This window comes from Quercus lobata, chromosome 10 (assembly GCF_001633185.2).
Source record: "Quercus lobata isolate SW786 chromosome 10, ValleyOak3.0 Primary Assembly, whole genome shotgun sequence".
Lineage (NCBI taxonomy): Eukaryota > Viridiplantae > Streptophyta > Magnoliopsida > Fagales > Fagaceae > Quercus > Quercus lobata.
In genome coordinates this window covers 41,542,105-41,686,283 of record NC_044913.1, presented here as the reverse complement: position 1 = coordinate 41,686,283, position 144,179 = coordinate 41,542,105, and the positions used below count along the sequence as shown (strand labels likewise).

General features: G+C 35.7%; 8 protein-coding genes, 1 long non-coding RNA gene and 1 pseudogene across 15 annotated transcripts; 8 read left to right on the top strand and 2 right to left on the bottom strand.

Moving 5' to 3' along the window:
• The first annotated feature begins 5,540 nt into the window (after positions 1-5,540).
• Positions 5,541-8,441, top strand: LOC115965535 (G-type lectin S-receptor-like serine/threonine-protein kinase LECRK1). Its single transcript, XM_031084782.1, has one exon. The coding sequence runs from the start codon at positions 5,684-5,686 to the stop codon at positions 8,135-8,137; it is 2,454 nt and encodes an 817-aa protein (XP_030940642.1). The 5' UTR covers positions 5,541-5,683; the 3' UTR covers positions 8,138-8,441.
• Positions 8,442-17,293: 8,852 nt separating this feature from the next.
• Positions 17,294-18,093, bottom strand: LOC115964768 (merozoite surface antigen 2, allelic form 2-like). Its single transcript, XM_031084021.1, has one exon. The coding sequence runs from the start codon at positions 17,899-17,901 to the stop codon at positions 17,317-17,319; it is 585 nt and encodes a 194-aa protein (XP_030939881.1). The 5' UTR covers positions 17,902-18,093; the 3' UTR covers positions 17,294-17,316.
• A 7,253-nt stretch (positions 18,094-25,346) lies between these two features.
• On the bottom strand, positions 25,347-38,163 carry LOC115963899 (tRNA uridine 5-carboxymethylaminomethyl modification enzyme MnmG-like). 2 transcript variants are annotated; one of them, XM_031083133.1, is made up of 13 exons: positions 37,785-38,163; positions 37,514-37,677; positions 36,828-36,919; positions 35,691-35,804; positions 34,329-34,659; positions 33,607-33,786; positions 32,694-32,774; positions 31,647-31,865; positions 31,295-31,437; positions 29,185-29,351; positions 27,859-28,076; positions 27,605-27,697; positions 25,347-26,350 (listed from the first exon to the last, which is right to left on the bottom strand). In XM_031083133.1, the coding sequence occupies exons 1-13, from the start codon at positions 37,978-37,980 to the stop codon at positions 26,153-26,155; spliced, it is 2,196 nt and encodes a 731-aa protein (XP_030938993.1). In that variant the 5' UTR covers positions 37,981-38,163; the 3' UTR covers positions 25,347-26,152. The 2 variants fall into 2 exon arrangements, with proteins under 2 accessions (XP_030938993.1, XP_030938994.1); XM_031083134.1 differs by having other exon boundaries at positions 37,514-37,665; positions 37,785-38,162.
• Positions 38,164-48,641: 10,478 nt separating this feature from the next.
• LOC115965881 (putative methyltransferase DDB_G0268948) lies at positions 48,642-50,669 on the top strand. The gene is made up of 2 exons (XM_031085176.1): positions 48,642-48,808; positions 49,310-50,669. The coding sequence occupies exons 1-2, from the start codon at positions 48,659-48,661 to the stop codon at positions 49,940-49,942; spliced, it is 783 nt and encodes a 260-aa protein (XP_030941036.1). The 5' UTR covers positions 48,642-48,658; the 3' UTR covers positions 49,943-50,669.
• A 14,560-nt stretch (positions 50,670-65,229) lies between these two features.
• On the top strand, positions 65,230-66,486 carry LOC115962908 (annotated as a pseudogene).
• Positions 66,487-75,031: 8,545 nt separating this feature from the next.
• On the top strand, positions 75,032-77,274 carry LOC115964209 (putative methyltransferase DDB_G0268948). Its single transcript, XM_031083567.1, has 2 exons — positions 75,032-75,260; positions 76,099-77,274. Exons 1-2 carry the CDS (start codon positions 75,111-75,113, stop codon positions 76,729-76,731), a joined length of 783 nt encoding a protein of 260 aa, XP_030939427.1. The 5' UTR covers positions 75,032-75,110; the 3' UTR covers positions 76,732-77,274.
• A 19,445-nt stretch (positions 77,275-96,719) lies between these two features.
• On the top strand, positions 96,720-101,626 carry LOC115965458. 6 transcript variants are annotated; one of them, XR_004086061.1, is made up of 5 exons: positions 96,720-97,232; positions 98,106-98,271; positions 98,386-98,806; positions 99,088-99,135; positions 101,204-101,626. It is a non-coding gene; the product is annotated as an uncharacterized LOC115965458 (long non-coding RNA). The 6 variants fall into 6 exon arrangements; XR_004086060.1 differs by adding an exon at positions 97,758-97,871 and having other exon boundaries at positions 98,106-98,806; XR_004086062.1 differs by having other exon boundaries at positions 98,109-98,806.
• A 2,959-nt stretch (positions 101,627-104,585) lies between these two features.
• Positions 104,586-105,383, top strand: LOC115964767. The gene has a single exon (XM_031084019.1). It carries the CDS (start codon positions 104,586-104,588, stop codon positions 105,381-105,383), a length of 798 nt encoding a protein of 265 aa, XP_030939879.1.
• Positions 105,384-127,939: 22,556 nt separating this feature from the next.
• LOC115962465 lies at positions 127,940-129,784 on the top strand. The gene is made up of 2 exons (XM_031081307.1): positions 127,940-128,121; positions 128,597-129,784. The coding sequence occupies exon 2, from the start codon at positions 128,601-128,603 to the stop codon at positions 129,657-129,659; it is 1,059 nt and encodes a 352-aa protein (XP_030937167.1). The 5' UTR covers positions 127,940-128,121; positions 128,597-128,600; the 3' UTR covers positions 129,660-129,784.
• Positions 129,785-139,554: 9,770 nt separating this feature from the next.
• On the top strand, positions 139,555-141,824 carry LOC115962862 (putative methyltransferase DDB_G0268948). The gene is made up of 2 exons (XM_031081740.1): positions 139,555-139,749; positions 140,536-141,824. Exons 1-2 carry the CDS (start codon positions 139,600-139,602, stop codon positions 141,166-141,168), a joined length of 783 nt encoding a protein of 260 aa, XP_030937600.1. The 5' UTR covers positions 139,555-139,599; the 3' UTR covers positions 141,169-141,824.
• Positions 141,825-144,179: the final 2,355 nt, after the last annotated feature.

Below are 144,179 nucleotides of genomic sequence, written 5' to 3'. Positions count from 1 at the left end.
CCCAACGGTGGACTCCATTTCGTCTCAATCACATGGGACTTAGCCACTTTAATCGGAAACTTCAACTAGAAAGCCGAGAGGTATTACGCTGCTGCACTGAATATTTTACTCTTATCCAAGCTGGGTTCTTTGAGCCGTAGTTTATTCCTCTGATTCCATACGAACCATGCCATTACCGCGAACAATTCCAACCTTTGTTTCTGCATTCCAACCAGGTTAATTAGCTCCTGAACCTCACTAATGTTCGGGTACTCTGCTCTAACCCAGCTAAAATAGGGGAGCCAAATTTCTTGCAATTCTTCACAACTCCAGATAGCATGGAGGGTGGTCTCTTGAGCTGAAAGGCAAGCGCCACATCGTGTGTCTTCAAGGATTTTCCTCTTCTTCAAGTTCACTTTTGTAGGTAGTGCATTAGAGCATACTTGCCAAAGGAATGTTTTAATTTTGTTTGGCACCCGTATCTTCCAAATGCGTTTCCAGAAAGCTTTTTGGAGAGAGCCATCAGAGGCTGATGCATCTGAAATGTTTTCCTCCTCACATAGCTGTTTGTAACCTGATTTGACCGAATACTCCCCATTGGAACAACCCGGCCATATTAAAACATCCCTCTGGTTTGTTAGGCACAAAGGAATAGCCATGATATGTTGGGCTTCAAAGGTGAAAAAATGTTGATGTAGCAGAGTTTGGTCCCATGTACCTGTATCCTGGGATATAAGAGCTGAAAATTTTGCCCTTTCTAACTCAGGTACCCGTGGAGAAATAATTTTTGAGGACCTCCCACTCGGAAGCCAATTGTCACAGTAAAGATTTATGCTCTTGCCATCTCCAATCCTCCACCTCATTCCTTTTGAGATTACCTTCCTAGCTTTCACAATACTTTGCCACGCATAGGACCCAGATGAAGTTGTAGCTTCCAAGACCGAACTCTTTGGAAAATATTTGGCCTTGAAGACACGAAAGAAGAGAGAATTCTGATCCCTTAATAGCCTCTACACCTGTTTAGCTAGCATAGCATCGTTGAATTTTTCCAAGTCCTTGAATCCCATGCCTCCCTCCCACTTTGGTTTGCAAAGAGTTTCCCATTTTTTCCAATGGATCTTTCTTTGCTCCCCCTTCTGCCCCCAATATAATTTTCGAATCATAGCCTCAATCTCATTGCAAAGACTCACCGGTAATTTGAAGTAGCTCATGGTGAAGGACGGAATTGCTTGCACCACCGCCTTCAATAGAATTTCTCTACTTGCTTGAGATAATAGTTTTTCTCTCCACCCTTGTATTTTATTCCATACCCTTTCCTTTTTGTATCTTAAACTCTCATTTTTATTCCTTCCAACCACCGCCAGCAAGCCAAGATATTTTTCATATTCTTTTACCTTTGAAACCACCAAGAAGTCCGAAATCTCTTGCCTTCTTTCTACATTTACTGCCTTGCTAAAAAATATGGAAGTTTTCTCCCGGTTGAGATTTTGACCTGAAGTACGTTCATATAAGGAGAGAATGGCTTGGATTTCATGTAAGTCAGACATGGTAGCTCAACAAAACACCAAGCTATCATCTGCAAAAAATAAATGTGAGATTTTTGGGCCATTTTTGCATAAAGGAAAACCCCTTATTTTATCATTATAAGCTGCCCTTTGAAGCAACCTATTTAACCCCTCCGAGCATAGCAAAAAAAGATAGGGTGACATAGGATCGCGTTGTCTATTCCCTCTAGAAGGTCTAATGTCTCCCTTAGGCTCACCATTCACCAAAATCGAGTAAGACATAGTGCTAATACACTTAAAAATAAGAGACTTCCATTTTTCACAAAAGCCCATTTTCTCCATAATCTTCATCAAAAACTTCCATTCAACTCTATCATATGCCTTGCTCATATCTAACTTCATAGCCATAAAACCAGTCTTCTTAGATTTTTGTGATTTCGTATGATGAAGAGTTTCAAATGCCACCAACATATTATCAGAAATAGCTTTACTAGACTGAAATGCAGTTTGAGATTCCGAAATAACACAAGGTAATATTTTCTTAAGTCTATTTGCAAGGACTTTAGAAATAATCTTGTAAAGACTATTACAAAGTGCTATAGGGCGGAATTCAGAAACTTTTACTAGGCTTTTTACCTTCGGAATGAGTGTAATGAAGGTTCGATTAATGGAAGAAGGGATCGTATCGGAATTGAGGCAAGTTAGGACTGCCTCTGTCACATCCTCCCCTACGGTTGGCCAAAATTGTTGGAAGAATAATGGAGGCATCCCATCTGAACCGGGTGCTTTTAGAGGATCCATATGCTTCATAGCTAATTCCACTTCAATTCTTTGAAAAGGGGCAGCAAGTTCATCATTCATCTCTTCTGTAATCACCAATGGAGTGGCTTCTAAAGCTTCCTTAATCTGATCTGGAGAGGATGAGAAAAATAAATTGGTGTAGAATTCTATCAATATATTTGCTATTGTGCCATGATATTGGTGATTACCTTGATTTTGTGACAATCACATCTGTGTGACTACTTGTCTGTGTGACGTCCCCATTTGTGTGACGATCCCGTCTGTGTGATGACCTTGTCATGTGGCCTTGGGCGAGGTTTTGGGTTTTGCAATGGTATTGGATATTTTTATGGCTCACATTGACTAATATGTAGTTTCATAGTTATTTTGGGAAGCTTGGTGCTACATTATTCATATTATTCTTGTCATGTTGTTAATGAAATTGATTTTACAGAAATTAAATGGAAATTCTCAATTATGCATGTTTTGTAAACTATTCCTCATTATGAAACTTACATTCCCCCCACCCCAAAATTAATTACGCTACTTACTAGGCTTTAGCCCATCCCACCCTCTTACAGCTTTTCAAATCAATTAACTATACCTCGGGTATGGAGCTTACTTTTTTTGGTGGGGATTGGAGTGCTATGTTAAATTGTGAGACTTTTGCTGTAAACGATTAGTGACTCATTCTTGCTACATTCAACGAGGCCATAATTAATTCTACTGGAGGTTGGGCATTTAAGCTTGCTTATTCTTGATAAGATTGTGACTGCGTAATCCATTTGGAGTTTTGTAATATATTCATGTATTTTATGGAGGCACATGATCGTTTGTAAATGTGTTATAGAGCTCTAACTTGTAATGTGGAGATTTCAGTATGGTTATATATTCTTATCATTTCGGGGGAAAAAAAAAAATCTCCTACAGTTTCTCTCTTAATGTTTTTTTCCCCCCCTCATACATTGGACCCTTTTGGATTTGAATCATGACAATATTTATTTCGAAAAAACTCCAAACATCTTGGCAGCCTTTGGCAGTTTGCATACCTACTATATGTAGAAAAAGAGATGAACCTGAATTAGTTTTAGCCCATGCAAAGCATAGCTTAACCCCGATGGCAATTCTATCAACTTGTGTTTGACATTGCAAGATGTCCCATGCTGTTTGACTCTCTAAATTCGTAAGGTTTAGAGTATCCACATCCGGATCTCATATCTCATCTTATTTTACCATTCCAAAAAGCTATTTTATCAATTATACCATACCATTTTACAATACACCCAACATCCCAACTTTTATTTTCCTATTTTACTCATTAAAATAATATTTCTACACAATAAAATAATATATCCCACAATTACCATCATTTACAATAAAACACATTATTTATTCTTTCTCTCTCTTTATTTTTGTTCAACAACCACAATCACCACCACTATCGCACTACACACCTAACATTGCCACCACCACCGCCACCACTAGCAGCAACCCATAATCTACCGTCAACACCCAAAAAAAAAAAACCTAGGCAGCAAACCCACACTGCCACCCACTGACCCAAAACCCACTCTGACGGAGCCACAGACACCCATCCCACCGTCGGCCCACCAGCCACAACTACTTCCACCACTTTCACCGTCGGCCCACCAGCCATAACCACAAACCCCAGTAGCTGAACCAAAAAAAAAAAAAAAAAAAAAAAAACACGCAATCCAACGGCAACACAGCACAGCCAGATCCAGCCAAATCAAAATCAAAATCAAAATCCAAAATCCATAACCCAAAATCAAACCCATCTATTCTCACCAAACCCAAACCCATCTGTTCTCACTGGCAGCGATGGCGAGAAAGAGAGGGTTGCCCGTCGCTGTCTGGATTCATCCCAAACTCGTCATCATCATCATCATCTTCGACCCAAACGCCAAACACCACCCAAACGCCACCCAAATTCGACCCAAATGCCGGAAACCCACGACCTCCATGCCTCCACCACAGCTTTTCTGATCGAGCCTCCATGCCGTTGCCTCCATTCCGTTGAAGAAGAGAGAGCAGGAAGAAGAGAAAGCAGAAAGAAAGAGAGAGAAGGAAGAGAGAGAAAACAAAGAGAAAAAATGAGAGAGGAGAGAGAAATTTACCGGGTTAAAATGAGAGAGGAGAGAGAAATGAGAGTACTAAAAAATTATTTTTTTTACCATTCAGTTACAGTACCATCTTACATTTGAGATGGTACTGTAGCTAAATCTCAAATTTTTTTTGGCATATTGCATATGGCCTTCCCATTGTTGAGCAGTTTTGGGGCTTAAATGCTAAATGTTCCTAACATTTGGCATATACAAGCCCCACTGCTGATGCTCTTACACAAACAAATTCTTAAGTGACTCACAGCCTGCATAACGTAGTAGTGATAAACTGTCACTAAATTAGTCAAGTCTTGTCCTTGGTCTGAGATCTTAATCCAAAGTTGGCTATTTGTAAGCCGACGTTACCAACACATTCCAAGCCACATGCAATACATTATACAAAATACAAAATATCTGATTAAATAGAAGAAAGACAATTCCTAAGCAATGAACATAATATAGAAAATATTAGACAAAGTTTAACTACAAAATTGCTTATAGTTTAAGGTTACAACTTTACTTAATATCTTTTTATTGAAGCCGAATTTTGACAAATCCACAATTGGATTACATCTTTTTCTTATATCCTCTAAGCTTGCAAAATTTCTAGAAAATTAAAGATCAATTGCTATGTCATTAATAAATTGTTTAAATTGTAGTTTTTTGTAGTTTAAAATTATGCATAAAATATAAGTTTATAGATTATATAGTAAATAATATCCAATTGATAAAAAAATTGACATGCATAATAAGAGCGTAAAGAACATGCAATTCAATAATTAGATTTTCAAAATATACAGTAATATTTATTTTATTGAGTAAAATTTTGTAACTAAACTTTATCCGAAAATATTTATAATATAAAAATTTGGAGAAGATTATTCATTTTATGTGAGATTTCATTTTATAGGTGTATATGAGATTCCATTGGGGACTGGCCAAATGGCTTTTCTTTATTTTGGCTCTTTTTTACTGATCGTGTCCCACACGCCTAAGCCGCTGCCCAAAGGCAAAACAACTTCAAAACCTTTTTTTTTTTTTTTTTACTTTTGACCCCTGGGTGCAAAGCAGCCAACAGGAAATCCAAAACAGTGAGATTTTGCAGCCTTTGTGATATATGAGACGTATCAATTAGGCAAATATTCCTGCTGCCTGCATTCTGGACTTCCCGACTATTTTGACCATTGAAAAAAAAATCAAATTAGGCTCCTAAACTCAATCATATTCACCATGGCTATACAAAGTTCTTCTTTATAAGACCATTTACCACTTACGTATTAGATCTATCTTTTTCTAATGTCTTCAATAATTGCTCTTTTTCACTCTCATTTGCTTGTATCTGTCATCACCCTCCTGGTTCCTGCAATAGCTCAAGTTAATACCAACATAAGTGTGGGTTCAGCTCTCTTTGCCACTGATGATAACTCCACTTGGACTTCACCATCTGGTGATTTTTCGTTTGGATTCCGCCGCCTTCCAGGTCAACAAGATCAGTTCCTTCTTGCTATCTGGTTTGCTAAGATACCAGATGAAACTATAGTTTGGTCTGCAAACGGACGCTATCCAGCAGAGAGAGAATCAAAAGTTGAGCTTAACACAGCTGGACAGCTTGTACTCAAAGTTCCAGGTGGATGGGAGTTGTGGAGGTCCAGCAACAATGACAATCCTCAAGTATCAAATGGGGCTATGCTAGACACTGGGAATTTTGCTATAACAAGCACAAACTCAAGCATCTTATGGAATAGCTTCGATGAACCAACCAATACCATGTTACCAACTCAAGTACTGGGTTTTAGGAGCAGCCTTTTCTCTACCATGTCCCAAAAAAGCTACGGGGTGGGTAAATTTCAGCTCCGTTTCAGACAACAAAATATATCAAATTCCTCATACGGTCTGATACTTAATCAAATAGGTGTCTACACCCAAAATACTTATGGAGCTTATTATGCTGAACTTAATGTTACTGAGCTGATCATGGATAAGTCAGGCTACCTTCTAGTCAAGAGCTCACTGGGAGCTATATCCAACCTTTCATCAGAGGGTGAGGTCTTGACGACAGACTCAGACTCCTACTACAGGGCAACACTTGACTTTGTTGGTGTTTTCAGACTCTATACTCACCCAAAGAATTTTACTGGAAAACAAACCTGGTCTGCAATTCGGTATGTTCCTAAAAACATCTGCCTGAATATTGTTGACACTTTTGGAAGTGGCCCTTGTGGTTATAACAGCATATGTATCATAGGAGCTTATGGTATGCCAGTGTGCCAATGCGCTCCAGGCTTTTCTCTTTTGGATGTAAATAACAAGTATAGTGGCTGCAAACAAGACTATGTAAACTACATAAATGAATGTAACGAGATTGGTGGTACTGTGAATTCAGAAGATCAATTTGAAATCTTGGAGATGGAGAATGCTGATTGGCCTTTAACTGCCTATGAACTACTAGAACCCACAACAGAATTTGAATGCAAGAAATCTTGTCTGCACGATTGTTATTGTGCAGTTGCCATTTTCCAGGATCCGAACTATAATAATGGCACAGGAAGATGTTGGAAGAAGAAATTACCACTTTCTAATGGGAGGTATGACCGCGGTGCCATTGATAGAAAAGCTCTATTCAAGATATTGAAATTGAATAGCTCTTCACAAAATCCTACAAATCCAAATCCGGGCCAAGGAAAACAGAATCAAGCAACATTGATCCTTGCAGTCCTCCTAGGTACTTCTGTATTTTTTAATTTCTTTTCTGTAGCTGCAATTTCTCTAGTTTTCTTCTGTTTGTGGCAAGGAAAACTACCACATTTCTACAGAACCTTACATACAAAAGATCTTGATATGAATCTTCGTTCATTTACATACAAAGATCTTGAAGAAGCCACTAGTGGATTCAAAGAAGAATTGGGTAGGGGTTCTTTTGGCGCTGTTTATAAAGGGGTATTAGTATCATGTCATAGCAAATATGTTGCTGTCAAGAAGCTAGACAAGATGATAAAGGAAGGTGAGAGGGAATTCAAAACTGAAGTAACTGTGATCGGCCAAACTCACCATAGGAATTTGGTACGGTTACTTGGCTATTGTGATGAAGGTGAACACCGAATTTTGGTGTACGAGTTTATGTACAATGGCTCATTGTCGAGTTCCCTATTTGGAGTAATAAGACCAAGTTGGCAACAAAGAATGCAAATTGCATTAGGAATTGCTAGAGGACTAATGTACTTACATGAAGAATGCAGCATGCAAATCATTCATTGCGACATAAAGCCTCAAAACATACTCTTGGATGATTTTTTTACAGCCAAAATTTCTGACTTTGGATTGGCAAAGCTTTTGATGAACCAACAAGCCCGGACTCTCACTGGCATCCGGGGGACTAAAGGCTATGTTGCACCAGAATGGTTTAGGAACACACCTGTCTCAGTAAAGGTGGATGTTTATAGTTTTGGTGTCATGTTGTTGGAGATCGTTTGCTGCAGGAGATGTGTGGAAGTTGAGATGGAGAGGGCAGCAATACTTATAGATTGGGCATATGAATGCTATAGTAGAGGGAAAGTTGAAAGATTGGTGGAAAACGATGAAGAGGCTATTAGTGATATGAAGTGGGTGAAGAGGCTAGTAATGGTGGCAATTTGGTGTGTACAGGATGTGCCATTATTGAGGCCTTCCATGAGAGAAGTCATTCATATGCTAGAAGGAATTCTTGAGATTTCTGCACCTTCCTGTCCTTTCCTCTACAGTTCAACGTCCTAAGCTGAAAAGTCATCGATGGGATTTTCAAATAATAGTAGTGTCTAAGTGATGTAGTGTCATAATTGGCCAAATAATTTCCAAATAGCATTTTCGTGACTGCCTTTGAAAGTTTAGTCATTTGGAAAGATTGTATTAATCAATATCTTGTCTTGAATTTAAGCTTAGTACTGCCACTTACTAACTGTGTTGTGTACTGTAAACTACCATGTTTGTCTTGTAAATGTGTTTTGACATTTAGTTGTAACTTTGGGGGTTGTTGTTGTCTATAGTCTATATATAGTGTGGATATCTACGAATTTAAACTACTGTAAGTCCTTCAAATTGATTCTATTGAATATTGTCAGTGTGTCTGAGACTGACTTCTCTTCATCTATCTCAATGTTGGGTGTAGCTTCCATTTATCAATCTCCTTCTGCTCCAGAATTTTCTAATCCTGAACTTCCTCCCTCATCCAAGAATTATCTGAATACTACTACAGTTTCCATAATGCTGACTTTTATAATTGTAATAACCGACAGGAAGCTGTTTCTGTCAAATAATGACAAATAAGAATTGATTATTCTATTCCTAATCAATTATATAGGAATTTGACAATCATTTTGGGTGAGCATCTGTTTACCTTACACATGATTGGGAGCATGCTTCATTTCTTTTTGGATAGATTCTGGGTTTCTTTTCATTTGCAACAAGGTCTTAAGTCAAGAAAAACAAATGACCATGGAATCAGTGTAAAAAACACATTCGTATCTCTACGATAAATTTTCATATCTTCACAAGAAGAAAACATTAGATGTAGATCATACTTTACCAAGCATTTAAGGAAATCAATATTAGCAAATTATACCAAAGTGACAGAAGATGAGAGTTTGACACTCTAAACCAGTAAATAGAATCAATTAATGACGACTTTATAAGCAGTTCTGAGTGAGCTGTAGCAAAATACATTGCATTAAAGTTGCTCCCTGAAGGAAGCACAACTGTAATCAAGAAGGCAGGCTATCCAAATCTTGGGAAATCCTCAAATTCAGATCACCTTTTAACTATTGATGTCATCTGCTTCTGTCCTGTTTAGCTTGTGGGCAATGCTCCCTAGAAAATTGACAGGCTAGATATTGTAGTCTCAACCAAAAGCATCATCATCTGTATAAGAGGAAATGTAGAGGCTATGAGCTAGTGAGACGCCTCCTTCCACATGATATGAATGAAAGCATGCGCTTCTCAATCAATCATGCCAAGAAAGTAATTTTGTTTCTTAGGCATGATTGCAGCAACCAGAGCTCAATGCGAAAGCACAAACAAAAATAATAAATATCAGCACAACCCTCGGCAGTTGGTCCTTCCCTTTTACAGTTTCAATTATTCAAGAATCTCTCCTTCTTCTAATTCCTTCTCTGCTGAGAAGACTCCCTGCACTTCTGAGAAATTCCTTCTTTCTTCCGCAATTACTTCCTCAGTAATACACCTTCCAAATCAAGAAAGTCATCAGGATTGTTTTCTGCAATTAGGACAGAAGCTATCAAATTGTAAAGATTAGGATTGATAGAACTTATCAAATTTGGTCCTAATGTTATAGTTTGTTTGTAATTTAAAATCTTCTCTATACAAATTAATTCAATTTCAGATTTTTTTTTTCAAATTTTATTGACCTTGGACCAAAAAATTAGTGACGCGGAGCTTGCACTCAGATGTGGCAAAGATAAATTGATTTAGTGCAAAGATAGCAGGTGATGAAGAAGAGAAATTGATTTGGTATGGATGATGGTGATTTCATCAGGATTTTAATCACAATTTAAACTTTTTAATTTTTGCTTTATTCTGGGGTATATAATATGATCTTTCATTATTTTATGAATTTATTCTGTAATTGTATGCCAAAAACAAAAAATGGTTCTATTTTTTAAATGAAATATGTTATCCATATATAGAGAATCAACCTAAGATGTTATAATTAAAATTACCTCAATAAATCATTTTATCGCAGATATTATTTTTGCACAAAAATGGATTATTTCTACCCCTATTCTTTTATATGGTGGAATCTATTAAAAATAAATAAATGGTTTATATGATAGAAATAATAATTCTCTCAATTTGTTTTTTGTTTTAATTTCTAATGTATAGAAGACTCTTAAAGGCAAAAAATTATATGTCTAGTTAATTGCCCACTCTCTTTCAAGGAATAGAAAAAGAAAATTGCACACTTTAATTAGCCAAATTATGAATTCATTTAGGCTATATATAATTATTTATATTTATAACAATTTTTGTTCTTTTTATTTTCTTCCTATTAATGATATGAATAATATAATTGAACATAAGATGAGTGTTATAGGGCCATAAAGAATAGTTAGAAATTATTTCAAAATAAAAATATAAAGTATCCACGCATCGCGTGGGACATCGATTAGTTTAGTATTAAATGACCGGTCTGAATAATGCTCCATACCCATTAACCTACTCAACCTCTCCAAAAAGTGGAGGAGACACCTAATGGGACAAATATCTTATGAGCTCTCTTAATATAATCCACTACTGAAGGGAGGATCAACTAGTATAAATAGGATCTCTTCCCATCTGAATAGGGTTTTAGAAATACAGCAAGAGAAAGTAAAGAATTTTGAGAGAGAGAGAGATAAAGAGAGAGAGAGATTGCATTCACTTTCTAGTGATCAAGTGAAATCTTGACAACTCAATCTTCATGGTTTATTTGTAGTTCCACTTTTTGTATATGTCAATTTTGAATGGAATATATTTTGAAAATCTTACCAATAGATTACATGTCGTCTATATTGTTAACATCGAAAAGTTGTACTGGCCTCCCCTGTTGTTTTCCATTATTACACTTCCCTTTTAGTTTGGAACAAAACTCTCACTTCTAAAAAATTGCAAACTATTTACACTAATCTCCCTGGATGATAGAAAAAAGGATTTTTAAAAATTGATATGTATGACAATTTTCCCTCCCATTTTTAGTTAGATGTGCAACATGTGGCATTTATTTGATTTTTAAACACCACATGTCTTACATCTAAAAAAATTAAATTAGGAGGGTATTGGAGGATTCAATGGGTGATGGTCTTATCTCATTCACTTTTCGATCTACAAACTCAACTTTTGTGCATACTTTTAAAATACGTACAAAAGTACTTAAAATTTAAGAAGAGTTTAGTGGGGTAGATGAATTTTTTTTCACTTATTGATTATGTATAGGTGGTGCTAATTATTTATGTAAAAAAAAAAACCTATAGTTAGTCGGATACAAAAAAAAAAATTACGTGCTTAAGTTTGTGAAAATAATTATATATTTGACAATTTACATTCTCCTCTATTTTCAATCTCCCATAATATATTTGAAATTAATTCCCAAAAGTGTTATATATGAGAAATAGAAATAATTTCTTATTAAACACATCATTTTGAACTTTGATGTATTTTGGAATTAATTTCATGTTCATCCATGGTTCAAATGGTATTTTTACCATTTTGTGGTTAAAATGACTATTTTGCCCTTAATTGACTCCAAATTGCAAAAGAGGGTGTCTCCACCAGGATATCAAATAAAGCACTAGAAAGGTTTTATTTTTTTTTAGGTATTGGAATTAAATTCTGCATTTTGGCTTTTAGCTTTTATTTATTTATTTTGTTAGACAAGCACATAATATTAACTAGAAATAACTAGTATGTTACAAAAAAGCTCAACTTTATTAAAAGCTAACAAACTTTCCACAACAACCAGTGGATTGTTCAAATAAGAGGAGATCAGTTCTTTGAATAACCCCTATTTTTGTTAACGCTATTTGCACATTTATTAGCTTCTCTATTATCAGTAGAATGGTGAAGATGTTTGTGGATTGTGGAGGTATAAAATTAAAAAGAAAATTAAATTGTAACAAATATATAAAGAATGGCTTCCCTAGTGAAAAATAATAAACCATTAACCATTCAAGGAATTTCTTCTTTCAAATTGCAATCCGATCTGAAGCAAGTCATGCAACTATATGTGAAGAAAAAGCAAATATTCTAAACCACCAAATATTTTTATTAAGATACCAGTGATAAGGCCAATGGCATTTCACTCTCATGCAAATTGTTGCTTGCATAGCTTGACGACCTACTTTATTTTCCAAGCTTCCCTTCCATGCCACCATATATGGCCATTTTGGTTTTCCACAACCATAACCCCTAGGTGCCCAGCTTACTTTCCTTGAGAGTCGCTAGGAGGCTCTGTCACCACATTTGGAGCTCCACCATCTCCTCCAGCATCCACACCATGGATACGAAGTCTAAATCGACACGCGCATGAAATGACTTGATATAAGAAGGTGAGGAACCAAAACAACCAGGGAAGGCAAACCAATGTCACCCCAGCAACGGGAAGCCAAGAGGTGGATTGTGACTTTGGTAGGATCATGTATACAATAAGGCACCCGCCTCCGGCCACTATAGAGATAAACAAAACGGAACAAAGGAGCCATATGGATGCACATCCAGACCTTGGATTGGATGCAGACATATTGTGTCTGGCGAGATTCAAGGTAGACTATGAAAAGCTTGGATTGAAATTAAGTCTTGTCTTGTCTATCTTGTTATTGGGTATGGTTTGCACGTCTAACTACTTGACTCAACATAGAAGGATTCTTTATATATATGTAAATAGACTTTTATATGTGATATAATATTGATCGTGAAGGAAAAGTTGCCTGAAGAGTGTGTCCGTTTGGTATTGCTCTGGGAATTTAAGTTTTAGATGTAATGGTTTTGCTATTAAAAGTTCTAGTGTTTAGAGCCTTTGGCAAACAAGAAAATGTTACCCCAGATTGAAATAGCTTTTATATACGAGAAATGATAAAAGAATGGATTTTAGTTTATTAAGTGATAAAGTTTTTTTTATCATCAAATAAGAGAAATAAGTTTGATTTTGCCTACACCAGAAAAGAAAACTATTGGTGACTTGACCAAATGATTAGGGATTAATTATCGTGAAATAAATACTTGAATTATGCCAACACCAAAAAAGAAACCCATTGAAATACTGATCTAGTGACAAAGAGCATCATGAAGTAAATGCTATAGGTTTTAAATCTTATTGTAGGTATAAAAAAAGAAAAAAAGAAACCCAATTAATTCAATTAATATCATTATTATTATCTATCTCTCTCTCTCTCTCTCAAAATGAGCAGGCATTGAGCATCATTTTGGAAAAAAAAAAAAAAAAACACATAAATTTATATTAATTCATTATTTTATCAGAATTCTAACTTTAGCTTAAAACTGTTTTTCAACTTTAAGTCCTTAATTAAAGCTCTTAAAAATAGGTAAACAATCAATTTTCTCCTCATAAATATAGGGTGTTTTCATTTTAGTCCTTAAAAATTCATTTGTTTAAATTTAGGCGCCTTCATGTTGTGACATTATTTCAATTTTTGCCTTTCCTATCATCTTACTTAGGGGAAATGCTTAAGTTTACCTAATGCCTAATGGAATGCCTACGTGACACACACTTGCAATAAAAAAAAAGTTAAGTGAGATAAAAATATGAAAAAAATTTAGTTACAAAATTGGTTGTAGCCTAAGTCTACAACCTTATTTAATAAAATAAAAAATTTACTATATATTTTGAAAATCTAACCGTTAAATTACATGTTCTTTACATTCTCAATACACATGTCAAAATTTTGTGTCAATCGAATATTATTTACTATATGATCTATAAGCTTATATTTTATACATAATTTTAGACTACAAAAACTTGCAATTTAAACAATTTATTGATGACATAACTATTGTTCTTTAATTTTCTAGAAAAATTGCAAGCATGGAAGATATAAGAAGAAAATGTAATCTAATGGTGGATTTGTCAAAATTCACTTCCAATAAAAAGATATTGAATAAGATTGTAGTCTTAAGCTAAAACCAATTTTGTAACTAAATTTTGTCCTAAAAATATTAGGTTTGTAGCTTAGATGTATCAACATAACTTTTTTTCCTCTGCTAATATAATTTGTTGTGATTTGTGTATAATAAAAGTAGTGTTAATGATAAATTTAGGTAGAAGTGATACTGCTCCAATCACAAGAAGCCATGTCAGTAGTTGTAAAAAAATTATGAAAAAATGCATCCCTATCATTACTCTAGGTGTATAAAAAGAGCAACTCAGAGCCGGTTTTATAGTATAGGCGAATGCGATGGTCGCCTAAGGCTCCTAAGTAAAAAAAAGGTTCTCAAATTTTAACCAATAATCTAATGGGGTTCTTTCTTTCGTTGTAGTAGTACCAATTAAACCCAAATATTAGCCAATATATAAAATAATATTTTTATCACATGAAAAACAAGAAAAAAAAAAGAGAAAAGTTCTATGTCCACAACATTTTTCTCAAGAATTACAATAAATCCTAAATTGCAGGTTATTATTAGCTGTTATTAGTGAACAAAAAAATAATTTTAATAGTGGGTTTAAATTAGAACTAATAACAACTTAACATTTAAAATTTGTTGTGAAAATATTGTGATTGTAGTACTTCTAAAAAAATAAAGCAATATGCAAAAAAATTTTATAACATTTTTCAAAACAGTTAGGTTGGCAAAATTTTACTAGTTTTCATCTATGTTCACCACTAACATCATTTTTTTATTTACCACTATCAATCTGGTATATCAACAGAGACGTGAAAATTTTTATCAAATCTTTTTGTATTTATAGACTTTCTAGAAAAAAAAAAAAAAATCTACATTAGTAATTTTTCACATCATTTTTCACAATAGTTAGTAATTTTGCATTTACAACAAGAGAATAGGGTTTAAGTAATATTATATTTTTAAAGTCATATTTAAATATATAAAATGCCTTAATTTAGTTTTCGCCTAAAACTCTCAACTGCATCAAGTTGACCTTGGAACAACTCAATCATCGCCAACTTCAACTATTGACCATTCTCCACATTTGCCCTTCCCGTTCTCACATTTTTACAACAACCAAACTGAATGCCAACAAAAATCCATAACACAAATACAACAATCAACATTCAAAATTTCAAGAGTTAGACCATTTTGGACATATACTACTGTAAGTTTCTTTAAAAACCTTCTTCCCTCTCCCCGTGTGTGTGTGTGTTAAAAATATTTAGTATTCTAAAAAAAAAAAAAATTCAAAATTTCATCTTCATTAACCAAGCATATAACTAAGGAAAATGATTACGATATTATAAGTTTTACCACGTTGAACTTACAAATTGAAGTGGTAATCAATGTATCAATGTAATTGGTGAGCTTCAATTATCTTAGAAATGATATTTGAATTGCCTATTTGTAATTGGTGACACATTGGTTTGTATACAGCTCAATGTAGTAAAAGTTATAATACTTGCAGCACTACTCTATAACTAATATCAATATTAGTGCGTTATATACCCTTTATCATTTTGCATAAATGTTTAAATTAACTAGTCACAAATTTACACAATGAGTGAGAATATATAATTATTTTGTAATGTGGTCTAATTTATAATTCGTTCTCTCTAAAATTAAAACAAAGTAGAGTTGCAAGAAAGAATAAAAAATTCACCAAAGAGAGAGAGAGAGAGAGAGAGAGAGAGAGAGAGAGAATAATCACATATTTTTTGCATGAGAAAAATATGTAGAATGAGAAAAAGAATGGCAAATTTATAAAAAAGAGTATGAGGAGAAGAATAGTCAAAATTATAGGAAGAGCAATGAATAAAGGAAGAGTAATGATAAGGTAGATAATAGTGGGAAGAAAAGAGATAAAAAAAGAGGGAGGAAAAAAGTTGGAGGAAGCATAACAGTTAGGTGAGAATAAAAAGGAGAAGAAGAGTTAAAAATGAGAGAGAAAGGGTTAAAAATAGGTAGATGACCTGGCATAACGAGAGATTAGAAAACCAACATAGCTTTAGATGGAGGCAAACAACAAAGGTGATGCAACAATTAGCAATTCCTATAAGATGAGTTCGAAGAATCTCTTCTCTTGCTTATATGGCTTTAGAACATGTAAAATTGGCAAACAATAATTGGAACAACAATATTTTCACATAGGTCCACCACTAATATCACTTTATATATTATGCATCAATCACAAGAGACCATGTTAGCAATTGTGCAAATTTTGTCAAAAATGTTGTGTTTTTAGATTGATCTAGACTTATTGATAGCTTTAACATGATCTGGTATAGCATGCATACAACAAGAACAAGAGGGGCTTCCTCCAATCTCTTAGGCCATAACTTTGGATGACAGAGAAATACCAAGAGAGGCACTTAAGATTTTTGAATAACCTCACCACTAATATTGGTCTAATACATATCCATACTCTTAATGTTAATCCTGTCCACACTAAAACTCGAAGGAAAAAAAAAAGGGAGGGAGGGGCATATGAACACATTATTTCCGACTATGACTAGTAAGAATCAATAATATATATTAAGGAAAACAACTCTGATATGTACCCATTTCGTGATAGGAGTATTTGATATAAATGAAGCTTAAGAATTTTCTGAACATCTACTGTAAAAAGAAGTGGCACACCATACAAAAGGACGACAATAAACCTGTCTATTTTCCTTCAATCAATAAAAAATATCAACAATATCTAAAAATGTCCTTCTACATGACTTACAAACAAATCAAGGAAGAGAAAAATGAACAAAAATGATTAGATTCTATAAGGTTGTTTTGCGATAGATGAAGACAAAAAGTGCCTACTACTATTTGAAGATCATCTTCATGATGACAATAAACTTAGGAATTCCATTTTGTTTGAGCAGACGCAAATGCAATTTCCCAATGAGCAAAAGAAAGCTGGTCGTGAGAATTGATGGTCCTCTTGGTTTAAATTGCAGTCCATTTATATCACCAACGACAATGTGGGTGTGGTCTAGGCTACAAGACTCAGGCAGGACCCATGGTATTGAAAGAGCCGTATCTTTAAATAATCTGAGATCATGATTTTTTTTTTTTTTTTTTTAATATATGTGTAGGTCTTGGAAAATCCCAAAAAAATAAAGAAAAAAACAAACGTTGTATCAAGAAATGGAATGGCTTCCAAGGTGAAAAGTGCGATCCATTCAAAGTATCTCCTCTTTCAAATCATGATCCATTCTGATGCAACCATATGCATGAAGATATCGATGAGTCCATATATATATATATTGCTTACCCATATGCGATCAAGGTGCCATTGATGAGGCCAATGGCATTTCACTCTCATGTGAAGCCACAGACATTTCATGGCTCGACGTTGAACTTCTCTTTTTAGGCTTCCTTTCTTCGCTATCGTGATCATCATCATCGTCCAATGCTAGGATAGCTTCAAATTGAGCACGCCTTCTTGCATCACTTTCTGGAGATCTCACAATTGGGTCTACGGAACCAGCCTCATTGGCCACATTACCAGCTGCATTCACAACATTAGAACCACCACCACCACCACCGCCGCCACCACCGCCAACACTACCTGTAATGCTGCCTCCTTCACGTGCACTACCGCTGACACCAACTCCTCCACCAGCAGCGCTGCCACTCCTAAATCCAAATCTACGGGACATGCATCGATAGCAGCACGTGAACACCCAAAACAACCACGGAAGGCCAACCAATGCCGCCCCAGCGAAGGGAAGCCAAGATGAATAAGATGCATCAGGTTGGATTATGTATAGTATAAGGCAGCCGCCTCCAGCCGCGATAGAGATAAATAGGAGGACTGTGATAAGCCATATGAATGTGCTTCCGACCCTTTGATCCGGTGCAGGCATTTGTGTAAATGTAGAAAAACGAAAAAAGATCTTAACCCTGGATTAAGGATTCGTCTTTTTCATCATCCATCTCCTTTAGTGATATTCGTTTGTATGAGAAGAAGATCAAGATTGGCTTAGGGTTAGACCAGGGTCCACGAGAGACGAATCATCCAGGTTCTGTTGTTGCATTGAGGTCGGAGATGGGATTTTCAGATGGTGGACATATTCAAACGTTTGTTTACGTAAAACATGGATTGTATCAAAATAAACCAATGCCCACAAGCCGTAGAGAGAGAGACAATTGGTGTCGGTTTATAGTTAATGCAAATTGAAAGTTGATGGCTTAATATTTGTGCCGCAAAAAGAACTAAACATGGACTATTATATCCTTACAATCTTATATTATATCCTTACAATCTTATGGAGTTCTTACAGCGCATATAGACTCTAGAACATCGGATGATTTGGAAATTTATAGAATTTAATTAGGAAGGTAACTTGGAATGATCATAGCCTTTACAGCCTTAGTTCCTACATTCTTGGGATAATCCAAGAAAATTGCTATATTCACAACAAATCTTAAGTGGTAAATTTTTATTGGTTCTAATTTGAGTTTACCACTCGTAATAATACTTAATTGAAACTTCTGTTATATACGTTAGACCAGTACAGATTCCACTGTTCTCGTGTCACGTCCAATAAATTTGAAGTACAAATGCGTGTGCAAGTTGGGGGAACCACTTATTTGAAATCTAGAACTAAGCCTTATCAAAAAAAAAAAAAAAAAAAAAATCTAGAACCAAGCAAATCTTTAAAAAATAAAAATAGAAAAATCTACAATCTGTCAAATTTTTTTACTTTCCGGGCACTCTGCCTTAGAGGAATAGGATAAGAAGCGCGCACTAGCTAGGTTGCATTTTACTCTTTTTTCTTTTTTTTCCTCAAGTACTTGATTAACTTGGTCTTGCTCACTTTTAATTCGTTCCCTTCAATTATTATTATTTTTTTTTTCCATTTCATTTTCTTTATATTTTTGACAACCAAAAGATGCGTCTGGTAGCCATATTTATCCAGCCAAAAAAGAGAGAAAGAAAATGCCTCTTAGTCAGGCCGATAGTCCATCCAGACTGCATTTGAAACACCTGCTTCTTAATTAAGAGCCAGCTTGGAAGGGGTTAAGCATTCTAAAATCTGCAACTTTTTTCAACCAAAAAATAAAAAAAAAAAAAGTTTGTTTTTCATCCCTAAACTTTAAAAAATTCTTTTTTCATCCCTAAACTTTGTAAATAGTTTTTTCAATAGTTTAGGAACAAAAATAGGGATGAAAAAAGAACTTTTTTTCAATAGCTTAGGGATGAAAACAAATCTTCTTTTAAAGTTTAAGGAAAAAAATACATTTTCAATAGTTTTGAGATAAAAGACAAACTTTTCAGTAGTTTAAAGACAAAAAATGAACTTATTAAAGTTTAAAGATGAAAAACAAACTTTTTTGTAAAGTATAGGGACCAAAATAATATTTTACCCAAAAAAAAAAAAGAGTTGAAAGTAACTTCTACTTTCTAAAAGTTAACATACTTTTGTATAAGCAAAGGTTTTTTTTTTTTTTTTGATAAGTAACATAAAAATTTTAATAAAAAAATACAGCCCAGTGCATAGGAACTGTACAAAAAGGCAAAAACATCAAAAAATCAAATTACAAAGATCTAGCAACTCAAGAAGGAAAAACAAGAAAAAGATGCTAAAACAAGATACCATTCGAGAAGAGTAAAAAAGAAGAAAGACTTAAACTCAATCATGGACCATTCACGACCCTCAAAGTTTCTAGAATTCCATTCCCGCCAGATACACCACATCAAACAGTGCGGCACAAGCCTCCAAATAACTATATTATGATGACGCCTGAAATTGCATGTCCAACAATCCAGCAAATCCACTACCCTTTGAGGCATCACCCAACAAGTACCAAACAAGCAAAAGATCATACTCCACGTCTCATAAGCTATAGGATAGTGAAGGAGGAGATGATCTACAGATTTCCCACACCTTTTGCACATAAAACACCACTCAAGGAGAACAAAATGCCTCTTTCGAAGGTTGTCTATAGTTAGAATCTTGCCTAAAGCTGCAGTCCAAGAGAAATAGCTACCCGAGGAGGAACTTTCGATTGCCACACCATTTTCCAAGGGAAAGAAATGCCAGTAGAAGGAGAAATAGAATGATAATACCCACTCACCTTGAAACCTTGACTGCTGGCTAGCTTCCAACAAAGATTGTCAGAACCAACACCCCGCACCTTTGTGGAATAGATCAAAACCATAAACAAATCCAAAGATTGTGACTCTTGATCATTCACTAAACGACGAAACTGAATGTCCCAAGAAACTCTCCCATTTACAAAGCACATAACCTCCAAGACCGAAGCATCCCTTGTCCTAATAATATTATATAAATCTGTAAATGCCTCCTTAAGAGGACGATCCCTACACCACAGATCATCCCAAAACTTCACACGAGTTCCATCACCCACTTCATTTCGAATGAACTTGGAAAAATTCCCCTAGCCACTTCGAATGAACTTCCACAAACAAACACCATATGCCCTAGACACATATTTTGAGCACTAACCACCCCACTCATTCCTATACTTCGCCCTAATGACCCTTCTCCAAAGGGCATCATTCTCCAAACCATAGCGCCACAACCATTTGGCTAATAAGGCAGAATTAAACCTTCTCAAACACCTAATGCCTATCCCTCCAAACTTCACTGGCCTACATATCTTAGACCAATTTACTAAGTGAATCTTATGCTCATCCCCCATACCAGTCCAAAGGAAGTCCCTTTGTAATTTCTCCATCCTCTTAGCCACCTTGCTTGGGATAGGGAAAAGAGAAAGGAAATACGTAGATAGGCTAGAGAGAGTACTCTTAATAAGGGTAACCTTACCCCCCTTAGATAAATACAACCTCTTCCAACCAACTAGCCTTCGCTCCATCTTCTCCAAAATAGGATTCCAAATTGTCTTATCTTTAAAAGAAGCACCCAATGGAAGACCTAAATATTTCAGCAAAAGAGCCGACTTCCTACAGCCCAAAATCTCCACTAGCTCATGAAGATTAGGCACATCCCTAACTTGAACCAATTCAGACTTTCCTAAATTAATTTTTAGCCCTGACATCTCCTTAAATCTAGAGAGAATCCCACGCAAAGCTGTTATATGATTGCTATCAGCATCACAGAAAACAAGTGTGTCATCCGTGAACAAAAGGTGAGACACCGTCATCAAGGAACCAGTCACATTCCCCACTGTGAAGCCCGAAAATTGCCCTGCTGCAGTAGCTACAACCAACATACAGCTCAAGGCCTCCATGACAATATCAAAGAGAAAAGGGGATAAAGGGTCACTTTGCCGAAGTCCTCTGGAACTCCTTAAAAAGTCAAAAGGGCTACCATTGATCAAAATGGAGAATTTAACAGTTGATATACAACACCTGATCCACCTTCTCCACTTCTCAAAAAAGCCACATTGCTGTAACAGAAACATGAGAAACTCCCAATTCACATTATCATATGCTTTCTCAATATCTAGTTTGCACAGCACCCTCGAAACCCTTGCCTTCAATTAACTGTCTAAACACTCAGAAGCAATAAGGATAGAATCTAAAATTTGTCTACCTTTCACAAAGGCATTCTAAGATTTAGAAATAAGGCCGTGAACCACCCTATGCATTCGATTGGCTAACACCTTAGCAATAATCTTGTACAACCCTCCCACCAAACCAATAGGCCGAAAGTCTTTGACATCCACAACATCAATTTTCTTAGGAATGAGAGCAAAAAAAGTAGCATTAAAGCTCTTTTCAAACATAGCGTGGGCATGAAAACTATGAAACACCTTCATAATATCTTATTTCACCAAGCACCAACAAAACTAGAAAAATGCCATTGTAAAACCATCCGGACCTGGCACTTTATCACTATTGAAATCTTGGACCACTCCAAATACTTCTTTCTCATCAAAAGGTCTGTCCAACCAAGTGGCATCTTCCTTAGAAATTCTAGAAAAAATAACCTCATCCAAAAGAGGTCTGTGGACCTCATTCTTTGTGTACAACTGCCTATAGAAATGAGTAATGCACCCCTCAATGATCCCCTGATTCGTAGCCAGCTCTCCATCCACCATAAGCCTATCAATAGTATTGTGTCTTCTGTACGAATTTGCAATACGATGAAAAATTTTGTGTTCCTATCTCCCTCTCTAAGAAAAAGAGCCCTAGATTTCTACCTCCAGCAAATTTCTTCCAACAAAATTGTTTTTTTATAGCTCTCCACGAATTCGATCCTTATCCCTATTTTCCTTTGTTGAAAGAACCCTGTCATCTTCAATAACTTCCAACGCATTAAACTCCCATAAATTCTGCACCCTCAGACCTATATTGCTGAACTCCTCCACATTCCATCTTTTCAAATCCAATTTCAACAACTTCAGTTTGTTAGCCAAAGCAAAACTAGGAGATCTTTGGAAATAATAGGACTCCCACCATGAACTCACCCTTTCCAAGAATCCCTCATCCTTTAACCACATGTTCTCAAACCTAAAAGGTTTTTTGCCTCCATGTAAATTCCCACCCTCAAGAAGGATAGGAAAATGATCCGAAAGCAACCTAGATAGATGGCATTGACAAATAGATGGAAATTTCTCCTCCCAATCTGCTGACACTAGAAACCTATCCAATCTAGATCTTGAAGCAACCTCTCTAGAATTAGATCAAGTGAAACTCCCCCCCAACCAAAGGCAAGTCAATAAGGCTTTGCTTGGAGATAAAAGCTGAAAATCGATGCATAGCTGAAGTGAAATTTGTAGGACCCGAACGTTCAGAAGGAAACCGCACCACATTAAAATCACCTCCCACACACCAAGGCACATCCCACCAACTACGAAGGCCAGCTAACTCTTCCCATAAGAAACTTCTATCTCTATCACTATTGGGACCATAAACACCAGTGAAAGCCCAAACAAAATGATCCACCACATTTTTGAATTTACAAGAGACAGAGAAACGGCCCACCGCTTCCTCTACCTTATCCACTACCCTGTTGTCCCACATCAATAAAACCCCACTTGAAGCACCCACAAAGCCTAAGTTGAGCCAATTTACATGTTAACCTCCCCATAAACTACAAACGACACCTCTATTAATAAACTCCATCTTAGTTTCTTGCAGACAAACAAAATCTGCTTTCCACTTACAGATCAAATTTCTGACCCGAAGCCGCTTATCCAGCTCATTCAACCCTCTCACATTCCATGAAACAATTCTCAAATTCATTGATGCACTACAACAGCTCGATCCCTACTAGCACTCCTGTTCCTTTTTTACTCATTCTCATCACCCCACGAACTCATTAAACTCTTTAATTCATGATGCCCTTTGTGCCCAGCCTTACCTATCTTCCTCTTAGAAGCTACATCAAGCATTCGCTTATTTCTTCGAGCTTCTAAATCTAAGAGCAAACCTGTAACTTGTTCTTCAAAACCCTCAAGCGAAGTCCCAACAGATTTCTAGAAAGCTTTAATTCTATTAGTTACCATTGTGACAACTTGGTGTTATCTACATCCCTCTTACACCCTATCTCCTCAACTTTAGTAATCTCTGTAACCACTGAATTATCCATTGCCAGAGGTGCCACTTCTAATGGTTTGCCTAAATGTTCCCAATCCAACAACCTCTCATCAGAGTCCCAAGCCTCACCCTCTGACCCAAAATCAAAGACAACTGAGCTCCCAACACCATCACACTCAGGAGCCCAACTAATAATTTGTCCCTCGTTAAAAAGAGAAGCCAAACTTGGATTAACTACACCCTCTGAAGCAGTCCGATCCAACACGGATTCAAAAGAACGGTATGCGGAAAGCGGAATAACTAATTTCCCCCCGTCCTAAAGTTTGAGCATCCAATCCTTAGAATTATCCCATGTTTTCAAATCACCAACAAAATCACTGATTGTAGGACCAAAATCATGTGGTGAAGTCTCGCTACTCCCCTCTTCTGACCCCATTCCTACTACGTCACCCGTTGGAATGTTAATTACCCACCTTTTATGTGAAGAGAGGTGGCTGATCTGGTAGCTTACTAGAGAGCAACGGAGGAGGCCCAAAATCTTTGTCGCATGTAGTGAAAGGATGAGGCGCCGAAGACCTAGACCCAGGAAACAAACCTGAGACACTTGGCCGGTAGCGTTGCAAGCGAGAAAGGAAATACTTGGCACTGTATCAGTAGGGACTGAAAAATGTGGCTGAGTTTCACCCGATGTAATGGGGCTGTGTTTAGGACTGAGATTCTGAAGATCAGACTTAAGAAGTAATGCTTTGGGCTTTGGGCTTGGGCTTCCAAGCAACCTGGGGCCTAGGCCCACTTCCTTTAATCAACATAGATTTAAAAGTGTGTGTATTATTCTCTCTAGTGGGCTTAACAGTAACTGGGCCCACCTCTTTAATATCAGAAGACAACACAATCCACTTCCCTTCAACCCCTCGTTCCACACGCAAGGACCAAGGTAATATCCAGGGACAGGGATGTATTCACACCTTTATCCGCAGCTCCATTGATGACCAACATGACATCCGCCACCTCGTCAGTCCCGGAATTTCCTCCCTAAGAAATCTGCGGTTTCAAATTTTGAAAACCCGAAGAAATCTCTTTTCCTTTGTCTCCAAAACCTCCAGGATTCTGCTGGAAATTCTCCATCACCCTCACCAGTTTAAAGGTGGCTCTCGCTTGCCTAATACCGATAGGTTGAATAATGGGAAGGATTGTCTTCCTCAAATGCATTCCAAAACCTCTCCAGCCACTACCTGATTTCCCTTCCGGTATGACAATGGAACCCCGTTGGTGGCCATTATCTAACTCAGAAAACAACAAAAAGTTGCCATGGGCATTGGACCCCAACTGTAGAATAAGAACTCTATCTCCCTCCCTGACCGTTCTCGCTAACTGACCATGCTTTTGCTTGGATATCAACTCCTCAACGTGAAACAGAATTCTCTTAGCACTCTCCTTACCCATACAGATAGACCGTAAGGAATTACTACCTCTTCCATAAATATGTAATAAGAAAAACGAACCCCCTTCCTCAATAGCAAACTCAAAAGTTTTAGATTCAATGAAAACAAATGTAGAACCACCCATTGTAAAACTCTGTTTTATTGAAACAAAACAGAGTACAACAGGGATATCTGAAACACTACTTCACCGCTAAGAGGTTTTACTAAAATTTTTTGATAGTTGTATCAAAGACTAAGGGGCTAAAGAGTATGTTGGGTCAATAATAATACATAACATTAGTTGATATTTTTGATATTCAAATTATGGAAGTAGTAGTGAAACAACTATTCATAAGTGCACCACACATTTGCAACCTGACTTTACATGGAGTGGAATCAAATGAAACACGTCCAAAACTAAATGATAAAACAAATGAAAGAACATACACCAGTTTCTCATTTGCCGCAAGTACAAAGAATTTGAACCTAGAAATCTTCTTGATGAGTATTAATTATTATTAAGCAAAGTTTGTGGCAACTATAAAGAGTTTCACTTAAATCAAGACCTGTATACATACACTAATTACAAAGAACAATACTAAACAAAGAGTTCTCCCTAGAGTATAATTGACGTAGTACTCCAAACCAATAAATACAAGTTACCAAACACAAAAATATGATATAAACTCAAAAAGTCATGAAAAAAGTTAATATTTATATTAGATGACTTGCTTTTATTGGTTTGGAATACCACGTCACCTGTATTTTGGAAAAACCAAATAATTCTCCCTAAAACAATACCCATTGATCCAGTGAGACTACAAAACTATGACACAGCAGAAGCTTTAAGACAAATTCATTGTTGAAAATATAGATCAAGTGCCGAGAAAATTTTACTCAACTATTGCACTTGCGTCTGAGAGTGGCCCCAAGCTGACCTTCACATCTGTTGCTGTGGTAGTGTGATGGAGATGATCAAAATTCTTGAATTGCATGGGGGCAGAAGTGCATTTGGTGGTTAGTTTTGTAGATTCTGCTGAACAACCCGTCTTTACATAATTCCCACATAGCTTTCCGATAGGTCTCATGATTTTCAGAAGTTGAATTTGACACCCATTTGCCTAGTTCTCTAATACTTCTTTGAATTGAGTGGGGTGTAAGTCTGCATTCAACTCAATTTGGAAACTGATACGCAGATAATAATAGTAGCCAACCCAGGACATATCAAGAGATGATTGTCTCGGTCAATGGAACTTGGGACACATGTTGATCTGTATCTGTAATGACTTCTTTCAATCTCTGGTGCCTCCGCTGTTCTTGAGCTCTCCTACGATTGACTTCAAGAATAATGAGGAGAGCAGTAATGTCAGCAGGGCTTACCCCACCCACTCTGCTTGCTTGGCCAATAGTTTGTGGCCTGACCTGGAAGTAGGAGAAACCAAAAACAATGTAACAGAAAAATTTGTTATAAAATCCTTCAAAAATAAGTGGTTTGATATCAATGCAGACCACTAGTTCAAAGAAACGCTTTTTTTTTTTGGTTGGTTATGTAGTTCAAAAAAATGCATCTTCTAATAGGCACAGAAACAATCCAATACTTCCTCAGTATTGCCAGAGGATTTCCTGAAAAGTACAATACCTAACATATTCAGTACAAAAAAATATTCAGAATCCAAACATAAATGCCTCTCTTTCTCTCTCCCCACCAACCTCCAGTAGACTTCTATTATTTTTGGAATCAGACTTACATACATGTGCATGTGTACCCACTCATCGATAATTATCTACACATCCAATATATGAATCCTCTTGTGGACACTAGAACCATGTGGGACTCACGAGTTGTGAGATATAGGATGCATGAGATAACTTCTCGTCCACTCACGCATTTGTTGAAAACTCTCTACTAGGGGTGATTTTGATGTTCGTTCTTATTATAGGGCCTTACAACCCCAAATCCAGATTCTTTTCCATGGAAACCGTTGTGGAAACCAAAAGTGCCTCCAAAGGTTAGTTTTCTTATTTGGACAATGGCTTTGGGGAAAATTTTAACCATTGATAATTTAAGGAGGTGAAAAGTGGTGGTGGTGGATTGGTGTTGTATGTGCAAGAAGAATGGGGAGACTGCTGACCACTTACTCCTATGCTGCCCAGTATCTCAAGAGTTGTGGAATATGGTGTGTTCACTATTTGGGGTTCAATGGTCGTGCCGTGTAGTGTCGCAGAACTTTTGGCACGTTGGTCAAACAAGTTCAACAAACTCAGATCTAAGGAGTTTTGGAGAATGATCCCTCATTGTCTTATGTGGGTCATTTGGAGGGTAAGGAATACACGTACTTTTGACGGGAATGAAAGATTGATTCATGAGTTGAAGCTTCTCTTTTTTTAGACTTTTTTTGATTGGGCAAATACTATGAGTGTTTTTCCTTTTATTTCATTACTTGATATGCTTGATTTTTGTACTTTCATTGTTAGTTTTTTTTCCCGTTGCTTCCAGAACACAGTCTGTGTGTTTTTTTTCCCTCTATTTTTTCTCTTCTTTTTTCAATGAATTTATTACTTATCCCAAAAAAAAAGAAAAGGTCTCTCACAATTTCTGAAAAATCATTTACCCAGCAAATCCCAAAATGCTACTAAATCCATAGAAGAAAGAAAGAAAAATTATCCTACACACACCTTGGAGAGTTTCTCACGTGCTTCGAGAGATAAAGTTGTCATTGCATAGTAATCCAAGTCCTCTGGAAGTGGTCTATGTTGTTGATGGACCATCTACAAAAAAAAAAAATTGGACAATGTGACATGATATAGTAAGTGAACTGGTGAAATTCTCAGCATTCAATGCCTAAACATGCAGAAAAAAATATCCAATAAGGAAATAAAATGCCATGAGCTAAGGTGATCCTGAACAAACCACTGTATTTATTATTCACCTGTTGGAGTTGGTTTTGCTGGCGTGTAATGAAGCCTTCATACTTGATATCAATTTCAACACATTCTTTCTCCACTCTAGATAAAAGTTCATTCCCAAGACCATGCTTATCAAGAACTCTATATGGTATGTGTGGCTTCTTGAGAAGACTCTCCAGTGTTGAAGAGTCCTTTACAGGCTGACCAGACAGGCGAGTAACATCAGCAGCCAAATCTCCTCCTGAAATTGGGTTTCCATAATAAATCCCCACAGTCAACATATGGCCTAATTTCTTTCACTCCTAAGCCTAACAAGTTACCTTGCCTAATGATGATTATGTATGTTAATGTTTTAAATAAAAGTTGAAGAATTAAAGCTCAATGGCTGAAACTTGACGCAAAGTAAAACAATGGTAAATACTCAGACATGTTTGAACGCAAGTCTTATGATAAGTGCAAAAAAAGCTAGCAGCCACATTTTTAGTATTCCTATTTAAGATCATCTTGGATCCGAAGTTCAATACCCCTAGATTCCATAGGATGTTAAGTTTATCCCTGTTGTATCAAGTAAGTTTTATTCAAGGGTGGAGTAGGTATTCCTATTTAAGATCATATTGGATCAGAAGTTCATACCCCCAGCTTCCATAGAATGCTAAGTATCTCCCTGTTGTCTGAGTAAGATTCATTCGAGGGTGGAATACACTGGCAGTTCATCATTAACAAACGAAAGCTCAAAGTTTTGGCCCCCCTGCTTTGTGTTGGTTATTTGTTTGAAGAAAAAATAGCGAGGGAAGAAAGAGAACATTAACGTAGTCGATTCTCATTTAACAATTTTGTTGGTACCAGAGCTACTTGTACAACGAATGTAACAAATATTAGAAGAAGTATTTTTATTTTGTACATGAATCTTGTAAAGGGATTCTAAGTAGTTTCCTTGCTTTAAACTATGGGTTTTGTTCCCTTCTATCTTCTGCTGGAAGACATCCAAAATTATCCACCAACCCAAAGAAAAATAAGGCTTTGTTTGGTTATAATGTTAAAAAAATAAAAAAAATAAAAAAAATCAGAGAATTAATTTATCCTTCTTTCTATATGGTTATGTAGAGAAAATGGGAACCTAAAAAGAAGAAAAGATAATTTTGTTAGCTTTTTGGTTCCTATTACCAAATTTGGAGAGAATATTGGTGGGACCAAGTGGAAAATTTAGTTGTACTTTTCCTTCTTGCTTTTATTTTCTCTTTTCTATTATGAACCAAATAATAGAAATCAAGATTTTTAAACTTTCCCTTCTTTTCCTTTATCAATGGTGCACCAAACATACTAGAAGAAGAAAGAATAAAGATTCAAACCAGAAATCTTGACAGTTTTTAATCGCTTCTTTTCCTCTGAAATGCGAGCTTGCTTATCCTGGTATAGTTTCCAGCGTCTGTCATCAATCAACCCAATTTCATGTCCCAAAGGTGTGAGACGACTATCAGCATTATCAGATCGAAGTACTAATCGGTGTTCTGAGCGGCTAAGAGGATTAAAAAAAAAAAAGTTAATATAATAAAATTTTCATGAATATAACAATGCACATACAGTCTCATGTACTAGTTGCTGTTCATAAATAAAAAATCATGTCAGGCACATGCAAGGTCAACATGTTCTGAGTAAGCATTTCTACACTATTTTTTCTGTAATGTGACATTGTTGTATATTATTTCTGAAGTCTCAAGATGCATCACAACATTCTGTTTTAGGTGACTTCTAGTCCCCTTATCCATAAGAAATGTTACAGATTCTAAAATGGCATGTGACATGACAGCACATTTTAGAGTTGTATTTGGCATTGCCCTAGGAAGTCAAGCTTTAGCTTTAGAGCTTTAATTGTAGAAATTTTGCAATAAATAGCTTTAACTGAAAAGTGTTATAGCATTTAGAGTGTTTGACAAACTATGATGATAAAGTGTTCTGAAGTTGTTACTCCCGTTTGGTAATAAAATTGATAAAAAAATAAAAAAAAAAAACTTTCATATGTGAGAAATTACAAAAGAGCTTTGTATTTTCATACTTGAGCCCAAATAATTCAATTAATGATCAATTTTTTATAATTATTATTAGCTCTCTCTAAAAATGGGTGAGCATTGAGTGTCACTTTAAAAAATAAATATGGGCAATTATATCAATTCATCATTTCTAACAAAAACTGGAGTAGTGCCCTAAAGAGCTTTAACACTAAACCTCACAGTTTGGGCTTTAAGTTAGAAGTTTTTTTTCAGCCTTAGGGGAGCTCCTTAAAGACCTTTAGCAAAATTGCCAAACGTGTGGCATGTTTTGCTACAGAACATTAAGGATCCCTTATAAACACACTACCAGACGTGCCTCATTCTGGGCACGCAAGGACCTGCATTTACATGGTAATACTTTAACTAACTCCACACACCCCCCCCCCCCTCTTTGATAGGTGAATACACAACCATGTAAATCATTGGCCTGTAACTTGATAGTTAATACCACCTTAAAAACATAAAAAGCACCAGTTTTTCGTTTAAGTTTGATGTTGGGAACATTTCATTAGATAAATGGTCTGTTAAACAGAATCAGGACTATCGCATTCCAAATTGCTTAAAAGGTTACTGGCCTTGAGCACGCTCTACCTGTGTGATCAAGGGTCTCTCCCTCTCTTTTCTTCCAAGAATAAAATGACACTAAAAAAAAAGAAGAATAATTAAGTTTGCAATACAAAGAGAGGACAACTGAAGAATATGATAACCACCCAAGAATAAGTAGGAGAAATTAAACCATGCATAAAAAAACCACTTGCAAACGCAATCAATCACACTCCTAACAGAGATAGGGTGCTGATTTTAAGGAAAATGAGGTGTGGCTTCATTCTAAGTAATTTCAATTGTCTTTTTTTTTTTTTTTTTTAATAACTTTATTGATCTTACTTGGTTTTACTGATTTCTTTCTCATTTTTAATTTTTTGGTAGGACTAATGTTAAATAAATGTTAGGTTTTTTTTTTATTTTTTTATTTTTATTTTTTAAATCTTAATTTTTATAAATTCACTTATTATAACAATCCAATGTGGGGATTTGAACCCTAGTTCTCCTTGTAAAGGAAATCGAGCAATGTCATTGAGCTATAAGACTCTTGGCAAATGTTAAGGGTATTTTGGAGAGTACAGAAAAGTGGATACCAAAAAATCTTATTCTAATCATATAACAGCCAACAATCTTGATGCAAATAAACAGAGAAATGTAAGAGCTTATGAGGAACACAGTTCAAGCAAATGAATTTTTTTTTCCTTGTTATTTGATAATTCCAAATAACTAACCCCAATTAATAATTATTAAGTTTTCTACTCATCAGCAATTACTATCTTATAAATAGATGTCCAAAGATAAAACCAATAAATAAGCATAGAAAATAGTCATACCTATAATTTGATACAGGAAATTTTGAGCTAATTACCTTGTCAACATTCGATAAGGCTCCCGAAGATCTTTCGTAACCAGATCATCAATCAGTGTCCCTATGTAGCTGCTCTCCCTTTCAAGAACAATGAGGGGCTTACCATCTGAGTGTCTGGCAGCATTGATACCAGAAATGATGCCCTACAGAAAGGAGAAAATAAGAAAGGTGGCTTGTTAGATAATGTAAATATCAATATGGCCACATAGCATAAAATTCTTTCTCCACCAAGGCAAAACCAATTAGACGCTGTCTTTTCATGTGCCTAAGAGTACAGAATAATCAAAAAGTTCACCAGATAGTGTTTCTTGCAATACTTCAGAAGTACAAAGGTTACTCCAAAAGATATTACCTGTGCTGCAGCCTCTTCATAGCCAGTGGTTCCATTTATCTGACCAGAGAAGAAAAGTCCATCAATTTTCTTTGTCATAAGAGACCTAGAACATTGATGAGCAGGCAAAAAATCATATTCTACAGCATAAGCAGGTCTCAGCATTGAACAGTTTTCAAGTCCTGGCAAAGTTCTTAAGAGTGGTAACTGTAGTCTCTCTGGTAAACCAGTTGAGAAACCCTGTAAAAGAAAAAAAGACCAGTTAAGGGGAAAGTGTTTTTTGGATGCTTTTGTACAATATATAAGGTAAAAAGGTTTACAAGAAATCCACTTTAAGACTCATTTAACAGATATTTGGCTAGACTAGAAGACAGTTAAGTTCAACTGTAAAAAGGCAGATAGTGCAACAAGATGGATCTGGTCAATGCCAAGAAAATTCTTTAATAATAGATTCCCGTAAACACAAAGCAGACTACCAGAATACATGATAAGAATACCTCCTTCATGCCTTTTTTTAATTATTTTTATTTTTATTTTTATTCTTTAACAGATGATATTAACTTTATTAGAAAATGAGGAAATTTATATACTTACAAGCAGCATATATAGACTTACTTTAAATAATTACAAGCTAACATTCAAATAATCAACAAAGTCTACAAAGGAAGGGATATTAACACTGCCAAAACCAGTAGACTACTCATACAATGACAGAAAAAATCAAGATTTTAGCTCAAGAATTGACAACTCAATGCCATTAAACATGTGGTTTCTTATCTTTCTCCATATTGTCCATAAAAGCAAAGTGGAGTGGCTATCCTAGTAAATCTGCTTCTGTGCCTTCCAAAGAGACTTTTCCAAGTGAAGTACACCTCAACCACTTACTGAGGTACTACCCATTGAACCCTGCAAGAGACCATAACTCTCTAGCAAACCAGGCACATTCGCACACAGTTATACACACATCACAACCACTTACTGGGGCACACCTCAACCACACACACACACACCTTTCCATCCAAACAATAGCCAATATTTAAAAAAAAAAAAGGTTATATGTTGGCGCACCTGGACATAAAGCTCTGGCACATTTCGGCCCTCTGGTTCAAGAAATATTTGATGCGACTCTTTGTCTTGAAACCTCACAATCTAACATATATTTGAAAAAAGAAAGAGCAAAGTGAATTTCATCAGCAAATATTCCATATTTACAAGAAAAATGATGGAGGAGTGATATCATATTGAATACAAGTTTTAGGTCATGAAAGGCCATAAGAGACTCCTGACATTATGAAAAACATTAGTATCTGCTTGTAGCATTTTTTAGCACCTAGGGTCTGTGCTCCCAACTGCACCAAAACAGTTGGGAGAAGGACTTCTTCTTCACTAATATTTACAACATAAATTGCAGAAACAAACAGTGAGATTTTTCATATGAAAAACTCTGGTATTTTGAAACTATATTCAAAATATTGTCATAAATGAGATGGCAAGTAAAAGTTTAACATATATTAATTTGCTTTTTATGCAGAAACTAACAAAAATTGTACAGAATTTGAGAATATATTAATCAAAAGTTGTATCAGAAAATAGTGCAATAAGTAGAACGTGTCTATCTTAACAGTTCTTGTTACTTGGTGAAGCCAAATCCAAATACAATAAAGAAATCATATTTTTATTAACTCATATAATGGGATCTGGAACCAAAAAAAAAGTAACTCTAATTAAAAACAAAGTATCGTACAAAATACCAAATGCAATAGATACATAATAGCAGTGACAATTGAAAGGGATATTTGTCAGTTGATAATCATAAGAAAATGCATAGATAAAGTGTTCTATTCCACAGCAATTGAAGCTGCCAATCATTCTTTTTCTTAAGAAGATAAGTTAGAACATGAAGTGAACAACGAAAATGGGGTATTAGAAAACAAGAATTTTTTATGCAAGAAAAAGTTATTACATAAACTATCAAGCTCACCTTATCTTCAATGGAAGGGCAGTATCTGGGTCCCTTAGCTTCAACCCATCCTCCATAAGTGGGAGTTTCATGCAAATTCTCTTTGATTAGCTGGTGAGTGCTCTTTGTCGTACGTGTTAGATAGCAGCACATTTGCTCCCTCTCAATATGGAAATCAGAATCAAAGCTAAACCAGCTGACCTGTTAATTATTAACTCACATTAAATACATAGGAATCAAGCAGATTCATCACCCACCACCATTTAAAAGAAAAGGCAAACATGTAAGATATTCGTCATCTCATATGCAACAACAAGAAGAACAACAACCAAGCCTTAGTCCTAAATTTTTCGGGTCTGCTATGGATCCTCAATAGAATAGTCAAGGTTGGCCACATTAATCATCTCATATGATAGATCTAAATTCCTAGGATCTATTAATATGCAGAATACTGCATCATGACCTTAAGCTCAGTTAGAGGTAGAATGCCTAGTAAAGGAAACATCCTTGATCCTGCCCAGGCAGTGGCAGGGTAATAAAGTTATCAGTCTATCTAATTACCTGGCACCCTTACATACATTAACTTGGTGAATGTATAGGCAAAACATCTTTAGATGTAATGTGATTGTACATCAACTATGCACTTATGATTTGTTTGCAGAAAGAAGCTTGTGGAGCATGATCTGGAAACTTGCACAAAGCATAATTTAATCTACTGAACATATGGAAGTAAAAGGAAGTACCTCTTCATCTCCATGCTGAGGTTCCAATCCAGAAAAGTCTACAGTACGACAGTCCACACGTGCTGGAGTTCCAGTCTTTAACCGATCAGTTTCAAATCCAAGGCGCTGCAAGTTCTCGGTAAGTCCCTGTGACGCTGACTCACCAGCTCTTCCAGCAGGCATAGAAGTCCTACCAACCCAAATTTTCCCACTCATAAAAGTGCCCGTTGTCAGAATAACAGAAGGAGCATAGAAGTCCATCCCAAAAAATGTGCGGACACCTTCCACGTTGTCATTCTTTCCTAATAAGATATCTGTCACCATTGCCTCTCTAATAGAAAGGTTTGGAGCGCTGGAACAGAAAGCAAATCAGAACAGTTACCAAAAGGAAGAGAACACACATCCCCACAAATATACGCAACCAAGTGCAAGAGTATGCAAATAAAATTGGGCAGGAAAATAGGTAAGTAAGTTTAGGGTTTTAAAGAAGATAATAAAGGCAAAAGAGATTCTCTAGTTATTATGGCAAACAAAAGAGATTCCTAGTGATGATAGCATCACTAGGATCATCTCACACTTCTGTCCGTTGCAGGGTAAAACAAGTTAGAGCTAGTTTTCAAAGTTTTTCCAAAAGAAAATAAAAAGAACTGGAGAATTGTTGTACACAATATTCCAGGTGAAAAGTAACATCTTGGAGCAAATTATGAGAATAGATCACAAATTGAAACTCAATGGCTCCAGATCATCAAAGCTGATTTTTTTTCCCTTTTGATTGGTAAATTACGCATGCACCGAATGGGTCTTGAACCCACAACCTCACCCTCTACCTAGTACTTGCAAGGGGAGGAAGTGCCAATTGAGCTAGAGCACATTGGCATCAAAGCTGAATGTATATTATAAATAATGAGCTTTGTTAGATGAAGAAATGCACCAAGTTCAAGGGGCGTATATCAGGTGTACAACTTACAAGTTCCAAGATTACAATGATTAATAAAATCTAATAAGTTCGAGGAAGAAAAAACATTTTGACATAGTCATCTATTCAAATAAGGATCTAAGAAACAGAGATTTCAGGTCTAAAACTATCCTTTCACACCACTTAAAGTTCCTAGCATTTTGTTCCCGCCAAAGGCACCACATCAAGCAATGAGGGATGGCCTTCCAGATTTCGCTGTTCAAAGCTGAAAATATAATAGATGTGAAATGCTTGTGTGGTTGACTAAACAATCAAGATGGACCTCAAAATCAGTCACATATGGTATCATGAAGGAGATTGTTCATGCCAAAAACTAATATTTTTAGACCATTACATATAAGCATCACCTTAGCAACAAAATAGACATTAGTAAGAATACTGCACAAAAACTAAACATGTGCACTTGCCTTTCCACTATGTTTCTCATTTGCATAGCATATTCCCTTTTATCAGTTTGAGCACGCAATGCTCTAACTGCAGGACCTCTAGAGGAATTGAGAACACGCTTTTGTAAATAGCACCTGAGTATAAAAATAAAAAGTGAAGGTTAGTACCAAATGATACAATCCAAGAATGTATTTCTCATTGATATCAAAATGGTGTAGAAAAAAATCCTAATTCCCTTGACACACATTAATGCACAAACCTCAAAGAGATAAACGGGGAATATAACTATGAAAAGAATTTCAGATATTACCAACTAATGTGGAAAAAAATCAACAATAAAAACAAGAATGGGAAGGTATCAACGCACATTTCACCAAGTAAAAATTATAGCCGGACAGATGATCTGATTAAATCCACAGCCAGATTCTGAATGAAATTTTATAAGAAGAACAAAAGATCATGGTTGTCAATATACAAGGTTGTACCTAGTGCATAAAGCTCCTAATTTTGCGGGGCTTGGAGAGATGATTGGAAGGCAACCTTACACCTTTTTTTTTGGAGAGGCTGATTTCTAGGCTCAAACTTGCGACCTGCTGCTTTGGGTGGAGGGAACTTGCCATTGCACCAAGTTCAAAAACCTGGCTGAACTTGGAATATTTTAATCAAACATTAACCTTAGTATTGATTTATTATCACTTGTTTAAAAGGCTTGAATTTGAACTATACTTGCAACTACACAGTTATCAAAGCATACTACTTCTCTTCCTTTCTTACTCATCCATTCTTAAAACTCCATTGTCCACCTTTACACGCGTAGAATTTGGCCTCTCACAGAAAATATAGGTTTTCAAAAAGATTTCGTTCAAACTTATGTTTAATAATTTCTTTTTACATTTTTCAATCCACCTTAAGCTTAACTTCATGATGGTCTTCCCAAAGACCAAAGTTTAACACACACACACACACACACACACATATATATGTATATATATATTCACTAATCAATGAAGTATATATTCCTAGAAGGAATAATGAAAACAGGGTATTCATAGGTAAAATGTAACTCTATTTACACAAACAATGGCAAGCAACAATTGCACTCTCCCACATGTCACTGGCCAAAGTACATTCAAACAAATGTAGGAAACATAAATTACCTATCAGCAAGCTTCCCAATTTCACCACCGAGTGCATCCACTTCATGCACAAGTTGTGATTTTGCAGGTCCTCCTACTGCTGGATTGCAAGGCTGCGTCAAACTTCTCAATCAAAAATTCTTTCTATAGCCTTGACATAAGACTCTTAGGATTTAAAGACATTTTTTGTGCATTTTATATGTGTGCATGCACGCATGCGTCCATGTGAGCTGTGGTAGCAATGGCTGAGTTTTAAATTAAATACGCACTCAATGAGTTTTGAACCCACATCCTTACCCTTCACCTAGAAGACTTACGTACATAAATTCATTTCATAAATTCTATCTCATGTATCTAAACTTAAACTTCTTAAAAATTAAGTCTTGAACCTTGGTGCCTAAAAGACATCTTTAAAAATTATAAATTTGTCAATTTCACTACCTAGCTACAACAACAACAACAAAGCCTTAATCCCAATTTTTTTTTTGGGTCAGCCACATGCATTCTTTTTCGACATCCTAATCTACCCGAAACCATACTCTCTGTTACTTCTTTAATTGACACATTCTTTTTTCACTCCCTAGCTACTTATCAGAAAATTTTCAAACTGAAAACAACAAATTTTGGAACCATAGGAGGCAGTGACATAATTCCTTATATTCAATACTTATATAAAACAGTACAACTAAATTGGCTGAAATGTAAACCTGCCAAGCAATTCGATCAATATTTAGTGTGAGTAGAAGAGTTTTAGCCCCTAAACGAGCAGAAGCAAGTGCAGCTTCACACCCAGCATGTCCTCCTCCAACTACAATCACATCAAACCTTTCATCAACTGCTCCAACATTACTCTTCCAATCTGCAAAACCCACTTACCACTTCTTCTCTCAGCAACAAAACAAAGCATATATCTGAAATATCCGCAATGCCACAAACATGTTTGATAAAATGCCTCAAAGAAAACAACTGTACTTATACCTCCAGAGTCCGAAGTTGCGGAGACGGAGAAGCAGCGGCGGGAGAAGTGGCAGCTGAAGAAAAGGGAGCGGTGGCGAAGCTTACGGCGGAAGGCGAGGACGTGAGGCTTCGGAGGATGAAGATGACGAAGAATTGGAGAAGAGAAAGGGAAGTGGCGAGCAAGGTGGGAAAGATGAAATGTGAGTGTCGCTGCCATTGTGAAAAAGACGAGGCTAAAACTGTGTGTACGGATTAGTTGTGAAGGTCATGGATAGATCATAGATGGCTAAGTGGAGGAACGGACCAACGGTAGCTTGGCGTAAGCACCAAAACAATATTTTATCCGTTGTAAAGACTGTATGAGACTTAGGTGGTGTTTGGTGTCTCCTTCTCAAAATGCTTTTCGGCATACAGGATAGAATACAGGGTTTTTTTTTTTTTTTTTTTTTTTTTTTTTTTTGAGAATAACTATAAAACCCAAACTATTTTATTAGTTAACCAAGGTTTTGAAACTATTTTGGTATCTAACAAATCGAGTGCAAAGAACTTGAAAATGAAATTGTCATATTTAACATATGGTTTAGGGACCATATGGATTATTTCTAAGTCCTAGATCTTTAGTGTACTTTTACCCTTTTTATTCATTTATTTTTATATAGATAATTTTAACTTATGGTGTTTATTCCATGATACTTGATTGCTTTTTTTACTATTTTTTACTATTATACCTAGAGTAACTTTAAGTAATGTTAAACTACTTGATATTTTTTATTAGATGCAAATTTTGACAAATCTATAGTTATAATACATTTCTTCTTATACCCACATGCGTGCAAAATTTATAGATAATTAGAGATCAATAACTATGTTATCTATAAAATGTTTTAATTTCAAGTATTTGCATTTTATAATTACACAAAAAAGGATGAGTTTTTGGATTATATAGTATATACATCCAATTAGCACGAAATTTGGCATGCAAGCTAAGAACATTATGAAAATGTGATCAAATGGTAGAATTTTAAATTTTAAATTCAATAAATTGTTATTAAGTAGTGTAAAATTACTTAACTCTTTTATATATATGTATACATATATACATATCATGAGTTTGTTCACACACACATTTTTGTATTTGATCATAGCTCGTTTAATAGTCGAAGTTAAATTTCGGCTTAGACTTGGCTCATTTGCATAATAAAAGAAAATAAATAAGCATTTTCCAAAACTGAGCCCAAACTGCTAAAAAACAACTTAATTCGTTTACCATTATACTAAAATATGAAATGCATTTTTCTTTATAAAAATGTAAAATGCATTCATATAAAAGTTACCAAACAAGCCTTAATGAGTGTTATTGGATGTCCTCAGTTTCATTGGCTTATTTTGTTTTGAAATTTATTGAGTAAAAGTAGAATTATTGTTGAGGTGGTTTTTATTGCAAGGATAATTTTGGGAAGCCATTTGAAACTCAATGTTCAGCCTAAAATATAACCCAATAGCTATCAGTAGGGGTGTTCGCGGTGTGGTGCGGTGCGGTGCGGTGCGGTTTTTGGTCATTTTTAGCACTGTATTTTGCGGTGCGGTTTAACTAAAACCATAACTGCACCACACCTTACTTTTGTGGTCACATGTGCGGTGTAGTGTGATGCGGAGCGGTTTAAAGTTTAGCCAAAACTATAACTGCACCGCACCTTATTTTTGCGGTCACATATGTGGTGCGGTATATAAGATGCGGTTTGAATGATTTGAAATTGTTATATATTTCAAATTTTGGGTTTTTTCTACCCAGCCCAAAACTAATTTTCCCCTTTATTTTGGTCCAAGTTTTAAACTATTGAGCTAGTTTTTCTTTATTTTGGGTTGGCTTTCTTAATCAACTCTTGCTAGAGTTATCAAAATTTTTTTTTGAAAACTAGGGTTATTAAACTATTAATAATATATTTAATATTAAAAATAATTAAATATATTAATATATAGAGGGTGCGGTGCGGTGCGGTTTGTGTGGTTTTCTTAGTATAAAATCGCAAACCACACTGCACCATGTGGTGTGGTGCGGTGCGGTGCGGTACACTATTACTTGTGGTACGGTGCAGTTATGCTATTTTGCGGGCGGTTTTGGTGCGGTTTATGCAGTTTGGTGAACACCCCTAGCTATCAGTGTATTGTTATAGATGCACTTCAGCTCAAGGCCCAAACCATGCTTGTCAAGGATTATGTTAAGGCCTCAACATACCTCCTGAAATAATGAGTCAGCACAAGAGATGATCTACCACAAATATGTGCTTAAATATCAATCTAGCAGTAAAATATGAGAAACATCCACGTATCAGACAGACTTAGAAATGTGTTCGCTTTTGAAAAAGCATGTGTTCTTCTTCTATTATCAATTCAATATGAGAGAATAATTACATAGTAACAAATACATTATATCCTTAAATAGAAAAGCAATAAACAATGATATATATATAAAATCGAAACATTTGACTTTTTATTAACATCTTCAGAGCTTACCACATCATTATCATTTTTTTAAAACAAAATTATTTAACTTTTTTTAATTAACAATATCAACTTCAACCCGAGGAGGACTAATCTTTGACATCAACAGCCAAATTCTAAACTTAATAAGGAGTGAAACTCTATCTCTTTAACAAGTCTAACTTAAACTCAAACTCAAACGTTGATAATTTATCTTCAAATTTGCAAGGTTAATCATGAACACTATAAAAGCAGTGCAAACTCCAATATATATATATATATATATTTTTAAGCCGAGTAGAGGTATGAGCTATTCTTTTATTATTTTCTTCTCCTCTACTTTGTTAAATATATATATTTTATGATTTTTCATGTATTTTTTAAAAAGTGATTTTCCTACATGAACCACCAAACCCTATACCTGTGATTGTATATGATTTTTTTTTTCATCATTTAAAGTTTAGACCCATTAAAATTTAAAACTTATTGCTTTATGGGTTTGTGTACTTTTTTCTTTTTCTTATATTTCTCTTTTGAATAGTCATATATTTTTTGAATTGTTTCAATAACTTATTCTTTAATTATATATCTTTTTTGGCATTTTGGAAGTTTTAACATCTGAATTTGTGTTAGTTTTCGCAATATTTGAACATGTTTAGTAGATTTCAATGACTATACTATGTATTATTCTTTTGAAAGTATCAATTTTTCTTTTATATTTCTCTATTGTTTAATCATATACATTTTGTTTTGTTTCAAAATTTTATAGGAAGTAAATATTATGATTCTTTAATATTTTTTGGCCTTTCAAAAGTTTTAACATCTGAATTCTTCTTTTGATGGTAACACATCTTTCTCTTATATTTCTCTATTGTGTAGTCACACACACACACACACACACACACACACGCACACACACATATTGTGGACATAAGGAGGTTTTGGAGTCGTCACCTAGTTTTTGCAATGGTCTAGGAACCATATATATAGCGTCCTCTTGAGAAAGGACCTTTTGATCTTACTACCAGAGATATGGGTTTGGAGTTTAGGTACGCTCTTGGGAAGGTGTTAGGCACCCAAGATTGCCCAACTCTAAGGTTGGTCTCCCATCATTGTGTCTTACGTCTTAACCTCATTAGAACATATTCAATACTTGTATTCTAATTCACACACACACTAGCATACATCTAAGCATACAACATGGCATCATTCATCCCTAAACACGTACATATCTACCTTTAGATGAAAGAGAGCCAAACCCAAATGCATATAAGAAACCCTAGCATGTGAAACCCTATCATACATCTTAAAACAAGGCAACAACCTAAACATGGCAGCAAGACATCATGACAATTATAAAATCATATAAACCATACAATTGGACATAAAACAAACATTCAAATGACATACATCATCAAATGCATGTTCATGCCAATGCATGAGTTACTTTCACTTACCTTTTAGCAACACAACACCTATGACATTAATGCATGGACATGTGAATGAATTGCATGTCCTTAAAACTAAGAAACCTTAATCTAAACATATGATAGCAAATAAACAAACAAACATGTGAAACAGAGATTTTGGAAGCGTAAAACACAAAAAGAAACTGAACAAGACAACACGTAAAAGTAGAAGTAAAACAAACAAATAAAACTTAAGGTTTTTGGGCAGCAACTGACGCAAGCAAGAACAAGCCTGCGTACGCATAATCAAGCATGCGTGTGTAAGCAAAATTATGCGTACGCAAGTCCTTGCCCAGAAAACCTAACAACACAGAAACATAGTAGAACTTTAAAACGAAAATTCTAACAACCTAACATGCATTTTAAGCATACAAAAACTTAAACCTAATCTAGAAAAGCATATTAAAACATATTCTAACAACTAAACAAAGCAAACAAGAAGATTTAAAGGTAGAAAAAAAAGAGAAAAGTTAGACTAGATACCTCACACAAAAGATTTCCAAGCTTGATTTTAATCGTTCTCATTAATCATATCTATTCATAAACCAATAAGAAAGTGATTAGCAACATTAAACTAAAAGGATTGGGGCCAGAAAAGGTCCCAATCAAATAAAATTGACTTGAGGGTGTTTTGTGAAAAACTCCCTTTTGATTTACTATTTTTTAGTGAATTTTAGGTTTTTCTTGTGGGATTTCTGTGTATTTTGAAAATGTACCATGTAAGACTTTATATAGTGGAAAAAATAGAGTTTGGAATGGCTCCTAGATGATGTGGGATTCATTACAAACCTCAAACCTCAGCCATTATTACAAAAAACTTGCATTTTTTATGTTTTTGAAACCCTAGCTGTGTATGCAGCAGTGTGCCTGCGTACGCATGCTTTAGCCTATGTATGTAGGTTGTTGCCCACGTACGTGGGCCGAGGGTCATTATGGTCATTTTATTTCCAAAAATAGATTTTTACTCATTTAAAAGTTATATATTCCATTTTAACACTTCTCAAGTCAATTTGATATTTGATTGGGCTCTAAACTGGCCTTGGGCCATAGAGTTTAAGCATCATTGGGGAATGGGGGCTTGAGTTGTAAGGGATACAAAATGCGATGTATATATATATTATCTATAATTTGTAAGCTCTGAATCTTTTGATTTCTTTCAATAGTTATAGCCATAGATTATTCTTTTGGATGTAACTCATCTTTCTCTTATATTTCTCTATTGTTTAGTCATATGTATATTTTTTTGTTTCAATAATTTCTAAGCAACCATTTGATTTTTTGATATTTTTTGGTTTTTCAGAAGTTTTAATATATGAATTTTTGAATTTTTTGTAAGCCATTGCACGTTCAAGCAACGACTTGTTCATCGCATTGTAACACAAATTGAAGTCATACAAGAGCAAATCATGCAATGGTGTAGTTTCTTAATCAATTTAAGATTTTATAAATTTATTTTAGTTTACCTCACAAATAGGTAGGTTCCCGTATATAACACGGGTTAGTGACTAGTAATTACTGAAGAGGAAAACTTAGTGTAGTTGAAGGGAGAGAAAAAGTGTCCAGTTGTATATAGCAATGTCTCAAGCAGGATCCTTCTTTGTCATGACATGGCAATAAGAGAGATGAATATGGAGTAAAATACAATAAGATTGTAATGAGAGTTGTTTTTGATTAAAAGTGCTTATTTACGGATAAGTATGTGAGAATGGTGAAGTGTTTGCTATTTTTAGCCGTATAAGGTGGCTAAGGTTTCTTTGTAGGGATGGCAATGGGGCGGGGCCGAAGGATGGGGTCTTTATCCCTGCCTCGCATGGTTTTGTCTTTCCCCATTCTCACCTCGCTCCACATGACAGGAAAAATTTTCTCACCCCATCCTCGCCCCTTGGGGCCCAACGAAATCTTGCCCCACCATGTAAAACTCTACTTTTTGTTAATTTGCCCTACAACTAGCGGGTTAGTGACAAGCGTATAACAAGACAATAAAAAAAAAAAAAAAATCTTATAGTATAACACATAACAAAATAAAGGAAGAGAATCACTTTGGGTGGAATAAAATAAGCTAATATTAATATGTTTGTTTAAATAGTAGGGTTCTAGGGTATGAAAATTTTACAATTATAATCCTTAGCAATGCGGGGTAGGGCGGGGCGGGGACAAGGAGGGGTGGGCTAGGGTGGGTCTAAAAAGTCTAAACTCATCCCCGCCCTACGGGGCTAAAATCTTGCCCCATCCTCGCCTCACCAACTTTGCGGGGCGGGAAAAACCTGCATGGGGTGAAACGGGGAGGGGCGAGTTAAGCGAGGTGGGGCAAAATTGTCATCCCTATTTCTTTGCTTTACTTTTGATTTTTGGAGAGGGGTATATGATACTATAAGTGAGATACTTGCTATAATATGGGTTGAGATTTTCTGATTGCAAGGATAATTGCTTGATAATGATAATAGATGGGTAGATAGAATGGTTGATGGATAGTTGATTTTGGGTTTATTCTTATACCTTCTTTTTATAGTGGGTGTTTAGGGGGTGATTAGGAAAAGAGGAAAAGGTTAGGTCCAATAAGCAAGGATATTTAAGAATATCTTTCCTTGATTTTGGCCCAAAATGATCCTTTTTACATATCTTTGCTTTTTTGGGTATGGCAGTTGGTTACTAGTCAATCATGATTAACTAGCATTTAATGCTGGATCAAACCTTGATTTTGGGATCTAGTGAGGACTAATTAGCTTAAGCCATGTCATTAGATGTTGCTGCCTGCAAAAAGGTTGCTTGTAGAAGTGTGCGCGGGTCAGATTGGGTGGGTGGAGAGAAATATTTTTAACCAAACCATCAATGGTGGATTGGGAAAATTCCAATCCATCACCAACCCACCAATCTATAAATTTGGTTGATTGGTTGAAAATCTTAACGGTTTTAAGTCATCGGGTTAAGCAGATTGGGCAGTTTGACAAATGCAATTAGCTAAACGAAATTATTTCAATTAAATTGGATAATAGTTTCTTCCCTTAAATAAAAAAAAAAATTGCAATTTTTGTTAAAAATAATTACACATACTATATATTATTTATTAGAATGGTTGAAATTTTATCATTCTAAAAATAAAAACATCTTAGGATCTTAAATTAGACGTGTACATACAGTAAGAATAATAATAAAATCTTAAAAAGATCGGCTAGAGTTTATTAAGGAAGAGAAATGTGAAAATGAAAAAAGAAAAAGAAAAAGAAATAGATGAGAGAAATAAAATGGATGTGTATGTGAGGTAGAATTTTGCAACATAACAAAGTTATATATAATGAAATATGGCATTAGAAAATATGTTTTCTCCTATTATTAATTATTTATTTATTATGAAAATATAATGAAATTAATAATTAAAAGAAATAACCATAGCACAAAAACCTTGGAGATCCAATTCCACAATTCCCTATCAAAAAAATAAATAACCTCCCTCTTTTGTCCTAATTCCCACTGGTACGTAAAACAATAACACTATCCTAACTCACCTTCTTCACCCACATCAAAACCCTTGGCAAACCCTATCACCACTTGCCTCCTTCATATCCCTCTAATCAATGTTTTAAATTTTGTTCCATTCCAACCAAAATATTCCATTTTAGTGCTTAATCCGATGCACTAACCCCCTTGTTCTGTTTCGGTCTAAATTCCTGTTTGTTTTGGACTATTTTGGTGTTCCAGACGAATTCCAGTCTCTAAATTCTGACCTATTCCAGAATATTCCGGATTGTGTTGGATTAGGCTATATTTATATAAGTTCATTTTCCTACTTTATCTTTTTTTATTTAGTTAGGTACAAAAATTTCGTTGCTACTAACCATAAAAAAAAATAGAACATTTTAACGCCTAAAAAAGCTTGTAGAAACTAACAAAACAATAAGAAAAATAACCATTTTTGACAGTTATGTCTTTTATTTATTTTAATTCTTTTCTTTTTAGAGAATTTTAACTATTTACACTACTAAAATATACTTATCAATTATCATAAATAACAATAATATTAATATATATATATATATATATATATATATTAAAGCCATCAAACATATCAAAAGTAAAGGCAAGAATTTTCCCTCCAAAAGATTACCATTTGACCATCGAACATAATATTTATTACAATGGATTCTTAGATTTGTAGATAATAATTTTTTTAAGGACTTACCTATTACAACGGAAGAAAATTTGTTGCAAATGCCAATCCAATAAGTAAAAAAAAAGGGTATATTTCTATATTTGACGAGAAGAAAGCTGTCACTAGTTTGAATATTTCTGGCAATTTATTTTTGTTTGATGTAAATAATATTTTATTAATGATGAACATTTGAAGTCTGTCAAAAAAAATGTATTGCAGGAACACTCCCATCCAAAACAAATCATGTTTTTGACAAAAAATATAAGTATTTCCAACAAAAAATATTGTTTCAATATTTGACATACAATTTCCTATAGCTGAGGTTTGGAATTGATGAAGCTTTTTTTTTTTTTTTTTTCCTCGATAATTTTTCTTGTCCATAAAAAAAGTTTCCTCGTAAGTAGCAACCTTTGTAATAGTTTGGAAAGAAAGTTTTTTTCCATGGTGTGACAAGTAAGGAATTTCTTTGATATAAAAGGGAAAAAATATTCCTTAACGAAGGAATAGCTAGATATTGCTTGTCCATTAGAGAATAAAATTACAGGCTTAAAAATAAAAATTGTTGTGAAGAGTTTGAAGGGTTTAGTCCCAGGTGGGGGGGTTGTATTAAAGGTAGTTCTACTGTGCAAAGAAAGGAATGCAAAGACGGAACCACAGTGAGACCATGGGTGGCAATGGCCCACTAGCCCCACAATTTTTTTTTCTTAATAATATATGAAGTAGTAAGTCTTTCTAAGTATATATATATATATATATATATATATGTGTGTGTGTGTGTGTTTTTTGAGAAAGTCTTTCTCAAAGTATGTATAATAAATTATTTTATATCATACAAAATTAAAATTTAAAGTTTAGGCATCTACAAATTACATTTCATTACCTTTTAAGAATTAACAAGTCTCCTTTCAAAAAAAAAAAAAAGAATTAACAAGTCCAAAGAAATTCCAAAAATAGAAATAATCAACGAGCCTACATCTATTGCCCTCCACCTAAAATAGGTACTTTTCATTGATACATATCTAAACTCAAGTGATACTACAGTATTGAAGGTGTTAATTACCACAAAAAATATTATCAACTCATTCATGAACTACCAGTACCTCGAGATTGTCAGTAAGTGCTACTGATAATATCAGTCGGATCAACGACTTTCGCCTTTGGAAGGTGGCATATATGAGCGTCAACCAAGTGGCCCACACGAGGCAGAGAGAGGGGAGGGCTGGAGCTAGGCGAGTAATTCTTTGGTAATTTCGAATTATAAAAATTTGGTGCTTCCTCTGTTTCACATTCTTAGTGGAGCTTATTAATTAAATACATGATAAAGTCTACCATGAGTGTGAAAGGAAAAAATATAAGTCATTGTATTTAGGTGTGTATATATAAATAAAGGTTTATATATATATATATATAAAAGGCCCACAAGCTGGTCCAAACATGCATGCTCTTTGTATTTTGTATTGGACGCATCTGTTGGGAGGGTGAAAGTGAAGCAACAGATTTCATCAATAAATGTAACCCAGTAAACTCCGACTTCTTTCCTTGATTCACTAAAATTCTAGGTTCTTGTGCTTATAATAATAATAACAATAATGATGAATTAAATATACTTCACATATCTAATAATAAATGATGATCTTAGTCTTAGATAGTAAATAACAGGTTTCTCAAAAAAAAAAAAGAAAAGAAAAAAAAAGGATAGTCATTAACAGATGTGGTGCTCGAGGGGATTCTCAGATTGTCACCGTTTGTTTTGATATAAAACTTTTGAGAAAATAATTTTAAGGGTCCGATTGGAATGAACTTATTTTTACTGAAATTGAAAATTGAAAACACTGTAACAAAATAATTTTTAAATTTGTGAATAGTACTGTGAGACTCATTTTTAATATTTTTAAATATATAAACAGTGCATGCACAATTCATAAACTATTCATGAATAGTAAATTTTGTTTTTGAAAGTCAACATAAGTGGTTTAAAAAAAAAAAAAAGAAGCAAAACACCATATGCCAGACGCAGACGCGCAATCCAAACCGCACCTAAGTGTTTTCTTGTGTTTGATAGCAGAAAATAAAATATATCAAAGGAAAATTATCTTTGATCAACAGAAAGTCCAATTAAAAATATAATTTATTGTTTAGATATTGATTTTAGCTAATTTTTTCTGAAATATCGAAACAAGAGGGATGCTTTGCAAGTTGATGAGAGAGACTATAGAGACTGGTTCATCCATGGGGTCATTTGCCGAAGGACGCAAGTGCAAGTTCCAGTCTGTTGAGGTATCGCCTCTTTAGCTTAATTTGTCCGTCTCAAATCGCAATACAAACAGCGCATGCAGCTCACCGTTCGATCAGGTAGACATGTAGCGAGTTTATCTAGGGAAACAAGGTGGACTGATAGCAACCCTTCCTTTCTTTACCCCAGTTTAATGAGAAAGCTGTTATTTATTCACCAAAAAAAGTTAGAAAAGATGATATCATCAAAAAAAAAAAAGGGGTTAGAAAAGAGGAGAATAAAACTTTGTCCGCTAACTCTATATCTTAAACAAATGTAAATTCTTAATATTATATGTATGCGACAACTCTGTCTGCCTCACCTTTAACAAATTAATGTAAGTTTTGATTCAGTTTCGTTAGGAGCCTTGTTTATTTATTTTAAAGATGCTGAGTGCAAGTGCATATGTAAGTGCATGCGTCATAAGTTTTGGATTCCAATATTTACCAACTACTATAAGAAAAAATATAAGAAGCAAACTCAAAATTCATAAGGTCTACAGACGGAGCTTATTTCTAGAGAATATATGGCTGGTTTGTTTGATAAGCAAGCTGATTTTTACCTGGATGCTAGGCCAACTTATCCAACCCACTGGTACTCCATGTTGGCTGCTCTCACCCCTCACCATTCTTTAGCTTGGGATGTTGGCACCGGCAATGGTCAAGCTGCTATCGCTGTTAGTCCCTTTGTTCTCTCTCTCTCCCTCTCTCTAATACATTATAGTTTGGCCCATAATTTTTTTTTTTTTTTTTTGGAAATTGAAATTTGATCCATCTTAGCCAGTTTCGACTGAGCAATTTACATTTATTTTATTTTATTTATTTATTGTTAACGTGGGTGTTAGGGATGGAATCATTCGTAGGCAGGCCTTGTGAAAGTTTAGATTCATAAAATTTGCATTTTATTTCCAAAAATTGAAAATTAAAAATTGACCTAAAAAATCTAAAGTTAAACTTTAGGAACATTGGGGTTTAACTGAGGTCATGTTATTTGATTTCACATAAAGGATTGGTTGAGTGCTTTTTATTTTTATTCTTGTCTGTGTTTGTTTTTATTTTTTCAATTAACAACCTTAATTGGTTTTTAGTAAGAAGAATATTAGACATATTATAATATGTTGTCTTGAGTATGCATAATCACTAAGGCTATTAGAGTTGCATGACCTTGTTCTTAATAGGTTGCTGAGCATTATGAGCAGGTAATTGGAACCGATGTGAGTGAGGCACAGTTAAAACTTGCACTGCCACACCCTCATGTTCAATATCTCCATACTCCATTATCCATCACAGATGATGAATTAGTGGCCCTAATTGGAGGAGAAAATTCAGTTGATCTAGTGACTGTGGCTCAAGCTGTCCACTGGTTTGACCTCCCCAAGTTCTACTCCCTTGTGACACACCTTCTAAGAAAGCCAGGAGGTGTAATTGCTGTTTGGGGTTATAATGACATAGTAGTTAGCCCCATATTTGATCCCATAATGAAGCGCTTTCATGACACCACTCTTCCCTATTGGAACCCAAATATACAACACATATTTGATGCTTATAAGGCACTTCCATTTCCTTTTGAAAGTGTAGGTTTAGGGTGTGAGGGGAAACCACAACTACTAGATATGCCAAAAGAGTTGACATTTGAGGGATTCTTGAGAATGTTAATGTCATGGTCTGCAGTAATTACAGCCAAGGATCAAGGTATTGATTTGTTATCTGAAAGTGTAGTTAAAGAGTTTGAAAATGCTTGGGGAGGACCTAAATTGATCAGATCAGTCATTTATAAGGGTTTTATGCTTGTTGGAAAAGTTAAACTTTAGTTTTCTTTCTTAGAATTTCATTGTAAAGACAAGGTAATGTGTTGGGGAAAGAGGGGCATGTTGTCAACGGTCAACCACTATGATGACGTCAGAAAGATGACGTAAGCTGAAGACCTCAGCTAGGGCTGACGTGGATGATGACGTGTAATGATGACGTCATCGATGATGTCAGCAGGTGCACAGCGGCACGTGGAGCACGTGAGGCGCGTGAGTCAATCCTCGCTGAAACTTTGGTCGGCGCGTGGAGAGTCCGATGAGGCTGATTTTTCTCCGGTTATGTAGATCGGAGAAAGACGATTCCGATAATGGCGGCGATGAGTTGATCGGAGCAATACTGATGGCGCGTGAGGCGCGTGGACAAGCTGCAGAATCTTTGACCGGCGCGTGGAAGCGCATGAATGGTCAGCTGATGATGATTTTGGCGGCTTTGTGTAGATTGGTTGAAGATCTACCCGGTGATAGGTCTTATGTCTTAATTGGAGATCCGGTGTGGAAGATCCGACGGAAGCAGTGATCTTGGTGGCGGTGAAGATTCAACCTTTGCACCTCTAACGGCGGTGGAACAGTCAGGAGAGGGCACGGAAAAGGTTTACTGACCGATGAAGTCGAGGCAGCGGAAAATACCAACAAAGACAGGACTGCAAGACACAAGAAAATTAGAGTAATGGCTCTGATACCATGTTAGAAATACTGAATGATTGTATTGTATTTCTCAAGTAATAGAATATACATAAGTGCCTTTATATAGGAGGCAGAGTGTGCAGTACAATTAAGTGTGCTATACAAGTAAACAAGGTGGGCCTAAAGCCCACATACCCTAATACATGTTAACATTGCATAATATATATATATTGTAATGGTCAATCATAATAAATTAATAGCCTTCTCTTTATGTGCTGTTGGTATTTTCTAATTTTCTTTGATCTTGAAAATAAATTGGTGACTCCATGAAAAAAAAGAGAAAATAAATTGGTGAGAAAAATAAATTGATAATATTTTTGAAAGGAAAATAAATTGGTAATTTAAGGTAAAGCAAATAAATCTAAGAAAGAGAAGTGGAGACACTACAAAAAAAAAAACTTGACTTTTTTAGTAGCGGTTCTAAAACTATTAAAAACTGCTACTAAAAGTCAAATAGTTCTAGACTAGTGGTTTTTTGAACCACTACTATAACTTGAATAACTGCTGTTAAGTTTTCGTCATTATAAGTTATAACAATGGTTTTAGGAATTGTTGGAATAGAAAATATCTATTATAGCAATTCATAGAATTGTTGCTAGAGAATTAAAAACTATTAGTACACTCATCCCTTTTTTCTGGAATTAATTATTTATACCAACGATAATGTAACCATTGCTATAGATTCTTTAGCGGTAGTTTTGTAAACCACTACTAAAAAAATTAGAAATACTAGTATACTCTTCCATTATTTCTGGCATAAATTATTTTTAATAGCGGTTTGGGAATCGCCATTAGAGATTCTTTAGCAACACCTTCTATAGAACGCTGCTATAAAATTAAAAAATTGCTAGTTCATTTGTTCTTACACTTTGTTGTAAATTAGTTATTGCAGTAGAGAAAAGAATTGCTACTATAGGTTTCTTATAAGAACAATTATAAAAGCTGCTACTGAAGGTATAAAAATTATTGAATATTACAAAAATATATTTTTGGTTATTAATTTGTTCCCTAAAAATTAGTAATATAACATGTTTGAAATGCTATTAAAATCCACAATTTCAAAACTCAAAGTAACAAAGTAACTGCAAAAAATTAATAATATTGATCGAAATCCTAAATAAAGCCTTACAATTTGAGGTTTGAAATCTCAAATAGCCAAATAACAGTATAAACCATATTTTTTGGTACTTAAGTCATGGCATACAATAAAAACTAAGACTATAAATATTCCCTCTTTGAGGCATGCTAAAAGTCACTCCAACAATGAAACTTGGCCTCATTTTATATTCCAATGTATTGATTTAGTTTCGTGGAGTACAATAAACCATATATTTGCATTAGTAAAAACTATCTATATGGGCAAATATGAGAGAATATATATGTTGGGTTAAGATAAGATAGCTTGACCTCGGTTAATTAATTCAATTACCCAAGTTGATTAATTAGGTTAAATTGCATGCAAATTGTGGAGGCACCAACAAATCACCAAAAATACTAAATGCAGTGGAAAATAAATTTGACATGGTGATTTGTTGACAAATGAGGAAAACCTCTCACAAGGCAAAAATCCCACTGGGTGATTTTAGTTTAAAGTTCAATTAGTGTGTAAAACACTAATAAATGTTTAGACCCCTAATTTTAACAATACCAACACAAGCTTATACACAAACAATATATGTGTGGAATGATGTATATAAGCAATAACTAAATAGGTAAAACACTCTAAACCATAATTAATCACAAACACAACAACAATTAAAAGGTAAAGAGTAAGGAAAGAAAGATGCAAACACAAAGATAACACCGGCACATGTTATCGAAGAGGAAATCGAAGACCTCGGCGAAAAACCTCTCCGCCGCCCTCCAAACGGTCAAATGATCCACTAAAGAATAAAGTTGGGATACATGAATAGCAGAAGACCCTCCAAGCCTAATCTACCCAATGCACCTAAGTCCTTCAAGCTTCTTTCTCCAACAAGGTTACGCCTAACCTTGTCTTTTTGAGCTTCTCGGATCCCGCAATAAGCCCATTGCATCAACCAAGTAAATTGGTTATCTCCAAACTGCTTCCCAAGCACCAAAATTCCTCCTCACTGATATGGGTATGGTGAGATAAGGATTTGGAAAAATGTACCTTTCAAGGATATGTTAATGGAGAGGGTGAGAGTAGAGAAATTTGGAGAATCAAATGATGAAGATTGTGGATGAGTCAATCTTGTTTTTCTCTAGGGTTTCTCTCTGGAAACTCTTTACATTTCGTGGGTATAAGGGTATTTATAGTAGTATATGTAAGGAATGTGAAAATTCAGTTTTCATCTAAACAGGGCATTTTGGCAACTCAGCCTCGTGATTGGAACGAGTTGCGAGCTAATTGCCTAGCCAAACTGTACATTTTTGTACTATAGTGCTCTAGCTGTTATGACACTTCAGTTCCTTGCGTGCTTCACATGTGTGCCACTTTGGCGACTTGCCAGTCGTGAGATCCAATCGCAAGACCCCTTTAATTTGCACATATCTTGAGTTTTTTTTACATTTTCTTACATACAACCCTTACGTGATTGCCACCTAAATATAGGGTATCTATTTGCTAAAATACAAGCAAATTTAGCACGGAATAAAGCCAACACATGATTGAATGAATTCAACCTTACAAGGGTCACCACTCCCAAAAATCCACTAATTAACAATCAAGCAGTTACAAGTATAAGGAATCTTACCACTACCTTAGCCTATCCCGAAATACCAATCTATAATTGAACCCTTGCTCCAATGCCTAGTTGGACTTGATCTTGTAGTAGCCTTCTTTCTCTTGATGCACAAATCTCCAATTTCTGACTAATCCTTTTGCACGGATTCTAGTATGTAACTAACTCTAACAACTTGAATGGATGTTATTGGTTGCAAAGTTCTTCACTTCATCAACAATGAAGATTAGGAAGCACTTGGTTACAAAACTCTATAGCGTACAAATGCAGTAGCTTCTCATAGAGAAAAACAAACTCTTGGTCTCTATATCCGTGTGTGACAGCTCTTAAAATAAGCTTTATATATGTCTAGGGTTGTGAGAAAAGAAACCCTAAACAAATATATAAGCTTGGGCCGAATTTCAGATTTGGAAATCTGAAAATTGTAATTCTCGATAGATTGAGTTTCTATCGAGCCATCTATTGAGCTTCTCATTTAGTCTCGATAGTAGGATCTGTTAAGCTATCTGTCGAGACTTATGAAACAGCTTTTCTTCATTTGTTTCTTGGATTAATCTTCATGTCTTTAATATGAACACTTGATATTTTTGAACAACATATTTCTTAATGTATTAAACCCAACTTAGATCTAGGCTTGTTCGTTGATCTATCGGCACCGACTGAAACTAGTTTTATTGCACCGATTCGCCCCTCTCAGGGCCTCACCGAAGGTTTCCGACATGGTGGTCGGCGGCATCTCTTCAGTACCGATGTTGGACCGGTGCAGCCATCGGCGCCGAGAACCGAACCGACCCGAGTATTTTTAATATATACATAATTTTGTTTTAAAAAAAAAATATGGCGTGATCCAGGACTGGGAGCCAAAAAACATTAGCATGCCGCACAATTTTATATATGGAGTTACCATAGGTTTTAGTAGAGAAAAGATCTGAAGGTGAGAGTTTAAGAGACGTAAGGAAGGAAGAAGAATAAAGAAGGAAGTCTCAAAAAAAAAAAAAAAAAAAAAGGAAGAAGGACAAACGGCGCTAGATGGAATGAGATATAAGAAACGTAGGGTTTTAATATTTTAACTCTAAAATATCAAAATGACGTCGTTTGAACATGATATAAATCTTAATGTCAATTCCAAAATGACGTCGTTTTGGTATCAGATTAAAAAAAAAAAAAATTGAAACAATGTCATTTCAATTATAAACCCTGATATTACTCCCACCTTTCTCTCTCTCTCTCTCTTCTCATTAGTTTTTCTCGCCCAAGCTCCCAAGTCCCAACAACACTTTGCCTCTACTCTCTCTCTCCCCTCTCTCTCTCCCCTCACTCCTCAAGCCTCAACCTCTGTCAATTGTTGTCACCATAGTCTACTATAAGGTTTGTTTATGTATTTTGTTTTTGATAGTTTTTTTTTTTAATCTTTATGGCTTGGTTTTATTTATTTTTATTTTTTTGTTATTTTGAAATGAATACTTTTTCTTAGTGAGATTTGAGATTGCACAATTGTTTGTATTTTGCTTTTTTTTTCCTTTGTGTTTGTTTGTTGTTGTTGTTTTGTTTTGTTTTGTTTTGTTTGTTGTTTTTTTTTTTTTTTTTTTTTTTTTTTGGTGGGAATATTTAGGTTATTTAATGATTATGTTGTGGCTTGGGAATGTTAACTACATTTTTTGGATCTTGAGAAAATTGAGGAATTCACCGAACTAATCGCACCGAACCAGTATCGTGCACCGCAACTTGTGTAGACCGGTTCTACACCTCCACTGGTGAGCTATGATCAAGCACGAGAGGAAACTGCACCCTATAGGTGTGGTGCAAAAAACACTCCTATAACCGGTTGCACTGCACCGTGTACAAGTCTACTTAGATCTACCCAATTATAAGTAAAGTGCATTTTGTTAAAAGATTAGCCAATTACATAAAATATGATCCTAACAATATCAAATGGCCCTTGGAAAAAAAATGATGACAAATACATATTGTTGGGTTAAAAAATGAATTGACCTCTTGCAATTAATTAATTAATTACCCAAGTTAATTAATTAGATCAAATTTCATGCAATGGCGTGGTAGCACAAAAAAACCACCAAATTATATAAATGTAGCGGAAAATAAATTTGACACAGGTGATTTGTTTACGAATGGGGAAAACCATCAAGACAAAACCCCACCGGGTGATTTTTAGGTCACCATTTCCTAGGATCCATTATTATCAATCACAAGCGGTTACAAGTATAAGGAATCTTACCAAACCCTTTGGCCTATCTCGAAATACTAATCTACAGTTGAACCTTTACCCCAATACCTAATTGGACTTGTATTGTAGTGACAATCTTCCAGTTTAATGCACGAATCCTAGTACATGACTAACCAATGATGCATGGATCCCAGTACGTGACTAACTCCAACAACTTGAAGAAAGTTGTTGGCTGCAAAGTTCTTCAGTTCATCAACAATGAAGATCAGGAAGCTCCTGGTTACAAAATCCTTGGCGTAAAGATGCGGTAGCTTCTTTCAAAGAGAATAATGAACTAGGGCACTTTCTGCATGCGTGAAGGCCTTTAAAATAAGCCTTATATATGTTTAGGGTTGTGAGAAAAGAAACCCTATACAAATATACAAGCATGGGCCAAAAATCAAATTTGGAATTTCTGATTTCGTAAGTCTCAACAGAAACAGCTTCTGTCGAGCTTCAACTTTAAATCTCGATAGAAGTCTTTCTGTCGAGATTGTTGTCGAGCTTTGATGAACAACTCTTCTTCACTTGTTTCCTAGTCAGATCTTCATGACTTTAACACTTGACTTGAACAACATATTTCTTGAAGTCTTAAATCCATCCTAAATCTACCCAATTACAAGTAAAGTGCATTTTGTCAAAAGATTAGCCAATTACATAAAATATGCCCCTAACAATCTCCTCATTTGGCAATCTGTGACAAAACCATAACAAAACAAATAATCATGAGAGAAGTCTTAAATCACTAAATTCAAAATCACTTGTTATATTACAAAGTAAATCTATACCTATTACAAACTCTTGAAAAATTTTGCAAGAAAAGAGTTCACGGCATGATAGACTTTCACAATCTGTCTTTCTAAAACACTTAAACAAAACTCATCAAGGCGTCATGTGTGAAACAGAAATAAGGATTGCATACATAAAGAGATATGTGTATAAAGAAAGAAAAGAAACAACACATGTAGATGTAGGTGAAGAAAAATATACATTATCATCATACATATGAAAATAAAGTACAATGTATGTAATAAAATGGTCACAAGACCAGTGTATAGGAGGCTAATGTAAACTAAAAGAAGGAAAAGTACACAAAGTCCTCACTGCATCCCTCAAAAAGATATACATACTCCCCCTAACAAAAATGTCTTATACTAACTCTCCCCCTAAGTATAAGACTACTCTCAAACCAAAACTACTTCCCCTTTTTGTCACGAATGACAAAGGGCAAGTCATTAAGAGGTCATCGTCTTGTCATTGCTGAAAAAGCCAGCACCATCCTCATCATCCTCATCATCTACTAAAGGAGAGGTCGTGGGATGCTTTAGAGAGGGGGAAGGAGCAAAGCCAGTCATGCGAGCCTGTTTGCAAGGAATGCAACTAACTTAGGTGTTCATCTGACACATCTCATCTGTGAGATAGTCCAGATGACCACCAAAGTCAGCCTCCATCTGCTAAAGCTGCGCCATGATGGCTTTGAGGGTCACACCATTAGTTGCAGAGGTAGAAGGAGTGGAAGAAGATGGAGCTGAAGATGGTGGAGTTGCAGGAGTCACAGGATCGAACGTCTCTACTCGAGGCCGCTTTGACTGAAGCTAAGCTTGGCTCGGCCGAACAGAACCAGTGCTGATGGCACCCATGATGGTGAAGAGAGGAGAGAGAGGAATAGGAATGGAGAAGTGTTGAAGGATCCGCGTGATAGCCAAAGGAAAGATGAGCTTATCACGAGTAGCGGTATCCTGATACACATCTATAATAGATGTGATGAAATGAGAGGGAAAGTCGATGGTAAGATCCTCCATCAAAGAGAGAAGAAAACGAGCACGAGGCTTAGTGATGGAGTTATAATAAGACAATGGTGTGAGAGTGAATGTCATCACCATGTTAAGGAATCTCGGGCCTTTTGCAAAATCCGAGCATGGAGTGTTTAGCTTACCACCCCATAAGGAAGGAGTCTCACAAAAGTGAGAGAAAAGCTTATCTTTGGATACAGTACATAGACGATCACAACTAGGGTAGTCAGAATGTGCTACCCTAGGAACACGTAGTACCTCGGATATAAGATTCGGAGTAACTACGATACGTGTACCTCTAAATGTAGTAACAAACTGATATCGATGCCGTGTATGTTGGAGTAAAAATCCTGAATAAACACGATGGACCAACACACGGATCTCTCACATAGAGATTCCCATCCCCGAGTCTGAATGACTTCGGGTAGCGTAGTGTCGGAGAAATCTGACAGAATGACTTGGCATTTCGAATGAACACCACTGGCCTGGAAGTTCTCAAAGAAGTCCGTCTTGGCCTTCTCATCACAGAACTGAATATGAGAGGGTACGGGAGAAATAGAAGAAGACGATGACTCGGAACCATGAGGACTCCAAGCCGGAATAGATTTGCGTTGTTTGGGTGCCATGACATAGTCTGTCCAAGAGAGAGAGAGAACACAACACATGCTTAGAATAGGAAAGAAAAGAAAGAATGTATGTATGAAGAATGGATGAACATGTGACGTGCATAAATTAAAAGCATCATGGGAAAAACCCAATCCAATCCTATCAGCACTCACATTAAAAATCAAGTACACACTCCTAAAATGCATGAAACATAGTTATAATGTAAGGAATATGCAGTGCATGAGCATATGATAGCAATATCATAAACCCCAACCCATAAATTTCACAAAAATCTCAAAAACCCCAAAAATTTCCCCAAAACTCAAAACCTAGGTCTAGAATGCATTAATGCATGTAGAAAGAGGGATTAAGAAGTCTTACCAAGTGATTCGAGCTTGGATTAGGTCGAGAAAGGAGTGGGTTGATGGATTTTGATGAGAAAGAGAGGTTTGGATCGAGAGAGAGGAAGATTCTATCGAGGAGAAGTGAGAATGAAATGAACTGGATCGTGCCTCACTATATATAGAAATCGCATCTCGATGGATCGAGGATTTGTCGAGCTCTAAATATTGACAGAAATGAATTTGTTGAGGTGCTGTTGAGGATCTATCGATGGCAAAAATCACCCCGATGGATCGAACAATCTTTCGAGAATCTATCGAGCAGACAGAGAGCAAAGAAATTTGGCTCGATGGATTGAAGAAGCTGTCGAGAATGTGTCGAGCAGGAATCTAGAAATCTCAATGGATTGAGAAGCTGTCAATGCTATCGAGAAGGCAAAGAGCACAGGAAAATTCCTCGATGGATCAAGAATCTATTGAGGATCTATTGAGAAAAGAGAAAGAAGGCTCGATAGAAAGAGAATTTGTCAAGGATTTGTTGAGAAGCTATCGAGCTTGAAGAAAAGGAGTTTTTCAAGGGAGGAAAAACACATAAAGATGAATGCAATAAGCAAGCTACTCAACCAAAGATTCAAGCAACATATTAAGCTCTCAAAAACATCTCAACATATAAGCAAAGCATCCATAGATCCACAAACACACTAAATAAGTCTAACCAATTTTATATTTCAAAAACAAGTTAAGGCAGTTTAGCAAGTATATATTAACACATGTATCCCTTGTGATGACTAAAACACATTGTACTTGCACATGTATCAAAAGTAGCAAAAAGTATGCGTGTTGTGTGTGAAAACATAGCAAGAGTACAGAAGTTTCTCATATTATGAAGATTCAAGATATGAGGTGATCTAATACACTTCACACACAATCATAACCGTTTGATGGGGATTATCATATTTGAGGTATATCATATAGCTCCCACATCTCCTAGAAATACGCTTACAACCATTTTTAAAAGCATTTTGATCTTTTTGCTTTTCATGTTCTTTGCATATTTTTCTTTTTGAACATACCATGCATGGGCATATATAGAGAGAAAAGAAATACTTAATTATGTAAGCCAAAAACATCACAATTTTACTATGCCGGAGCATACAGATGTTATACATGATTGGCGGGCTTTAGTGGTGAGATGGTTATTTATGCCTTTCTCTTAGGATTTTCTAGTCCTTCCCATCAAAAAGAGTGATTAGAGTATAAAGAGTGAAAGATCACTTGATTGTACTCATCACAAACATGAGTTACAAAACTCACTTGCTTAGTTGTGCACAGAGATGCTCATCTAAGTTACAAGAGATACAAAGTTAAGAAAACTTTGTTTCAATGGCCATCTAGGGTACACAAGTACCAATATACACAAACACATACTATTTTTGTATTTTTCTGATTTTTCAAATTTTTATTTTTATTTTTATGTAAAACAAAAATAAAACAAAATTGAAAATAAACAAACAAAAGCATGTAGATATACAAAGCATAAAACTAGATTGACTCAAAAACAAGAAAGCAAAACAAACAAGTAATGCAAAAACTTAAAGGGAGAGAGAGAAAAAGTGACTGAATCACTTTAAGCGTTTTTCTTTCCAAACTTTGGTTTTGGAGGAAGATCCTTTCCTAGAGTTGAACCTTTGTTCCGAAGGTGAGGGGAAGAATTGAAACGTTCAAGTTCGAAAGAAACATGGGGGCCTTGAGAAGATCTCCAAGAGGACCCAAAGATGATGGAATCTGACCTTGACCACTAGATGATAACTCACTATTGCTATATTGAGTGGCTAACCACTTATAGCAATTTGGATAAGTGTGTCCTAAAGCTCTACAGTGATGACAGAAATGCGGCTTCTTTGGTTGAGACTTCTTATTTTTAGCCTTATTGCTCTTGGGCTTCTAGTCTCTTTTTTCTCTATCTTAGGGGGTGCTCCTAGAATAGATTTTCCTTTGTCTAGATTGTTCTCAGTAGCTATCTCAGTTTTAGTTTCATTTTTCTCAAGATTTTCATTATTAGCAGGTGAGACAAAAACAATCTTACTAGAGGAGGCAATATGAGAAGAGTTAGAGAGTTTATACCCCAAGCTGGTTCTGTCAGAAGCTAATTTCTAGAGGTTCAGCATTTCATCTAGCTTTGCATTGGAAGTCCTCTCCAACTAAGCTCGAACTTGGAACTATTTTGCTTCAAGCTTCTTAGTTCTTTCAACTAAGAAGCTGTTCTCAAACCTCAGTGCTCTAATGGTTTGATTGGCTTCATCAACATTTGTGGATAGCTCCTCTCGTTCTAGCTCAAATTCACTAAGCTTCTTAGTAGACAGCCTATAGAACTTCTCATGCTTTTCAGATACTTTGTATAACTTTGCATAGGCTATATGGATGTCATCCTGTTCATCCATCTTCTCGATCTTGGATTCCACTAAGTCCTCTTCTTCATCCACTACTTCTACGATCCCTTCAGTAGGATCCATTGTGGCAGTGAAAGCACTCAAGATTCCCTCGTCATCACCGTCATCTGACTCAGTCTTAGGCTCGGTATCACTCAAGGTAACAGTAAGAGCCTTGCCTTTCCCAATCGACTTGAGATATGTTGGACATTCTTGTTTCATGTGTCCAAAACCTTGACATCCAAAACACTTTGGTTCGGACGGAATAGTATAGTGACCACCATCCTTAGTCTCCTTCTTCCCCCTGTCTTGACTTTTGAATTGAGAAGAATTGGATTGCTTACAGTCCTTGTCAAAACCTTTCACATTGGCATTTTTCGTGAACTTCTTGAATTGCCTAGTGATGTAGGACTTCATCTTGGAATTTTTATCATCTGAAGACTCATCAATTTCATTACTTTTGGCCTTCAGTGCCATATTCTTACTTTTGGTTCCTTTCCCAAGTCTAGTCAAACCCAATTCATAGGCTTGCAAGTTGCCAATCAGCTCAGTCAAAGGAATGGTGTCAATGTCCTTTGATTCTTCAATCGCTGTTATCTTCGCATGAAATCTCTCAGGAAGAGATCTGAGCACCTTTCTCATAATCTTGGGCTCAGGAATATGATCACTAAGATTGAAGGCTGAGTTCACTATGTCCTTCAGCTTGGCATAGAACTTATCGAACGTCTCATCCTCCTCCTTCTTTATCTCTTCAAAGCTAGTCGTGAGCCTTTAGAGCATTGAATCCTTGACAGCTTTAGTCCCTTCATAGGTTGTCTGGAGGATGGTCCATGCTTACTTTACAGTTTCAGTTGAGGATATTTTCTTGAACTCCTCATTGGTCACCGCACTAAATAGGGCATTCAATGCTCTGCTATTAAAGTTTGCCGCTTTGATCTTGACCTCATCCTAATCAGCCGACACTTCCTTTAGCTTCACCCAGCCGATTTCCACAGCTTGCTAGACCTTCTCATTTAAAGACTGCAAGAAAACTCTCATGCGTACTTTCCAGTATACATAGTTAGTGCCATCAAATAAATGAGATATAATAAGAGACTGTCCTCTATCCATGACAAACAGGAGTTAATGGATCACACAGTAAAGATTAAAACCTAATTAGAGTGTGCTTGCTCTGATACCACTTGTTAGGGTAAAAATGTATTGACCCCTTGCAAATTAATTAATTACCTAAGTTAATTAATTAGGTTCAATTACATGCAATGGTGTGGTAGCACAAACAAATCACCAAATTATCTAAATGCAGCGGAAAATAAATTTAACATAGGTGATTTGTTTACAAATGGGAAAACCATCGAGGCAAAACCCCATCAGGTGATTTTTAGGTTACCACTCTTAGGAATCCACTATTATCAATCACAAGCGATTACAAGTATAAAGAATCTTACCAAACCCTTTGGCCTATCCCAAAATACCAACCTACAGTCGAACCCTTACCCTAATACCGAATTGGACTTGTATTGTAGTGGCAATCTTCCAGTTCAATGCACGAATCCAGTACGTGACTAACTCCAGCAACTTGAAGAAGGTTGTTGTCTGCAAAGTTCTTCAGTTCATCAATAATGAAGATCAGGAAGCTCCTTGGTTACAAAACCCTTGGTGTAAAGACGCAGTAGCTTCTTTTAGAGACAATAATGAACTAGGGCACTTTCTGCATGCGCGACGGCCTTCAAAATAAGCCTTATATATGTTTAGGGTTGTGAGAAAAGAAACCCTATACAAATATATAAGCATGGGCCAAAAATCAGATCTGGAATTTCGATTTCGTAAGTTTTGATAGAAATAGCTTGTGTTGAGCTTCTGTCGAATTTTGACTTTAAATCTCGATAGAAGTCTTTTTGTTGAGATTGCTGTCGAGTTTTAATGAACAACTCTTCTTTACTTGTTTCTTGGTCAGATTTTCATGACTTTAACACTTGACTTGAACAACATGTTTTTTGAAGTCTTAAACCCATCCTAGATCTACCCAATTACAAGTAAAGTGCATTTTGTCAAAAGATTAGTCAATTACATAAAATATGTCCCTAACACATATCTTTTCACATGCATTATTTTTATTGTATTTCCTTTAAACCAAGAGTAAACAAGCTCAACATAATCTTGGTGAGTTACTATATTTGGAGCCTCAGCCATTATTTATGCTGCAGTTTTTAACTCATCATAGTGCTTTGCTTTCAAAGGGCACTTCCAATTCCTCCATTGATCACCCAACCTCTTTAAAGTATGACACTTGATTATCCTTCTTGCAATCTCATCTTGGAGGATGTCTAACTAAATCAAAACATTACATTGTCATATCTATATATAAATATTACCATAGATAATTACTTTCATATGTTTGCAAATAAAATTAATACTTCAAAAAGAAAGAGCACACTACATAGAATACTGTTAAAAACTCTATGAATAAATGACAACTTTTAAAATGAGAGAAAATTTAATGTAGTTAAATGACTCAACTTTGGAAGATAAAAATTACTTAATTTATTAAAATTATTATATTTTACCCATTGGTTATTAAGGAGTGTATTAAATCTTTACCATTTCAAAATCATACATTATTTCATGTCTTTACTGAAGGTTTTATAGGTGCCCAACAAAAATTTTTCGTGAACTGTGATAATATTCATAGGAAAAAGCAGGCTAATTGCTCCCAACCGAATTGTTGAGAGTAAATTAGTATGAGAGGATAATGATCATACTCCAAAAATTGTTGTTAGGTGTGCCAAATAGTTGTATTAGGCTCCCATAATTGTTCATTGTATTTTTGGGTGTCCCAAGAAGACATTTTGGTTTTTTTTTTTTTTTTCAAAACATTTTAGTAATTAATCATTAAAAAAGAATAATTTTCACAAATATTTGAATAAATTAGTATATGTTCGTGAAATTCAGGAATCACATGAACATATGTAAATCAAAGCTATATAAGTCTCAATTCAGTCATTACTCATTTTATTAAATAAAAAAGCTAAGTCTCAACCGATCATGAAATGCGTTAAAAAACCTAATCAAATAACTAATTAAAAATATTTTATTTTATTTATAATATATTATATATTTTTATAAATTTAATGAGCTTATTTTCTTTATATGTTATATAATATATTTATCTATTTAACATCAAATGCATAGTAGTTTAAAAATCATGATGTTTACCTAGGGAGTAATGGTTAAAAACCATACATGCAGTCACTCTCCAGTCTTTACTCTCTTAGATTTGGAGAAAATAGCAAACTCTCTAAGAAAACTATAAAAAATATTGGGGATTAAGAAAACTTATGACTTGAAATTTAGTCGATGAGGTTTTTGTTCATGAAAGTTTTCCTTATTCATTAACAAATCACCATGTCAATTTTAATTTTCGTTGCACTCTAGTTTAGACTAGTGATTTGTTTGTATCCTAATTTGATTTGCATGTAATTTGATCTAATTAATTAATTCGGGTAATTGGATAATTAACTAGGGTCAATATTTATAACCCAACAATAGTAATAATGCTAATGCATTAAATATACTTCACATATCTTCTAATAATAAATGATGATCTTAAATAGTCATTAAAAGGCTTTGCAAGGTGATGAGACTTCATTGGTTCATCCATGGGGTCATTTGTTGGAGGGGAAAATTATTGAATACTCCGAGAATACCATAAATACGTACTCCTCTCTCTCACATGAATTGTGGGTCCTACCATAAATTTAATTAGTATGACTCACAATTATGTGAGAGGTCAGAGTACGTATTTATGGTATTTTGGGAATACTCAATAATTACCCTGTTGGAAGAAACTTATGCAAGGTCTAGTCTGTTGAGGATTTGCCGCTTTGGCTTTGTCCATTGTAATAACAAAACGCTACAAATTGTTTAGTAGTGAATTTATTAAGGGAAACAAGGTGAAATGATAGTAGGGCCGACTCTACAATATAGGCAAATGAGACGGTTATCTAAGGCCTCAAGTAGAAAGGCTTCTAAATTTTAACAAATAAAGTTATTTTTTTTTATTGTAATAGTTTTAATTAAGCGCAAATATCAGCCGATAAACAAAATAAATTTTTTTATATTAATTATTTTATTGGACTGATCTTAATCAATGAGAAACAATTATTTAGTCACCAAATTAAAATGTTAGAAAAGAGGAGAATAAAAACTTTGTCAAAAGCTAACTCTATATCATAAACAAATGTATATTCGGTCACTCATATATGCATGCGACACCTCTCTGTCTGTCTACCTTCGACAAATGTAAGTTCCGTGTCAAAACCATAGTCTCACTAGTCATCCATCCAGTCCAAAGTCATTGATTAATTTATTTTGAGATAAATGCAAGTGCATAAGCACATGCGTCAGAAATTTCGGATATATTACCAACTACTACAAAAGAAAAAAAAAAAATACTGGCAAATTCGATATTCACAAGGTCTATAGGCTCCACACCAAGCTTAATTCAGAGAATGGCTGGTTTGTTTGATAAGCAAGCTGAAATTTACTTGGATGCTAGGCCAACTTATCCAAGCAAGTTGTACTCTATGGTTGCTGCTCTCACCCCTCACCGCTCTTTAGCTTGGGATGTTGGCACCTGCAATGGTCAAGCTGCTATTGCAGTTAGTCCCTTGACTCCCTTCTTTCCTCTCTCTCTCTCTCTCTCTCTCTCTCTCTCTCTCCAATACATTGTAGTTTGGTCTTTTTATTTTTTTTATGAAATTGGAGTTTGATCCACCTTAGCCAGTTTTCATTAATCAATTTAAAAAATAAAATGGTCACTTGACTAATAAGTGTTTGGCATTACAGTTTTTATTTTTTTTATTTTTTATTTTTAACTTGGGGATTCGAAGTTAAACTTTATGTTGTCTGGTCCTGCATAAAAAATTGTCTATGTTTTTTTAATTTTTTATATTTTTTTCAATTAATAATATATCTTAATTGGTTTTTATTAAGAAGACTAGGAAAAGTATTAGGCATATAATAATAAACTGTTTAAAGTATGTATAATATCTACCTTTTTAGTAAAAAAGAAAAATGAAAAAAAGTTTGTGTAATAACTGACTGTTAGAATTGGATGACATTCTTATTGATAGGTTGCTGAGCATTATGATCAAGTAGTTGGAACTGATGTGAGTGAGGCACAGTTGAAACTTGCAATGCCACACCCTCGTGTTCGATATCTCCATACTCTGTTATCCATCACGTATGATGAATTAGTAGCACTAATTGGAGGAGAAAATTCAGTTGATTTGGTGACTGTGGCCCAAGCTGTCCACTGGTTTGACTTCCCCAAGTTATACTCTCTTGTGACACGCCTTATAAGAAAGCCAGGAGGTATAATTGTTGTTTGGGGCTATTCTGACATAGTAGTTAGCCCCATTTTTGATCCTGTAATGAAGCACTTTCATGAAACCACTCTTCCCTATTGGAACCCAAAAATACAATACATATTTGATGCTTATAAGACACTTCCATTTCCATTTGAAAGTGTAGGTTTAGGATGTGAGGGGAAACCATAGCCACTAGATATACCAAAGGAGACATCATTTGAGGGATTCTTGAGGATGTTAAGGTCATGGTCTTCAGTAACTACAGCCAATGATCAAGGTGTTGATTTGTTATCTGAAAGTGTGGTTAAAGAGTTTGAGAGTGCTTGGGGGGGACCTACATTGGTTAGATCAGTCATTTATAAGGGTTTTATGCTTGCCGGAAAAGTTAGACTTTAGTTTTCTTTCTTTAGATTTCATGTAAAAACAGGGTAAGAGGTTGGGGGGGGGGGGGGGGGGGGGGGAGAGATGTGTTTCTGATTGTTGTATAATATATTAATAGTCTTCTCTTAACGTGCCATTGATATTCCCTACTTTTCTTTGATCTTGAAAATAAATTGGCGATTCCATAAAAAATAAAAAATGGTGAAAAAATAAATTGGTAATTTTTTTGAAAAGGGAGTGGGGTGGGTGGGTAAATGGATAATTCTTTCAAGTTTCTTTGGAATGTAGGTTAAGTCATATTTGGAGGCAAGGGAGGATCAAAATTAGAGAGGTTTGTTTTATTGGTATAGAAAGCAGATGAACTATTGACGGAATTTCTTGAGTTGCAACAATGAATTCCTAAGGTGATTCATCGCAAGGTCCCTACATGATGGTCTTTTCCTCTAGCTGGAATTTATAAAGCTAACTTTGATGCTTTGATTTTTTTTCAAAAGTTTCATTGTCTGATTTAGAAGTGGTATTTCGAGAGTCTGACGGCATATATTATAGCAGTTCTAAGCCAAAAAATACAACATCCACATTCGGTTGAGCTTGCAGAAGCGATGGCAACAAGTCGAGCAATCACTTTCATGAAGGAACTTTGTTTTTTGCAGGTTGAGTTTGAAAGGGATTTTCAATAGGTCATCATAACTATTAACAAACGAGGGGCATCGAGAAACACCACCACAAGCCCTAAATCAGTTCCAAGGCAAGGCTTGACAGAGGATGTGAAATATAACTTGTGAGCCTTTAAGAACTGGATCTAAGAAATTTAGAACAATAGAAGAAAATAAAACATACCTCTAGCCATGTTTTTTTTTTTTTTTTTTTTTTTGAGAATCCATCTTCATCATATAAATACTGAAATCAGCCAAAGTCGGCTAAAAGTACATCAGAAACTTGTGGTGGAATATCCTCCATCCACACTAAAAAACCATCAATAGTTTTGCAAATTTGGCTAAAGAATGAGCAACTGAGTTCCCCGACCTCCGGGTATGAGAAAAGGAAATGCAATTACAATAAACTAAATAGTGCTTAATGGAAGAAATCAGATAGCGAAAAGAAGAGAAAGATTCCTCTTCTTTTCTTAAGGTTGAAATAACCACCTTTGAGTCTCCGTCGACAATAAAAGAGGGTAGATTGAGGTCTAGCAAGGGTGATAGCTCGAACAGTTGCAAGCGCTTCAACTTCTTCTGATGATGACGGAAGCTTGATCTTTTTCGCCAAGGAAGCGAGCACCTTTCCATGAGAATCACGTACAACTACTCCTAACCCAGCTTCCTCTGTTTCTTTAAAGACTGCATTGTCAAAATTAATTTTGATGAGCGACAGAGGAGGGGGATCCCACTTAGGCCGAGACCGTTGAGGAGGAAATGACTGCAACGTGCGAAGATTATAGTGTTTGTAATTCAAGTCCCCCAAATTATCTTTTTTTATAATGATTCATATAGCTCACAATCTTGTTCCAATGATCTTAATTGTTCAACAAATTAAAATATAATAAAATAAGACTAAGGTGACCTAGTTCTCTCATGATTTCATCAAAAAGTTGACTAAATTCACATATTTCTGTTGCATTATGCTTAGGAGATTAAAGCTTGAAAGATGCTATAACAATCCTAGCAATAAAATTGAACCTTAAACCATGTTTTTTTTTTTTTTTTTGGTTTTATAGCTAAATCACTTTTAAGCTAAACTAATAGAATTAGTTCAAGTATAAGTGATTAACCAATTTTCATATACCAAGAGCTAAGCTAAACATAGCACATCAAGGTTGCGTTGGCATTGGTTGAAAAAGACAGTTTTTTTTTTTTTTTTTTTTAATACTATTTAGTTTATTTTTGCTATTATTCAACTTATTTTTAGTACTATTCATGGTCCCATTGCACTTTTTGGTACTATTTATGAGTTCCATTGTACTATTTTAGCTAGCTTTTAGCTTCATCTACAGTTTTTTTTTTTTTAGTAAAAAAGTTTTCAATTTAAGCTAAATAAGTTTTTCCCAAACAAACAACAAATATGTATAAAGCAATATTTGAAACAATGTTATTGATTTCTTGGGCCGGAATATTTCGTAACGGTATGCAAACTGGTACAAAAATACCTCACGTTCCACCTCGATTTCGGCCTATTTTGGGTCATTTCGGCCATTGTGGCCAATTTCGGCCGAGTTGAGGATTTTAGCTGGTACTAGATTTTGCCTATTAAAAAAAGAAAAAAGAAAAAACTAAAACCTAAACTCACCATTTTGGGCTTAACTATTTCTCCTTCAGCTTCATCCTTGTCTCTTTGAGCCACCACACTTCTCTATTGTTAACATTTCCTTTGTTAGAGAACACTTACCTGTTGGGCATGTTGGGGTCCAGCCTTGCTTGTGTGAGGAAGCATTAAGACCAAAGAAAACATTAAAAAAGAAGAATTTGAGAATTTGTTGGGGAGGACCTACATTAGTCAGATCAATTATCTATAAGGGCTTTTGTGCTTGTGGGAAAATTTATTCTTTAATTTTATTTCTTAAAATGTTATTGTAAAAGATAGGGTAAAGGGTTGGGGAAAGAGGGAGTGAGGGTTGTATGTGATTGTATAAGATTTGCTACCTAAAGTATTGTAACAATTTTTATAATCTATATATACTATAAAAATCGAAACCTTTGTCTCTTTGTTGACTTTTTTTGACTCTCTGAAAGCTTGCCATATAGGATTTGAAGCTTTTATAATTTTCCACAACAACATAGTATTTAAAAAATAAAAACAAAAACACTCCCTTTCTCCCCCAAAACAAAAACCCGATAGAACTACTCTCTTTGACTCTTAAACAAAACATAAGTCCCATCTCCTTCTTTTTCTTCCTCTCGGCCTCTCCATTGTTTCCCATGAAAAACACAAACATAAGAAATCAAGCACAAGATTGTTATTCCAATTCATCTCCACTTTACAAGATCCAGCTCTGTAGCATTGTAAATACATAGAACCCAAGCCCCTCGCCATGACTACACAATGCTATTAGAAGGACTCGACAAAGAGGCTCCACAGAACCATTGAGATTCGAAGATTACGCAAAAGCCAAAAACGGCTTGAACAATGACCAATTTGTGGTAGATTGACCCAAGAGACAACTCTCCACTTCCACCCATTTGCACCGATGACTTTGCTTGAATCTTTTCTCTTTCTTTCTCTCTTTGGAACAATAGCCATTTAGGTTTTTCTCTCTAACTCTTTGGGTTTTCAATTTTGGTAGATATATAGATTCCAATTGCTTCTTAACTTTTCCATTCCTACAGTCCAACTTAGGGTTTTGATTTTGGATTTTAGGTTCTTGAATTTCTTGATTAGTTTATTTTTATGATTAAACGATGGGCAATCCTAACCAATTACTATGTTTACATAGGGTTGTTGAAAATAATCATCTGTAATCATTCGTTCTATTTTCTTTCAAACCCTATGTTTCTTCAAACCTACTTAGGTTGCCTCCTCTGTCTAGATAGGATACATGTATATGAGTAATTTGTTTGTAACCAAGTAATCTGTTTGTGTCTTTTTAAGATATTTCAATGGGTAACATAATATTTTTGGTTTGGTTTGTCTTTGTGGTGGGCCATTTTGTGTCTTGGGCTGGATTGTTCCTGCTGTACTATGACCCTATGATCTTGGGGTAGGAAAGTCGGGATTGACGTAATTAAAACACACCTTAGGCTACCTTGTGCACAAGTTGGGCCTTCCTTGTGCCGATGCGCCCTAGCAAGAGTCTTAAGCGTGTCACATGCTCACGGTAGGAAGTACTATTACAAAATGTTATAGCAGGAAAAACACAATACAACAGGATAACTAAAACATGTTAACTAAAGTATTTTCTTCTAACAACAATAATGCATGAACAATTCCACAAAGGAAAAGTATCACAACGTGATTACAGCAAGAATAGATTAATAGCAAAAAGTCACGTTAGTCCTTAATCAGCCATGGCAAAAGAAAAAGAAGATTAGTTTACTAAAGGAATGGGCTTGAGTTTTTAGCAGATTCCAGTCCAAAAAAGGGAATTAATCTCCAATGTGGGTAATCTCAAAAGGGAATCCTGCTGTAGAAGTTACTCACTTTGGAAAATGGACCTAAGTGGCTTAATCTCAGATTCTTGACTTGTTAGAGAGTGGGCTATTGAGAGGGAGAGAAGTGGGTAGCGTATTGGTGCATTTTTTTACTCCTATCACTCATACTTTCCCTCCTTACTCTTGGTTTTTTGTTTTTCTTTATTTTTCTTACTCGTTTTTCTTTGTTTTCTTTCTTTTTCCCGTTGTTGTTGTTGTTTTTTATTGTGCATGTTTATGGCCCTTTTATATTGCCTGCCGTGATAGGATTTACCATTTTTACCCCTTAACTGCTTTTGGCCTGTTGTGGGTGTCCTCCCAGGACTGCCTACTAGTTTGCCGATTGCCCAACCACTACCACTACACTGTGTTGGCCGTGCCACGCCTCATTCCCAAACAAAAGTAGTTTGTTTTGTTTTTTTACTTCCCTTGACACTCCCATCTGGATATGGGTTGGACTTTTCCCCTACTAACTTCTATAGCATGCACCTAGTGATTCCAGATCATGTTTACCTTTTTTGGGTGAGATGTCATCCTAGTAGGATATTTCCCCCAGAAGAGCTTGAGCAGGAACCCCAAAATAGGCTCCCTCTTCTCCCCATTGCTAGACCACACCTTCTCTTACCTCTGACCTGTAGGCCACCTCCCCTATATTGGCTGGGTACAAGTAGATGGTGCCTGAACCTTGTGTGCGTGCTTCGCTTCTATATGAGTCCATTGCTTTTCTGGCACTCACGCATTTGCCATTGCCTACAAGTTTGTCTGACTCTGCTGCACTCTTTGGTGCTTGTTTAACTCTTGCGGCGTGAATGAGTTCTTGGGTCTTCATTCTCTGCATCTCATTTCTTCTTTGGGCTGAGCATTGCTTGGGTATGGGCTTTCTCTTCTTAAATTTAACCCATGTCTCTTTTCATCCTTTATTCATGGACTAGCAGGTGCTCTTGCCATACCACTGCATTGTTCCTGCTATAATATCATTTACCTTTGTTTACCTTGTTATTACTTATAGGCTTGCGAGTTGAAGCGCCTGCCATGCCAGTTTCTCATATTATTCCGTATTTTAGTCTTTACTGCCCAACATTCTTGTTGGGTCAGTTCATTCAACATTTTGGGCTTCCTCAGTCCATTTCATTCTTTGGGCATCCTTAGCCCATTTCATTCTTTTCTACTTCTTACATTCCCATGGGTTTTTGCTAAATCCTTTGGGCTTCCTTGGCCTAATTATCACATCCTTTGCCTTTAGGTTTATTGGCCTTTGAACCAATCCCATTTACTAATTCCTTTCTTTGGGCTCCTCTGCCCCTTTTTGCTTTCTTTCCATTTTTTACGATTCCCATGGGCTTACTACTTCATTCTTGGGGACTTCTTTGACTTGTTTGCTTTCTTTGGGGCCACTTTATTATTTTGTGGGTTTGTGGACCATTATTTCTGTCATTTTGGCCCAATGGTCTTTACTTTATTGCTTTCTTTTTCCTCCTTTTTTTCATATTGTTGGGCTTCTTCTGTCATTGGCCCCTTTTGTCAAAAATGGGCATTAATAGTCTCTAATTGTAATGTATACGTTTTAATTGTAACGTATTGATTAGATAATTGCAGATATTTCTGTAGTTGTCTTGGTGTTTGTATAGAGCTACTTAAGTTGTTTTTCTACAAATCAAGTGGCGAGGACACATGATTAGATTTTCAAATATCTAAAGCATGGGTAAGAATTAAAAATATCTTCTTTCTATTAATTTTAGTGTCCAAAGAGAAGGTAAACATAGGATTTCGTTACATAGGATTTTGTAGAAGTTTTTGTTATTTCTATAATTCTATTCGATAACAAGCCATTGATGAATTTGGGTTCTAGAGTAACCTAAGAGTTTCAACTAAGGGCTAAAACTTATTGACTATTGGTCCATTCAAGAAAATAATGGAGCTTTTCTACAATTTTGTTTTAGGATTATTTGGTTTACTTTTTAATATAATTGAGATTTTGGTATTAGATTCCTAGGTTGGAGTTATCAGTTTAAAGTAAACATGGACAATATGGAAAATCACTTGAGGTTCAACTCTTTAAGCTAGCAACAACATAGTACAATGTTGTTTGCTTCTATTTCTATCATAGAGTAACTAGTAACTAGTAATTAGGGTTGTCCATAGGTAGGGCGGGTCGGGTTTTTGCCCAACCCACCACTGACCTGTAACAGTTCGAGTGGGTGATTTTTCAACCCGCAACCGACCCATAACAGTAACGGATTCGTTGGTTCGAGTCGCCGGTGGGTGGTGGTCGATTTCGGGTGAAACTGATCTCACCGGAATCCTTCTAAACGCGGCGAGATCTCGCTAGATCTGGTAAGATCTTGCCAGATCCATTCAAGATCTGGTGAGATCCCGTCGGATCTAGCGAGATTTCTGCCAAATCGTGATGAAAAATCACTAGTTCGGCTAGATCTAGTGTTTATTGTGCCAGAAATCGACGGATTTAAGTGAAAAAGGGGTTGGAATCTAGAAAAAAGGGGCCAAAATCTGGAAAAAAGTGGCCGGATTTGGAAAAATGGCCAGATATTGAATGGACTTCGGTTCGGGTCGAGTTTCATGAGTTTTGAACTGAAAAACCGATATCTGATTCACTGGGTGTCGGGTTAGCAAAGTCGGAAACCACATCCGACCGCCGGAGTCGTCGGATCAGGTGGTGGCGAGTCGGATGGGTTGGGCGAGTCGCCGGTTTGCCTGGACACCTCGACTAGTAATAGACTAATTTAGTAGCCTTCTCTTTTTGTGCCATTGATATTCTCTAAGAATATAACTTTGTGGTCGAACTCTGCCTTTTCTTTTTTTGATAGGATCAAACTCTGCCTTTTTTTTTTTGTTAAAATATATTTTCAGGGGTCATGTAGACAATTTTTTTTACCCCTCTTTTGAAAGCCACTGGTTCAGCCTGCTAGTATTCTTTTCTTGTTTTCTTTTTAGAAGGGTCATGGAACTAACTCAACTTTTTGAAGAGAGAGCCAAGGAAAATTTTTGAACGTCTAAATTGTAATTTCAAAAATTACATATAAATGTTATAAAAAAAAATTAAAAACTTTGGTGGCCAAAATGGCTCCACCACTGAGTGTTGGATGTGAGAAGAAGGGATAAAAAGTTAAAAGATATGATTTTTGTTGATTTACACAAGATTTTCCAAAATCTTCTGATGCTTAAAAATAATAATAATCATGTACCTTTTATTATTATTATTATTATTATTATTATTATAGAATTTTAACTTAAAGTTTTCACTTCATAATTATTGCTTTTTATCATTAGATAAAATACCAATTTATTAAAGAAATGTTACGTTCACAATATTTTTATAATACTTTTATAACAAATTTTAGTTGGTAGGTTGTTACTAATTTTAATTTGAACCTACCACAAAAATTATTTTTTCGCTCACTCCAGTAACAATTTGCCATCTAGTATTTGTAATGAAAATATTGTGAAAAATGCTATGGACATGCATTTCTCATTTATTTTTAGTATAGGCGGGGTTCAAATCCTAGATTTCTTATTCGACGACAGGAGGCTTTATCAGTTAAGCTAATTGGAATCACGATAATAATTATGTACTATATATCTATAAAATAGTGCCACATCCATAACATTTTCACAAGAGTAATGATACAACTACAAATTATTTTACAAATTGTTTTTGGAGTCAATTCTTACTATTCTCATTTGGCCCATCACTTTTTCACTTACCAAATTACAAATAACCACTCATCACATCCGCAGTTTGTAAAATATATTGTAAAATAGTTTGTAACTCTAGCATTTTACTTTTCATAATAATTTTACAAAAAAGCTAGGTGGCAAATTGTTATTAGTTCTTACATGAACCCACTACTGGTATCACTTTTATTTACCACTATCAACTTGACATCTAAGTTTTGTTGTGAAAATGTTGACATTAACTATTAGTGATAATTTAAAAAGTGACGTGAGTAGCGGACCTAAATTAGAGCCAATAATAACGTGTCACCTAGGTTTTATTATAAAAATATTATAAATGTATCACTCCTTTGTGGCCAAATTTTATGAAATCCTTCTTATCACATACTCTTATAAATTTGTTTAAGATAAAAATGATGAAATTATGCTTTCAACATATATATACGATTCAATCCACGGTATGGTGAGCGTGCAATAGTCAATACATGAGATATACTACACATTTTTTTTTTTTTTTTTGGGGGCGAACTACACATATGTATTACACATATATTCATGAATAGTGATCAAAAATAGCCACCGACAAATTTAGACAAGGTGCTAATTAAATTTGTGGTTCACGTCAATAGAGCAAATATCTATTCATGAATAATGATCAAAAGCTGTCATCCACAAAGTTAGAAAAGAAACGAATAAACGTGTGGACTAGGTTAATATCACGTGGCAGGAAGGTAACCACCCAGTCCATTTATTCTCAATTAGATCCGAGTGGTGAGTGAAAGTTTGAAAACAGAAGCAATTCACAGACGAAGCCTAATCTAGAGAATGGCTGGTAGGTTTGACAAGCAAGCTGGTTTTTACGCGGATGCTAGGCCAACTTATCCAACCGAGTGGTACTCCATGCTGGCTGCTCTAACTCCGCACCACTCTTTAGCTTGGGATGTTGGCACCGGCAATGGTCAAGCTGCTATTGGTGTTAGTCCCTTTTGTCCTTCCTCTATCTCTCTAATACATTGCAGTTTGATCCATCTTAGCTAGTTTATAATCAATACGATTTATTATAATTTTTCTTTTAGAATTCTTTTTTCTAATGAAGATGCCTATCCCACCTCTCTTGAAGCATCTTACTATTCTCTCAAAAGTAGAAACAGAGCTAGGATTTCGAGTTAAAAGTATAAACAAAAAATATATTGGCTGATGATTTTGCTTGATGCTTGCTGTTTATATGGGTGTTTAGTTATTCTTTTACCGAATTGCTAGTTTGACTAGCATAATGAGGATGCTTGACCTGCAGTGTTAAAGCTAGCCTAGATTCCTATCAACTGCAATGAAAATGTAGAAGTCTGATTATCACAATTGAGCTTCCAATTGATGGTGTCTGATTATCACAATTGAGCTTCCAATTGATGGTGCTTTTTAGTTATTCATTTAGATGGATAATATTGCTAAATTTTATTTTTGGATCAATTGCTAAGACTGAGAATTAAAAAAAAAAAAAAAAAAAAAAAAAAAAAAAAAAAAAAAAAAAAAAAAAAAAAAGAAAAAGAAAAAAAAAAGACCTTTCAATTCATGAGTTAGAATTTTTTTATAAAAAAGGAAAAGAAAAGAAAAGAAATTTAAGAGTTAGTGCATCTTGGGTATTGCATGGGGTATAAATTCATGAACTTGTCCGAATTTTGTACGGTTGCATCACAAATAGTAAAAACCTATTGTTACTTTTCTGCAAAATAAAATTGTCTCCTTGCATCTTGACGTTTGTGAAGAATCAAGTAAAACTAAGATTGTTAGAATTGCATTACATTATTCTTGACAGGTTGCTGAGCATTATGAGCAAGTAATTGGAACCGATGTGAGTGAGGCTCAGTTGAAACTTGCAATGCCACACCCTCGCATTCGATATCTCCACACTCCATTATCCATGACAGATGATGAATTAGTGGCCTTGATTGGAGGAGAAAATTCAGTTGATTTGGTTACTGTGGCCGCAGCTGTCCACTGGTTTGAGCTCCCCAAGTTCTACTCCATAGTAACACGGCTTCTAAAAAAGCCAGGAGGTGTAATTGCTGTTTGGGCTTATCATGACATGGTAGTTAGCCCCACTTTTGATCCCATATTGAAGCGTTTTCTTGACACACTTCTTCCCTATTGGGACCCAAAAATAAAAGGCGTATATGATGATTATAAGATACTTCCATTTCCTTTTGAAAGTGTAGGTATAGGATGTGAGGGGAAACCACAACAACTAGATATGCCAAAGGAGGTGTCACTTGAGAAATTCTTGAATATGTTCAGGTCATGGTCTCCAGTAAATACAGCTAAGGACCAAGGTGTTGATTTGTTATCAGAAAGTGTGGTAAAAGAATTTGAGAGTGCTTGGGGAGGACCTACATTGGTCAGATCAATCATCTTTAAGGGCTTTATGCTTGCCGGAAAAGTTAGGCTTTAATTATTATTATTATTATTATTATTATTATTATTATTATTATTATTTTGGTGGAAACCAGGTAAGGGACTGAGACAAGAGGGGAGTGGGTGGCTAGCTAATAGTATTGGAATCCAGGGCCTGGTTGTGGAACTGGATGCGAAAGTGATAGTGGAACTTCTCCATTCTAACAACAAGACTAATGGAATTTTGTACTTTTATTTGATAAGCTGGAATTTTGTCCTTTATGCTAGATGACTGCAGATCCTTACTCGGCAAGTTTACACCAAGTTCGTGTGGAGCATGTTTACTGGGAAGGGAATAAAGGAGCAGATGCACTGGCCAAATGGGGCACAACCATGAGAGTTTTGTTATTTTTGATTTGCCCCCTAGCTCTGATATTCGCTCTATGGTTAACATGGATGTATCTGATATGTATTTTTGTAGAACTGTGAACGCTAGCCCTGCCCCTGTGGTGAGGCAGTGATTGTATGGTTGTGTTTTGTTTAATTCATATCCTTTTAACCAAAAAAAGAAAAGAAAAGAGGGAGTGGGTTGTTTATGATTGTTGCATAAAATCAAGGTTGTGAAAATCGTGAACCGGATCGTAAAATCGTGCGATTTTACGATCCTATCCCATCAAAAAGAATAAAATTGTAGCAGGATCGTAAAAATGTTAGGATCGTTTGTAGGATCGTGCAGGATCGTATAGGATCAAAGGATCGTATGGGATCCTAACGATCCTACCATTTGGCTTTTATTATATTTTATTTATTTATTTATTTATTTTTTAAGTGGGATTCATTTGGGTCATTTGGGTAAGTCCAGCAAGATAATTCCCGGTCCACTTAAAGGTCCTAAACCCACAAGCCCAATGAATTGAAGTCCCAAATTTATCCCTCTCAAAATAAAATCTCAAAAAAACCTATACTACTTAAGTTAAGTTTTCAAAAAAAAAAACCTAAATATTTTAGAAACACTAAGCTCCAGCACGCAACAGCTATGTCTCGCGCCTCCATAGTCCTCTGTCAAAAACCCAACACCTCTCAACCCTCTTAATGGTGAGTCATCGCTGCTTTCAAGCTTTCTTAAATATTTAGAAACATTTAGAAACATTCAGTGCCAGCACCTCAGTCCCGCGCTTCTTCAATCCTCTGTCAAAAACCCAGCACCTCTCAGCCTTTTCAATGATGTTGTCGTGAGCCATTGCTGCCTTTAAACTTTCTGGTAATTTGCTTTGGTAGTTAGTAGTTTATCATTTATTTGTACTTTGATAGTTTGATTCCAGATTGTTGTGTTGTGTTTATGATTTTGACAAAGCTTTTAAGGTTTTTATTTTTCTATTTTGTTAACTAAATTAAGTAAAATTTGAAAAATTATGAAACAGGATCTTTAGTATTGGATTCTTTGAGAAATATTAGTAAACACAATTAGTAGTTTAGAATTGCACACAACCTGTTTGATGAATTTTCTATCTGATTTTTTTGAGCATGCTCTATATCTTGGTGTTTTTTTTTGCAGCTCTAGTACAAATATACAATGTCTACTTTGGCTAGAAAGAAAATTAAGCGAAAAAATGCACCAGGAAATAGGTCTGACCTGGGATGGGAACATGGTGTTGGAAAACATTTTCCATGTGTAGATAATATTTTGGTACTTAGTTGCTAATTAAACATGTACTAAACTTTTTAGATACATTATGTCAAAAGTTAAATATATTTTGTTTCGTTAGAATAACATAAGAACAATGTAGTGCTTGCAAATTACATTTTATGATGCAATTTTTTTTTTTTAATGGATGGATTCATATTTTAAGTGATTATATGACATACAAAATCACTATCAATAGGTTTTTTGCTTAAAATCTGATAATAGGTAGGATCTTACGATCCACGATTCGATCTTACGATCCATGATCCTACTTACCTCCCATGATCCTACGTAGGATTTCGATTTTGTCAACCTTGCATAAAATATTGTGACAGTAATAATAATATAAAAGTTTATTCTCTTTATGTCCCATTGATATTCTATTATGAACTGGAAAATAAAATGATAATTTAGTCGATTTGAGATACCAATCACTTGAACATTGATAAAAAGAGACCGCCTCTTTTCTTTTTTTTTTTTTTTTTTTAATCCTTTGCATTACAACTGATACGGTGTAAATAGCCATATCAGACAAGGCACTAGTCTTATATTATAACAATTTGAAATTGAAATTAAAAACAACTAATCTAATCTAAACAAACAATTCTAATCTGATCAGAATCATTATTGAATTCAAACTCGTAACTTTGGATTCAACTAATTCACACTTATCCTAATCTTGTCTTCAAATCTTCAACTTGCCGTCTCTTATGCTAGAAAGCACGGGTGCGGCTCCAGGATCACCGCACCTGCACCCGACACTCAAAAACGCGCCGATTCTCCAACCCTTTTTTTTTCTTTGTTTTTCGATTTGCACTGATTTGGTGCCGATTTGGCTCCAATTTGAGCAGAAACTGGCCGAAATCATCCAAAACTAGCCGAAATACATGTTTAAAAAAAAAAAAAAAAACTTGAGTTGATTTCTTATTTAGTTATTAACTAATTATATATTTGTCAAATTATTTGTAGGTTAAACAACTTAAATTGAAATTACTGAATTATTTGTAGTTATTATTACTCTTAAATTGGTATATGTTTACCATTATATGAAAATATATTTAATAATTTGTATATATATATATATATATTTAATAATTTATTAGTAAACGTATCCCGCTGCACCCGCACCCTACTTTTTTAAAAATTACTGAGTCCCGCACCTGCATTCACACCCGCACACACACCCAAACCCAAATTTGCACCCGTGCTTCATAGCTCTGATGTCTGAACTTGGATCGTGGCTCTCTTTGGACATGACATATTTCTTGTTTTTATTTATATTTATTTTTGAAAAAGTTGTATTAAATCAACTGAACTATTCCCTCAAAAAAAAAAAAAAAAAAAAAAAAAGGAACAAAGAATGCCTTGAATTTTTCTCTGAAACCCTGGTCCTTTCTTAGGCCTTGGCTTACGTAGAAGTGTGCCTTACCTTTCTTGTGCAATCTTCGTCCCACCAGTTACTTTGGTCGTATCATTGCAACTTATTTGCAAGTGATCATCTGGGTTCAGTTATTGCTGCATTTATGCTCTGTTTGTTTCGATGTAATTGCAGGAAAATATTTTTTTTTACCGTGTTTGACTGTGTACATGTAAATGTTGTGTAAAATATTTTGCAGTACTTAGCACAACATAAAATGGATAGAAAAAATTATTAAAAATTTAAAATATATTTTTTTAATTAACTTCCAAAAAATACATAGAGATGGAGGGAGCATCAAAGTCTACCAGGACTACAAAAAAAGACTATCTTAAAACCATTGTGATTGAGGACAAAACAGTTTTGGTTTACAAGGACTACAAAAAGGACTACCTTGAATCCTGAAAATCAAGTTCAACACTGGAAGAAGAAGAAGAAAAAAAAAAAAAAAAAAAAAAACAAATATGCCAAAAATTCTTGAAATCTCTAATCAAAATGAAACATAAACACCCTAATCACTTAACAGAAACTCACACCCACACCAACAAAGGGAGAGCTTTGAAGAGAAAGGCTTTGAGGCTTCTTTTTGTTGTTTAAAATGCCATTTTTTTCTTCCTCTGCAACAATGCAAAATTCCTAAAATTGTAATAAAGAATTTGAGTGTTTTAAATTTTTAAAAAATGCAAGTATAGAATCATGGATGATTGCAAAAGAAAAGAAAGTGCAAAATTCTCAACAGAGTTATCACAAAAATCGTTGTTGGCACATTTCTCATAGCCAACCACCACCACAACACAGCCACCACAGCAACCCATAAACCATCTTAGCTATCCACCTTCCGCCACCATGAACCACCACCATGACCCACAAATTGTCCCAACCATCCATGGCAGCCCACAAAATTAGTCATGCTAGACCCAAACGAAGCAAAAATCCAGATCAGTAACCCACTCGGCAGTAAAGGGAAAAAATTAAAACTAAGAACCTGTGGATGAGTTGATGATAGTGGAGGTAGCCAAGAAATGGTGGAGCTGACAACAACAATGGAGGACTACAGAAGAAGAAGGAAAAAAAAAAAAAAAAAAAAACTCAAGTGAAGCTGATGATGGGTAGCGCCGATGAAGGAAGGAGTCGGTGATGGGTGGTGCCTAAGGTGAAGCCAGTGATAGGTGGGAGAGAAGGACTGTGGTGGATTGAGTTTTGGAGAAAATACTGAGTGTGAGAGTGAAAGAAATAGGTAGAGTATCGGGTTGAGAGAGAGAACAAAATGTAAAATGTTTTACCAATATTTCAAGTGTAAAATATTTTACACAAATTTGCCTTGGTTATTTTTGTTGACTGAAAATATTTTACTTTTGAGTAAATATTTTAAAGCAAAACAAACACTGTAAAATGTGAAAATATTTTCCTGAAAATATTGTATTTCAAAACTAACAGAGCGTTAGTAACCAACATGATGTCACAGAAGCCTAAAGCAAGCATACACGATACTCTCTTGATGGAAAAAAAAGACTAAACTGTTAGTTTCTGGTAGTAAACCTCGAATCCACGAGGGGTTTTCCTGAATCCACAAGGAGAATAAAACTGGAATCCACCAAAAGAAAATTTGACAAAACGTCTGTGTTTATTGATAATAGTCTGCCTTACCTTTGACGGCTACAAAACATATAAATACTGAGAAAAACTTCAAAAAACCCTAATTCGCACTAATTACACAATTAGGGGACAAAATACCGAATTTTACCAAAAATGGAAAAATTAAGTTAAATGTAGAATCATAAACTATTGACCTTAAGGGTTGTCCTAAAACAGACGATGCCTTATTCTGACTTTAAACTAAAAGTTATTGAAGAAAAAACAAATATTACTATAAATAGCAAAAACACTGTTTTCGGGGCTTTAATGAAGGAATTCACCTAATTTCATGCAATTCCGATATTGTCACCCCGATGGCTTTTACTGGCACCCCTCTTTGATCTTGCGTTATGACTTCCTTTGCTCATGCTGCTCCAAGAAGGCATGTGCTATCTATTCTACATCACAACAAATACTGAAGAATAACCCTTATGCCCTAGATATTGCTTTGTTACAAGCCACCACCATGTTTGTGTCTGTTCAAAGCTCAAGTAAAGTGATCTACAAAGGTGACCTAAGCTAGCTCGTTTCTAAAATTTGTAGTCATGTTTTATACTCAAGATTTCAAAATGAGGGCCCGCGACGGCGGCGGCAGTCGCGGGCCCTTGTTTGACCACCAGCTGTGATGACAGCTCTTGCGCGTGTATGGCCCTTCTCAAATTGGTGGTGTGGTGCACATGCATGTGCTTCGCGGGGAGCTTCAGGTGCTCTCTCTCTCTATGGAGGTAGGTAGGTCTACCTTTAGTTTTATGGCAGGAATCTGAGCCAAATTTTAGGTGTTTACCAAAGGTGAGTGGAGTCACCACTAATCATTGGGTTTTTCTAAGGTGTGATTGGTCATCTGTTCTAGTTGATTTTTTTACCAATCTTAGGTTAAGAAAAAAGGGGCGTTTTTCCTAATCTAATGTGGATGGCAAGAAAATCTTGATTCTCAGGTCCAGAAGTTTGGTTACGTGTGGGAAGGTGTTAGGCACCCCACAACGCTTGTCTAAGGACAGTCCTTTGTTTTGATAAAACCTTAATTTTCGGAGATTGGCAGTAAAAACATGACTTCGGCATTGGCTTTCGGGGGTTTGCATGCATGGGGGCTTTGAGGTTTTGGCTTTTGAATGGGTGTGGTTCCAATTTATGCTTTCCTAAGGCATTCGACAAAGTACCAGATTTCCACGGCGAAAATCCAAAGACATTTCACCTTGCTTTCGTGGCAGAAATTAGGCATTGCTTGCCTTAGATGACATGGACTGTGACAATCACACTAGAAAAGGGGGGAGCAGGTATATATATACATATATCATGCACAATGCTAGCACACAGAGCAAGAAAGTAAATGCCTACATCCCTAGAGCATGGCCCAAGATTAATTTCTATTACAAATGCAGCTCACCAGAGCAATCCAGCAAACTTTGGTAATCATGTTAGATATGCATTTTGAAGGAAATCAACTACCAATTTAAATAACAAAGCTCATTTTAGAGGTGAACTCTTAACTAGCAACTTTTCCATTTTCACAACAATTCAATCAATTCAAGCCTAATTTTGGTATTTGGATATTAAAGTAAAAAGTATTCAAAAGTGTTTAATGTCATACCCAAATAACTAATGTAACCTTTGATTTGACATCTGAAATTCCCATCAATTTTGGGGCTAGACAAAATACGGTATCAACAGCTGCCCTTTCTTTATCTAACATCTAGATTAAAATGAGAGGTGTTGGATAAAGAAGAAAGATGCCGTATTTTGCTGACATATTCCGAAAATTAGATAAGTTTTGAAAGAACCATCAAGGGGTCTATGCTTAGTTACCTCTCTTACCTGTTGTATCCATTGTCTTCCTTTTTGTCTGTCACAATTCATTCCAAACCTATAACACCTCATGGACATGGTTGTAAATAACATGGCTTTTTTTTTTTTTTTTTTTGATATATGAGTGCATGAATATGCAGGAATTTGAATGTTAAAAATAAAATGTAGGATATGGGTAAGGGGACTTACCAAGTAGTTGGGAATAATAGATAAGAGATTCAGAAACTCTTGAATGAATGTGAGCCCAAAGACGTATGTCGTCGGTGCACCCACTGTAGATTAGGGATTTGGAAACTCCTTTAAATGAATGTGAGCCTGAGGGACACTTGTCATCGGTGCACCCACTATAGATTAGGGATTTTGGAAAACTTTTGACTGAATGTGAGCCTGAGGGATGCTTTCCATCAGTGCACCCAATGTAGATTAGGGATTTGGAAACTCTTTTGAATGAATGTGAGCCTGAGGGACGCTTGTCGTCGGTGCATCCACTGTAGATTAGGATGTAAGTCTAGGAATGTATATCGCTAATGTGTAGAATGAGAGTCCAGGGATGTATATTGCTGAGCTCTCATTCGACCAAATTCAATCCTTTTACTCTTCCTCCCTGGTTCTTATGTAGGCACCCATTACGAGCAAGTTTTGAAAATGTATTGCTGAAGTAGCCGGAGCTAATTTCTCATGGATTTGAGATTTGTCAAGTGAATCATCATGACTGAGGTGGTCCCAATATTGTATGAATGTTCCTGAGAAGGAAATGGTCCAAGTTAAATGAATGCTTTGCTCATGGTAGGATCCAATAAAACAAGAGATAGTTCATGATTCTTCCTGAATGTAGGCTTGGTTCGCCATTTTTTGTTGTCAATGCGGAAGTCAGGCTTCCAAGGAGTGCTTTGAGCAAATTGAAAAGATCTTTTGATGGCCTTGTAAAGAAATTGCAATTGTGGTCCTTGCTAAAGTTCAAGATGTTGTTGAGGCTATTGAAAAGAAGTCCATTCAGAGGGGAGAGACTGTGTGAAAAAAGCTACCCCATTGTGGCGTTTTCCATGGTCTCTCAATCACTTTCACAACTTGGTGAGATTTTCAACTGAAGGGCATGAGGATTCACATATCAAGAAACCCAAAGACATCTCAAGATACTTAGAGAAAGGGAGGACTTTGTTCAGAAAGACCTAAAGGTGAAAGAATATTTTTTCTGAGGAAGACCCGAAGGAATATTTGTTTAGGAGAAACCCGAAGGAACCGCTTAGTCTACCCGAAGGGGAGTGAAGACTTTATCTAGGAAATATTCGAAGGAAACACTTAGACTATCAGAAGGCAAAATAAGATCTTTTTTTTTTTTTTTTCCTCTCCAAAGGAACCTCCCCAATCTACCTGAAGGCAAAGAGGATTTTTTTTTTTCCTTTTTTTGAAGACTGGAAGGAAAAGCCTACTGAAACAAGCTGAAGAAAACCAAGTTTGAGCGGGCTGATCTTGCTTGAGAGATGTTGGGTTCTTTTCACCCTTTTGAGATGCCTTGACAAAGGAGCTTGTAAACTGTATGGATCATCTCTAATTTTTGGCAAAATTCTGCTCCTAGGCTTGCGGTAGCTAACCTTCATGGATAATATGGAAGTTGCATGAAATGGATTTTTAGTGGTCTTATGGGAATGAGACCACTAAAAATCCACCCCAGTGTCATATTGAGAGCTCCTAAAGGCTTGGCCTTCTTCCGGTCCATACGGATATCTTGTGGATCATTGATCTCATCAATCATACTGTTAATGCTTTAATAGAATTGGTTGTTGATCATGTTTGATATAGGGAATTTAGGGCACTTGGTGGCTTCCTCGAAAGAAATTGGTCAAACTTCATTGGAGTAGGCAACCTAGGTTATGCCTCTCTGGATACTTGATAAGTTGAAGCTAATCCTTGAAAAGGAAATTCAAAAGACTGAAGTTAGTAGGGAATCTTGGTCCTAAGAAGGTTCAACAAAATTGGAAATACATAGGCCCTCCTCCAATAGGGTGGCCTCATGCATCCTTTTAACTGTCTCTTCTCATGTCCAACATAGTGTCTCATACTAATTGATAGAGATGTTACATCCACAAGATAACCAGAAGTAGGTTTATTGCAATCTTTGACTCCTTGGAGTGAGTTCTTGAATGAGCTATTCAAGGCTCGTGTATTCAGAAATGGCTGCACATGCTTCTGTCATGACCTCGACTGAGGTGAATTTGGAGAACATGGATGACCCTTCGGTCTATTGGAGAAAACCCTATGAAAATTGCACCGAGATTCATGATGCTTTTACTGCCATCAACTTCATCTCTTTTTACATGGGAGAAGGATCGAGAAAAATTCTGCCCCAGTATGGCATTTTTCTGGTCCTTCGACCGTCTAAATAGCCTTTTGAAGATCCTTAGCTAACATGAACTGAGACTTCGGTCTGCAATCTTTGTTCTTGCACATGTCTTTTTGTATAAGCTAGGAGATACAAGAATCTCAAACTTCCCACATTTCTTCTCACACCTCGAGATGGATTGGGATATTTTCATGTTGGAAACAAAAACCAAAGCACATGTTAGTCTTATGTCCAAATGCTTTAAGCATGCCCCTATTTCATTTTGCAATTATGGGGGGAGAAGTTCCATGATTTGGAATTCTTGTTTTTGAATGAGTTCCTAAAGTGATGCAAATCTTAACATGACCGAATTGTGGCAAGCAACTGAGCATTAGCATAGGTTTTTAAAAGTCTTGGGATGGACATAGTGAAAATTTTAAGGTGTAACACCTTGTCCTTTTAGGAAAAATTTGGCACCATTTGTATGGCTAAGGTTTTTGAAATGATATTCACTAAGGTCCTTGGACAAAGAAACCAATTTTGATGCAAAGGCATTTGATACAAGGAAAACAAAGTTTGATCCTTTTGACAATTTTGAAGAAAAACTTAGCCTCTTGTACATTTCTATGGAAAAACTCGGTTGCTTGCCACCCAATTTATTATCTGCACAATTAGGTGGGAGATATCAAAAAATGCATGCATGTCCTTGTAGGGTCGGGGACCCTTAGGTTGGTTCTAATACACAAGCGGTTTTGGAACCATCTCTCCTAGTAGGGTTGTCCATGGGTCGGGCCGGGTCAGTTTTTGGCCCAACCCGGACTCAACCTGCCGGCGTCGGGTGGAGGGGTAGAGGAACCCGGAATTGACCGCCGAAAAAATCGATCGAGTTGGTTTTGGGTGAGGGTGAGTGTCGGTCAGTTGCCGGAGTAAAAAAAATCATTGAAATCTGGAAAAAAAAAAAAAAAAAAAAAAAAAAAAAAAAAAAGTCACTGAAATCTAAAAAATATCGCTGGAATCTGGAAAATAATGCCGGAATTTGGAAAATCTTGCCGGGATTTGGAAAATCATGACGGAATCTGGAAAATCTCTTCGGTATCTTCATTTTTTCTCGCTGGAATTTGAAAATTTTCACTAAAAATTGCTGGAATTGGCCGGATTTGGCTAAATCCCACTAGATCTAGCTGAATCTGGTTGAGATCTCGCCAGATTTGGTCGAAATCTTGCCGCATTTGGCTTGATTTTGCAGGATTTGGCCGAATTTTTTATACAACTCCGGTCAGGTTCGGGTTGCTCGGGTTTTAAAGAAGCAAACCCGCCACTCGACCCGCGGTGTCGATTCTTGAGAATGGAAACCCATTACTGACTGATTGGACCTTCGGTTCGGGCCGAAATTAGGTCGGCGTTAGGCAGTTTGGCTGGGTTGTCGGGCTCCGATCGGGTCTGGACAGCCCTATCTCCTAGGGTTTCTCAATGTTATGCAAGCAAGTAAAGATCATACCTTTATTGGAGAATTGCTACCCTGCAAACAAAATGCTTAAGGACTTGCTCCTATCATTTTTAAAAATTGGCTTTGCACTCTTGATTGGGTATTTATCATGGTGAGTTTCTACTATGATGCAAGATTAATGCACAAGATTAGCATGTAACCGAAACTTTCATGACATGCTCAATAATGTGAGAAGGACCAATTCTTTGATTACATGCTTGTACAAGATTTGCTTTTACAATGCTGGGTTCATCGGCTCCAATGATGGGCCTTTTATAATACAAGAAATGTAACTACGAGGAAAAGCTCGACTTTTGATTATGTGGACTTCTTAGGGAAGCTCTTGGACACTTAGACCTCTTGATAATTTGGACAGCACGAATCTCTTGGACCTTTGGATTTCTTGGGGGAGCCCTTGGCCTTCTAGCAATCTTTTTTGGATTTTCCTTGGGAGAAATCTTGGACTCATGATGTCTTAGGATTCTCGACAGTTTTCCAGCAACACCTCCCCCTTGAATGGAGTTTCAATCACTTGCCACAAATTTTATTATTGCACAATTAGGTGATGGAACCAATTAGTGTATGCATGAGTGCCCTTGTAGGGTTGTAAACCCTTAGGGATATGGTGTGATCTAACATGTACAAGCAACGGGGTTGCTTTTCCTAGGGTTTGATCATGGATGCTGTGCAAACAGGATAGAAGGAACTTGGAGTAGAGCACAATTTCTTTGGCGCAAGCAAAAAGGGTGCACCTGTTACAAGACACTTTCCCCTGACCTCTAGCCCTATAAGGGTATCCTTTCCTAGGCTTGGATATTCACTCTTTAGGTTTCACCTAGTCTTGATGGGCTTTGGGTTTGATCTAGTCCTCACAGGTTTGACATAACTAGGCCAACTATATGCAATTACTTAACTGGTAGGTTGTTCTTGTCCTAGGGTACTCAATCGCCATACCTTTCCCTTCATGGAAGTTACGGGGTAGGGAGGATCGACGGGGCCTTTTCAGCAACTCCTATCCACCCATGGACCCAGAAGTGCCTACAACATTAGCCTCGAATCTAACTATGAGTAAAACTATCGATGTGTGTGTCTGGGCATCTGCAGATGGGGTGATGAAATCCCCAAAGAGATATGACTACACCAGCAGTGCGGAGCCTGGGTTCGGCCCAAAAAGGGTGTATATGTCATGCAATCCTTAATGAAGGGGAAATACTTTTTCAAAGCACAACAGATATATAAATATAAATATATATATATATATATATATATATTTATATATGGAAAGCAGATAAAGGTGTAGTGGAAATTAAATTTTGCTACCCTATGTTTGCATGTGAAGGAAAGTTGTAAAGCATGTGAGGAAAGCGATAAAGCATGTGAAGAAAGCGGTAAAGCCCCATGTTGAAAATACCTCAAAGCCTCCCTTTTGGAAAAGGTTTTTTGGAAATTTTTTTTTGCTCTTTTGAAAATAGTCTACTAGGATATAGTAGAAGTCTTTTTCAAAAGGAAAGCCCTGAAGGCCAATACCAATTTCTGTGTTTTCGAAAGCCAATGTCCAAAAATTATGGTTTTATCAAAAGCTTTAAAGGCTAAACTCTCATTGAACCCCAGTGGAGTCTCCAGTTTATCGAAGCCTGGTCTCGATTAGGAGCGACAGTCGCTGCCGTTGTGGGCCCTCATTTGACCACCCGCCATGGCAAAAGCTCTTGTGCACGCAGGGCCCCATTGGAGGTCCCCTCTAGAATTGGTGGTGTGGGGCACGTGCGCGTGCTTTGCACGTAGTTTCGGGTGCTCTCTCTCTCTCTCTCTCTCTCTCTCTCTCTCTCTCTCTCTCTCTCTCTCTCTCTCTCTCTCTCTCTCTCCATGGAGGTAAGTAGGTCTACCTTTGGTTGTATGGCAGGAATTTGGGCCAAATTTTAGGTGATTACCAAAGGTGAGTGGAGTCACCACCAATCATTGGGTTTTTCTAAGGTGTGATTGGTCACTTGTTTCTAGTTGATTTTATTACCAATCCTAGGTTAAGAAAAAGTGGCGTTTTTCCTAATTTAATGTGGATGACAAGAAAATCTTGATTCTTAGGTCTAGATGTTTGGTTACGTGTGGAAAAGGTGTTAGGCACCCCGCAACACCTGTCTAAGGAAAATCCTTTATTTTGATAAAACCTTAATTTCGGAGATTGGCAGTAAAAACATGACTTCGGCATTGGCTTTCGGGGGTTTGCATGCATGGGGGCTTTAAGATTTTGGCTTCTGAATGAGTGTAGTCCCAATCCATACTTTCCTAAGGCATTCGGCAAAGTACCGGATTTCCACGATGAAAATTCGGCGACATGTCACATTGCTTTTGCAGCGGATATTAGGCATCACTTGCCTTAGGTTACACGGACTATGACAATCACACTAGAAAAAGGGGGAGCAAGTATATATATGCATACATCATGCACAATGCTAGCACACAAAACAGGAAAGTAAATGCCTACATCCCTAGAGCATGGCCCAAGATTAATTTATATTCCAAATGCAGCTCACCAGAGCAATCTTGCAAACTTTGGTAATCATGTTAGATATGCATTTTGAAGGAAATCAACTGCCAATTTAAATAACAAAGCTCATTTTAGAGGTGAACTCTTAACTAGCAACTTTTCCATTTTCACAACAATTTAATCAATTCAAGCTTGATTTTGGTCTTTGGATATTAAAATAAAAAGTATTCAAAAGTGTTTAATGTCATACTACTAATGAAAACTTTGATTTGACATCTAAAATTCCCATTAATTTTGGGGCTGGAAAAAATACGGTATCAATACTCCTCTCTTTTTGCCTTTCTTTCTTCTTTCTCGCTCTTGCTTATCTCTCTCTTCTTTCTCCTTTCTTCTCTTCTCAGGCTCTGTCTCTCTCTCTCTCTCTCTCTCTCTCTCTCTCTTCTTCTTCTTTCTTCTAAGACCTCTCTCTTTCTCTCTTTTTACTCTTTTCTTCTTTCTTCTCAAACCTTACTATCGCTTTCTCTTACTTCTCTGTCTTCTTGAATATCAAATATTGCATTGGAGTTTTGGGTGACCCACAATGGAGAAGGCGACCTAAAACCCACGATAGAGTTCCACCACCACAACGATGACTCTTGTCTCTCTTCTTTAATCTCTATCTTGTTGGAGGATTTGAGGTTTTTATTTTTATTTTTAATTTTTACTTGCAGTTTTAGATTTGAAATTTGTTGGAGGATTTCGGTGGTTGTGGTGGTGGTGACTATGGGTTTGTTTTGGGTATTTGGTTGGGTTTGTTTTGGGTTGTGGAGGATGCAGTGGTTGTGTAATGGTTGTGGGGGTGGTCACTAGTTGTGTTTTGTATTGGTTTGACTTTTGAGTTAATATTATTTTAATGTGTTGTAAATATTATTTTAATGTATGAAATTAAAGAATAAAATATGTGATGTATGGTGTATTGTAAAATGATGTGTTAAATTGACATATTTTTGCAACCTTTGATGCTAGTGCTCTAACAAGGCATCGCAGACTTTGGCCCGTCACGCTTCACTGCAACAGGAGTCTTATCTTTGGCTTTAATAGAGGAAAATTTAGATAATTCACCACCATTTTAAATTTATTATTGAAATAAAATTGCCATTCCTTATAAAAAAATCAAATAAATATTTTTGTCTTGTATGATTATTCTATTTTATTGTTTGTGTAAGCATGTTTTTGCAATTGTACCATCTTATCATGTGTAAGCACTAGCATAAGGTGTGCTAAATGCTAAAATTTTAGCATTTAGCATACCCAAAAAAAAAAAAAAAAAAATCTCTTTCATGAGATGTATCAAAAGCTAACTAAGTTGCTACAATATTTTTTTTTATTCATCTCTCTCTCTCTCTCTTTCTCTCTCTCTCACAGATTCCCTACTTGATAAATATATTTGTTTTGTTAATGTAGATGAGGTTTGTTTTAATTTATTTTAATGTGTTATAATCTTAAAATAAAATATGTGATGTAGATGTATTGTAAAATGGTATTAAAATAGATAAAGTAACTTTTTCATGTGTCAAAATTAGGGGTGTGCGCAGGTCGGATTGGGCGGGTAAAGGCTAATATTTCTATCCAATCCGCTACTAGCGGGTTGGGAAAATTCCAATCCGCCACCAACCCACCAAATTCTAAATCCGGCGGATTGGTTACAAATTTTGGCAGTTTCAACTCAGTGGGTTAGGCGGGTTAGGCGGGTTAGGCGGGTTGGCATTAACAATGTATTTTTTTTTTTTTTTTAATTATCACAAACTACAATTTGTTATTGATAATCTCAAAATATAACTAATGCACACAAAAAACTAAAGGTAGATTTCATTGAATAATCTCAATTCCAACACAAACATAGAGTCAATGAAAAAGAGATATATCATCTCTAACAAAAGTAGGCTCTGCCTTACAACTTAGGAAATTTAAAAATAGTAGAATTAAATCAACAAACTCAAAGTCTTAACATTCCCAAAGTCACATCAAGGATTCAAAATAATAACATACCAACATAACAAATAAACTTCAAAATGGTATGGTCTCAAAAGCCATAATGTAATCAAATTAAACCCACTGAAAATAAACTCAATTCTAACAAAAGTTCTTCACAAAATAGACTTCATCAATCAACTTCAAGCTTGGTACCACTCCAAAAGTTAAGTTGAACTCTTCCAAAGCAAGTAGCAACCTAATCAATCATCCACAACATAAGATAAAATTAGGAATGTTACTGTTATCTATATAAGATAATGAAAATTGCACATAATCCTAAGTTGCTTTAAGTACAACAATGCCAAATATAATGATGCAATGGTAAATCCCTATGAGCTACACTGGCAACAAGCATTTGAACACTTGATTTTACTCTGTTATTATATTGTTAATGTTATAATTTATAATGTAATCAATCTAATCAAGTTTAAGCAAATGAAGATAGAGAATGGATGTTACCTGCCTAAGCCAAGTTCCTCAAAATCAACTAAATCAATTCTCCACATCTTTTATATTTAAAGCCGCAAATTCTGAAATAAAAATATTACATATAATAAACATGTTACTGCAATTAATCAAAATGAACTAAATTAAAGTATCCATGAACCAACTTCAATAAATAATTAAAAAAAAATGTTACCTAACTCAATTTCTTCATATTTTTCTATGTCATCCATAGCCTCTCGAAGGTTGATTGGAATTGGTGAAGACCGCAACCAATTTTGTCCACAAATAAGAGCCTCCACCATCTTTGGAGTTAGAGAACTTCGAAATGGATCAAGTACACGTCCACCAGTACTAAAAGCTGACTCAAAGGCCACTGTGGAGACTGGAACAGCCAAGACATCTCGTGCTATTTGAGAGAGAATTTGATACTTGTGGCTATTAAGCTTCCACCATGCCAAAATATCAAATTCAGCATTGCCTAGACCCTCACAATTTTCTGTCAAAAACCTACCCACTTCAGATTTATTCTCCAAACTTTTTGCCTCCTCCAAGTGTTTCTTATATTGAAAGGCAAATGACTTGCTATCATCTTCCTCCTCATCATCAACATCCATCTCTTCAAAAGTTTGACTTACACTAGGTTTTGCAATATTAGCACTAGTATCCTTTTGAAGATAGTGCTCATATAATTTTTTTAATTTTGCCTCCACCATTGCTGTTAGTTCTTTTGCCTTGGATTTCTCATAAACTTGTTTAAAGGAAAACATGATATATCTCAATTTATAACGAGGGTCTAGCACAACAGCAACATACAACAAAAAATTGATATTTTTAATATTCTCCCAATATTTGTCATATTTCTTTCTCATGCTAGCAGCCATATTCTTTAACATATTATCCTCACTTCTACTTAAAGTCAACAATTTAGATTGCACTAACACAAGTTCATGGAAAAATTCATTAGATGTGACATATAAATAGCCTGAAAATCGCAAAGTCACCTTATAAAAAAGTTTTAGAAATTGCACAAAGATTCTAGCCTTTCCCCAATCAAGCACATTAGGAGGCCCAATATTCTTTCTCCCCCTCCCTTTTCCTCTCCCATTATCATCCTCAACCCCAACCTCATTCTCATCATTATCATCATCATTGAAATATGAGTCAAATTGTGAGTCTTCCTCTTGTAGCCGCTCAAAAGCATTTTGGAACTTTACAGCTGCCTCCAACATCATATAGGTCGAATTCCACCTAGTTGGAAGATCTAGGCATACTAGACTTTTACTAGGAATTTCTTCACGCTCTACACAATTCTTAAAAGTTTGAAGCCTAGATGGAGAAGACCTAACATATCTCACTGCATTTCTAATCTTAACAACTGATTCATTTTGATCTTTTAAGCCCTCACACACAATAAGATTAACAATATGTGCACAACACCTCATATGCAAAAACTCATTATCCAAAATGATGGTCTTCCAATCCTTAGTTTTTCTTTTCAGATATTGTATGGCAATATCATTTGAACTTGCATTATCAAGTGTGATTGTAAATATCCTATCTATCCCCTACTCTTGCAAGCACTTCTCAATATGCTTGCCAATTGTGACACCCTTGTGATTAGGAACAATACAAAAATTTAAGATTCTTTTATGCAAGTTCCAATCATTATCAATCCAATGAGCAGTAAGACACATATAGTTAAGATTTTGAATTGATGTCCAAGTGTCAGTGGTTAGGCATACTCGTTGCTTTTGAAATGCTTTTTTCAATTTTTTCTTCTCTTCATAATAAAGATTCATACAATCACGAGCAACAGTGGTGCGACAAGGGATAGTGAACCTAGGTTCCAAAACCTCAACAAAAAACTTAAAGCCTTCCTTCTCTACATGCCTAAAAGGTAACTCATCAACAATTATCATCTTTGCTAGGGCATTCCTAGCAATTTTTTCACTAAACCCCACTGCTTTAAGAGTAGATTGCCCTTCTTCTTTTTTAAGAAAACAAAGTGTCTTTTTTTTTTTGTCTACGACCTTATAAGGGGATGTGGGGCATTGATTATAAAGATGATTCCATAAATTACTAGTCCCATCCCTTTTCCCACGACATCCATAGTCTTTACCACAGTAATTACATGCTGCTCTAGGGTTATTAGGATCACAATCACCCATCATTGAAAAGTGATCCCAAACTTCAAATTTTTTCTTTTTAGGACGCTTAGGAGGAAGTGCATTGGTATTACCTATGGTTGGAGACTCAGTTTTGTCATTGGGTTTTTCATTGTGGGCACCAGATGTTTCACCCTCCATCACCCATTAAAAAAATTAGACAAAGACAAAGAATAAGATGAACCGTAAGAATATGTAATATATAACAATATAACATATTAACTTGAATATACAATGAACAATAAATACTTGAATATACAATGAATTGCCTCTGCCAGAAATAGAATGGCTTTGCATGTAATATAATAACACTTTTTATATTATATAAATTAATCAAATGATGAAAACTGAAATAAGAAAGACACAAAAACTAAACAATACAAGACAAGAAAGCAAATTGGCAATATCAAGTGTGTTGTCGGTGAAGAGTCGAAAGGATATAAAATAGGTTTCTATTATCACTTTTTATATTATATATATTTCAAATGATGGAAACTGAAATAAGAAAGACACAAAAACTAAACAATAAAAGACAAGAAAGCAAATAAGCAATTACCTTTGTGCTACCGGTGAAGAGTTGAAAGGATATAAAATAAGTTTCAAAAAAATTAAAGAAGAAAAAGGGCAAAACAGTGGCTGAACTGAAGGTGTAGGCAGTGAGAAGAAAAAGTGAGACTTAGAGCATATAAATACCAATAGTATAAATATAATGTATATACAGCTGAAGTAAATGGGGTGGGTGGTAGGTAAGAGTGTTTAGGGTTTCAATATTGACTTTTTAGATTTTGTTTAAGGAATTTTTTGAAGGCTGGTTCTGTTTAGGGAATTGATGATTAATTAGCTGTAAAAATTTATTAGGTGAATTGATTAACTTTAAATACTTAACAATTTCAACTAATATATTTTTTTTTTATGTATGTAAAATTATTAATTAAGCGGGCGGGTTGGGTTGTAGCGGGTTGGCAATTTTTCAATCCATAACCCAATCCAATCCGCAATTTTTGGGGTCTAACCCGCCCAACCCAAACCGCCTAACTTAATGACCCGCACATGGCGGGTGGGTCGGTTGCGGGTTGGACGGGTCGGCGGGTTAAGCGGATATTTTGCACACCCCTAGTCAAAATAGCATTTTTTAGAACACTAGATGTTGGTGTTCTAAAATATGTCATTTTAACACACCAAAAGTTACTTTATTTATTTTAAGACAATATTTAACAATACACCCTATATCACATGTTCTATTTAAGATTACTCTATATTAAAATAATCTAAAATATCCCTAAAAAAATTAAAAAATTAACCAAAAAAAAAAAAAAAAAACCCATACAAACTCGGCACTGCCCCTTACATCCCACCCCTACAACCTACCATCAAGACACCAAAACCCACCACATCAAAACACCTAATAATAATAATAATGATATGCCAAAAACGTATTGACCCCTTATGATAAATTAATTGATTAATTAGCCAAGTTTATTAATTAATCAAATTAACATGCAATGTACGTGGTAGCACAAACAAATCACCGATTAACTAAAGTATGTAGCGAAAATTAAATTGACACGGTGATTTGTTTACGAATGGGGAAAACCTACAGGGTAAAAACCTCACTGGGTGATTTTAAGGTCACCATTCTTGAGAATCTACTATTATCAAAACAAACGGTTACAAGTAAAGGAATCTCAGTACCTTATACAAACCTACAGTTGAACCCTTACCCCAATACCTAATTGGACTTGTTCTATAGTGACAATTTCTCCTTGTAATACACGGCTCCCATTACGTGACTAATCAATTGCGTGGATCCCAATACGCGACTTCAATCACCAACTAGAGAAGGTTGTTGGCTGCAAAATTCTTCAGATCATGAAGTTGTTTGGTCACAAAACCCTATGGTTTACAAACACAACAACTTCTTCGAGAACTAGGGCAAAGCTAGGTTACCAGTCACACTTCTTCACTCTTGTGAAATTTTCTCTTGTGCTATTGTGTGTAACCTTCACTACAACAAAATGTATTTTTAGTGACGAAAATTAGTGAGGAAATATTTTTCGTCACTAAAAATACAGCTTTAGTGACGAAATATGAATTTCGTCACTAATAATGAAAAAAATTATAACATTTAGTGACGAAAAATAAATTTCGTCACTATTGTGTTCTGAAAAATGGGCGCCAATAGAAGGAAATTTTGGCGCAAATTTAATTAATCTATAGTGACGAAATATTTCGTCACTAAAAGTTGAAATTTTTAGTGACGAAATATTTCGTCACTGTAGGTATTACTATGGATAGTATTAGTGACGAAAATCCTATCGTCACTATAAGGAAGAATTAGTGACGAAAAATATTCGTCACTAAAAATAATAATAGTTGTGCACTTATATGTTTTTAGTGACGAAATCATAATTCGTCACTAAAAGTATAATTTAGTGACAAAATATGAATTTCGTCTCTAAATATCTTAACAAAGCCCGGTCTTTAGTGACGAAACTGGAATTCGTCACTAAAGACTTCAAGCCTAATTTCAATACCCAGCACATGCACCAAAAGCTTTTAGAGTTTTTTTTTTTTTTTCAACAGAGCACTATATCTAAATAGTTGAAACTCTCTTCAAAGCCATATTTCAGTCAAAAAAAAAAAAAAAAACAAAGAGCCAAACAACCTCACCGTCGCGATTAAGCTCAACGGCACCGTTGAGCTCCCACCGTCGCGATTAAGCTCAAACCGTCGCCGATGAAGCTCAAACCGTCGCCGATGAAGCTCCGTTAAGAGCCAACCGTCGCCGATTATGCTCAACGGCGACCATTCGCCTTCCTTCGAACCGGCGACCATTCGACTTCCCGGCGACCCTTGGCATTCCTTTGAACCGGCGACCCTTCACCTTCCTTCGAATCGGTGACCATTTGACTTCTCGGCGACCCTTCGCATTCCTTTGAACCGGCGACCCTTCGCATTCCCGGTGACCGTTCGCCTTCCCGGCTTTGATTTTTTGGCGTCCTAATGCGCATGGTGGCGTTCACTCTCGCCTCAATACGTCGACGCTTCAGCCTCTCTCGAATCGGAACTAGAAGTTTGCCCATCACATTCGAGCTTCGCCTTTGGAGGTATTCAAAGTTTTTTTGGTGCAAATTTTGAGCTATTGTGAATGAATTTCAGGAAAAGATGGTGAATTTTTATGATTTATTTATTGAATTTTAGAATGTGTGAGTTTCTTATGTTAAATTTTACCTTTTTTGGGTTTTAGATATAGAATTAGTAATTTGAGAAGATATGCATAGTGTTAGTTTTGAAAGTTTTGATGAATTCAGTTAAAATTGAATGATTCTTTAAATTTAATGGGGATTCTAATAGTTGATGGGAACATTGTAACTGCGCTATTGTTTAAGACTTAAGGGGAGGAACTTGTAATCAACTTTAATTGTACATGGCTTTCTTATCTATTCAAGAAGCTCACAATGTGGGATTTGTTTTAGACAAGTAAAACTATGAATATTAATTTGCTTCCACTTTACATGCAGAACTTTCTGTTTTGATTAAAATGTCTTTTTTTTTTTTTTTTTTCAAATTTTGAAAAACTGTCTTCCATTTTCTTCCCTTTCGTATGTGGGATTGCACAATTTGGCACAAAGTTTTGATCTTCAATTTAGGAAGTTCGTCTTTGCATAACTGATTTGGAGATAGATTTAACTTCCAACAATTTTGGTGGGCTCAGTGTATCTTCGCCGTTTCCTACTTCTTAGCTCGTAAGTGCTTAGTTTTGGCTTTTTCTATTATGCCCATGAGCTGTTTGATTATATTTCACTGACTAAATCATGTAATTATACTATAATTTTTGGAATGGTTTTTGTTTGGGCTTGCTTTGATTTGTATCTAATATTGGAAGCTTTTAATAGGAACTTTGAATCATTGTGGGAAAATGGTTTGTTGCGTTTAAATCACTTTCTTGTATCAACTGCTGGTTGTTTATCTGTATGCAGTAGATGGAAAATGGTTACTAAGGAAAGAAATTTAGAAACTTCCACCATTATGTGACATAGAGAGAAGATGGAAAAGTCTGCCAGCAATAGATTATCAAAATTTTGAATAGGCGAAATCAGCTAGCAGCTAATACTTTTTAAGGGCAGTGTTCTTTATTGGAATTTAGTGAGCTTTTTACCCTTTAATCTTTTATGATAATAATTTTTTTCCTAGCTTCTTGCACCTCCTTGATTTTTGTTAAAGTATGCTTCACACCATAATTTCTTGTTATTGTCAAAGCATCTTGAAGGTGAAGGACATTAATAAAGTAGCCCTTTACATGGGTGGCGGTTATTGAAAAGATTCTTAATATGGACAATTTGAGGAAGAGAAGTATTTGTATTGCAGAATGGTGTTCTAGATGCAAAAACAGTGGGGAAATCTATGGATCACTTTCTTCTCCTTTGTGCTTATGTATAAAGTTTATGGTCCTTGGTGTTTTGTTTGTTCGGCATCACGTGGTGGTGCCTAAGCGAGTGGTGGACTTGCTGGCATGTTGGAAGGGGTTTTTGGTGGTCATAATTCTGCAGAAGTGCAGATATATGGGGTGCTATCCCACTATGTATTATGTTGACTATTGTGCAGGGAACTAAGGCCATATGCTATATCTAGTAGACGTGCTGTACCTGCTCATATTGAGCTTCCTGACTGGGCAGCTGATGTGAGTTTTTTAACTCATTTCTTTTTAAATGTTGAGTATCATTTTTTACACTCATATGTGTGTCTTTTTCTTCTCACTAGAGGATTTTTTGTCCACAAATATGGATTCACTCAATATTTTAGATGGACTTTGTCCTTGCTGATTTGATTGTAGTTCGGCAATTGCTGAAGCTGGATTTTGTCTTTTCTAGCTAGAGTGCTGTGGGCACTGTCCACACCCACGCTCTTTATATTGAGTCAAATGTGGTTTTCATGCAGCTTTTCTTGCCGTTTAACTTGTAGGGTATCCCAAAAACTGAGCCCAATAGTGATCTGCAGCATGTTGTTGAGGTACACTTGTACTTAACACTTTTTAGTGGAATTTAATGTGTAATAAAATTGGAGTGGTTCATGATGCAACTATTGCAGCTGGTATGAGCTTTTTCATTCTTTAGAATATGTTAGTACTTTTATTTTTTCCATTTTTTAACCCTTGAATCAAAATTTCCTTTTAAGCATGCAATATATGATCGATTAGATTATTTTAGCAATGATATGTCTCTCGAGGGGTACTTTCAGATATGATCTTTTAAGGGTTGCCATTATTTTTGTTTAATTTACCTTTGTTTGTGTTGTATTTTAAATTTGTTTTTTGATGAGTGAAACTGAGTGGGGATTGATTTGTAAAGTCCTCCATCCTATATGACAAGGGTGTGGTGTTTCTATCTTTATCTTTTTGTTTAATTAGAGATTTTTTTTGGTGGGGAGGGGGGGCGTTGGGGGATAAATAAGAAATGCTTTATTAGAAAAATAAAAATGAAAAGAAATTATGTAGCGTTCACTGCTTGAATTTACGAGGAGTCATGGATTCTAGGCCAGCAAGCCAACTATTCCACAGGCCACTGGGCCAGAAGTCCAATTCTCCCAACTATTTCAAGCTCACTGCTTGAATTTTTAATTTATAAAACCAAGCCTATTGCCCAAAATTGACAATTTGTATTATGAATTTTTAATTTATCCTCACTGTTTGCTTATTGGATCAGTAAAGCCCAAATTGCTTTTTTCTTTTTCTTTTTTTTAAGTAGAGCCCAAATTACTCAATGATACAAATTGATGGACACTTATTGCACTCATTAGTCCGGACCGTACCTAGTCAGTAATATTTCTAACCAAGCTAAAAAAAAAAAGAAAAAGAAAAAAAAAAAGAAGGTCAAGGTCAAGGTGTTTGATACAATGAAATGAATTCCATGCTTTCTGGTAGCTGGCATATTTAAAGCTCCCAATCTAAAATAAATAATACATACAAATTGTAGTCATTCTACCTTGAGAAGGGATGGGTTCACGCATATTGATGATTGCCAACAGAATATTATTATTATTATTATTATTATTATTATTTGCTAAACCAGTACAATTACCATGCAAAATTTCTATTCTATTGTTGGAGAGAAACTTTTGAGTTATATATAGAGGTATGCATCAAACTCTTTGAGCCAGAGATCATTCGTGAAATTTTTGCTTTTTTTATTTTATTTTATTTTTTTAATTTGGAACCTATGCCTTTGTAATTTATGAAAGGATCATTTGCAAGACTGAAGTACTTATAAATTTAACTTTCCTTTTGCAAGGTAAATACACATTGTTTGCAATAACTTTGGATTTTTTTTCTGAAAGTTGTAAGCTTAACTTGAGCAAAGTAATAAAATTTTAGTTAAAAACTTATAAAACTCTATACTTGTAATATTAGAAATTGGATTTGTGGTGGTATGTTGTGTTGAAGCAAGTGGGTGGCTTGCATGGTGTTATAAGGTGATTTAAATACATATTCGGAGTGTTTTTCAATTCTTGCAAATGTGAATGAGTATTGTTGATTAGATGTGATGAATAATATTTTATTTGGTTTAAATACTTGTAAGCATTATAGTTGTGATGTTGAAAATTGGTTTTGTGGTGGGTTGTTGCATTGAAGCAAGCGAGTGGCTTGCATGGTGTTATAAGGTGGCTTAAATTCATATTGGTAGTGTTTTTAGTTTCTTGCAAATGTGAATGGACCTTGTTGATTAGATGTGATGAATAGTACTTTAATTGATTTCAATACTTGTAAAAACTCTATACTTGATGTTTGTGATTGGTTTTGTGGTGGATTTATAAGGTGATTTAAATTCATATTGGGAGTGTATATTTGTGTGTGCAATGTATATTTGTTTAAGTATTAATATAGACTTGTGCATTCATGAATGGGATAGAACTTTATCTAAGTAACTTATAGACTTAGATGTTAAAATACATTATGCATGAATTGTCTTTATTTTATTAAAGTAGCATTCGCCTTGCAATTGTAGTCAAACATGGATAAAGCTATAACATATGTAGTATTAATATTGTGATTGTTTGTTTCTTTCTCTCTTTCAAATGATAGGAAAATATTCTCAAAGTGCAAGAAGATCATTGTCAAGATCCTAATGCAATTCCCCTTATACAAGAGGAGATCTTAAACTTGGTTTTAAGAAAAAGTCCGGTATTGTAAAAGGACTTGGCCTGAGACCTTCCTCTTCTCTAGTAACCACCGCCTCATCTAATTCCTCGGTGGATTATATCTAACGGCTAGAAAATGAGATAATTGAGCTCAAAGAGGCAAGAGTTAGGGATCAAGAGGAGCGAGCTAGGGACCAAGAGGCACGAGCTAAGTAAGAAGAGGTCCAAAAGAATTTTCTTAACTTTTTGAGGAGTAAGGGTTATGATGAAGCTCTTACCAATAGGGGTGGTTCAACTTCAAGTTAAAACACTTATTGTATGTGTTGCAAACAATTATTGTATAGAAGAAGTTTGAATTGCATACTTGTTTTATTTTTTACTTGTAGAATGTATGGATCTTTTTTTATAAATGTGTTGTTGAAATAAATGTGTTATTCAAATGTAAGGTTTTAATAATGTAATGACAGGTTACAGGTTAATATCAAAGCCATGAAAAAAAAAAAAATAGAAAATAAGTTTTAGTGACGAATTTTTTCGTCACAAATATAACAACAAAAAATTGTTTTAGTGACGAAATATTTCGTCGCTAAATGTAGCAAAATTTTGTAAGAAATGATTTTAGTGATGAAAATTTTTGTCATTATATGTGCCTAAATTTTCTTAAAAATAGTTTTAGTGACGAACTTTTTCGTCACTATATGTACCCAAACATAGTTTTAGTGACGAAATTATTCGTCACTAAATATGATTTAATAAATTAAAGTGTTTTTAGTGACGAAATATTTTCGTCACTAAATAGTTCTTTTAGTGAGGAAAACATTTAGTGATGAAAACGTTTCGTCTCTAAAAGTTTTTTTTTTTAAAAATCAAATCGGACTTTTAGTGACGAAATTTTTCGTCGCCAGGACTTTTAGTGACGGGGCTACAGTGACGAAATGATTTTCGTCACTAAAAGTCCAATTTCGTCACTAAAGGTCCTTAGTGACGAAAAACTGGACTTTTAGTGACGAATTTTTTCGTCACTGAAAATACATTTTGTTGTAGTGCTTTTACAGCCATTAAAATAATCCTTATATATGTTTAGGGTTGTGAGAAAAGAAAGTCCAAACATACATTCACGGATTGGATGAAAAACAAAACAGAAAATTTGAATTTCATAAACCTCGATAGATATCTATCTGTCGAGCTGCTGTTGAGCCTTGGGCTAGAACAGCTCTTCAAATCTCAATAGATGCTAGTTGTTGAGCTAGCTATCGAGTTTTAATGAACAACACTTTCTGACTTAGTTCTTGGACAGACTTGCATGACTTTAACACTTGAACTTGAAATCTTATTTCTTAAAGCATTAAACACATCCTAAATTTATCCAATTACAAGTAAAGTGCGTTTTGTCAAAGGATTAGCCAATTACATAAAATAGTGACATATATTCCTAACGCTTTAATCACATATTTTCTAACAAATAATAATAATAATAATAATAATAATAATAATAATAATAATAATAATAATAATCAAGAGTTTTGAACACTAAAATCCAAGCCCACCACTATCATCACTGCTGTCCACAACCCACCACCATCGTTGCCACTATTTGTCAATCCAAACCTAGACCCAAACACGTCGCCGTCAACAATCCGCAACCTAAACTCAACCCACTTACATTTGTCAATCATAACCCAGAACGAAACCCAATTCTATTTGCTGATCCACAACCTCAAACAGTCCACCATCGATCCACAAACCCACCACCAACGACCATTGGATGCAACAGCGAGGAGAGAAAGGAGAGGGACTAGATTTGAAATATTGGTTCAAGCAAACCCAGAAATTAAAAGAGGGAGTGAGAGAGATGTTGAAGGTGAGTTTGAGAGAGAGAGAGAGAGAGAGAGAGAGAGATGAATGAAGGGAGAGCTAGAAAGTCAGAAAATTGGAGAAGAGAGAGAAGAAGCTAACTAAAAAAATGGTTTTTATTTTTACAACACATGACCTTAAGCTTTTACTAGTAAAAGCCTAAAGTATGAAATGCCAAAGTTTTTTTAGCATTTAAGAGATCTAATGTATGAGTGTTTTTGATATTTGGTGTGCTAAATGCTAAATTTTTAGCATTTAGCATACTTGATGCTAGTGCTCAATGCTCTAATATATATTTCATTGAAGGGGGAAAAAAACACTTGATAGAGTAAGTAAAACGTAGCCGGCCAACAAGTTATTTGGGACAAATGTAGAAACACCCCTAAATTCTAAGGTAGTGATTATTACATTCCTTGAATTTTTATTTTAGTAAATTTACTCCATGAACTTTACACATATATCAATTAGATGCTTTTGTCACTTTACATCGAAAATAAGGCAATAAACTAACAATCCACTCACGTAACATTCACGTGATAAGAAAAAAAAAATACCAAATCAGAGAGAGAGAGAGAGAGAGGGGGGGATATCATAGCTTATTCTATGAGTTGCTTCAAACTTCCTATTACACTATGCCATGAGATTGAGGCTATGATTCAAAAGTTTTGGTGGGGTCAACAAGGCACTAGAAGGCGTATTCATTGGGTTAAATGGAGTAAAATGTGTAGGCCTAAATCTCTTGGACGTATGGGTTTTTGGGAACTCCAAAAGTTTAATGATGCTATGCTTGGCAAGCAAATTTGGCGCTTATTACAAAACCAAGATTCTCTACTCTTCAAGTTCTTCAAAACAAAATTTTTCCCACATGGGACCATTTTTGATGCTAAGGAAAATAAAGGGTCTTTTGCTTGGAGAAGCATTTTGAAGGGAAGAGAAGTTATTAGGCGAGGATTAAAATGGAGGATAGGGAATGGTTCTAAGGTTCGCATATTTTGTGATGCTTGGCTACCTGGGTCTCGGCAAGGCGCAGTTATATCCCCTGTAGCAGAGGGCCAAGCTGATGTGATGGTTTATAGCTTAATAAATCATGAAAGTATGTGTTGGAAGGAGGACAAGATTGATAGGATTTTTATACACAAGGAAGCTACAATCATTAAGGCCATCCCCCTTAGTTTGTTCAATCGGGAGGACATTCCTTATTGGCCCCGCAATCGGGATGGGGTCTTCTCGGTCAGGTCTGATTACCGGCTATTATTGGACCAAGCTAAAGCAGAGGTAGCAGGCAGCTCAAATGAAGGGGCAACTTCAACGGTGTGGAAGTATCTATTTGGCGTCTTCGAGTTCCAAACCGTGTCAAGTCCCTTATGTGGCGTGCTGGGACCAACTCTTTACCAACTCAGGCTAACTTTGTAAAAAGGAAAATATTAAATGATACTCTATGCCAGGAATGCAATTTATACGCAGAGGATACCATGCATGCGCTCTGGTCCTGTCCGAAATTGAATGATACATGGAAAGTTCATTTTGGTCAACTGAAGGCAGACACGGTACACTGCACATCCTTTCTCAAAGTCATTGATAGAGCCTTACTTGTAACAACCTCTTTTGGGCTTTTTGCAATGGTGGTCTCTGCAATTTGGATGTGGCACAATAAAGTCCATCTGGGTGAAATGGCACTTCCACTGGGGCAGATTCCTTCCTCGACTTATGATGCTTTTCAGGAGTTTCAGCAGTTGCGTCCTACGCATGCCACGATATCGAGGACAGCTCGTGCAGTGCGTTGGAGGCTACCACCTGAAACCTGTGTCAAGGTGAACTTCGACGGAGCGGTTTTCTCACGGGATGGACTAGCTGGCATCGGCATTATAATCCGGAATGAACAAGGATTAGTTATGGCTGCTCTCTCACAACAAATTCCACTACCTACTTCGGTGGAGATGGTGGAAGTGTTAGCGGCTTGCCGGGCTTTGGTTTTTGCTAAGGAACTCGGTTTTGACAGGGTGATTGTGGAAGGAGATTCAACAAACACTATTACCTCTATTAATGGAGGTCACATGGATCACTTGGCTTTAGGTCATGTATTGTTGGATATCAAACGATTATTTTCTTGTTTTTCTCACATTTCAGTTAAGTATATTAATAGAGAAGGAAACTGTGTGGCACATAAGCTTGCTAGGCGAGCTACCAATTATCCTTTTTTGGTCTGGATGGAGTCTGTTTCACCAGACATTCTTGAGGTGTACCAACTTGATTTATTGAGGATGCAATAATAAGATCTCTACCCCTGAGGGGATTTTTCTCAAAAAAAGTTAAACAACCTGAACTGCCTAAATGAGGACAAATAATCTGATTAGGGGAGAGCAAAGAAAAAGCTTGGTCATATCACTATCTCTCTACATCCTTTCTTTGCTGATTTAGGCATGCACCGATTTTTCAAGGCGAAAATACACTTTTGGTCTCTATAGTTTGGTCCCTTAATTGATTTTGCGCCTACCTCAGTCCCTAAAATCAGAAAATCATTTTTGTTTTGGTCCTTGTCGTCAACCCACTAATAGAAAATGCATACATGGCAGACGGAATGCCCTATTTGCACAATAAATACTAAATATGTAGGGATCTACCACTTTTTGAGTACTCGATTTTAAGGAAATTGAGTTTTCAATGGTACTCGAGTTCTATAAAAAAATTTTGAAATTTTTTGATGGAACTTGAGTTTCATAAAAAAATTTTGGCAAATATAAAGTTTATTTTTTCAAATAACTCAAACTAGAACTTGAGTTATAATGTAAACTCAAGTTTCAAAAAGGTGGTAGATCCCTACGTATTTCTAAAATAGTGGTATATTACAAATTATTTCAAGAAACAGTGGGCCATTTTTGTCCCTCTAACTAGGCTTGAGATCTGGGCTTGAGAGAACCCGTGGTTCATGAAAAAGTTACCACAGAATCTGCTTTCTCTGGGGTTTCGAAATAAACGTACTTGGAAGCTGATAGAGCAGCTTCTTGTAAGAACCCAAGTGTGTTTATGTGGTATGAGACTGAAAATGGTTGCTGATTTGCAGGGGTCGAAATGTAGTTGCATTCAAAGAAAAAGATAAAGATGGGTTTTGAAGAAAACCCAGTTTGTGAATTGGTGTTTGAGCTATAGTAATGTGTTTACCACCATTTAGAATGGTTTTGCAAAAATGATAAAACATGGGTTCTGAAAGATTGAAATTCAACGAGTGAGAAAGAAAGAAACTCGCCTATGCCTTCTGTGAGCAGAGCGAATTTTTGAACTCCACCAGGCACCAGTAGAAAGTTCTTTCTGATAAAACTAGAACCCTCGTGTCAGATTGCAGAGGGTTTAATGGATTTTCGACACTGAACAACCGCAGGGACGCGGAAGACGACGTCGTTTCCAAGTGTCACTAAACCTTTTGCTTATGACCTATCACATATGGTCCGATCTTCAATTTTGAATTAAATTAGATTTGAGTTTTTTCAATAAATTTATTATTTGTTTAAATTTTCTGAGGTGGTTTTTAAAAAAAAAATTAAAATGTTGATGTGACATTTAAAAAATATTAAATAAAACATAGTATTATTATTTTATTAACTATATCAGCATTTATTATATAAACAGGACATTCTATTTGTCACATATGCATTTTCTATTGGTGGATTGAGGGCAGAGACCAAAACGGAAACATTTTTCTGGTTTCAGGGATTAAAATAGGTGCAAAATCAATTTAAAAACCAAAATGAAAATACGCACAAAATATAGGGACTAAAAATATATTTTTGTATTTTTCAATTACTTTTTTAAATTCCTTATTGGTTTAGGCTATTCCCTGTTATCTGGGTCTTTATTGTTTTCCGATATAGAAGTTGTTTCCTCATCTAGGTCTTTCTTGTTTTGTGATTTAAGCTTGTGGGGTTTCTGGGCACTATCACAAATACAAAGAAGAAGGTATGTGGGGTTTCTTTCGCTATATCAAGGCCCAATTCACACACCCATCTGTTCTGCTTTTCTAGCCGTTAGAAATTAGAACCACCGACTAAGCCAATTCCTAATAGGATTTGGAAACACAAATTACAAACTTCTTGAGTTTTAGATTTCTTGCGAATCAGTTTTAGTTTTCCGTGTTCGCATTGAACATCTCCCACACCGTTTATTCTCTTCTTCTATTTAACTCCAACACTGCCTTCACTTTCTCTTTCTCTTTCATTCAAAAGCCATCCCCCATAATTGTTAAACTCTCTCTAAATTTTTCTCAGCGTGATGGAAGGATTTTCAGGGTCCTCCATACCCAGTTCATGTGCATTACTGTGCCCATCAGAGTCGGGTTTATTCTCTAAACCCAGAACTGGACAAGCTATTGACTATAAACTTGCTGCCTTGAAGCATAAATATGCTAGGCTACAAGACCTGAAAAACCAACAAAGAAAAGAAGGAGAAAAGAGTGAACTTTCATTGGATTTATTGCTTTCTTCTACGCTGGAGAAGAGAAACACAGCCGTTGCAGCCTTGTTGAAGCAAAGGAGTGCTATGTTACAAGCCCAGCGAAACCAAAAACTAAGAGATGGCAAAAGGAGTGAACTTCCATCGGTTTCTTCCAAGGTCATGACAGAGAATATCCCAACTAATGATCAGATTAATTTGATTTTTTCTACAAGGAAACAAAAAGAACCTGTCTTCTATAATTTTCTTGCTACGATGGAAAAGAAAGATCGCAAACCTCAGATTAGTGAAGCAAAACTATCTAAGACCAAGAACCAGCACGAAGTGGAAGAGGTCTCAACAGAATTGAGGTTGGGTTACAGTCCTAATTGCATCAACCAAAAGAGGAAATCACCTGAAAACTTTGCTAGTAACGTCTCTTTTTCGTCTCAAGATTGTGAAATAAGCAAAAGAAAGAAAGTTAATGGCCATAAAGTTGTAAAGGAAGAAAGTCATAGAGGTGCTTCATTGGACGGGTTTGAGGATACTTGCGTTGTAAGGAAGAGGGTTGAGGCAAGCTATAGTAACGAGCAATGGGTGAGGCTCTTTTTGGAGACAGACTTGGTAAAGAAGCATGTTTTGATTGAGTTAGAACAAAAATATATTGAAGATTTCATAACTAAGTATGGGGTACAAGTGGTTGTTTGGGATTTTGATACCAAGTCTGAACATCAATTGATCTTCAAACAGAGAACAAATGGGAGCAATGTCTTCATTGAAGATTGGACCAAGGAATTTGTTATAAGGAGGGAACTAAAAGAAGGTGATGAGATTGGACTTTTTTGGGATAAAAGCAATTCAAGATTCAATTTTAGCATTCTCAAGCGAAATTTCTGCAGAGAATCCTCCCACAACTAGATTTCTTAGACAAGCTCTTTGTGGATTTTGCGTTACCTCCGGCATGGCAGCTTTGAAGATAGTAACTATTTCTCTTTTCTTTTTTCTTTTTTTATTTTATTTTTTCAGCGGAAGGTCAAATAAGTGCTTAAAGGAAGGCCTAGATGTGTAGTTTGACATTAAATAATTTCATCTTGAAATACATAATAATTTTTGAGATATGAACAAAAAGTAGTGAGCAAAAATCTTTTTGGTTGCACTTTGCGCTTTTTGATTAATATTATTCACCTTGAAATCTAAATTATCAAAAGATATTTCATTTGTCTCTATTTCCTCATCATTAAGGATTGAAGTCATTGAATTATTAACAAATACAAAATGTAGTGACTATAGTTGTAATTAACCAAAATTAAGTTGTAAACTTTCAGTTGGCTATCGCGAAGGGTTATTAATCAAAAATGCAAAATATAATGACTACAATTGTGATTTACAAGTTAAGTTGTGAGCTTTAAGCACACTATTATGAAGGTTACTAATTAATTCAGATTTGTTGCATTTGGAAGATTCTTGAGTATGTTTGTCGTTGTTAGTTCTTTTAGGATCATATTACAACAAGATAACAAAGTATACGAAAAATGGGTATATTATCCTACATGTCGATAACTACCGAGTTTCCCATAGGCAATCAAATTACATATGAATTGCCAAATAGTACAAAAAGAAGTGCCAAGAGCCATGTAGGCATATAGCTTAGTCAGCACCTCTGTATTTTTAATAAAAACATCTACCATTCAAATTTCCCAACCCCAACTTTGAAGCAACAAATCTAGAGAAACAACAACGAAGCAACCCCATGGTCCGGATTGAAACCAAGCGATGATTTGGACTGAACCCAAGCAAAGCAACCCCATGGTTTGGACTGAACCCAAGCAATGATTCGGACTGAACGCAAGCGACAGCTTCTGTTCTCTGAAACTTCCATGGCTCTTCCTCCGACCATCATTGCCATCATCGGCAGTGGTCTGATCCAAGTTCATCTCTCTGAACCCGAACCAAATCCTCTTCTCTCAAGCCAACTCGATCTCTAGGCAAAACCCCAGCCACCACCATCATAATGATTACTTCTCCACCTCAGATTCTCTCTCTCTCTTTCTCTAAACTAGATTGCAACCTAAAGCAAGCAACAAAAACAAAAACAACAATAAACAACAAACCTAGAGAAGCAACAATGGAGCAACCCCATGGTTCAGACTAAAACCAAGCGATGATTGGGACTGAACCCCAGGCGAAGCAACCCCATGGTTCGGATTGAACCCAGGAGATGATTCAGACTAAACCCAGGTGGCGGCCTTTGCTCTCTGAAACTTCCATGGCCGAGCCTCCTTGGCTCTTCTTCCGACCATCATCACCACCATCAGCAGTGGTCTGATCTCAAGTTCATATCTCTAAACTCGAACCAAATCCTCTTCTCTTAAGCCAACTCAATCTAACGACGAAACCCTAACCACCACCATCATAATGATGACTTCTCCACCTTAGATTCTCTCTCTCTCTCTCTCTCTCTCTCTCTCTCTCTCTCTCTCTCACACACACACACACACACACACTCTCTCTCTCTCTCTCTTTAAACCAAATTTACAGGAACTCGAGCCTCTGGGTTTTGGGTATTTTCTGAATCTTTGATTTAGGTCTTAAGAAAAGAAAAAGAAGGAAGAACAATGGGTTTTAAGTATTTTCTTAATCTTTGATTTGAGTCTTAAGAAAGAAAAATGAAGGAAGAACAAGAACTCAGTGTAGGAACTAGAACTCGAGTCTCTAAACTCGAGTTCCACGTGGATTTTAATCCACATCAGGTCTGCAAGCACATGGAACTCGAGTCTTAGAGACTCGAGTTGCTACAATTAACTTAAGTCTCAATGACTTGAGATGCTAAATTTTCTAAATAGTTCGGAAATGTTGCTAACTAACAAAATTGTTAGCAAAATGGTGATTTTTTGCAAAAAAAAGTCCTGGAATTTGGGCTTGTCAACCCTTTTTTTTTTCTTTAGAATTTTGTTACATTTAGTTTGCCCCCTAGAAAAATTTCTTGGCTCCACCACTAGTGGGAGTGGTGTGGCAATTTAAGATTCGTTTGGGAGTTCATAAGAGAATGGAAAGGAGTGGAATCGAATTAAGTAACATTGTTTGGATGTTTTAAAATAAAGGAATGGAAAGCAATGGAAATGAATGGAATGTAAGTAACCTTGTTTGGGAGTAACATAGAAGGAAATGAATGAAATCATTTTATGACAATATTACTATTAGATTCCTATTTTAAAATAAAAGGTTGAATATATAGGGGTATTTTGGGAGTTTTAGTAAAAAATTCATTAAATCTAATTTCATTCCCTCCAATTCCTCCCAATTTTGGGAGAGATGAAAATTTGAGATTTTAAGGGAATAGAAAGGAATAAGTGTTCTCTCTTACCCATTTCATTCTCTCTCATTAAAATTCCCAAAAAATGATAAACTTTCCATTCTCTCCATTAAAACTCCCAAACAAAGGAATGGAAAAATATTCTAAAACTATTCTTTTTATTTCTTTTCATTTCATTCCATTCCATTTTCTCATTTCAAATGAGAGCTAAATTAGTATATCTTTTTCCATTCTAGAGTTATCACGTGTGCATCTATCTTTCTTTTTCTTTTCTTTTTTATTCTTTTTATATTTTTTCATTTTTCTTTCATTCCTTCACTTGATGTTTATTGTAAATATAATAATTTTTTTTTTCTAAATATAAATATATACTATTTATGTTAATATATACTCAAGTAATATATAATGACTAATATATTAAACCTATACATATTATAATTTATATTAAAAAAAACTTATATATATCTTGTAAAATCCGAAATAGTATACTGGTATCAACCAGTACCTAAAATATTTTGTTTCCTTAATCAAACTGAAATAGTCTCTGGTATGGTATTGACTTCCTTAACTAATACCCATAATAATAATAATAATAACTAGTCGCTAACCCGTGCAATGTGTGGGAAAGTTCTTAGAAATGCTAAATATTTTTTTTAATCAAATTAAATGCATTTTTTGTCAGGTTGAGAGAAATTTAGTCAACTTAAATGAACCTTTTCACTTTGGATTTTAAGGAATAACTCACACAAAAAAGAATATACAAATTTCATTAGGATTTGAGCTGGTCAAAAAAGGTAGGTGTGTGTGTCTATATATATATATATATATATATATATATATATATAGTGACCTTGTCAAATATTTCTTAATCTGCCAACAAAGCAAATTATTACTCATTTGAAGCAATTTACAATGTTCATTCTAGGGAGAAGCTTACACACCTTTTGTTGTTGTGATTTACAATTTGAGTAGATGAAAAATAATATGATGTTCTATCACTGGTTATTGCGTTCACAACAAAAAGGGTAAAATTTTAAATCAAAAGATTGCATATCACATTTAAAAGAAACACTAATAGAAAGTAAAATATATGACATGCACTAATAACAAATGATCGTAATATTCAAAGAGTATTGTAAATCAACAACAAAATCTTATTAAATTGCTCAGGGCAGCTTCACTAACTATATTTTATCAATAAAAATAATTTTCTTCATAAGACTTGTTTAAGTTATCATATTAAATATGAGAAAACAGGTGCAAGCATATTGTTGTTAACTCTACATTGTATCACAAAGAGTCTCTCTTGGATTGCTTCATTCTTCTCTGTGCTTTACAACTAAAGCTCCCCCATCATAAGCTTCCTGCTTTGCAAAACTGTGCAGACAAAAGTAGAATTCTAGAATTTTCATTTCCTACTTTTGCAGCCCTCAACAAATGTTAAGATTCATGATTTTATCAAAATCTTGCATGCCTTTATTATTAAAATTTTCAATATATACACCATTAGCATAGATACAAATTGATTTAAAAGCAGCCTTACGCAAAATAAAAATAATTAAAATTCACAAAATGAAGAACCAAATATCAAGAACATAGAGGGAGATTGTTGGAAGTAGAATTAACAAACCTAGCATAAATTGTTAAGATTTTAGACTCAATTGGAAAGAAAGTAACTCTAAAAGTTTTAGCTCACCAAGCTTTCTTGCATTGTTTTATACCTCCTAGAGCAAGGATATCAAGGGAGTTACATGATGAGCGGATAACAGACCAAACAAATTGGCACGTATATCAACCATCAATAACACACCCAAAATTATAAAAATCCAAATAGATTAAAACGTTAGATTGAGAAAGAACTTAACTATTTATTTATAACTACCAAAAATATTTAAGGATTTCCAAAACTACTAAAGTTAATTTGTTAGGGTTAACAAATTTTATAGACTGATGGGAATCTAATTCTTTTCAATCTAGTCAAAGAGTTAGATAAACAAACAAAAAGAATAGAAAGATATAATACCTGTTTTCAAAGTTTTCAAGGGCTTTAACTAATTCCTCATACTTATATTCCTTTATCTCCACCTCTACTTCTACTTTCTCCACCACTCCTGCACCTTTTAAAATGCCAAAATAACCCAACAACGTTGTTTAATGCAATATCTTTTAAATTAAAGCATGGACACAATAAAAATGAGTGAAAAAGATCATAAATTTATGTAGACATTCAAAAATTTGGGAATTTAGATTCAGATTATGTAATAAGAACAAAACAGTTGGGTATATTATCTTAAAGGTGTCGTCTAACACAAAACAGATTGGCTTGCCGAGCTGTTTGGTTTTTCCTTTATAGATGATGTACAGTAGCTATTTTTCCTTTCTTTCCTACGAACAAAAGTAGTATAGTTTATGAGAAAAGTTTGAGTTGAAGCCAAGAAAAGAATTTTTATAGATACAAAATATTCAAGGGCAGGTTGTATGATTGAAAACAAATATTTTCCCTTCCATATTTTACCTTCCAACCATTTCAAAGAAATATTTTACCTTCTCACAATGAATTATTGGAAAAACAACTAAAAGCAATTATAATGAGAAAAAAAAATCACAATAAACAATATGTTCCAATTGTTTAAAAGAAATATTTCTTTTATGTTGTATAACAGCTTAGCTGAGTTAAATATATTTTTTAAAATGAAAATAGGCTAAAAACAAAAGAGCCATTTTTTTTTCTCTTTTTTCTTTTATTTAGCAAGTAAACAAAATAATGAACAAATATAGATTCCATAAATAAAACTATCTACATCAGAAAAATAGTGCAATACATGTATTATTAGCAAAGCAGTAAATGGTCTAATTAATGGTTTTATATTGACTATTTATATATAACTTTTATGCAATAGGAACTTTTTAAAATTTTTTTTATAGAAATTGTTAACAAACCTTGAGTCGATGCAATTAAGTATGCAACTCTTTATCCAAAAACGAAAGTAGAACCTACAAAATAAGTATTTTTTTTTTAGTTTTTTAATTAAAATAATTTGTAAAAAATAGAATAACGAAGATCAATAATAGTGCAGTAAATGACCACCTAAATCAAGTTAAGACCTACTCACAAAAACAACAGCGAGAGAATTAACTCCTACATCCTTTGCAACTCCAAGCATGCAAAAAAGAAAGTAACATAATAGATATTTCTAAACCTAGACATGGATCAATGTATGTCTGTCTGTGTGTAGTACCAAAATGTTCAATTTCTTAGAGAAAAGAGGTACTGGCTTTGCAATCTTTAATAGTCGGAAACTGATTCATATGCTCAAGTGCATTATGATTATAGAGGTATAGAACTATAGAGATTGCAATCTTTAGGAGGCAGTAAACAAATGTGCAAGATCTGGAAGACAGCATCAAAAACAGGTCATTCTAAGCTTTAGTAGTTGGAAACAGATTCACATGCTCAGTAGCTAATGTGATATTAGAACTAAAATCAAAAGTCATATCAAGCATAATTTAACATGAAAAAAAAATCGCAAAGTGGAAACAACATTAGAAATTAAGATACCATAAACAAAAATGTAATCAAAAGAAATCATAATACCATCACTTAACTGGGAAGAAGCCCAAGTTTGAAAAACCCCACTAAAGTATTCGATTTGTACCACAATAAGACATAGAAACAATAAATATATTAGTAAGTATATGAAATATTGATAATCACAATTGTGGAGGCCAGTTAATCAGGAAGTATTGTTAAAAGCAGTATTAACTGGGCCTAGGGCCCTATCCAAGGACGTTAGACCATCCGAGGAGGCCCAAATAAGGCAATAAGTAGAATAAAGTTAAGAGAGGAGTAGAGGCAATGTGAGATGGGTCCAGTAAGCGTCCAAGGACAAAAGTATTCTTGGCAACATATGTCCGAGGTGAATTTGAGTGCCTTATCATCACGAACTTACTTCAGGGTTACGCCACAGTTGAGGGTAGGACATTGGACCAGGGATAAGAATAAAAAGGCAAATAAATATCTTCAAAGGCTATGACCTCCGCATTAATTGCCTCTCAACCAACTCTCTGGCCGCATTAATGTGGAAGTGATGCCTGAACAGTGATCAAGCAACCTTACAGCTATTGGTTAATGGTTTCAGGAAGTGTTGGATGGGACAGGAAGGAATCCCCCTAATCTAATATACACGTGTGTGGTAAGGATGACACGAAGATTGCAGTATATAACCTGGAAGAATGCACTAAAAGAGGGATTAGATCTTCTATACAATTTAGGTCTTGAAGAAAACCATATGAAACAAAGAGCTTAGTTTGTTTCGAGGATAAATTTGATAATCATATTTGTGTCAAACCATCTTGAATCGTTAAGTCTGATCGTCTTTCTTCTGGGATAAATCTAGTTCTTCTATCCACACTCAACAAATTTATTGTTGGGCCGTTCGAGTTTAAGCCCAATTCAGTTTTGGGACCAATACAATTTCAGTTCTTACAACAATCAAATTCAAAAATAAAATGGAAAGACAAGTCAATCTCACCGTCTATAGGACTTTTTTTGTAAAAAGAAATGCATGTTTTAATTTACTGTGTAGTTTTAGAGAAACAAAAAAGAAAAAAAAAAGTTATTGACAATATATGAGGACCTTAAACAATCATATATTATGAACATTCTTTGTTAACAAAAAGAATTTTTCTTTCAAAAAATCACAAGCCTAAATTTTTTATAAATCCAAACATAAGCCTAAATTAAAACAAATTCAGATAAAAAACAATATTAAAAACTCCAAAAACCCGAAACTAAAACAAACCCCAACAGCAACCCAAAATAAATTAATTAAACAAACCCCAGTAGCAGCCCATAACTATCTACAACACACAGCCCATACATATCATTGAAAATTTTGAAACCACAATCTACAACAATATGAATTGATTTTTCAGCAAAATAAATTAATCATCAAGTTTCCAAATCACCCTTCACAAGTAACATAGAGGATGCAAATCTTTCTCAGTGATTTCATCAGCCTGCATTCACCCTGTACAATGGTTGGATAGACCCGGTAGAACACGTTAGCCATTTCAGCCAAAGGATGACTATCTACTCTAGAGATGAAGCTTTAATGTGTAAGGACTTTTCATCAAGTTTGGGCCTGGTGGCGATGAGATGGTTCAACAGTTTAAGGGCTAATTCTATTGATTTCTTCAAGAAACTTACTCGGGCTTTTGGCAATCGCTTTATTACCTGTAGCAGGGTTCCTCGGCCTTTGGGGTCTTTGTTGTCAATGTCCATGCGAGAGGGTGAGACTCTAAAGACATATTCGGATAGATACTGGGAAATGTTTAATGAGATAGAGGGAGAGCATGACAATGTGGCCATAAGTACTTTGAAGGCTAGTCTTCTAGCCGAGCATGATTTGAGGAAATCTTTAACTGGTAAACCTGTCACTAGTGTACAGCAATTAATGGATCGGATTGATAAGTACAGAAGAGTAGAAGAAGACCAACTGTAGGGAAAGGGAAAGGCTAAGGTAATCCCTCAGGAGAGGAGGGATTTCAAGTTGGACCGGTACAACAGTAACCGGCCTCAGAAAGACTATATTGGGTAGTCAGGTTCTGCCAGCATGCAAGCGGTTAATGCCGTGTTTCGGGAGCTGGTACAACAGGTGCTGGAGAAGATTAAGAATGAACCATTTTTTAAATGGCCCAACAAGATGGTAGGAGAACCTACGAGACGCAACCAGAATCTTTACTACCACTATCATCAAGACCATGGACACACGACTGATGATTGCAGGAATTTATGGGACCATTTGGAACAACTAGTCCAAAAAGGGAAGTTGAAGCAACTCTTGCACCACTCCAGTGGTCGGGTAGGCCAAACGGGCTCTGAGATGCGGGGAGATGCTTCTTCAAAACTCCCCCTTGGCATAATAAACGTTATTTTTGCTACCCCGGGGAGAACTGGCTCTTGTCCCTCCAGGGTAGTGTTAGTATCCCGATCTCCAACCGAGGAGTGTAGGATGGACATCACGTTGGTTTTGGGCTTTTCAGATGAAGACAAAGTAGGAACTATACAGCCACATGATGATACTCTGGTGGTCACACTGACGATCGGCGGGTACGATGTGAGAAGGGTAATGGTTGACCAGGGTAGCGTTGCTGATATAATGTACCGTGACTTATACAAGGGGCTAGATTTGAAGCCTGAGCACTTGACAACTTACAGTTCACCTTTGGTGAGTTTTGAGGGAAGAATGGTCATCCCAAAAGGTCAAATAAGGCTACCTGTGTAGGCTGGTACGGATGTGGTGGAGGTGGACTTCATCGACGTAGATGTTTTCTCTCCATACACGGCTATTATGGGCCGACCTTGGCTCCATACCTTGGGGGCAGTCTCCTCTACCCTACACCAGAAGGTAAAATACCCATCCGAAGGCCAAGTTTTGGAGATAGTAGGAAGCCAGGCTACAGCCCGACAATGTCTGGTAGTGGCTATCCAACATCGGCTAGAGGCGAAGACCTCGGCAACCGCTGATAATAGTTTATAGCAATTATAAGCCCTAACATTACCCTTAAATGGACTGGCCGATGAGGCAAAATGCGAAGATCTAGAAAGGGTAATTGTTACTGATGATCCTGAGAAATTATTCCAGGTTGGGGCCAAACTGCCTTCGCGAGAGAAGGAGCAGTTGGTAGAATTCCTCAGGGAAAATGTTGATGTGTTCGCCTGGAGTCCATACGAAGCCCCGGGTATAGATCTGAACTTCATCTGTCATCAACTCAATATGAATCCTACCATTGTTCCAAAGAGACAGCCACCTCGACGACCATCAAAGGAGCATGCCGAAGCCGTTAGGAGTGAGATGGCCAAGCTCAAGCAGGCCAAGGCTATCAAGAAGGTTTTTTTATCATCAATGGTTAGCCAACATAGTGGTTGTAAAGAAGAAGACTGGAAAGTGGCGAGTGTGTGTGGACTTCACAGGCCTTAATAAGGCTTGTCCCAAGGATCCTTTTCCTATGCCGAAGATAGATCAGTTGGTGGATGAAACAATTGATAGATCAGTTGGTGGATGAAACAATTGGACAATCTCGGATGAGTTTTTTGGATGCCTTTCAAGGATATCACCAAATACTGCTAGCATTGGACGATCAAGAGAAGACAACTTTTGTCACCCCTGTTGGAAACTATCATTATAAAGTGATGCCCTTTGGTTTGAAAAATGCGGGGTCTACCTATCAACGGATGATGACTAAAATGTTTGAATCGCAATTGGGCAGAAACATTGAAGTCTATATCGATGGTATGGTTGTAAAGAGTAAAGTGGTGTCCGAGCATATGGAGGATCTTACGAGTATTTTTGGAATCCTAAGAGAGCATAGGCTACATCTGAATGCCTCAAAGTGTTCTTTTGGTGTAGGTTCTGGAAAGTTCTTAGGATACATGGTGACTTATAAGGGAATTGAGGTGAACCCAGACCAAATTAAGGCCATTAACGATTTACAAGCACCTCGGAGTCCAAAAGAGGTGCAGAAACTGACAAAAATAACTGCTACTTTGAACCGATTTATCTCCAGGTCAGCTAATAGATGCAGACCCTTCTTCCATTTACTGCATAAATGGAAAGGATTTGAGTGGACCGAGAAATGCACTGTAGCATTTCAGCAGCTGAAAGAGTATCTATCTCGACTGCCTATCATGTCCAGCCCTGAGGTGGACGAAATCCTATTTGCTTACTTGGCGGTTGCCTCTCATGTAGTTAGTTTTGCCTTAATACGAGAGGATAATGGCATTCAAAGGCCAATTTATTACGTAAGTAAGTCATTTCATGAGGCCGAGATGTGATACTTTTCGCTAGAAAAGGCCATCTTGGGAGTAGTCCATGCAACTTGCAAGCTTCCGCATTACTTTCAGGCACACACTGTAGTAGTCCTAACTCAGCTACCACTCATGTCCATACTTAGAAGTGCAGATTATACGGGGAGGATTGCTAAGTGGGGCACGATTCTAAGGGCTTTCGACATCAAATACATGCCTCGCATCTCCGTGAAAGGCCAGGTCCTCACCGATTTAGTAGCCGAGTTCGCCGAGCTCCCAGAAGAAGCTAAGATGAAGCAACATGATACGGATGAAAAGTCGGTTGGCCTGATTTCCACCTAGAGCGTCTCATCCTGGAAAGTATATATGGATGGTGTAGCGAATCAACGGGGAGCAAGAGTGGGGCTAGTTCTGGTATCCCCCAAAAAGATCATTATTGAGAAGTCCTTTAGGCTGGGATTCTCAGCTACGAACAATGAAGCAGAGTATAAAGCTTTGTTGATGGGAATGAGTATGGTGCATAAAATGGGTGGGCACGTAGTGGAAGTATTCTCAGATTCAAAGTTGATAGTCGGCCAGGGGAAATGGGAACTGGAAGCCCAAGATGCAAGAATGCAGGAATATTTGAGTTAATTTAGGCGTGTGCAAATAAGATTTGAATCTTTTGATTTGTCACATATTCTCCGAGGTGAAAATACCTATGCCGATTCCTTGGCAACCCTTTCCACCTCTTCAGCACGGAATTTCCCTCGGGTGATAATTGTTGAGGATTTCTGCACCCCCACCCCAGCAGGGAAGGACAAGCTTCAGGTTCATCACGTCAACCTAGCACCGAGCTGGATGGACCCCATACTGAAATTCCTCGAAAGTGACATCTTGCCGGAAGATAAAATAGAAGCCGAGAAAGTATGGAGGAAAGCTCCTCGGTTTTGGTTATCTGAGGACAAAAAATTATACAAACGCTCTTTTTCTGGGTCGTATCTGCTTTGTATACACCTCGAGATGTCAGATTCACTTCTAGAGGAACTACATGAAGGAATTTGTGGAAGTCACACGGGAGGAAGGTCCCTATCTCACAGGGCCATTACTCAAAGATACTGGTGGCCAAATATGCAAAAGGAAGCACGAGAGTATGTTAGAAAGTGTGACCAGTGTCAAAGATTCGCTCCTAACATCCATTAGCCTAGAGGAATTCTTAACCCCCTTTCCAACTTGTAGCCTTTTGCTCAATGGGGTTTAGACATTGTAGGCCCTTTTCCTAAAGCATCAGGAAACAAGAAGGTTTTGTTAGTCGGCACGGATTATTTCACTAAGTGAGTTGAGGCTGAACCATTAGCTAACATCAGAGACGTAGATGTTAAGAGGTTTATCTAGAAGAATATCGTAATGCGGTTCGGAACTCCACACACCCTTATCTCAGATAATGGCCTTCAATTTAATAATAAAGCATTTAGGCAATACTGTTCAGACTTAGGGATAAAGAATAGATACTCCACTCCGGCCTATCCTCAAGGGAATGGGCAAGTTGAGGCCGTCAACAAAGTTATAGTCAATGGACTCAAAAAGAGGCTGGATGCTGCGAAAGGAAAATGGGTGGAGGAATTGCCACATGTTCTTTGGATGTATCGAACAATGCCTCGACGCTCAACAAGAGAGACCCCTTTCTCAATGGCATATGGAGCTGAGATCGTCATCCCTCTGGAAACTAGTTTCCCAACTTTAAGGACGAGTACATTTACCTCGGACAGCAATGATTGGCTGTTAGAAAAAGGTTTGGACTTGATCGAAGAGCGAAGGGAGAATGTAATGGTCCAATTGGCTTATTACTAGCATAAACTCAAGGCTATGATACTAATGTAAAGCTAAGGCCGTTAGCTGTAGGAGATCTGGTGCTGAGGAAAGTTCTGGGAACCACCAAGAATCCAGCTTGGGGAAAATTAGGGCCCAATTGGGAAGGGCCTTATCGAATTACTTTAGTAGCCGGAATAGGAGCCTATTATCTGGAAGACCTAGATGAAAAAGTTGTACTCCATCCTTGGAATGTAAACAATCTCAAGAGGTATTATTATTAATAAAAATAATCTAGTTTGCATTTCTTTTAATTTATGCCAATCATACATCATGTGTTCCCATACCTATTGAAGTATTAAATAGAAACTAAGTTATGTCAGGTTCCTTGAACCACAAACTTAGAGGAAATTAATAACCTATGACATCTATTGAGGTATAATACAGCCTCTTGTTATTAAAATACTAGTTCCACATGAACTAGGGCATTTAAAATAATAAACCCTCAAGTACCATCCTCAGATCACAGGGTTCTTAATTACCTATTGAAGATATAAATCCCAATAGGCCTGTAACCATCATTTAATATATAATTGAAGTACTTTAGATCTAACTTTATCCAACTTATGAACGCTTCCTTAAGTTTCAGTTTAGTAGAATGGATATATACATATACAAAATGTATCTATATGGTGTCATAGTCTTAATGGTTATCATCCATTTTGGCTGCCAATTGTTAATATGTGTAAGTTATATTTTTTCTCTTGTATAAACAAAGGACAATCAAGACGAAACCACTCAAACTAAAATGAGTAAACGAACAACAAAAAAATGAGAAAAACAGCAACTCAAACAAATTCCAAACAGTAAAAATGTGTACTTCATTACAATAAGCAAACAGAAACAACATCCCTTACAAAAGTTCTAGTTAAATCACAAAATAAAGCCTATTTTTTCAGCTTTATTTGGAGCTTGGAAGTTTGGTTTGCCGGTTTGTCAGCCTCAGAGGTAGTTACTCCTTCTTTGCCCTTAGCAGCTCCCTCAGTTGGCATGACTGTAGAAGCCAAATCTTGCTGAAAGCCTTGAGAAGCTACCTCAGCATCCAGAACGGCTGCAACTTTATCCAAGGGTGCTACTTGGGAACCACTGGCCTCTTTGGTTGGTTCTTGTTAGCTGGGAGGAGGAGGATCCTGAAGCGATTCTTCTGGATTTGGATCAGTAGTTATGGAAGTCACTTCGGCTTGAGTGGAAGGAGGATTCAAGATTCGAATTGTAGGAGGGTAGAACACATTCTCTGCCTTCCTCAACTCAGATGAAGCCTCAACCCCAGCTCGGTTAAGGGCTTCATCCCAAGTTTGGGCATAGTAAATGCGGCATACCACTGGGACCTCTGCCCTAAGGGTTTCCTTAGTCTCAGCTACATCGAGCTCGTAACCTTTCTATTCAGCCACGTTCGTTACCTACTCGGCCTCAACCTTTGCCTTCACGGCCTCCTCCCTGGATTTCTCAGCTTGGTCTTTTAACCTTTGGACTTCCTCCAGCTGCTTTTTAAGGGCTGCCATTTGTTCCTTGGTAGCCTTCAACTCTTTATTTGCTTCGCGTAGGCTCTTCCTCTGGTCCTCGACTTGCCTTTATGCACCTTCTAAGGCCGAGTCAACATTGCAGCGAGCTTGCTCCTCAGCAATTAATTTTCTCCTCGCTTTGGCCAGGTCGTGCTCCGATATGGTTAGAGTTTGCACGGCAGACACTCGTTTTTTCCTTTCATCCTCTAACTAATTGTAACAGTTATTGAGCATCTCATCCAATCTAAATGTGTTTTGGATAACCTAAAAGGAAAAGATCAGCACCATAGTTGGCAAAGAGCACACATCAGTAAATGATAGTTGCAAGTAAAAAGAAAAAGGGGGAAGAGAGTTGCACACTATACCATTCCCAAATATCTTTTATTGTTAAGGTTGAGTTCATTCTTCCTTGCATTTTTTAGTTCAGCCATATCCCTAGGAAGCAATAAAGCCTTCTCTACAGCCGAGGCAACGTGGCACCCAATGCCACTGTTGAAGTCCCTAATTGATGCGTCATCCCTCAGGGGATCCCCACCATGCATAGGTGCTAGCAGCCAAGCTTGTGGCTCAGGAGGTTGAGTGTCTGACCTTTCCTAGCCCCGCTGTAAATTATAACTGGTTTTTTGCTGCTTCGCAACTCGTTGAGCCTCTTCCTCCTGGGTCGGACGAGATTTTCTAGTATCTACCACGTCCTTTCCCTTCTATTCCCTTCGCCTTTTCAAGTCAACAGCTTCAACTCTAACTGGCTGAGGAGGTTGCTGAGGAGGTTGGTGAAGAGAAGGAGGAGGATACTTAGTGGGAGGAGGAGGAATTTGAGATTGTGCAAATCTCCCCGGTGCACTTTTCCCGGGTTGGTTCTCTATCAGCTCCATTAGACTTTTTTTGGGGTTTCCTTTGTATACCCATTTCGTCGGGATCGTCCTCGGAGTGTATAGTCTGATTAAAAACCTCGAACTTGTCTGACGAATCTGTCAAGTCTACAACTTCGTCCAGATTTCTTTCTTCTTCTTCTTCTTCCTCTCCTATGTCTTCCTCTTCTCTAAGGACGGGTTGGGATGTGGATGCTTCTGCTGAAAGACTAGTAACAAAAAGTGGCTGGGTGGAAGGAAAATCTCTAGGGAGTGGGATACCCTTTGGAATGACAAACCCCTGGTAGGCAACGCTGATATGTTGGAGCCGAGGGTCGCGAGCTCGGATTATGTATTTAGGAGCTTGGAAGGTGAATGAAAGAGGGGTGTATCCGAGAATCAATTGAGCTGCTCGAAGTTGATCGTCAGCTTCATTCACATATATCTCGGCTCGCAACACCCTATCCAAGCTCGCTTTGTTGACTAGGCTGAGGTTGGGTTTGGTATAACGCCTATCTACAAAGTCATTGAATTAAAGGAAAGTTTCATGAGAAACAAAGATATTGAGACACGGAACAAACAAAGAAAAGATGTAAACTAAAACTCATGAGTCCATGGCTATACTGCCACCTAGTTCTCCCTCCTCTGTTGGGCAAGGTAAGCCATCATGCCATTCCCCGGAAAAAATAAGGAAGTCCTCCTTTAAATTTTTGTTTGAAGTGGGAATGCACTGGATTAGTCTTATTGCGAGATACCTCGATTTGAGGTAATATCCCTGCCCCTTCAAATTATGTAGATTGTACACCTAATTTACATCATGATGGGTCAGGTTCAAGTTCATTATCTCATTTAAGGCTTCTATACTTCCCAAGACCCTAAACATGTTTGGGGCACACTGTGTGGGAGATAACCTAAAAAAACCTAAGATAGCTATTAGTAATGGGACCCATGGGAATTGTCATCCCACCTTCTATGAAGGCGATCATGGGAATGACTACCTCCCCTATTCTCCTATTGCCAACCCATTCCCCCTGGGCAGCGTACCTTATACCCACAGTTGGTGGAATCCTATACTTGGCCCGAAAACTTCTCATACCCTCCTCGGATTTAACCAGATCTTCGAATTTACCCATTTTCCTAAGGGGTTTCGAAGAAAAATCAATAAGTTTAAGATGGAAGTTAAAAAGAGGTTTTAAGAAGACTTACAGGTTTGAAAGAGGGTCCTCAGACAAGAGTCTAGTATTTGTAGACGCACAGGGAAACGAAAGAAAGTGACAAGTTCAGTGTATGAGCTCTAGGATTGTGTGATTGTTGAAAGTAAGAGAGAGAGTTGATTTGAAAAACTATTTATAGTGGCTCAGAAGTTACAAGCGGGAAAGTTCCCGCTCGTAAAACAAGAAAAGCCTGCCACCGTTCGATTTACATCTTACCGTTGAACGTGGGAGATAGGGGCGTCGCCAAAATTTAATACTAGGCACGCCTTGGACGCCGAAGCGTCAAGAGCATATCCAAAGCATACCAAAAGACATGAAGGAGGTCAGGAATATGGAGTAAAGCCAAAAACGAGACGGGATAAGGACATCAAAATTAAGGGTGTGCAGAAAACCCACCGACCCACCAAACCCGACCCGACCCAACCCAACCCGACCCACCGGGTTGGGTCGGTTTTTAAGGCTTGGTGGGTTGGGTTGGGTTACAAAAAATTTTTTTATGGCGGGTCGAGTTGGGTTTGGGTCATAAAATTACAAACCCGTCAAACCCAACCCGACTCACCCATATTTAATATATATTTAAAATATATTTTATATTTAATAATTTTTTTAAATCAATTGTAGGGCACTTTTATATAAATATAAATATATATATATATATATTATATTTAATAATTTAAAAAAAAAAACACAATTGTAGAGCAGCATTTCCTCAGTTCTTCATACTAATACTAATTTAATATATATATATATATAATATTATATAATTAATAAAAATATTTAATAGCTAATTCTTCCTATCATATATAAAAGCCAATTAGTTTACACAAATCCTAATAAATTACTATTATTGTTTAGTCATTAGTGTTGTTTGCCTTTAAGGAATTACATTGATACTAATTTTTAGGATTTTTTAATATATTAGTGTATATATATTTTTTTCTACTCAATTTAATAATAATAATCATAAAAATTTGTCAAACCCATGGGTTCAACCCGACCCAACCCGACCCATGTGGGTTGGGTTGGGTTGGGTTGAACTTATATGACGGGTTGGGTTGAGTTGAAATATTTTTGACCCACCATGGTGGGTTGGGTCAAAAAATCTCCTCAACCCGACCCAACCCGACCCATGCACACCCCTAATCAAAATCATTCTTTTCTTCCGAGTCAAAAAGCAAGATTTTGAGCGGCTATTGTGGGGGCCAGTTAATCAGGAAGTATTGTTAAAAGCGGTATTAATTGGGCCTAAGGCCCTATCCGAGGACGTTAGACCATCCGAGGAGGCCCAAATAAGGCTATGAGTAGAATAAAGTTAAGAGAGGAGTAGAGGCAATGTGAGATGGGTCTAGTAAGCGTCCGAGGACAAAAGTATTCTCGTCAACATGTGTCCAAGGTGAATTTGAATGCCTTATCATCACGGACTTACTTCGGGGTTACGTCATAGCAGAGGGTAGAACATTGGACCAGGGATAAGAATAAAAAGGCAAACAAATATCTTCAAAGGCTACAACCTCCGCATTAATTGCCTCTGAACCAACTTTCTGGCCGCATTAATGTGAAAGTGATGCCTGAACAGTAATCAAGCAGCCTTACAGCTACTGGTTGATGGTTCCAGGAAGTGTTGGATGGGACAGAAATGAATTCCCCTAATCTAATATACACGTGTGTGGTAAGGATGACACGAAGATTAAAGTATATAACCTGGAAGAATGCACTAAAAGAGGGATTGGATCTTCTATACAATTTAGGTCTTGAAGAAAACCATATGAAACAAAGAGCTTAGTTTGTTCTGAGGATAAATTTGATAATCATATTTGTGTCAAACCATCTTGAATCGTTAAGTTTGATCGTCTTTCTTCTGGGATAAATCTAGTTATTCTATCCACGCTTTACAAATTTATTGTTTGGGCCATTCGAATTTGAGCCCAATCTGGTTCTAGGATCAATACAATTTCAATCCTTACAACAATCAAATTCAAAAATAAAATGGAAAGACATGTCAATCTCACCGTCCATAGGACTGTTTCTGTAAAGAGAAATGCATGTTTTAATTTACTGTGTAGTTTTAGAGAAACAAAAAAGAAAAAAATAGTTCTTGACAATATATGAGGACCTTAAACAATCATATATTATGACCATTCTCTGTTAACAAAAAGAATTTTTCTTTCAAAAAATCACATGCCCAAACATAAGCCTAAATTTTTTATAAATCCAAACATAAGCCTAAATTAAAACAAATTCAGATAAAAAACGATATTAAAATCTCCAACAACCCGAAATTGAAACAAACCCCAACAATAACCCAAAATAAATTAATTAAACAAACCCCAGTAGCAACCCATAACTATCTGCAACACACAGCCCATACATATCATTGAAAATTTTGAAACCACAATCTACAACAATATGAATTGATTTTTCAGCCAAAATAAATTAATCATCAAGCTGACTCTTAGGCCTTTCAAAAAAAAAAAAAAAAAAAACCATTAAATCGATACTATCTCCACTATGAAACCCATCGATATTTACAATATTTTCTTACAAAACCTGTAGAATTTGAAATCTCTAAATCGATAGAAAACCTAATTGAAGACGTATAATTAAAACATAACTTTGAGGCTCTGTTCCATTTAAACCAATTTCAATGTGAATTTTAACCTAGATCAATCAAATAAAATTGAAACTTGAAAAAGATTAGATTGGAATTCTTCATACCAGAAAAATCGTCCAACATCAGAAATGAAAAAGGATCCAAATTCATCCAACATCAGAAACGGAAAACAGTCCAAATTCTTCAAGTCAGTCCTGAAAATCAAATGCCCAGAAAGGGGGCCAAAAAAAATCAATGCCCAGATGATAAAAACTCAAGAACAAAATAACTATGAATCAAAATTGACATCAGCCAAAGGAGTTGTGGCTGAGAAAAGGAGGGAGCTGCATTGAATGAGAGAGTTAAAGAAGAAGAAGGAGATTGGAGTGAGCTTGAAATAGAGAGAGTTTGATCGAGGGTTTTGTTAGGGCTAAGTTTGCGTTTGAGAGATAGGTTTGAGATAGTTGCAGCTGAAACCTACGGTTTGTAATTTGTATTTGGTGGGAAAAAAAAAGATTTATTATTATTTATTTAAGTATTGGCTGAAACCTACGGCTTGTAATTTGCATTTGGTGGAAAAAAAAAAAAAGATTTATTATTATTTATTTAAATATTGCTAACGTGGAAAATTGTGGGAATTTAAAAAGTTTCGGTTATGTATATATATATATATATATATATATATATAGATAATAATCATGTACTATATCTATAGAATAGTTCTACATCCACAATATTTTCACAACAAAGCCTAAGTGACAAGTTGTTAGTAGTTCTCATTTGCATCCCCTTCATCACTTTTATTTATTTATTTACCATTAACAGCTTATACCTAGGCTTTGTTGTGGAATATTGTCTCCCTAACTATAAGTGGTAAATAAAATGTTACGTTAGTGGTGGGTCTAAATTAGAGCCAATAATAACTTGCTACCTAAGTATTGTTTTGAAAATATTGTAAATAATTGATAACACTATTCTCAAAAAAAATAAAAAAAATTCTTATTGCACACTTCTTATTATACACTTTGTATACATTCCTTGTAAAATCGCATTCAGTTAAAATTGTAAAATCGTATTTTCAAAACATAATTCAGCCCAGGTGATATTGTGTATACGGTAAGTTTGCAATAGTCAGTGCGTGAAATGTATGACACATATCTGAATTTAACTAGTGATTGTGGAAGGGCAATCATGGCCACACCCTCTCCAACTATTCCACCAACAGCAGCACTACCAAAGCCACAATTTCACTTTCTAATCGAAAGATGCGAGACCCACACAAAGTACAGAACAATACCTGATGACGTTATAATCCATTCCTAGAGTCAGCTTGATCTAGCAACACTCAAAGCAAATACAAACGACTATACCAAAAAAGAGATGAGGAAGAGAAGCAATCACCACTCTCATCGGCGCAGGAGCTACTGAGAGCAAGAGAAGCCACAATTGACCTACCACGAGGTATACTTAATTTCTTATGTTGTTCTAAATGCTTTACATTCGTTTAATACAACACTTTTGCACATAACTATAATTAACATCTGCATACCAATCAGAAAATTGCCACCTCAATACTTGTGAAAGTAGTTGTGTCCTAAACCTATTTACCTAATTGGAATTGACCTTGGCCCTAATGAGTACCGACCAACAAGGCCCAATACACACACCCATCTGTTCTGCTCTTCTAGGCTTCTAGCCGTTAGAAATTAGAACCACCGACTAAGCCAATTCCTAATAGGATTTGGAGACACAAATTACTAATACTACTTGAGCTTTAAATTTCTTGTGATGAGTTTTAGTTTTCCGTGTTGGCATTGAACGTCTCCCACACCGTTTATTCTCTTCTTCTATTTAACTCTACACTGCCTTCTCTTTCTCATTCATTCACAAACCACCCCCATAATTGTTAAACTCTTTCTCTCTTAATTTTTCTCAGCGTGATGGAAGGATTTTCAGGTTCCTCCATACCCAGTTCATCTGCATTACCGTGCCCATCAGAGTCGGGTTTATTCTCTAAACCCAGAACTGCACAAGCTATTGACTATAAACTTGCTACTTTGAAGCATAGGCTACAAGCCCTGAAAAACCAACGAGGAAAAGGAGGAGAAAAGAGTGAACTTTCTTTGGATTTATTGCTTTCTTCTATGCCAGAGAAAAGAAAAACAGCCGTGTTGAAGCTAAGGAGTGCTATGCTACAAGCCCAGCAAAACCAAGAACTAAGAGATGGCAAAAAGAGTGGACTTCCATCGGTTTCTTCCAAGGTCATGACAGAGAATATCCCAACTAATGATCAGATTAATTTGATTTTTTCTACGAGGAAACAAAGAGAACCTGTCTTTTATAATTTTCTTGCTACGATGGAAAAGAAAGATCGCGAACCTCAGATCAGTGGAGCAAAACTATCTAAGACCAAGAACCAGCAAGAACTGGAAGAGATTTCAACAGAATTGAGGTTGGGTTATGGTCCTAATCGCATCAACCAAAAGAGGAAATCACTTGAAAACTTTGCTAGCAATGTCTCTCTCGCGTCTCAAGATTGTGAAATAAGCAAAAGAAAGAAAGTTAATGGCCATGAAGTTTTAAAGGAAGAAAGTCATAGAGGTGCTTCATTGAACGGCTTTGAGGATACTTGCGTTATAAGGAAGAGGGTTGAGGCAAGCTATAGTAACGAGCAATGGGTGAGGCTCTTTTTGGAGACAGACTTGGTAAAGAAGCATGTTTTGACTGAGTTAGAACAAAAATATATTGAAGATTTCATAACTAAGTATGGGGTACAAGTGGTTGTTTGGGATTTTGATACCAAGTCTGAGCATCAATTGATCTTCAAACAGAGAACAAATGGGAGCAATGTCTTCGTTGAAGATTGGACCAAGGAATTTGTTATAAGGAGGGAACTAAAAGAAGGTGATGTGATTGGACTTTTTTGGGATAAAAGCAATTCAAGATTCAATTTTAGCATTCTCAAGCGAAATTTCTGCAGAGAATCCTCCCACAACTAGATTTCTTAGACAAGCTCCTTGTGGATTTTGGGTTACTTCGGGCATGGCAGCTTTGATGACAGTAACTATTTCTTTTTTCTTTATTTTATTTTATTTTTTGAGCGGAAAGTTGAATAAGTGCTTAAAGGAAGGCCTAGATGTGTAATTTGACATTAAATAATTTCATCTTGAAATACATAATATTTTGTGAGATATGGACAAAATAGTGAGCAAAAATCTTTCTGGTTGCACTTTGCGCTTTTTGATTAATATTATTCACCTTGAAACTTAGATTCTCAAAAGATATTTCATTTGTCTTTATTTCCTCATCATTAATGATTGAAATCGTTGAATTATTAACAAATACAAAATTTATTGACTATAGTTGTAATTAACTGAAATTAAGTTGTAAACTTTCAGTTGGCTATCACGAGGGGCTATTAATAAAAAATGCAAACTATAGTGACTATAATTGTGATTTACAAGTTAAGTTGTGAACTTTAAGTAGACTATTATGAAGGTTACTAATTAATTCAGATTGGAAGAGAAAGTTTTGTTGCATTTGGAAGATTCTTGAGTATGTTTCTCGTTGTTGGTTCTTTTTAGGATCATATGATTCATATTACAACTAGATAACAAATAATATGAAAAATGGGTATATTAGCCGAGTTCAAATCTTCTGTCACATTTTTCCTGTTCCACTCTATGCTCCACTAATAAAAACTTGCCACATGTTCACCTAACTAATTGAATACTACCATTATTGACTTATTAATCTACCATTATTAATTAATGGTAGTAATTAATTAATTAGATGAATATGTGGCAAGTTTTTATTGGTGGAGTATAGAGTAGAGCAAGAAAAGTGGGATAAAAGATTTGGACTCATATTAGCCTCAAGTAGATAACTACCGAGTTTCCCATAGGCAATTAAATTACATATGAATTACCAAATAGTACAAAAAGAAGTGCCAAGAGCCATGTAAGCATATAACTCAATTAACACTTCTGTATTTTCAATAAAAACATCTAAGATTCAAATCTCCTAACCCTAACTATTGAATTATCAAAAACAAAAAAGTTCAAAAGGATGCAAAAGTTGGTTGCCCATATACACTACACAATGAGACACATTTATTGGCTTCTCTATAGATATGCAATCAACAAACAGAATAGTGAAATAAGGAGGAATGATTGAAGTTCTAACTAGAGATTTATAAGATTTATAAGTAGTATATACTTATAAGGAATCAACTTCAAAAAGAGACTTCTAAAACCCAAATTATAATTCCACTATTTAGACAAACCAAAACAATCCAATGACCTAAATATTCCCTAATGATATCTCCGACTCGAAATGGTCCATATTTCTTTTGGAGCTATCATCGGTATTTAACTTAACACTTCCAAAAGGAGACCATGAAATAAAATTTGGTACATTAGTATGTTGGACAGTCATATTTTAAGTTCATATATAATAGAGGAATAAGATTTTGAATGAAGGATTTTATAAGCCTTGAAAAAGAAATCCATACGCAATAAGTCTAAAAGCACAAAAAAATAAAATAAAATAAAATCATCACAATTGTCTAGCAAATAGTGTTAGGAATATTATACAAAGTAATTATTGAAGAACAAGGTTAACACAAAAGACAAACAGAAAATAGATAACTTGGAGGCACAATATCGTTTTTCTTAGACAATATTTGCCCCCCACACTATTGTTGCTAAAGGGTTATAGCAAATTTGTCCCCAAGATACAACCAAGATGTTGGATTCTATAGATAGCAATTCTGGAGAATAACCACAGGATTTCTTGTGTTTCTCTCTAACTTACTATGTTTCATAAAACCATTAACAAGGCTTGAAACCTCTTCAACTTTTTCGAACAGTCACCAGAAAATTCTGCAGAAAATTCAACTTTCGAGTTTCGATCGATTGAGAGGTTCTTTCGATCGATCGAATGCTCTTTTCAATCGATCGAACAGGAATTGAATAGCGATCGAGCCATCCAGAAGCTCTAGGATTTGTTCTTTACCATTTTGATCGATCGAGCCAAAGCTTCGACCGATCGAAAATGCTTAATTCCGAATTTTCACTTAGAAAATTTCAGAACCTGAATTTTCACTTTATGAAACAATATTCTCTAAACTCAAACAACATTATTACAACCTATCCATGTGTATACCTATATATACAACAATCCCCTACTAGGTTGTAATAATATATGTCTCACTTGATTGATATTCTATCATGCATAATGAAATGTATCTTTCAACTTAAACCTTCCCTTAGTGTAATTGCTTAAGAAATCAAGAGAGTTAATGATGGCTTGGTGCTTAAACCAAAACTCTTAAGTGTTGAAAATGGAAACAATACACACATGAGAACATCCACAACACATTTAGAAATCCACTGTTGTTAGCACTATTATGGCCTTACGCTCTTCCCGATTTAGTGAACATTTACAAGAGAAAACCCTTTACTCTTGCTAGAAGTGACACCACTTCTATGTTCACAAAGGTGAAGTTCCTTCTTATGTCCTTGTTACACAGACATTTACACTTTATGAACTTCATTAAGAGTGTAAAACTCATCCTCAATTTCATCATAACAGTTTGCACTAATCCATCCTAAATGAGACAAAAAATCAGTACTCTTACTAACCACGTATCAATAGCTTGTTGTTACACTTTAAACCTCTTTAGAATAAATCAATTTGAGGTTGGGTTCTCACTATTGGTGATTCTCTTAAAAGAAGGGTTTTAGTCTTGTTCCAATGGATGTTACCCCAACCATATCTCGAGACATTGCTTTGGTTAAAGGGTTTGCCAAATTACTATTTGACCTTACATAGACAATTGAAATAGTACCAGATTCTATTAATTGTCTTATGTAATCATGTCTTAGACCTATATGTCTAGACTTTTCATTACACATTTTGCTATATGCTCTGCCCAAGGTGGCTTCACTATCGTAGCACACCAAAATAGCTAGTATTGGTTGTGGTCATAACTCTATGGGCATCAAAGAAATAAACGTGTATTTCTCACTCCATCATGGAATTAGAATTTATAGCCTTGGCGGCAGCAGGCAAGGAAGCGGAATGACTAAGAAATATGTTGTTAGATATAGATGGCACCCCAACCAAGAGTGAATATCCAACCAGACGTGGATTTGTTATCACTCACACTAGTAATCCAACTAGCATCCGAATAACCTTACAACACAGTTGGAAATTCGGAATAAAAGAGTCTCAAACTTATGGTTTTCTTTAAATAACCAAGAACTCTACCAATTGCTTTCCAGTGATCCACACTTGGATTACTTGTAAATCTAAAAAGTTTGCCCACTAAAAACGATATATCTGGTCTTGTACAATGCATAGCATACATCATGCTACTAATAGCACTAGCATACTCGAGCTATGCAATTGCTCTTCTAGTGTTTTCACCCAACTTTATGCTCCGATCGAAAGGTGTATTTGCTTCCTTTATATTAAGATGTTCAAATCTTTGAAACACTTTCTCAACATAATGAGATTGACACAATGAAAATCCTTCACTATGTTTTTTAAGTTTGATTCCCAAAATAGTATCCACTTCGTTTAAATCTTTCATTTTAAACATAGAAGATAGACACTTTTTAGTTTCACATACACCTTTAATATCTGTACCAAATATGAGCATATCATCCACATAAAGGCATACAATGACTCCATATTCCTTTGTGAATTTGGAATACATACATTTTTCGGAACTATTATGCACAAAGCCATCAGACAAAATCGCTGAGTCAAACTTCTCATGTCATATAAAGACTTGACTAACTTGCAAACTTTCTTTTCATTTCTAGGAAGTACAAAATCCTCAGGTTGTTCCATGTAAACTTCCTCATCAAGATCATCATTTAGGAAAGCTGTCTTAACATCCATTTGATGTATAATTAACTTGTATATAGATGCAAGAGCTAATACTACACGAATAGACATGATCCTAGCCACCGGTGCATAGGTATCAAAATAGTCTACTCCTTCCCTTTGTTTAAAGCCTTTTGCCACTAACCTTGCTGTAAAGGTTTATATTAATCCATTAGTATTATATTTTCTTCTAAATACCCATTTACAACCAATTGGTTTAGAACCAATAGGTATATCCACTAGAACTCAAGTATTATTAGATAATATTGAGTTCATCTCATCATTTACAGCTTCTTTTCAGAAAGCTAAATCTCTAGAAGCCATAGCTTCCTTATATGATTTAGGATCATCCTCTGTATTAAACACTATAGGTATTTTATTTAGGACCACTTGTTTATTTCCTTTAATAAGAAACAACTGAGCTTGATAAGAAATGAAGTCTGGACCAAAGTCCTTTACTTTTCTTATCCTTTGACTCTTTCTTTGTTCACTTGGTGAATCACTTTTAATCCTTTTATTACCACGCAAAGTAGTATTAGGATTAGAGTCACATTGTTGTGTTTGAGTAGGTATCAAAACATCCATGGAATCTTTATTGAATTTATCCTCAATAAACTCAACATCTCTTGATTTCACCACTGTATTAGAGCTTAAGTCTAATAATCTATATGCTTTTGAATTTTCAACATAACCTACAAACACACTTTTTTATAGCTCTTGGTCCTAAATTTGTTCTTTTTGGATCTACCACTCTATAAAAGGCTAAACACCCCTACACTTTGATATAATCAAGGTTTGGTTTCCTTCTATTCTATAACTCATATGGAGATACTTTAATCTTCTTAGAAGGTACTTTATTGTGCACATGACATGCTGTAAGCAATGCCTCTCCCCATAAATTAAATGGGAGCTCTGCACTTAAGATCATGACATTTACCATATTTACAAGAGTCCTATTTTTCCTTTCAACCAAACCATTTTGTTGGGGTGTATAAAGGGCTGAATTTTGGTGTATTATACCATGGTCCTCACAAAACGTAAAAAAACTATTAGGAAAATATTCACCACCTCTATCACTTCATAGGATCTTTATTTTCCTATCCTTTTGATTTTCTACTTTAGTTTTATAACGTTTGAACATATCAAAGGATTCATCTTTATTTCTCATTAAATACACATATGTAAATCTAGAGAAATCATCAATGAATTTAATGAAGCATCTTTTACCTTCTCTAGTTTATACACCATTCAATTCACATACATCAGAATGTACAAGTTCAAGTATAATAGAATTTCTATTTAACTTAGAAAAATGTTTCTTTGTCATCTTTGCTTGAATACAAATTTCACATTTCTTTTTATCATCTTGCTTATATGAAATCATACCATGCTTTGACATAAACTTCAAGTATTTGAAATTTAAATGTCCTAATCTAACATGCCACAAATATGAAGAATCAACAAAATAAGTACAACCAGAAACTTCTTTATTAATTATACTTAGTTTGTACATGCCATCAGTAGCATTTCCTATTCCTACATATATCCCATTCTTGAACAAGATTAACTTGTCTAATTCAAGTATAGCTTTTACACCACTCTTACATAACAAATTGGCAGATACTAGATTCTTCTTGATATTGAATACATGAAAAACATTGGTCAAGATCAGCATCTTACCAGAACTCATTTTCACTTCAACGGTGCCCTTTCTAAGAACCTTTGCTTTATTGTGGTTGCCCATTAGCACTTGTTGTTCTATGGAAGACTCATCATAAGTCCTGAATTGTTCTTTATTGTTGCACACATCCACCGTTGCACCCAAGTCGGACCACCAATCAAAAGGATTTATAATCACAACCATATGAACTTCAGTGATCATATCAATATATATGCCACTCACCATAGCAACAATGTCCTCAATGACATTCATTTCAATGGTATTGCCTTCTTCATCATTTTTCTTGTTCTTTAAGAGTTTATATTCGCGAATATAATGGCCTTTCTTTCCACAATGGAAACATGCTCGGTTCTCCTTGTCCTTGTTGTGATTCTTGGAGTTGTTCTTCTTGAAATTACTCCCACTTTTGTTCATTTTCATGTACTTATCGGTCTTACTTAAACTCCCACTTTGAACATTGCTCACATTCACTTTAGAATCGGTGTTAGTCCCATCTCTAACCCGACTTTCCTCTTCAATTTGAAGATGTTGTTTGAATTGTTCTAAAGTGAGATCTTCTGACATATGCAAAAGCTTCTTCCTAAAATTATTCTAACTTGGTGGGAGTTTTGCAATGATTGCACCCACTTGGAATGATTCAGGAATATTGATTGATAAATCATGGAGTTTATTGACCAAAATCTGTAACTCATGTACTTGATCCAAAACTGAGATATTATCAAGCATTTTATAATCAAAATACTTTTGAATAATAAGCTTATTCGTACCTATTTTCTTAGTTTTGTACTTCGCTTCCAAAGCATTCCAAATCTCATTCAGTGACTTCAATGATGTATAGAGATCATAGAGACGATCCAAAAGAGTATTGAGAATGTGCCCTTTGCATATCAATTCATCTTCCTCCCATTTCTTTCTTTGCGCCATTATCTCATCAGTGTCTTCATCACTCGCAATAGGAAAAGGCATCAACTTCGGGTCCAAGACATAGAAGAGTTTGAGTGCAGTAAGTAGGAATTTCATCTTGTCTTTCCATTGAGAGAAATTAGTTCCATCAAAGCGATCCAGTTTCACCAACTCATGATTCAACATCTTCAACGCTGAAACATCACTTGTTCCTTCTATCATAGGAAATATTGTCTAAGATTGTTGGAGATATTATACAAAGTAATAATAGAAGAACAAGGTTAACACAAAACACAAACAGAAAATAAATAACTTGGAAACACAATATCATTTTCCTTAGACAATATTTGCCCCCCACATTATTGTTGCTAAAGGGTTATCGTAAATTTGTCCCCAGGATACAACCAAGATATTGGGTTATTTTCAAGTGAACATAGGCCTCAATTTATACCCATAGTGTTATATTTCATCAAAAGGCATGTATAGAGAGTTAATATATTTCATAAAATAGTTCACAAGGCATGAAACCTCTTCAACCTTTTCGAACAATCCCCAGAAAATTCTGCAAAAAATTCAGCTTTCGAGTTTCGATTGATCGAGAGGTTCTTTCAATCGATTGAATGCTCTTTTCGATCGATCAAACAAGAATCAAATAGCAATTGAGCCATCCAGAAGCTCCAAGATTTTTTCTTTACCATTTCAATCGATCGAGCCAAAGTTTCGACTGATTAAAAATGCTTAATTCTGAATTTTCACTTAGAAAATTCCAGAACCTGAATTTTTACTTTATGAAACAATATTCTCTAAACTCAAATAACATTATTACAACCTATCCATGTGTATACTATATACAACAAATTTTTATTGGTATGTAATAAAAATGATGTAAGTAGTAGAATATATGAGAATCAATAAAAGCTTTTCAACTCAATAGTATGAAATTGTTGTAAAATAGTTTGTAATATTTCTCTTAAATTATATGCGTGTGTTTGGAAAATGGTATAACATGAATTTGTACTAGCAATGTAATCTAAAATAATTTGATAAATCAAAAGAGGATGCAGGTTCCAAGTAAAAGAGGGGGAGAACATAAAAGACACTATCAATCTATCATAGTATAAGTTATAAACAGAGCAAAAAATACCTTTTACCAAATATTAAGTATGATAATTAATTGAAACCTACCATAAATTTAACCTAAACCCAAAATAAGCACCAATCATAATTGATCTTTGAAACAAACAAAATGTTAGCATGACCAAGACCCATATTTTTAAGTTGGCAAACTGTGACCAAATGTAATCCATTTATAGTCTTTTTGATGAGTATTGAGTGTATTTTATAGTTTAAGACCAAGATCCAAGTTCAGATCAAGAAAGAATCAAGTTTAGAGCAATAAACAAAGGTTTTGGTTTTGTCACTTTGACACCAGCTCGACTGATTGAAATTGTCACTTTGACACCAGTCGACACTTGGCTCGATCGATCGAGATTGTGATATCAGCAAAAATCTGACACATGAAAAAGCTCATAACTTGCTCATTTCATACCCGATTCATGATCCAATTGTTGTGCTATTTAAAGGACATCATAAGCTATCCCTAAGGAGGCTTTTCAGAGAGATAAATCATTGTATATGCGGCTAGGGTTTGTATAAGCAAGTTTCTCTCAATCTCACTATACTGGAGACTTTCATAGTTGATTTGAGCCTTTATTCATTCAACCCGTGAGAGTTTAAGAGCATATAGAGAAAGATCAACACAATATTGTTATTGCTGCCATAGTGCAGATCTGTATGAAGTCATAGAGAATTTAGTCAACCACAGTTGTTGATTTAAATCGTTGAGTGGAGATCTCAGAGTCACAAATAGGGGAGTTTGTGTGTTAGAGTTTTACAGTAGAAGAATTTGTGAATTCAGAGTTACGTGTGGTCATGCTAGTAAGTACTATATGAAGTAGCAGTAGATTTAGGGTTAAGTCTATTATATAAACTTTGATTCTATTAGTGAAATGTTGCCTTGAGGATTGTTTAGGTTAAATCCACCCCACATTTTTTACTTTGAAACCACTGTTTCAAAAGTTTTCCTGGGTCATCATTCTTGGTGTTCATGTGATCTATGCTTATTTGATGTTTGTTTGATTCAAATCTATTGCATATATAAATAATCTAATTAATTATTGGGTTAATATTTGATAAAATTTGAGACAACTAAAGTTTAAAACCCTTATATATATATATATATATATATATATATATAAACAACACAATGAAAGCAGTTCATGCAGGTGTTTGGCTGTAGAAACAATAATTCACTATCATGAAAGACGAAAATCGATACCCAAATCTAACAACACAAATATGTATAAATAAGATGAATAAGCACACAACAGCAACACATCACGTGAATAAAAAGTACTTTATTTTAAACTAAACAGCAACGATGGCATGACCTCTCAGTTTGAGTCTTATTACCTCGCCATTAGCACCCATTGTGCTAATTAAATGCTAAATTTTTAAAATTTAGCACACCAAACACTAAAAAACCATGTGCCAAATACCAAAAAAATTGGCACATGCTACGGTGCAATTCTAAATTTCTAATTCTAGCATTGCAAGGATATTTTGGGTGTTTTATTTTATTTACTTATTTTTTTCTAATTCTAATTCTAGCATTTACACCAAACACTAAAAAAGCATGTGCCAAGTGCCAAAAATAATATTTTAGTTTTTTTTTTATTCAAACTTTCTCTCTCTTCATGATTGTTGTAATTAATTAATAGTTATTTAAATTTTCTCTCTCATATGTCTCTAATGCTTTTGGCAACAACAAAAAAGAAAATAAAAATAAAGAAAGAATATTTAATTAAAATGGTAAAAATAGAATAAGTGATATAAGAAGCATTATAAAATGATGTATTGAAATAGATAAAATAAAATTTTAATGTATTAAAATTTCATTTTAATTGAACGCCTAATGCTAGTGTTAGCCAATGGCAAGCTAAAAACAAACCATGACCACGAAACTAAACAGAATGACTCATATATAACCATACCCAAAAAAAAAAAAGTCACCTACAAAGATAGAAAAGGTACGAATTAAACTTTGGTCTAGATGAATCCCACCAGGTCAGCAGGTAGCCATAAGTCCATTCACAAAAAAATTTCTACAACTTTTATTATTACTTGCTTATGTAACAAGTTGCAAATGGTGAAAATAAAATGATAGGTTCACGTGGGTCCATGATTGTACCTGTCACCAATAGGCACATAACAAAATTATAGTAAAGTTGTGAAACTAGTTGCAGTGATAAACTTATTGATACAATTAAAGTCAATTACGGATGCTGAGAGCGTAAGCACATACGTCATAAGCTTCTGAAAACAATTACCAGCAACGACTTTAAAAATGAAAACCGAAGCAATTCACAAGACCAACAGACCAAGCTTAACCGAAGAGAATGGCTGGCAAGTTTGACAAGCAAGCTGATTTTTACTTGAATGGTAGGCCAACTTATCCAACCGAGTGGTACTCTATGCTGGCTGCTCTCACTCCTCACCACTCTTTAGCTTGGGATGTTGGCACCGGCAATGGCCAAGCTGCTATTGGTGTTAGTGTCTTTTTTTCCTCTCTACATCTCTCAATTACATTGTAGTTTGATCCATCTTAGCCAGTTTCTGTTGAGCAATTTACATTTTGTGCTTATAATTTTTTTTTTTTTTTTTTTTGCCACTAATGTGGGCGCATATCCCACCTCTCTTGAAGCATCTTACTATTCCCATGGAGCTAAGATTTCAAGTTATGATGGACCGAAGTATAAACAAAAAATTATATGGCTGATTATTGAGCTTGATGTGTGCTGTTTATATGGGTGTTTAGTTATCTACCAAATTGCTAGTTTGACTAGCATAATGAGGATGTTCTAAGACCTGTACTGTTAGAGCCTAGATTCATGTCACCCGTAATGTAAATTTAGAAGTCTGATTATCACAATTGAGCTCTCAATTGATGGTGCTTTTTAGTGATGATTCATTTACATGGATAATATCAGAAAAGCAGAAATTGTTAAAACTCTATTTTCGATCAGCGGCTACGATTGAGAATTAAAAATTATCTTTCAACCCCAACCCTTGAATTAGTTGAGTTAGAAAATTAAAAGAAAAAAATTCAGAGTTAATTTTCAACTCTTAATCTCTAGCAAAAGAGTTATTTCATCTTGGGTATTACATGTATTAATCCATGAACTTGTCCGTATCTTGTACAGTTGGACCGAATGAAGTGAAAAAAAACTATTGTTACTTTTCTGCAAAATAAAATTGTCTCCTTGCATCTTGATGTTTATGAAGAATCAAATAAAACTAAGATTGATAGAATTGCATTACATTGTTCTTGACAGATTGCTGAGCATTATGAGCAAGTAGTTGGAACCGATGTGAGTGAGGCTCAGTTGAAATTTGCAATGCCACACCCACGCATTCGATATCTCCACACCCCATTATCCATCACAGATGATGAATTAGTGGCCTTGATTGGAGGAGAAAATTCAGTTGATTTGATTACTGTGGCCACAGCTATCCACTGGTTTGAGCTCCCAAAGTTCTACTCCCTAGTGACACGGCTTCTAAGAAAGCCAGGAGGTGTAATTGCTGTTTGGGCTTATAAAGGCATAGTAGTTAGTCCCATTTTTGATTCCATAATTAAGCGTTTTTATGACACAACTCTTCCCTATTGGGACCAAAAAATAAAAAGTGTTTTTGATGATTACAAGACACTTCCATTTCCTTTTGAAAGTGTAGGTATAGGATGTGAGGGGAAACCACAACAACTAGATATACCAAAAGAGGTGTCATTTGAGAAATTCTTGAATATGTTAAGGTCATGGTCCGCAGTAAATACAGCCAAAGACCAAGGTGTTGATTTGTTATCAGAAAGCGTGGTTAAAGAACTTGAAAGTGCTTGGGGAGGACCTACTTTGATCAGATCAATAACCTATAAGGGATTTATGCTTGCTGGAAAAGTTAAGCTTTAATTTTTTTTTTAAAAAAAACTCCACAGGGTAAGGGGTTGGGGAAAGAGGGAGTGGAGGGTTGTTTATGATATTTGCATAAGATATTGTAATGTTTAATAGTAATATACTAATTTAGTAGCCTTCTCTATATGTGCCATTGAAATTCTCTAGTTATCATTGCTCTTGAAAAAGTGTTAAATTAAACAATGTGGGCCTTAAATTTTTCGCTGAAACCCTAGTCCTTTCTTAGGGCTTTGCTTATGTAGAGTGTTGCCTTTCTTGTGCATTTTTCGTCCCACCAGTTACTGTGGTTGTTTGTATCATTGCAACTTATTTGCAAGTGACCATCTTTGTTTAGTTGCTGTTGCTTTTAGTAAACAATAGGTACTGGAGAATGATCATTATGCCGAAGATATTGCTTTCTTACAAGCCAGTGAAGCCACCATCAAGTTTGTCTGATCGAGGCCTAAGTAATATGATCTACTACGAGGGTCATCCAGGCTGGCTACTTGCTGAAATTTGCAGCCATGATCATTCTCTCTGTGCTTGGCCTCGAAATACTGTTGAATCGATGTGCTTCTAGCTAGCTCTAACATGGTAGCACAGAATTTGGCCCACCACGCTTCTCCGCAACAGGAGTCTTATCTTTGGCTTAAATGAGAGACATGATTTTCTCCTTTTTCCAATTGTTTTGTGTACTTTTTAAATTTATTATTGAAATAAAATTGTAATCCCTTATAAAAAAATAAAAAAAAATAAATAAATATTTTGTCCTGTGTAATATATCTTCTATTGAGGGGGGAAAAACCACTTGACAGAGTAAGTAAAACGTAGACTCCCAACCATTTAATTAGAAAGAAAGAATGATGAAATACAAAAACTAATTTAAATTGTTTTAAATTCACTGGCTCTTCATGATTCATTTTTCATCATTAAGTACTATTTATCTACCATTGGCTATACACACTCCCTCGCACATATATAGCCATAATACAGTCACTGTGTGCACTCAAAACAAGTTGTTAGATGAAAGCAGAGACTTAGAGAAGTATGGAATTTTCAAATAGTGCGAAGTGTCATTTGTGCCGAGAGAGAGAGAGAGAGAGATGTTTCTGGGAGACTTTTTTTTATTTTTTTATTTTAGTTTTGACAACTTTTAGTCACATCTATCTCTTCCGTGGAACTATTCTTCATCAAGGTCAGTATCTAGGTCATGATTATCATAATAGTGGTCATGATGGTTAGCTAAAAGGGGTTTGGGTAGTTCTCAAGGGTCACCATGTGGCCATTGTTGTTTGTAGGCTTCTATAGTACTTGGGCTTGTTTCACATTGAGTTCCTGTATTAAGAGATTCTATCCTTCTGAGAGCTTTTTGACAACATGACTAGGAGGGGTCTATATGTACATGAAAGGAGTCATTTGGGTTAGTGAGCCAATGAACTTCTAACGGGTGGAAGATTCCTTTTGCATGGATGTCATTTTTCAAGTTGAACTTGACAATCATTGATCCTACAGTGATTTTGTGTCCAAATCTTGGATGATTTGTAATAGGATACTCTTTCCAATTTCCATTATGGGCATCTTTTTCAAAATTTCAAAACAGAATTTTTCAAAATACTTGTTTTCATTGGGGAAAAGGTGCCTGTAAAATCTTGGTTCAAAATGAATACACAAGTAATACTCACTGAGTACGTATCACATGTAAAGATAATGTAATACAGTCCAATTGGCTGTCCAAAAAGCAAAAAGGGTTTTCCATGACTGGTCTGGGTCAGGATAAAGGGCAAGAAAATGGTTGTAGTGTTATTTAAGGTCATCATGAGAACTTCGATGATTCTTTTGGATCTGGCTTCAAGGGTCAGGGTTTTTATCTGGTCCTTAATGTACAAGGGAAGACTTTCTATCATATTAGTTATTTCAATAAGGGTTGAGGAGGAGGATGGATCTGAAGATAAGGACAGATAGCTAATAGGATACACACACAAGGGTGAAAGAATAAACATGGTGTTAGTGACTGGGGGTTTCCTAGAGAGATAGATAGTGATCAAGTTCTCTTTGCCTTTGATGTGCTTGACTTGGACGGACCATTGAACCAATTTGACCATCTCAGCAATTGAGTGTGAGGGAGCATCTTCGTTTTGAATGGAAGTCTCTCTCTCTCTCTCTCTCATATATATATATATAGTTAAACAATCAATCAAAAACTTACTTGATAATCTTGAGTTCTATATTGATATGACCTAGTTTTGAGATCTACTCAACGGATTTCATTGCATTGATTTTTTTTTTTTTTTTTATATGTATATAGTTGAAAAAATCAATCAAAGACTTATTTGATAATCTTGAGTTCTATATTGATATGAACCAGTTTTGAGATACATTCAACAGATTTCATTGCACTGATTAATATGATACTCCTATATCATTAATTGTAATTTAGGGTCACGTTTTAAAGAAGCAATGTCTATTTACAAGTTTTACATCTTTGAGCAATTCAAAGGGATAAATATCTGAAGTTTCAACAATTAGAACAAAGGATAGGTTAATAACTTCTAAATTTTGAATATTTTTTCTTTTAAAATATATACATCAATTATGGATGGTATCGCCATAAATTACTTACATTTTAAAGTTTGCATATTGAATTTTATAAACTAGTTATACAACCAAATTAGAGGAAGAAGAAAAAATCGTGTATGACAAAGTGCAAATTACTGTTTAAATGCAATCAGATCAAACCAAACATTTAAACAATTGTTTGTCTTTAGCTCAAAACCTCCTACTATTATCAAACATAAATATATAATATACAATATAATAATTCAACCTAATGTACACAATAATGTAACATTAAATCAAGAAAAAAAATATCTATTATAAAAAAAGTCATTTCTACATTCAAAAGTTTATTTACCCAAGAGTGGACTGCTCTACAGGCAGTGCTCGCACACAGAGCGATAGAGGAAAAAGAGAGAAATGTACCAACGGTGCCGGCGAGAAATAGCATCATGGACTCCTAGTGAGACGAACGG

Bases quoted from the DNA above. Each gene is read 5' to 3' on its own strand.
- LOC115965535 (XM_031084782.1), top strand. From the start codon at position 5,684: ATGTCTTCAATAATTGCTCTTTTTCACTCTCATTTGCTTGTATCTGTC.
- LOC115964768 (XM_031084021.1), bottom strand. From the start codon at position 17,901: ATGCCTGCACCGGATCAAAGGGTCGGAAGCACATTCATATGGCTTATC.
- LOC115963899 (XM_031083133.1), bottom strand. From the start codon at position 37,980: ATGGCAGCGACACTCACATTTCATCTTTCCCACCTTGCTCGCCACTTC. The intron at 35,805-36,827 runs GTAATTTATGTT...TTTTATACTCAG, and splicing joins ATTGGGAAGCTTGCTGATAG to GTGCTATTTACAAAAGCGTG. The intron at 31,866-32,693 runs GTGCGCCAACAT...TTTCTTTTACAG, and splicing joins TGCCAGAGCTTTATGTCCAG to GGTTTCTCAACTGGTTTACC.
- LOC115965881 (XM_031085176.1), top strand. From the start codon at position 48,659: ATGGCTGGTTTGTTTGATAAGCAAGCTGATTTTTACCTGGATGCTAGG. The intron at 48,809-49,309 runs GTTAGTCCCTTT...TGTTCTTAATAG, and splicing joins ATGGTCAAGCTGCTATCGCT to GTTGCTGAGCATTATGAGCA.
- LOC115964209 (XM_031083567.1), top strand. From the start codon at position 75,111: ATGGCTGGTAGGTTTGACAAGCAAGCTGGTTTTTACGCGGATGCTAGG. The intron at 75,261-76,098 runs GTTAGTCCCTTT...TATTCTTGACAG, and splicing joins ATGGTCAAGCTGCTATTGGT to GTTGCTGAGCATTATGAGCA.
- LOC115964767 (XM_031084019.1), top strand. From the start codon at position 104,586: ATGCATGCGCTCTGGTCCTGTCCGAAATTGAATGATACATGGAAAGTT.
- LOC115962465 (XM_031081307.1), top strand. From the start codon at position 128,601: ATGGAAGGATTTTCAGGTTCCTCCATACCCAGTTCATCTGCATTACCG.
- LOC115962862 (XM_031081740.1), top strand. From the start codon at position 139,600: ATGGCTGGCAAGTTTGACAAGCAAGCTGATTTTTACTTGAATGGTAGG. The intron at 139,750-140,535 runs GTTAGTGTCTTT...TGTTCTTGACAG, and splicing joins ATGGCCAAGCTGCTATTGGT to ATTGCTGAGCATTATGAGCA.